General features: G+C 39.7%; 1 protein-coding gene across 1 annotated transcript in view; it reads left to right on the plus strand.

Annotated features, from left to right (window-relative positions):
* The window catches only part of LOC114367913 (uncharacterized protein K02A2.6-like), a gene marked incomplete at its 3' end in the record, with an annotated part of 2,910 nt that extends 2,264 nt beyond the window's left edge, over positions 1 to 646 (plus strand). The window contains exon 1 of the mRNA XM_028325170.1: positions 1 to 646. This exon is cut by the window's left edge and continues 2,264 nt beyond it. Coding sequence (XP_028180971.1) covers positions 1 to 646 — 646 coding nt within the window.
* Positions 647 to 144,179: the final 143,533 nt, after the last annotated feature.

Raw genomic sequence — 144,179 nt, forward strand, 5'->3', positions numbered from 1 at the left:
CAACGGCACCAACCTGAATAACAAGATGATGGGGGAAATGTGCGAGGAGTTTAAAATCCAGCATCACAATTCCACACCCTACCGGCCAAAGATGAATGGAGCCGTGGAAGCGGCCAATAAGAATATCAAAAAGATTATCCAAAAGATGACCGTGTCATACAAGGATTGGCACGAGATGCTCCCATTCGCGTTACACGGTTACCGGACTTCAGTGCGAACGTCAACTGGGGCAACGCCGTTCTCATTGGTATATGGGATGGAGGCGGTGTTACCGTTTGAGGTAGAAGTCCCGTCATTAAGGATCTTGGCAGAATCCGGGTTAAAGGAATCAGAGTGGGCTCAAACACGCTACGATCAGCTCAACCTCATTGAGGGTAAGCGCTTAACAGCCATGAGTCATGGGCGCTTATACCAGCAGAGAATGAAGAGTGCATTCGACAAGAAAGTACACTTACGCAAGTTCCATGAGGGAGACCTTGTGCTAAAGAAAATGTCCCATGCTGTCAAGGACCATCGAGGGAAATGGGCCCCGAACTACGAAGGGCCTTTTGTTGTGAAGAGGGCTTTTTCCGGAGGAGCCCTGGTGCTTACCAACATGGATGGCGAAGAGCTACCTTCACCCGTGAACTCTGATGTCGTCAAACAATATTATGCTTAGAAGCTGGGGCAATTAAGGATGTCGCTGCATGTTCTTTATCTTTGGGCGTTTTCTGGATTTCCCCCAGGGATTTCCTGTCTGTTGTATCTCTCGTTACAATCTTTCAAAGAAATGAACGTGGATTCGAGGCTTTTAGTCCTCACGTTAGTTCACACCTTGCATTAATCTGTGATCACCTGAGCCCTTCCGCTCAGTTCATGGGATCCCCCAAGCGCTTAATTAGAATTGAACCTGAACCAACTTTCCCTAAATTTTCTGCGTTTGAAAACATTCATGCATACGCATACGCATACGCATGTATATTGTTGTGGTAAAACAGGGGCAGGATCACCTTGGGCTACCTTCTGGAATGGAGACAAAACATGAACGGCAGAAACCAATCAAGGTAGGGTAATGATGCGGTCAAGATTGGCCATACCTGGTTGTTTATTAATTGCAGGTACTTAAGGATGAACGCGAGCGGGGATGGGGTCACGACCGACCGATCGTTACCCTTCTCTGTGCGAAACAAGTAGGGAATGTCGCTGCAAGGCAGCCCCGTATCCTTTGTATTTTGCAGCTTTCTTTTACTATTTGTTTGGGAAAAGAGTAATGATAAAATAAGTAATCAACGCCTAATTCTGACCTAAGTAAGTTCAAGTTAGGCAAAATGCTAATCCCTGAGAAGGGAGGGGACATGGTTAATGTTCCCCTCAAAAAAAAAAAAAAAAAAAAAAAAAAAAAAAAAAAAAAGGGGGGGGGGGGGGTGCAGGTTAGCTCGCCTGGGCGAGCCACCTCTGCACCAAAATATAAGAATGACGAGAGGAGGGACGTTTTTGCATTCAAAAACTTCCCTTCCCCCCTTTCAAAAGCCATACCCACGGGATTGACGAGTTTGCAGCCCTAGGGTCATCCTTTTTCGCATTTTTTGATTCCATTTTGCGTTTTTGTTCATCACCAACAAGAATGGCCCCGAGGAAGCTTGCCTCAAAGAGGTCCAGGAAGGACAAGGCGGCCGAAGGAACTAGTTCCGCCCCGGAGTACGACAGTCACCGCTTTAGGAGCGTTGTACACCAGCAGCGCTTCGAAGCCATCAAGGGATGGTCGTTTCTCCGGGAGCGACGCGTCCAGCTCAGGGACGACGAGTATACTGATTTTCAGGAGGAAATAGGGCGCCGGCGGTGGGCACCACTGGTTACTCCTATGGCCAAGTTTGATCCAGAAATAGTCCTTGAGTTTTATGCCAATGCTTGGCCAACAGAGGAGGGCGTGCGTGACATGAGGTCCTGGGTTAGGGGTCAGTGGATCCCGTTCGATGCCGACGCTATCAGCCAGCTCCTGGGATATCCGATGGTGTTGGAAGAGGGCCAGGAATGCGAGTATGGCCAGAGGAGGAACCGGTCTGATGGGTTCGATGAGGAGGCCATCGCCCGGCTGCTATGTATACCGGGGCAGGATTTTGCCCGGACCGCTGCAGGGAGGCGAGTGCGAATCATGCGCACCAACATGACCACCCTGACCCAGATATGGATGACGTTGCTCCTCAGCAACATCCTGCCCACCGATCATAATTCCGACCTCCCCATGCCTAAGTGCCAGCTGGTGTACGCCATCCTGACACGGATGAGCATCCATGTGGCTCAGTTGATCGCTGATGCCATCTATATTTTTGCAGGTATGGCGCCCACTAGGCACCCTTTGGACCCAGATAAGTCCAACAGGGCTCTGGGATTCCCCGCACTGATCACAGGACTCTGCCAGTCGTTCGGAGTCCCCGTTGCACCTACCAAGGTGATTCGGCCGCCCATCACCCGGGCTTTTATTGAGAAGTACTGTACCCAGAGACAGGCTCAGGGTGATGCTCCACAGGCCGCAGGCGCGCCACCACTACCTCATCAGGCTGGCCAGGCTGGGGCATTTGACATAGAGCAGTATTTACGGCATTTGGTTCGCCAGCAGGCGGCCAACCACCGAGCACATGTACGGACCCATGATTGTCTGTACCAGATGAGCCTTAGCATGCAGAGCCAGGGCTTCGCTCCTTTTTCATGCCCTACTCCAGACCAGTTCAGGGCAGAGGTTGCATGGCCCGGAGATTGGCCCGAGGCCCAAGCAGGAGAGGCACCCCCAGAAGCTCCCGGCGATGGAGAAGAAGCCCACGAGGATGAGGAGATGGCTGATTTGCTTGACTTCTTGGGAGGGAGTGGAGACACGTGACTGGGAGATCCCCAGATTCATGTTTTCTTTCATATTTCTTTTGTCATTTTTATTCTATGTTATTGTTTTGACTTGAGAGACTAACGTTTGTTTTTGTTGTTTCGATTGTCATTTTGTACAGTGCATACATTTTTGTTTAGATTGTTGCGTTAGTATTTATATATCACTACTATCAATGATGTCTGAAATTCTGGAACCGTGTAGAGTTCTTCGCTTAGGAAAATCGTCCAAAAGTATATATGTAAAATAAACAAAAAAATCATGATAAAAATAAAAATAGAAAAGGAAAGAAAATGAAATAGAAAAGGAAAGAAAATGAAATAGAAAAGGAAAGAAAGTGAAATAGAAAAGAAAAGAAAGTGAAAAGAAAAAGAGAGCAAATAAGAAAAAAGCAAATAAGGAAAAAGGTGGAAAAAAAGGAAATAAGTTGTCTAGCTAAAAACAACATGCTTTTGAAAAGAGACGATTTCCAACTTTTCTTTGAAAAAGTTCATTGATCATAACCAATTTTTGGAAAATGTGTCTACACCTGAAGGGTGAATGCTGTGAAATTTCCCCGGACGCCCGAAATGGACTCGGATGAATGCACAAATTGATAAAAGAACATATTTTGGAAACATTGGGTTGATTAAAATAGAGGAAATGAATCCTGAGCCCTAGCATCACATGACCATAAAAATTTGACATTTGAGTGTCCGCATAGATGCATGCATGACCAGTTTTGCATAAAGTTTCCAAATCATCATTTTTGCATTTGTGTCATGGAAATAATGTGGGGCATCCCTTTTATCCTTGAGCCAAACCAAACCCCGACATATATCATGTCTAGCCATTCTACAAACCTTGAGCCAAAATCCTGACTCACCGTAATCCTTACCCTCGGAAGCAAAAAGGAAAAGAAGGAAAATTTCCAATCAAAGAGAAAGCAAAAAGAAAAGAAGGAAAATTCCCCAATCAAAGAGTGGGAGAAAGCAAAAAGAAAAGAAAGAAAATTCCCAACCAAAGAATGGGAGAAAGTAAAAAGGAAGGAAAGAAAGTTCTTGATCAGAGAAACTAGAAGAAATATGCAGAGAGGTCTTTGGACCGGACAATATCTGAACAATACAGAATTGTCACCAAATGAAACAAAAAAGGAAGGAAAGGAAACCACGACCTAAAATGGTCTTCTCCCTTTAATTACCAACCAAAATCCCGTGCGCTAGCGACCCTTTTTTCCTCGCCCCGCACTAAACAAAACAAACAGAAAAAGAAAAGGCCAGAAAAATCAAAAACCAAAAAACACACAAAAGCCGAAGAAGAAACCACCAAAAGAACCCATTCCCAAGGGAAGCCCTATTGATCCATGATCACGCATGTAATTTTTGATTTGATAGGAAATAATTTGCAAAGTCAAGTCATGACATATCTATGGTTCGGAATTAGGATGAAACACTTACCTGTGCGAGATTGATACACTTTGAGTGGATTTCTTCTATTTTTGTCGAACCCAGTGTTTCCTCTAGATGGTCATTTAGAAGCGAAATGCTAACATCCAAAATCTCATTTATGGTTATGGGAGATTTCATCAGCAGACTCTCCTTCCCCGGTAGACGCATTGTTTTTCACTCAAAAAAGCATATGCTGCTCTAAATCAGTTGGAATATTTGTCTCTTTGCTAAAGCATGTTTGCATTTTAGTGGAGAAAACACCGAGACTTTTTCAAGTCTCACAAGTTATCCAGAACTACGTAGGTCTGAGTTCCTCATTGGAGGATACGTAGGAGCAAGAGCCTCGCTTTTGTCGACCACACCGCCTTTTGTCGCCATAACTCAAGAGCTGGTAGCCCGCGGAGACACCTTACGGTTATCCGCACCTCGTCATTCAGTGACCCCAAGTGTGATTGATGAGCAGAGGCCAATGTGGTCATCTGGCCTTTTCCGGAGATGTCAGCATTTTCCGATGGAGACTTTTCAAGTCTCACAAGTTATCCAGAACTACGTAGGTCTGAGTTCCTCATTGGAGGATACGTAGGAGCAAGAGCTTTTCTTTTGTCGGCCGCCCCATAATCTTTGTCATACTGACCCTGAGGTCATGTGACGCGCACCCTTTTGTCATCCAGAGGCGGCGGGCCCGATGACAAGCAGAGACCAAGTTTGGTCATTCTGCACCCATGATACGCGGAGATACCTTATGGTTATCCGCACCTTTTTGTCATCCAGAGGCGGCGGGCCCGATGACAAGCAGAGACCAAGTTTGGTCATTCTGCACCCATGATACGCGGAGATACCTTACGGTTATCCGCACCCTTTTGTCATCCAGAGGCGGCGGGCCCGATGACAAGCAGAGACCAAGTTTGGTCATTCTGCACCCATGATACGCGGAGATACCTTACGGTTATCCGCACCCTTTTGTCATCCAGAGGCGGCGGGCCCGATGACAAGCAGAGACCAAGTTTGGTCATTCTGCACCCATGATACGCGGAGATACCTTACGGTTATCCGCACCTTTTTGTCATCCAGAGGCGGCGGGCCCGATGACAAGCAGAGACCAAGTTTGGTCATTCTGCACCCATGATACGCGGAGATACCTTACGGTTATCCGCACCCTTTTGTCATCCAGAGGCGGCGGGCCCGATGACAAGCAGAGACCAAGTTTGGTCATTCTGCACCCATGATACGCGGAGATACCTTATGGTTATCCGCACCCTTTTGTCATCCAGAGGCGGCGGGCCCGATGACAAGCAGAGACCAAGTTTGGTCATTCTGCACCCATGATACGCGGAGATACCTTACGGTTATCCGCACCCCTTTGCCATTCAGACACAGTCGTGTCCGATGGCACGCAGAGACCAAGTTTGGTCATTCTGCACCCATGATACGCGGAGATACCTTATGGTTATCCGCACCCCTTTGCCATTCAGACACAGTCGTGTCCGATGGCACGCAGAGACCAAGTTTGGTCATTCTGCACCCATGATACGCGGAGATACCTTACGGTTATCCGCACCCCTTTGCCATTCAGACACAGTCGTGTCCGATGGCACGCAGAGACCAAGTTTGGTCATTCTGCACCCATGATACGCGGAGATACCTTATGGTTATCCGCACCCCTTTGCCATTCAGACACAGTCGTGTCCGATGGCACGCAGAGACCAAGTTTGGTCATTCTGCACCCATGATACGCGGAGATACCTTATGGTTATTCGCACCCTTTTGTCATCCAGAGGCGGCGGGCCCGATGACAAGCAGAGACCAAGTTTGGTCATTCTGCACCCATGATACGCGGAGATACCTTATGGTTATTCGCACCCATTCTTTTGCTATCTGTAAGACAGAACGCTTGATAGCATGCATGGGCTGACACAGCCTTCTGCACCTTTTGTTCCTCCGGGAACAACAAAGTCATTTACATGCGGAAATTTCATGGTCGCCCGCGACTCTCGTCAACCGAGAGGAGCGAAATTAGTGTCATACACTGATTTTCGGGGACCTTTGCTTGATGACATGTGACCATTCTTTGGTCCTTGTGAGGTGCTTGGCACCCATCATTAGGCAATTTGTGAAATCCTAGGAACGACAAGTCACGGTCACCCGCGACTCTCGTCAACCGAGAGGAGCGAAATTAGTGTCATACACTGATTTTCGGGGACCTTTGCTTGATGACATGCGACCATTCTTTGGTCCTTGTGAGGTGCTTGGCACCCATCATTAGGCAATTTGTGAAATTTTGGGAACAACAAGTCATTTGCATGTGGAGATTTTATGGTCACCCGCGACTCTCGCCAAGTCGAGAGGAACGAAAATAGTGTCTTATCTTTACTTTCCTTTTATCTCCAATAAAAGACAAGTAAAGAGGGGCAACTGTCATACCCTAATTTCGTCCGGGGACCTTTGCTTGATGACGTGCGACCATTCTTTGGTCCTCGTGAGGTGCTTGGCACCCATCATTAGGCAATTTGTGAAATTCCAGGACATGCCGAAAAACCAAAAAAATATTGATGCACAATCCGTAAGTTTCCGTGACACACCGGAAATCAAATGGAAGCATCGTTGCATAATTAAGTGAGGTTCCGTAACATTCCGTAAGTCAAAAAGGGGATGATTATGTAATCCGCAAGGTTCCGTAACATTACGGAAAGAAAACAAGTATCGTTACGAAATTCGTAAGTTTCCGTAACTTTACGAAAAAAGAATCACCAAAAAAACAGCAGAGGGGGGTGTACTTAGTAAAAATGGGGGTGCAAATAGCACCCAGGCCCATTTGGGCCCTCCAGAAGATTCCTCCAGAAGGCGGTTGCTTCTGGAGGAAGCAACCCTGCTCGCCTGGGCGAGCTGAGCTCGCCTGGGCGAGCTGGGCGGCAACCACCTCCCCTATTTTGCTATAAATAGGGGAGGAAATGAAGAAGGAAGGGGTCCAGCCCCTTAGGCACTTCTCTCTCTTTCGAATTTGCTTGGAAAAATTGTTTCCGTGAAGAAAATCTAAGCCGAGGCGCTTCCGAAACGTTTCCGTAACGTTTTCCGTGAGGAATCTCGCAAAGGTTTCAACCGTTCTTCGACGTTCTTCATTCGTTCTTCATCGTTCTTCGATCTTCAACGGGTAAGTACCTCGAACCAAGCTTTTCGATTCATTCTATGCACCCGTAGTGGTCCACATTGTGTTTCGTGCATTTTGATTCTCGTTTTGTTTACTTTTTATACCCCCTGTTGACGTGCTTAAGCCATTTTACTTAAGTCATTTCTCGCTTAACTTAAAAATAAAATAAAATTCCACCGAACGTTTGAATTGCATTATCCATTAACTTCGTTCAAAATAAATTCCGACCGTTCGGTCATGCCGTAACCACGTTGGAAATCAAAAAAAGAGGTAAAAATAATATAATAATCAAAAAAACATCTTTTAGTAAAATAAAGCGAAAAATCAATCGGACGTTTTTTCTCTTTGGGATTTCTCATTCTTAATCGAATTGATTAATAACTAAAGTGAAACTAAGGCTAAAATCAACTCGCCTAGTCAAGCTCGTCCACAAAAATAGGCTTTTGAAGTTTGTCATTTCAATTTCTCACTAAGTAAAATGGATCATTCTTAAGGTCCAACGCCTTAAAATGACCACCACTTAAGTAAAAAAGAATCACTTGATAAGAAAGAACTACGTAGGTCTGAGTTCCCCATTGAGGATACGTAGGAGCAAAAGCCCCGCTTTTGTCGACCACCCCAAGAGATCGTTAATGGTCCAATGCCTTAACGTTTCTCTCCTTTCAAAAACAAGAAATCGTTAATGGTCCAACGCCTTAACATTTCTCATCTTTCAAAATCAAAAGACCGTTTAATGGTCCAACACCTTAAATGACCTTTTGTTCAATAAAAACATATTTTGCAAAAAAGACAAAAACAACTTAACCAAACACTTTGTTCCAAAAGAACTACGTAGGTCTGATTTTCTCATCCCAAATTGAGGAATACGTAGGAGCAAAGGGAAACACCCTTGTCGACCACAAAAAAGAAAAAATATAAAAAGGGTATAAAGGATACAAGAACATAAAAGGAACATAAAAATCAAAGTCATGTTTGCACATTCGATTAAAGGCTGCCGTCCCTTGGGACGGGCGTGTGGGGTGCTAATACCTTCCCCGTGCGTAAATACAACTCCCGAACCTTTCACTAAAAAGTTCGTAGATCGCGTCTTTTCCGGTTTTTTCGACGTTTTCCTCAAATAAACGTTGGTGGCGACTCCGCGCGTATTCCTTTCGTGGAACACGCATCCCGCGAGTCTCGCGTCGCCCTCCCGCCGAAGGGTAGGTTGCGACAATTGGGTTGATTTAAAATAGAGGAAATGAATCCTGAGCCCTAGCATCACATGACCATAAAAATTTGACACTTGAGTGTCCACATAGGTGCATGCATGACCAGTTTTGCATAAAATTTCCAAATCATCATTTTTGCATTTGTGTCATGGAAATAATGTGGGGCACCCCTTTTATCCTTGAGCCAAACCAAACCCCGACATGTATCATGTCTAGCCATTCTACAAACCTTGAGCCAAAATCATGACTCACTATAATCCTTACCCTCGGAAGCAAAAAAGGAAAGAAGGAAAATTTCCAATCAAAGTGGAAGCAAAAAGAAAAGAAAGAAAATTCCCAATCAAAGAGTGGGAGAAAGCAAAAAGAAAAAGAAAGGAAATTCCCAATCAAAGAGTGGGAGAAAGAAAAAAGAAAAGAAAGAAAATTCCCAACCAAAGAATGGGAGAAAGTAAAAAAGAAGGAAGCTCCTGGTCAAAGAAACCAGAAGAAATGTGCAGAGAGGTCTTTGGACCAGACAATATCTGAACAGTACAGAATTGTCATCAAATGAACAAAAGAAGGAAAGGGAACCACGACCTAAAATAGTCTTCTCCCTTTGATTACCAACAAAAATCCCGTGCGCTAGCGACTTTTTTTTCCTCGCCCCGCACTAAACAAAAAAACAGAAAAAGAAAAAAGCCAGAAAAATCAAAAGCCAAAAACACACAAAAGCCGAAAGAAGAAACCACCAAAAGAACCCATTCCCAAGGGAAGTCCTATTTGATCCATGATCACGCATGTAATTTTTGATTTGATAGGAAATAATTTGCAAAGCCAAGTCATGACATATCTATGGTTCGGAATTAGGATGAAACACTTACCTGTGCGAGATTGATACACTTTGAGTGGATTTCTTCTATTTTTGTCGAACCCAGTGTTTCCTCTAAATGGTCATTTAGAAACGAAATGCTAACATCCAAAATCTCATTTATGGTTATGGGAGATTTCATCAGCAGACTCTCCTTCCCCGGTAGACGCATTGTTTTTCACTCAAAAAAGCATATGCTGCTCTAAATCAGTTGGAATATTTGTCTCTTTGCTAAAGCATGTTTGCATTTTAGTGGAGAAAACACCGAGACTTTTTCAAGTCTCAGAAGTTATCCAGAACTACGTAGGTCTGAGTTCCTCATTGGAGGATACGTAGGAGCAAGAGCCTCGCTTTTGTCGACCACACCGCCTTTTGTTGCCATGACCCAAGAGCTGGTAGCCCGCGGAGACACCTTACGGTTATCCGCACCTCGTCATTCAGTGACCCCAAGTGTGATTGACGAGCGGAGGCCAATGTGGTCATCTGCGCCCTTTCCGGAGATGTCAGCATTTTCCGATGGAGACTTTTCAAGTCTCACAAGTTATCAAGAACTACGTAGGTCTGAATTCCTCATTGGAGGATACGTAGGAGCAAGAGCCTTGCTTTTGTCGGCCGCACCATAATCTTTGTCATACTGACCCTGAGGTCATGTGACATGCACCCTTGTATCATCCAGAGGCGGCGGGCCCGATGATACGCGGAGATACCTTACGGTTATCCGCACCCTTTTGTCATCCAGAGGCGGCGGGCCCGATGACAAGCAGAGACCAAGTTTGGTCATTCTGCACCCTTGTATCATCCAGAGGCGGCGGGCCCGATGATACGCGGAGATACCTTACGGTTATTCGCACCCTTTTGTCATCCAGAGGCGGCGGGCCCGATGACAAGCAGAGACCAAGTTTGGTCATTCTGCACCCTTGTATCATCCAGAGGCGGCGGGCCCGATGATACGCGGAGATACCTTACGGTTATCCGCACCCTTTTGTCATCCAGAGGCGGCGGGCCCGATGACAAGCAGAGACCAAGTTTGGTCATTCTGCACCCTTGTATCATCCAGAGGCGGCGGGCCCGACGATACGCGGAGATACCTTACGGTTATTCGCACCCTTTTGTCATCCAGAGGCGGTGGGCCCGATGACAAGCAGAGACCAAGTTTGGTCATTCTGCACCCTTGTATCATCCAGAGGCGGCGGGCCCGATGATACGCGGAGATACCTTACGGTTATTCGCACCCTTTTGTCATCCAGAGGCGGCGGGCCCGATGACAAGCAGAGACCAAGTTTGGTCATTCTGCACCCTTGTATCATCCAGAGGCGGCGGACCCGATGATACGCGGAGATACCTTACGGTTATCCGCACCCTTTTGTCATCCAGAGGCGGCGGGCCCGATGACAAGCAGAGACCAAGTTTGGTCATTCTGCACCCTTGTATCATCCAGAGGCGGCGGGCCCGATGATACGCGGAGATACCTTACGGTTATTCGCACCCTTTTGTCATCCAGAGGCGGCGGGCCCGATGACAAGCAGAGACCAAGTTTGGTCATTCTGCACCCTTGTATCATCCAAAGGCGGCGGGCCCGATGATACGCGGAGATACCTTACGGTTATTCGCACCCTTTTGTCATCCAGAGGCGGCGGGCCCGATGACAAGCAGAGACCAAGTTTGGTCATTATGCACCCTTGTATCATCCAGAGGCGGCGGGCCCGATGATACGCGGAGATACCTTACGGTTATTCGCACCCTTTTGTCATCCAGAGGCGGCGGGCCTGATGACAAGCAGAGACCAAGTTTGGTCATTCTGCACCCTTTTGTCATCCAGAGGCGGCGGGCCCGATGATACGCGGAGATACCTTACGGTTATTCGCACCCTTTTGTCATCCAGAGGCGGCGGGCCCGATGACAAGCAGAGACCAAGTTTGGTCATTCTGCACCCTTGTATCATCCAGAGGCGGCGGGCCCGATGATACGCGGAGATACCTTACGGTTATTCGCACCCTTTTGTCATCCAGAGGCGGCGGGCCCGATGACAAGCACAGACCAAGTTTGGTCATTCTGCACCCTTGTATCATCCAGAGGCGGCGGGCCCGATGATACGCGGAGATACCTTACGGTTATCCGCACCCTTTTGTCATCCAGAGGCGGCGGGCCCGATGACAAGCAGAGACCAAGTTTGGTCATTTTGCACCCTTGTATCATCCAGAGGCGGCGGGCCCGATGATACGCGGAGATACCTTACGGTTATCCGCACCCTTTTGTCATCCAGAGGCGGCGGGCCCGATGACAAGCAGAGACCAAGTTTGGTCATTTTGCACCCTTGTATCATCTAGAGGCGGCGGGCCCGATGATACGCGGAGATACCTTACGGTTATCCGCACCCTTTTGTCATCCAGAGGCGGCGGGCCCGATGACAAGCAGAGACCAAGTTTGGTCATTCTGCACCCTTGTATCATCCAGAGGCGGCGGGCCCGATGATACGCGGAGATACCTTACGGTTATCCGCACCCTTTTGTCATCCAGAGGCGGCGGGCCCGATGACAAGCAGAGACCAAGTTTGGTCATTCTGCACCCTTGTATCATCCAGAGGCGGCGGGCCCGATGATACGCGGAGATACCTTACGGTTATCCGCACCCTTTTGTCATCCAGAGGCGGCGGGCCCGATGACAAGCAGAGACCAAGTTTGGTCATTCTGCACCCTTTTGTCATCCAGAGGCGGCGGGCCCGATGATACGCGGAAATACCCGAGTGGTTATCCGTATAAACATTCTTTTGCTATCTGTAAGACAGAACGCTTGATAGCATGCAGAGGCTGACACAGTCTTCTGCACCTTTTGTTCCTCCGGGAACAACAAGTCATTTACATGCGGAAATTTCATGGTCACCCGCGACTCTCATCAAATCGAGAGGAACGAAATTAGTGTCTTATCTTTACTTTCCTTTTATCTCCAATAAAAGACAAGTAAAGAGGGGCAATTGTCATACCCTAATTTCGTCCGGGGACCTTTGCTTGATGACATGCGACCTTTCTTTGGTCCTTGTGAGGTGCTTGGCACCCATCATTAGGCAATTTGTGAAATTTTGGGAACAACAAGTCATTTGCATGTGGAGATTTTATGGTCACCTGCGACTCTCGTCAAATCGAGAGGAACGAAATTAGTGTCTTATCTTTACTTTCGTTTTATCTCCAATAAAAGACAAGTAAAGAGGGGCAACTGTCATACCCTAATTTCGTCCAGGGACCTTTGCTTGGTGACATGCGACCTTTCTTTGGTCCTTGTGAGGTGCTTGGCACCCATCATTAGGCAATTTGTGAAATTCCAAGACATGCCGGAAAACCAAAAAAATATTGATGCAGAATCCGTAAGTTTCCGTGACACACCGGAAATCAAATGGAAGCATCGTTGCATAATTAAGTGAGGTTCCGTAACATTCCGTAAGTTAAAAAGGGGATGATTATGTAATCTGCAAGGTTCCGTAACATTACAGAAAGAAAACAAGTATCGTTACGAAATTCGTAAGTTTCCGTAACTTTACGAAAAAAGAATCACCAAAAAACAGCAGAGGGGGGTGTACTTAGTAAAAATGGGGGTGCAAATAGCACCCAGGCCCACTTGGGCCCTCCAGAATATTCCTCCAGAAGGCGGTTGCTTCTGGAGGAAGCAACCTGGCTCGCCTGGGCGAGCTGGGCGGCAACCACCTCCCCTATTTTGCTATAAATAGGGGAGGAAGTGAAGAAGAAAAGGGTTCAGCCCCTTTGGCACTTCTCTCTCTTTCGAATTTGCTTGGAAAAATCGTTTCCGTGAAGAAAATCTAAGCCGAGGCGCTTCCGAAACGTTTCCGTAACGTTTTCCGTGAGGAATCTCGCAAAGGTTTCAACCGTTCTTCGACGTTCTTCATTCTTTCTTCATCGTTCTTCGATCTTCAACGGGTAAGTACCTCGAACCAAGCTTTTCGATTCATTCTATGTACCCGTAGTGGTCCACATTGTGTTTCGTGCATTTTTATTCTCGTTTTGTTTACTTTTTATACCCCCTGTTGACATGCTTAAGCCATTTTACTTAAGTCATTTCTCGCTTAACTTAAAAATAAAATAAATTTCCACCGAACGTTTGAATTGTATTATCCATTAACTTCGGTTAAAATAAATTCCGACCGTTCGGTCGTGCCGTAACCACGTTGGAAATCAAAAAAAAAAAGGTAAAGAATAATATAATAATCAAAAAGACATCTTTTAGTAAAATAAAGCGGAAAATCAATCGGACGTTTTCTCTTTGGGATTTCTCATTCTTAATCGAATTGATTAATAACTAAAGTGAAACTAAAGGCTAAAAATCAATTCGCCTAGTCAAGCTCGTCCATAAAAATAGGCTTTTGAAGTTTGTCATTTCATTTTCTAACTAAGTAAAATGGATCATTTTTAAGGTCCAACGCCTTAAAATGATCACCTCTTAAAGTAAAAAAGAATCACTTGATAAAAAAGAACTACGTAGGTCTGATTTTCTCATCCCAAATTGAGGAATACGTAGGAGCAAAGGGAAACACCCTTGTCGACCACAAAAAGAGAAAATATAAAAAGGGTATAAAGGATATAGAGACATAAAAAGGGAACATAAAAAATCAAAGTCATGTTTGCACATTCGATTAAAGGCTGCCGTCCCTTGGGGCGGACGTGTGGGGTGCTAATACCTTCCCCGTGCGTAAATACAACTCCCGAACCTTTCACTTAAAAGTTCGTAGATCGCGTCTTTTCCGGTTTTTCCGACGTTTTCCTCAAATAAACGTTGGTGGCGACTCCGCGCGTATTCCTTTGGTGGAACACGCATCCCGCGAGTCACGCGTCGCCCTCCCGCCGAAGGGTAGGTTGTGACACCTTAAAATGATCACCTTTCAAGTAAAAAGAATCACTTGATTCACTCTTAAGAAAGAACTACGTAGGTCTGATTTCCTCTTCGATGGAGGGTACGTAGGAGCAAGAGCCCCGCTTTTGTCGACCTCAAAAAGTAAAAAGAAATAAAAGTTATGGTAACACAATTTCCACAATTCTAAAAAATAGGCTGTTGTCCTTCGAGACAAACGTAAGAGGTGCTAATACCTTCCTCAAACGTAAATACAACTCCCAAACTTAGAATTTTCATTTTGAGCGATTTCCTTCGGTTTTTCTGACGTTTTCCACAAATAAACGTTGGTGGCGACTCCGCGCATCTTTCCTCCTTTGGAAAGCGCACCCGTGAGCCTCGCCTTCGCTCGCACGCAAAAGGGCATTTTGCGACACGCACCGTAAAGCATGCTTTTTTTTTTCTTTTTTATAACAATGATTAAGTTCTCTTTTTTTTTTCAAGGAAAGAATGCAATGAGCAATGCAACCAATGAACAACATGGATGTATGCGAATGATGCACAGTTGAAGTATTGCGAATTTTTACATAGGATATGGGGTTGAATCAATTTAGATTTTCAACATGGTCCATGACATCTCCGTCAAGATGAAACTGGAAGTAACAGGGACATCGACAGCCCTAAATGTGTTTGGTAGTAGACGAAGGAGCGATGTAACACGATCCATCTTTTGCCCCAATTTTTTGCAAGATGGATACTTCCATACTTCAACTTGACTCGATGAACCTTTTCATAAAAGCACGAGCTTGGTTCAACCCCATAACCCAGAGAATGGCAATTTTGATCGCCAATACTTCAACAACATTTCATAGGGATTGTCATACCCTAATTTCGTCCGGGGATTATTACTTGATGACATGCAACCTTTGGTTAGCCGCTTTGAGATGCTTGGCGTCCTTTATTGCACAATTAATGAAGTCCTGAGACGTGTCAGAAATCAAAAGGAAGCAGGCTTGCGCGATCCGTGAAATTCCGTAATGTGGCGGAAATTGAAAAGAGGTGTTTTTGCGCAATACGTGAGTTTCCATAACTTCTTCAAAAGCTAAAAAAGAGTAAATACATAATCCGTAAGGATCCGTAACCTTGCGGAAGGAAAATAAGTATCGTTACGAAATTCGTAAGTTTCGTAACGTTACAGAAAAAAAGTTACCAAAAAAAATAGAAGGGGGTGCATTTAGTAAAAAAAAGGGGATACAAATAGCAATATGGCCCACTTGGGCCATCCAGATCCTTCCTCCAGAAGGCTGTTGCTTCTGGAGGAAGCAACCTTGCTCGCCTGGGCGAGCTGGGTGGCAAGCTCCTCCCCTATTTTGCTATAAATAGGGGGAGGAGTGAAGAAGAAAAGGGTCAGCCTTCTTGGCATTTCTTATTCTCTTAAATTTGCTGAGGAAAATTGTTTCCGTGAAGAAAATCCAAGCCGAGGCGCTTCCATAACGTTTCCGTGAGTAATTACGCGAAGATTCTCGATCGTTCTTCAAAGATTCATCGTTCTTTCTTCGTTTTCTTCAGTCTTCAACGGGTAAGTACCTCAAATCGAGCTTTTCAATTCATTCTATGTACCCTTGTGGTCCCCATTTGTTTCATGTACTTTTATTCTCGTTTTCATTCGCTTTCTATACCCCTTTTTGACGTGCTTCAGTCATTTATTTAAGTCGTTCCTCGCCTAATCTAAAAATAAAATAAATTTCCACCGATCATTTGAATCGTATCATCCGTTAATTTCTGTTAAAATGAATTCCGACCGTTCGGTCATGCCGTAACCACGTTGGAAATCAAAAAAGAGGTAAAATAATAATATAATAATAAAAAATGCCTTTTAGTAAAATGAAGCGAAAAAATCAATCAGACGTTTTCTCTTTGGCATTTCTCATTCTTAATTGAATAGACTAATAACTAAAGTGAAACTAAGGCTAAAATCAACTCGCCTAGTCAAGCTCGTCCACAAAAAATAGGGTTTGAAAGTTTATCATTTCAGTTTTCCTTACCAAGTAAATGGATCATTTTTAAGGTCCAACGCCTTAAAATGATCACCTTTCAAGTAAAAAGAATCACTTGATTCACTCTTAAGAAAGAACTACGTAGGTCTGATTTCCTCTTCGATGGAGGGTACGTAGGAGCAAGAGCCCCGCTTTTGTCGACCTCAAAAAGTAAAAAGAAATAAAAGTTATGGTAACACAATTTCCACAATTCTAAAAAATAGGCTGTTGTCCTTCGAGACAAACGTAAGAGGTGCTAATACCTTCCTCAAACGTAAATACAACTCCCAAACTTAGAATTTTCATTTTGAGCGATTTCCTTCGGTTTTTCTGACGTTTTCCACAAATAAACGTTGGTGGCGACTCCGCGCATCTTTCCTCCTTTGGAAAGCGCACCCGTGAGCCTCGCCTTCGCTCGCCCGCAAAAAGGGCATGTTGCGACAGTTGGCGACTCCACTGGGGACTATTTTTGTGAGTTAGACCTATTTTAAGGAATTGTGGATTTGTGAAAACTTTGTGTGTGCATTTGTTGAACTGTGTAAAATGTAAATAACTGTTGTCTATTTTGCATTCTTTACACTGCATTCTAAGCACCCACGGGTTTGAGTAAAATGGGGCCCTACACCCGGGTTCATGGGAATTTATGGAGTGGAGGTGAATCTATCATCATGCTAGGTCTCCGACTTGCTTGATAATAGTGAAACCTCGCCTAGAGCTTTCTCTTTATATAATGTGTTGTCGCTGATATTCCATACCGCCACAATATTATTATCTTGAGTGATGATACCTCTAGAAAACAACCGTGTGAGTTATGAATTGTTGGGGAGTAGTTATTAGAGTGCCCTAGATACTATCCTATAGGTTCCCAAATAGGGGCATAGAGCAAACACGCTCCGTGCCATTTGTTCTCATGCATTTTTCTGCGAATAACATGTTTTGCTAGTGATATTTTGTTTCTCTAGAGTGATACATCACTTTTTAATACACACGTTGAGGCGCCATAATGCCTAAAACGTAGTATTAAAAAGATGGATCTTTTTGGTCTCGTATATGTAAATTACCCCTTTGTTGTGTTTTCTTTCCGTTTCATGCATGCGCATCTGCATCATACCGTCACACATGCGTTGTATGTGGGTCTCGTCTTTTGTCGTGGGAAGTCGAAAGATCCATATCGTCTTCTTAACTGCACACATGGGGCACCGCGCCCCCAAATGCGCAAGTAAGGAGAGATGATTTTCCGGGCTCTCGTGTCCGTAAATGCATTCATATCATGCATCACATAAACATCTCTTCAGCATCATAATGAACATATCGTTCCTACATTTGTTCGTTATCATATTCCAGCATCACATTTTGCATGAGTCATTGCATCATCTTGCATATGTGTTCAACAAACTTTTTGTTCTACAAACTGCATACCTTTTGTTTTCATGTTCGCTCATGCGTGATCCTTGCATTTTCCTCTGCAAAACAAAAAAGGGGAAAGCGTGAAAATTCACACTACATTCTTAGTTACATGTGTTAGGTACCATGAGCCAACCATGTTGGGATCATAAACCCATTTCACTTAAAAAAAAATGATTGAACATGGTACCTAATGCATGGTTAACTAAGAAAAGATTTTTCTTCAGGCATCTCAAACTCATAATTACATTTTCCATGCATAGCATGCGTATTCCCGAGTCTTTCATCCCTATGAAATGTTGATGAAGTATTGGCGATCAAAATTGCCATTCCCTGGGTTATGGGGTTGAACCAAGCTCGTGCTTTTACGAAAAGGTTCATCGAGTCAAGTTGAAGTATGGAAGTAACCATCTTGCAAAAAATTGGGGCAAAAGATGAATCGTGTTACATCGCTGCTTCGTCTCCTGCCAAACACATTTAGGGCTGTCGATGTCCCTGTTACTTCCAGTTTCACCTTGACGAAGATGTCATGGACCATGTTGAAAATCTAAATTGATTCAACCCCATATCCAGTGTACAAATTTGCAATACTTCAACTGTGCATCATTCGCATACATCCATGTTGTTCATTGGTTGCATTGCTCATTGCATTCTTTCCTTGAAAAAAAAAAGAACTTAATCATTGTTATAAAAAAGAAAAAAAACATGCTTTACGGTGCCCTCACCGAACTTGTGCTAGGGCTAGAGTAATGGGTGAAGTAGAGGAGATACAAGAGAAGATGAAGACCGACATGGAGACCATTAAAGAGAAAATGGCCACAATGATGGAGGCCATGATAAGTGTGAAGAAGATAATGGAAGCCAATGCGGTTGCAATTGCCGCTACCAGCGTTGTTGCTAAGGTGAACCCGACGTCCGCATCCGGCATCAATGAATCATCCAACCTCAGATATGGTAGGCAAAGATTTGGGAAGTATGGGCGGCCCCCATGATGTGCAAATTCAAAACGAGCACGCCTTCCCGCCATATGACTTGCCTCTCAACTATACGCCACCCAATGTGGCGTACACTCCTAATAAGAATGTCAATAATTCCACTCCTATACCCATTGAGAGCCAGCAACCCCAAACTGATCATGCACATGTCTCTTAAACCGTGGGGGAGACACATGAAATTCCCCATCACAATCTAGCCGACTTCGAGCCTTGGCTCGGATATGCCACTGAAGGGCAAGCAGTTGGTGGTATACCCCTACAAAACCATTTGGAGGGCCCTTAGTATCACCCACAACTACACCTCTTGCATTCCACGACAAGTAAAAACCCTCATGCTATGGCAGAAATGGGAAAGCTGGATCATCTAGAGGAAAGGCTCAGGGCCATTGAAGGAGGTGAAGATTATTCCTTTGCTAACCTAGAAGAGTTGTTCCCAATACCTAATATCATCACCCCTCTCAAGTTCAAGGTGCTGGACTTTGACAAGTACAGGGGGATTACTTGCCCCAAGAACCATCTAAAGATGTATTGTCGGAAGATGGGGGCATACGCAAAAGATGAGGAATTGTTGATACATTCCTTCCAAGAAAGTCTTATTGGGGTAGTTGTTACCTGGTACACTAACTTGGAACCTTCCCGAGTCCATTCCTGGGAGGACCTAATGGTTGCCTTCGTTAGGCAGTGTCGGTATAATGGCTTCGGATAGGATGCAACTACAAAATATGTGCAAAAAAGGGGGCACGGATCTTTCAAAGAATACGCCCAAAGGTGGAGAACCTGGCAGCTCAAGTGGCACCTCAATGACGAAAAAACGATGACAATGATAGTAGACACATTACCAGTATTCTACTATGGAAAATGGTGGGCTACGCACCTTCAAAGCTTTGCGGATTTGGTCTTTGCCAGTGAAAGGATCGATGTGGGTCTGAAAAAAGGCAAATTTAGTCACCCTGCTTGGACGAATGAGAAAACTGGGGCAAATGAAGAGGGTGAGGATGAAGGAGAAGCCCGTGCTGTGACTGCCATTCCAATACAGCCAAGTTTCCCACCAACCCAACAATGTCATTACTCAGCCAATAACAAACCTTTTCCTTACCCACCGCCCAGTTATCCACAAAGGCCATCCCTAAAATCAACCACAAAGCCTACCTACCGCACTTCCAATGACAAACACCACCTTTAGCGTAAACCAAAAACACCAACCAAGAAATGAATTTTGCAGCGAGAAAGCCTGTAGAATTCACCCCAATTCCAGTGTCCTATGCTGACTTGCTCCCATATCTATTTGATAATTCAATGGTAGCCATAACCCCAACCAAGGTTCATCAACCTCCATTTCTCCGAGAATACGACTCGAACGCAACGTGTGCTTGTCATGGAGAAGCCCCGGGGCATTCCATTGAGCATTGTAGGGCTCTGAAGCGTAAGGTGCAAGGTCTAATTGATGCGGGCTGGCTGAAATTTGAAAAGAATCACGTGTAAATCCTGACATTGACAAAAGATGCCACACATGGGGCAATTTTGAAAGCTGTTGTAGATGTCTCTAATGACTCATCAGGATTTTCAAGTTTGTACCATTATTGTAAACCACAGTTACAATGTTAAATGAAATGGATAAAGTTGATATCTTTGTCCCTCATCCTCTCACAAACGCATCTTTGCTTATTCAACTTTCACTGGAATGTGGGTGCAAGCCATTGGTCTGTTTGCTCAAGCAACATGTGCTCCTGAGTTTGGACTTCCAAGACCATTCAATCAGAGATTACTCGTCTTGCACGTTGGTGGGGGTGCCGTAAAACAACGAGTAAAAAACCAATAAGTTTCAAAATAAAAAAAAATAATAAAAAAAAGAGTTCAAAAAGAAAAAAAAAAGAAGCATTTGATTGACTTTGTTTTCAAGACGTCCATGTGACCTCATTTTATCATTCCGGAAAGTTTGTCTTTTTAGAGAGAAGTGAGTTATCAAGAATAGGATGTTGGATAAATGGCCTCAGTTACCTTAAGAAAAAGGGGGGTTGAATTAAGATACGAAGATTATTCCCTAATTAAACTTTCACTCTCTTTTCGGATTAACGATGCACACAGGGATAACCCTTCCCTTGTGTTCAAGAATCCCCTACAACAAGAGACCCACGGTCTCTTAATCCCTTTTCAGAAATAAGAAGAAGAGAAGAAGAAATCTCTCTTAAAAGAGGTAGATTGTAAAATGAAGATCAATCAAAATTCCTTATTGAATATGCAAGTGGTTGACCAAGGAATCTTTTTGAGAGGATAAAGACATTTCAGTTTAGAAAAACTCTTAATCTTTTGAGAGGATAAAACTTTTTGGGCAATGAAAACTCTCTTTAAATTCGTGTTTCCAAGTCACATATAAATAGACCTTTGATGGCCATTCATAAAACATTTGATAGATGTGACTCTTGGAAATTATTTTCTGAAAATCCCCTCTGGTAATCGATTACAAGACTTGTGTAATCAATTACAGGCTTTAAAATTTGAATTAAAATGTTCAATAAACTGTTGGTAATCAATTACCATCCATGTGTAATCAATTACACATTATAAATTTTGAATTCAAATTTCTAGTGACTGTGATAAACATTTTCAGTTGCCGGTAATCGATTACCAGAGAGAAAATCTCAATTTGAGGTGATAGAATTCTTCGGTCAAACCTTTTGTTTTTTCAATTTGGAAACTTCTTCCTAAAGATTCTAGAGATCAACTTGATCATATATCTTGATTTTCTTGGATTCTTGTCTTGAATAAAACTTAGAAGCACTTGATCCTTTAGCATCATCAAGACATCAAAACATCTTGCTTCTACATAGGACTCATTTGACTTAATCCATCAACTGAAAGATCCTTCAACTATTTCTCGTCCTTGGAAAATTCTTTTTGCAAGAATCAACCGCATCTTTCATTCTTCCTCACTATGAGGTTGTGAAAACAAGACAACAATTGGTACCTCTAAGCCCTACACTGGGGCAATGAAAGGCCCCATGCATAAACCTCAAACGAACCTAGGGGCAGATTAGAAGTTCACACCCAATAGGTTCCTTGCTACAAGGTCATGACGAAAGACAACAATTGTACCTCAAAGCCTTACACTGGGGCAATGAAAGGCACCATGTAAAAACCTCATGCGAACCTAGGGGCAGATTAGAAGTTCTCACCCAATAGGTTCCCAGCTACAAGGTCATGACGAAAGATAAGAATTGGTACCTCAAAGCCTTACACTGGGGCAATGAGGGGCATCGTGCATGAGCCTCAAGTGAATATAGGGGCAGATCAAAAGTCCTCACCCGTCGATGTTTTTAAATAAAAAAAAAAAGGAAAGGGGGGAGACAAACCCTGGAATTTCAATAGATTGATTAAACGTCAAATGGATCCATTGCCGTCACTCCAAAATGGTCAAGTGACTAAATCAAACAGAACATACACTCTGAGGGAGTTCCTAGAGAGATTTGCAAAAGATAGGATAAGGTTGCATGAATTATCACCTTTTTCAAAAGGACAGTCAATCTGTGTTTTCCAAAAAAATTAAATCAAAATCAAAATCACAAAATAGGGAAAGAATGTCATGAACATTGTACAACTTTCCATTGCATTGCATTGTTTCATATGAGGTCAGCATTACCAAATTTCACGACAAAGGTTGCATGCGTCTGCATCCCTAAAAATCATGTTAACTGCATAGATTTCCTACATCTCGTGTCCAATCTTTTTGGATGACCGACCCTCTCGATGAGTCGATCTCTTGCTTTCTCATAAAGGTGGACCCTTGGGTACTAGTACCTATCACCTTTAGAGGACTATATGTCCTCGCCTGCAGACGGTGCACGCCCTCGCCTTTAGAGGGCTACACGTCCTCATTTTCAGTGTGCTCCATATCCACACCTTAAGAGAATATAAGGTCCTTTGCCCTTAGATGCTTCACCGAGACTTGCGCTCCGGTTAAGGAGCCATTAGTTTCCTTTTAATGGTTCCTGGGCCACCCCCTGATATTAGAGGGCGACCAATTGTGCGAGCACATCTAGAGAGGGAGGCTGTCACGCATCTACTATGCATACCGGGGCAAGATTTCACCTGTGCCGCTGCAAAAAGACGAGTGTGGATCATGCGCACCAACATGACCAATCTTACGTGGATATGGATGACGTTGCTATTTAGCAACATTCTGCCCAGCGACCACAATGCCAATCTCCGCCTGCAGATGTATCGGTTGGTCTGTGCCGTCATGACATAGGTAAGTATGCACATGACTTAATTGATTTCTGATGTCATCTATTGTTTGCAGGGATCACGCCCACAAGACGCCCAGTGGACCCGAAGAAGTCCAATAGGGCCCTGGGGTTTCCAGCTCTGGTTACGGGCCTCTATAGTCCTACAGGGTGCCCGTTCCCCCGGCAAGGTCACGTCATCATGGCATAGGTAAGTATGCACATCGCTCAACTGATTTCTGATTTCATCTATTGTTTGCAGGGATCGCGCCTGCAAGACACCCAGTGGACCCGAAGAAGTCCAACAGGGTCTTGGAGTTGTCAAGCTCTAATTACGGGTCTCTGTCAGTTCTACGGAGTACCTGTCACCTCCAGTAAGGGCATCATGCCCCCTACTAATCGAGCTTTCATCAAGAAGTACTGCGTCTCCAGGCAGGCGTAGGGCAAAACACCACAGCAGCCTGGGGATGGCCAGCAACGGGCAACAGATGCACCGCTATCACCTCTAGAGTTCACCTCAGCTCATCCACAAAAAGGTTAGAGCGTTGCTTACGACCCATGGCCGAGCAATAGGCGACCAAGTCCAGAGCCAAAGGTAAGCAAAGTACTAGGTCCGTGACCGACAAGCCATCAAGCGTCCAGCTCAAGACGTTAAAGAAGCGCTACTAGGAGGCAACCTAGTACCTTTTAAATCTCTGCTTGTTATTTGATCACTTTTGTTTCTAAGGTCATAGTAGGACACACCTAGTTGCTCATGATCCTAGGAATTTAAATAAAACAAGTACAAGCTCGGAAGGTAGTCATACCTCACAAAATATATATATGTATGATTAGGTAGTGAAATTACCTAAGATATGCATGTATGTAAACAAAAATACTTCACAAAATATATATATATATATATATATATATATATATATATATGTATGTATGTTTAGATATGCATGTATGTAGGAAAAATACTTCACAAAATATATATATGTATGTTTAGGTAGCAAGATACCTTGGATATGCATGTATATAGCAAAAATATCTCACAAAACATATATATGCATGTTTAGGTAGCAAGATACCTTGGACACACATGTATATAGAAAAATACCTCACAAAAATATACGTATGTTTAGGTAGCAAAATACCTCATGAAAAAAAAGAGAGCAAAAAGAGAGTGAGCAAGAAAAGAATAAGAAGGAAAAAAGTTGTCTAGCTAAAAAACAACATGCTTGTGAAAAAGATAATTTCCAACTTTTCTTTGAAAGATTTTACTGATCTTAACCAGTTTTTGAAAAAAAATGTGTATACACCTGAAGAGTGAATGCTGTGAAAATTTTCCGAATGCCCAAAATGGACTCGGGTGAATGCATGATTTGATAAAAGAACATATTTTTGAAACAGTGGGTTGACTTAAAATAGGGAAAATGAATCCTGAGCCCTAGTGTCACATGACTATAAAAACTTGATGCTTGAGTATCCACATAGGTGCATGCATGACCAGTTTTGCATAAAATTTCCTAATCATCATTGTTGCATGTGTATCATGGAAATAATGTGGGACGTCCCCTTTATCCCCGAACCGCTGGCCAAACCCTGACATATATCGTGACCAGCCGTTCTACAAGCCTTGAGCCAAAATCCTAACTTATCATAAACCTTGACCCAGGGTGAGAATGTCAATCCTTGCCCTCGGAAGAAAACACAAAGAGAAGGAAAATTCCCAATCCAAGAAAGGGAGAAGACACAAAACAGAAAGAAAATTCCCAATGAAAGAGTGGAAGAAAGCAAAAAAAAGAAAGGAAAATTCTCGATCAAGGATCGGAAGAAAATAGAAGAAATATGCAGAAAGGTCTTCAGACCAGACAATATCGGAACAATACAGAATTGTCACCAAGTAAACAAAAAAGAAAGGAAACCACGACCCAAAGTGGCCCTCTCCCTTTGATTGCCAACCAAAATCCTGTGCGCTAGCGACTTTCTCGCCACGCACTAAACAAAAAAGGAAAAGGCAAAAACACTCAAAGCCAAATTCCCCACCTAAAAACCATTCCCAAAATAAGTCCTATTGATCCATGATCACGCATGTAATCTTTGATTTGATAGGAAATGATTTGCAAAATCAAGTCATGACATATCTATGGTTCGGAATTAGGATAAAACACTTACCTGTGTGAGATTGATACACTTTGAGTGATTTTCTCCTATCTTTGTTGGACCCAGTGTTTCCTCTAAATGGTCGTTTAGAAATGAAATGCTAACATCCAAAATCTCATTTACGGTTATCAGAAAATTTCATCAGCATACTCTCCTTCCCCGATAGACACATTGTTTTTCATCCAAAAAGCATATGTTGCTCTGATCAGTTGGAAGTTTTGTCTCTTTACTAAAGCATGTTCGCATTTTGGTGAAGAAAACACCGAGACTATTTTTAGTCTCACAGTTGGCAAGAACTACGTAGGTCTGAGTTCCTCATCACAAATTGAGGATACGTAGGAGCAAAAGCCCTGCTTTTGTCGACCACCCCACTTTTTGTTACCGTGTCCCAAGAGTCCGGTGGCATGCGGAGCTACATGACCGTGGGATCCCCAAATCCATATGTTCCATCATTTATCATTCGTATGTTATCTTGTTTCTATGACTTGAGGGACTAATGTTTGTTTTGTTGTTGCGATTGTCATTTGTTTTGTGCATATATTTTGTTTGGACTATTGCGTTAGTGCTTACTTTGTTGTTGTCAATAGTGTTTGTTGAAATTTCGGAACCGTGTAGAGTTTTTCATTTAGGAACGTTGTCCAAAAAATAAAATGAACCAAAAATCATGATGAAAAGAAAGAAGTGTTGTGAATAAAATGTCTGCGTATATAAAGAAAAAGGAAAATGTGCATAGAAGGGCTTTTATAAAAAAATACGTGTAGAGAAATTCTTGTGTGTGTGAACAACGAGTGTATATAAAGAAACTTTTGTATGAACCATAGGTGTGCGTTGGAGAAAAATGAAAAAGATCTTTGAATGTAAATAGGGTTTAACCGTGTGACGTAAAGAGAGAGAGTTCCAATGCGTATACAGAAAAAGTTTGTCATGTATAAGAGTGTAGATATACAAAGAAAGATTTCTTCATAGAGGACCATAGGTGTATAATTTTGTGAATATATAAAAATGAAACAAAAAGGAAAAAGAAAGAAAGACCGCGAAGGTCGACATGTTATAGTTAAGAAGTATAAATCATTCGAAAAGAGCAAACGTATCTTCTGGAAACAAGGGACTGATGCTAAGAGTTTATTTTCCGGAATGAACCGAGATAAGGATGGATGAATTCATTGAACTGATGAAAGAACATAACTTGGAAACGTTGGGTCTGTCTGTGTAAATTCCCAACCGTAGTATCACAATGCCATAAACAGGGTGCTTGAGTGCCCACCTGGCTGTAGCCATGACTAATTTTGCACGTTGTTTTCAAATCATCATTGTCACGCGTGCCTTATGGAACAATATGGAAGCTCGGCCCGAAATCGACACCTTGACACCCAAATTTGTTTCGCCCCAGATATCAAGATTGGGTTCCCACGATAAAAGACCCCATTGAAACACAACCTTAGACTTTTTGAACCTTGGCCTATAAAAAAGAATACTCATTCCTTCCCCGAAGCAAAGGACAGCGGAATCTCCTCAAGGGAGAGCGAATAGAATGCTAAAACCCGATTTCCCAAACAAAGGGATGGGAAAGGAGAAGTGAAAAGAAAGAAAAGGAAGAAATGGAAAGAAAGAAAAAGAAAAAGATGAAAATAAAGAAAAGAAGAGGAAAGATTCCTGGTCAAAGGTCGAAGGGAAGTGAAATGGGAAAAGAAGCAATTCTCGATTAATGAAAGAAAGAGGACAGAAATTCTTCAAGCCAGATTGCCACTCAAAATCATTCTCGACTAGCAATATCCCACCCCACATGAACAAAGAGGAAAAGACCGAAACACCCAGCTTCCTTTCCAAAAACACCACCCTCGAGAAAATCCTATTGGTCCGTGATCGTACGTTTGATCTTTGATTCGATAGGAAGTTGTGTGCAAAATAGAGTCATGGTGCAGTTATGGTTTGGGAATAGGATAAAACACTTGCCTTGTGAGTTTTATACACTATGAGTGATTTATTTTCAGCTTAGCCCGATGTTTCCCCTGCATGTTCATTTAAAAGCTAAAAGTTGACATCCTACCCTTCATTCTCGATTACAAGGAAGATTACCCTTGGCACAAGTATATTGTTTCTCTAAGATGTGGTGCTCTCGCGAATCATTTATTTTTCTTTGCAAAAAGCATGTTTTCCTTTTAGGTGGAAAAACCCGATGGACCGTTCGGTCCAGCCAACCCTTTTTCGGAGCCCCATGAATTGCGTTTTCGTTCATGTGTCCTCCACCTTCAAGTTTGGAGCCATGCGTAGTGATTGCTTAGTGCAATTCTCCATTCTCAACCCTTTTTCGGAGCCCCATGAATTGCGTTTTCGTTCATGTGTCCTCCACCTTCGAGTTTGGAGCCATGCGTAGTGATTGCTTAGTGCAATTCTCCATTCTCAACCCTTTTTCGGAGTGCCATCAATTGCGTTTTCGTTCATGCGTCCTCCACCTTCGAGTTTGGAGCCATGCATAGTGATTGCTTAGTGCAATTCTCCATTCTCAACCCTTTTTCGGAGTGCCATGAATTGCGTTTTCATTCATGTGTCCTCCACCTTCGAGTTTGGAGCCATGCGTAGTGATTGCTTAGTGCAATTCTCCATTCTCAACCCTTTTTCGGAGCCCCATGAATTGCATTTTCGTTCATGTGTCCTCCACCTTCGATTTTGGAGCCATGCGTAGTGATTGCTTAGTGCAATTCTCCATTCTCAACCCTTTTTCGGAGTGCCATGAATTGTGTTTTCGTTCATGCGTCCTCCACCTTCGAGTTTGGAGCCATGCGTAGTGATTGCTTAGTGCAATTCTCCATTCTCAACCCTTTTTCGGAGTGCCATGAATTGCGTTTTCGTTCATGTGTCCTCCACCTTCGAGTTTGGAGCTATGCGTAGTGATTGCTTAGTGCAATTCTCCATTCTCAACCCTTTTTCGGAGCTCCATGAATTGCGTTTTCGTTCATGTGTCCTCCACCATCGAGTTTGGAGCTATGCGTAGTGATTTCTTAGTGCAATTCTCCATTCTCAATCTTTTTTGGAGCCCAATGAATTGCGTTTTCGTTCATGTGTCCTCCACCTTCGAGTTTGGAGCTATGCGTAGTGATTGGTTAGTGCAATTCTCCATTCTCAATCTTTTCGGAGCCCCATGAATTGCGTTTTGGTTCATGTGTCCTGCACCTTCGAGTTTGGAGCTATGCGTAGTGATTGCTTAGTGCAATTCTCCATTCTCAACCCTTTTTCGGAGACCCATGAATTTCGTTTTCGTTCATGTGTCCTCCACCTTCGAGTTTGGAGCTATGCGTAGTAATTGCTTAGTGCAATTCTCCATTCTCAATCTTTTTCGGAGCCACATGAATTTCGTTTTCGTTCATGTGTCCTCCACCTTCGAGTTTGGAGCTATGCGTAGTGATTGCTTAGTGCAATTCTCCATTCTCAATCTTTTCGGAGCCCCATGAATTGCGTTTTCGTTCATGTGTCCTCCACCTTCGAGTTTGGAGCTATGCCTAGTGATTGCTTAGTGCAATTCTCCATTCTCAACCCTTTTTCGGAGCCCCATGAATTTCGTTTTCGTTCATGTGTCCTCCACCTTCGAGTTTGTAGCTATGCGTAGTGATTGCTTAGTGCAATTCTCCATTCTCATTCTTTTTCGGAGCCCCATGAATTGCGTTTTCGTTCATGTGTCCTCCACCTTCGAGTTTGGAGCTATGCGTAGTGATTGCTTAGTGCAATTCTCCATTCTCAATCTTTTCGGAGCCCCATGAATTGCATTTTCGTTCATGTGTCCTCCACCTTCGAGTTTGGAGCTATGCGTAGTGATTGCTTAGTGCAATTCTCCATTCTCAACCCTTTTTCGGAGCCCCATGAATTGCATTTTCGTTCATGTGTCCTCCACCTTCGAGTTTGGAGCTATGCGTAGTGATTGCTTAGTGCAATTCTCCATTCTCAACCCTTTTTCGGAGCCCCATGAATTTCGTTTTCGTTCATGTGTCCTCCACCTTCGAGTTTGTAGCTATGCGTAGTGATTGCTTAGTGCAATTCTCCATTCTCATTCTTTTTCGGAGCCCCATGAATTGCGTTTTCGTTCATGTGTCCTCCACCTTCGAGTTTGGAGCTATGCGTAGTGATTGCTTAGTGCAATTCTCCATTCTCAATCTTTTCGGAGCCCCATGAATTGCGTTTTCGTTCATGTGTCCTCCACCTTCGAGTTTGGAGCTATGCGTAGTGATTGCTTAGTGCAATTCTCCATTCTCAACCCTTTTTCGGAGCCCCATGAATTGCATTTTCGTTCATGTGTCCTCCACCTTCGATTTTGGAGCCATGCGTAGTGATTGCTTAGTGCAATTCTCCATTCTCAACCCTTTTTCGGAGTGCCATGAATTGTGTTTTCGTTCATGCGTCCTCCACCTTCGAGTTTGGAGCCATGCGTAGTGATTGCTTAGTGCAATTCTCCATTCTCAACCCTTTTTCGGAGTGCCATCAATTGCGTTTTCGTTCATGCGTCCTCCACCTTCGAGTTTGGAGCCATGCATAGTGATTGCTTAGTGCAATTCTCCATTCTAACCCCTTTTTCGGAGTGCCATGAATTGCGTTTTCATTCCTGTGTCCTCCACCTTCGAGTTTGGAGCCATGCGTAGTGATTGCGTAGTGCAATTCTCCATTCTCAACCCTTTTTCGGAGCCCCATGAATTGCATTTTCGTTCATGTGTCCTCCACCTTCGATTTTGGAGCCATGCGTTGTGATTGCTTAGTGCAATTCTCCATTCTCAACCCTTTTTCGGAGTGCCATGAATTGTGTTTTCATTCATGCGTCCTCCACCTTCGAGTTTGGAGCCATGCGTAGTGATTGCTTAGTGCAATTCTCCATTCTCAACCCTTTTTCGGAGTGCCATGAATTACGTTTTCGTTCATGTGTCCTCCACCTTCGAGTTTGGAGCTATGCGTAGTGATTGCTTAGTGCAATTCTCCATACTCAACCCTTTTTCGGAGTGCCATGAATTGTGTTTTCATTCATGCGTCCTCCACCATCGAGTTTGGGGCTATGCGTAGTGATTTCTTAGTGCAATTCTCCATTCTCAATCTTTTTTGGAGCCCAATGAATTGCGTTTTCGTTCATGTGTCCTCCACCTTCGAGTTTGGAGCTATGCGTAGTGATTGCTTAGTGCAATTCTCCATTCTCAATCTTTTCGGAGCCCCATGAATTGCGTTTTCGTTCATGTGTCCTCCACCTTCGAGTTTGGAGCTATGCGTAGTGATTGCTTAGTGCAATTCTCCATTCTCAACCCTTTTTCGGAGCCCCATGAATTGCATTTTCGTTCATGTGTCCTCCACCTTCGATTTTAGAGCCATGCGTAGTGATTGCTTAGTGCAATTCTCCATTCTCAACCCTTTTTCGGAGTGCCATGAATTGTGTTTTCGTTCATGCGTCCTCCACCTTCGAGTTTGGAGCCATGCGTAGTGATTGCTTAGTGCAATTCTCCATTCTCAACCCTTTTTCGGAGTGCCATGAATTGGGTTTTCGTTCATGTGTCCTCCACCTTCGAGTTTGGAGCTATGCGTAGTGATTGCTTAGTGCAATTCTCCATTCTCAACCCTTTTTCGGAGCTCCATGAATTGCGTTTTCATTCATGTGTCCTCCACCATCGAGTTTGGAGCTATGCGTAGTGATTTCTTAGTGCAATTCTCCATTCTCAATCTTTTTTGGAGCCCAATGAATTGCGTTTTCGTTCATGTGTCCTCCACCTTCGAGTTTGGAGCTATGCGTAGTGATTGCTTAGTGCAATTCTCCATTCTCAATCTTTTCGGAGCCCCATGAATTGAGTTTTCGTTCATGTGTCCTCCACCTTCGAGTTTGGAGCTATGCGTAGTGATTGCTTAGTGCAATTCTCCATTCTCAACCCTTTTTCGGAGCCCCATGAATTTCGTTTTCGTTCATGTGTCCTCCACCTTCGAGTTTGTAGCTATGCGTAGTGATTGCTTAGTGCAATTCTCCATTCTCATTCTTTTTCGGAGCCCCATGAATTGCGTTTTCGTTCATGTGTCCTCCACCTTCGAGTTTGGAGCTATGCGTAGTGATTGCTTAGTGCAATTCTCCATTCTCAATCTTTTCGGAGCCCCATGAATTGCGTTTTCGTTCATGTGTCCTCCACCTTCGAGTTTGGAGCTATGCGTAGTGATTGCTTAGTGCAATTCTCCATTCTCAACCCTTTTTCGGAGCCCCATGAATTGCATTTTCGTTCATGTGTCCTCCACCTTCGATTTTGGAGCCATGCGTAGTGATTGCTTAGTGCAATTCTCCATTCTCAACCCTTTTTCGGAGTGCCATGAATTGTGTTTTCGTTCATGCGTCCTCCACCTTCGAGTTTGGAGCCATGCGTAGTGATTGCTTAGTGCAATTCTCCATTCTCAACCCTTTTTCGGAGTGCCATCAATTGCGTTTTCGTTCATGCGTCCTCCACCTTCGAGTTTGGAGCCATGCATAGTGATTGCTTTGTGCAATTCTCCATTCTAACCCCTTTTTCGGAGTGCCATGAATTGCGTTTTCATTCCTGTGTCCTCCACCTTCGAGTTTGGAGCCATGCGTAGTGATTGCGTAGTGCAATTCTCCATTCTCAACCCTTTTTCGGAGCCCCATGAATTGCATTTTCGTTCATGTGTCCTCCACCTTCGATTTTGGAGCCATGCGTAGTGATTGCTTAGTGCAATTCTCCATTCTCAACCCTTTTTCGGAGTGCCATGAATTGTGTTTTCATTCATGCGTCCTCCACCTTCGAGTTTGGAGCCATGCGTAGTGATTGCTTAGTGCAATTCTCCATTCTCAACCCTTTTTCGGAGTGCCATGAATTACGTTTTCGTTCATGTGTCCTCCACCTTCGAGTTTGGAGCTATGCGTAGTGATTGCTTAGTGCAATTCTCCATTCTCAACCCTTTTTCAGAGCTCCATGAATTGCGTTTTCGTTCATGTGTCCTCCACCATCGAGTTTGGGGCTATGCGTAGTGATTTCTTAGTGCAATTCTCCATTCTCAATCTTTTTTGGAGCCCAATGAATTGCGTTTTCGTTCATGTGTCCTCCACCTTCGAGTTTGGAGCTATGCGTAGTGATTGCTTAGTGCAATTCTCCATTCTCAATCTTTTCGGAGCCCCATGAATTGCGTTTTCGTTCATGTGTCCTCCACCTTCGAGTTTGGAGCTATGCGTAGTGATTGCTTAGTGCAATTCTCCATTCTCAACCCTTTTTCGGAGCCCCATGAATTGCATTTTCGTTCATGTGTCCTCCACCTTCGATTTTGGAGCCATGCGTAGTGATTGCTTAGTGCAATTCTCCATTCTCAACCCTTTTTCGGAGTGCCATGAATTGTGTTTTCGTTCATGCGTCCTCCACCTTCGAGTTTGGAGCCATGCGTAGTGATTGCTTAGTGCAATTCTCCATTCTCAACCCTTTTTCGGAGTGCCATGAATTGGGTTTTCGTTCATGTGTCCTCCACCTTCGAGTTTGGAGCTATGCGTAGTGATTGCTTAGTGCAATTCTCCATTCTCAACCCTTTTTCGGAGCTCCATGAATTGCGTTTTCATTCATGTGTCCTCCACCATCGAGTTTGGAGCTATGCGTAGTGATTTCTTAGTGCAATTCTCCATTCTCAATCTTTTTTGGAGCCCAATGAATTGCGTTTTCGTTCATGTGTCCTCCACCTTCGAGTTTGGAGCTATGCGTAGTGATTGCTTAGTGCAATTCTCCATTCTCAATCTTTTCGGAGCCCCATGAATTGAGTTTTCATTCATGTGTCCTCCACCTTCGAGTTTGGAGCTATGCGTAGTGATTGCTTAGTGCAATTCTCCATTCTCAACCCTTTTTCGGAGCCCCATGAATTTCGTTTTCGTTCATGTGTCCTCCACCTTCGAGTTTGTAGCTATGCGTAGTGATTGCTTAGTGCAATTCTCCATTCTCATTCTTTTTCGGAGCCCCATGAATTGCGTTTTCGTTCATGTGTCCTCCACCTTCGAGTTTGGAGCTATGCGTAGTGATTGCTTAGTGCAATTCTCCATTCTCAATCTTTTCGGAGCCCCATGAATTGCGTTTTCGTTCATGTGTCCTCCACCTTCGAGTTTGGAGCTATGCGTAGTGATTGCTTAGTGCAATTCTCCATTCTCAACCCTTTTTCGGAGCCCCATGAATTGCATTTTCGTTCATGTGTCCTCCACCTTCGATTTTGGAGCCATGCGTAGTGATTGCTTAGTGCAATTCTCCATTCTCAACCCTTTTTCGGAGTGCCATGAATTGTGTTTTCGTTCATGCGTCCTCCACCTTCGAGTTTGGAGCCATGCGTAGTGATTGCTTAGTGCAATTCTCCATTCTCAACCCTTTTTCGGAGTGCCATCAATTGCGTTTTCGTTCATGCGTCCTCCACCTTCGAGTTTGGAGCCATGCATAGTGATTGCTTAGTGCAATTCTCCATTCTAACCCCTTTTTCGGAGTGCCATGAATTGCGTTTTCATTCCTGTGTCCTCCACCTTCGAGTTTGGAGCCATGCGTAGTGATAGCGTAGTGCAATTCTCCATTCTCAACCCTTTTTCGGAGCCCCATGAATTGCATTTTCGTTCATGTGTCCTCCACCTTCGATTTTGGAGCCATGCGTAGTGATTGCTTAGTGCAATTCTCCATTCTCAACCCTTTTTCGGAGTGCCATGAATTGTGTTTTCATTGATGCGTCCTCCACCTTCGAGTTTGGAGCCATGCGTAGTGATTGCTTAGTGCAATTCTCCATTCTCAACCCTTTTTCGGAGTGCCATGAATTACGTTTTCGTTCATGTGTCCTCCACCTTCGAGTTTGGAGCTATGCGTAGTGATTGTTTAGTGCAATTCTCCATTCTCAACCCTTTTTCGGAGCTCCATGAATTGCGTTTTCGTTCATGTGTCCTCCACCATCGAGTTTGGGGCTATGCGTAGTGATTTCTTACTGCAATTCTCCATTCTCAATCTTTTTTGGAGCCCAATGAATTGCGTTTTCGTTCATGTGTCCTCCACCTTCGAGTTTGGAGCTATGCGTAGTGATTGCTTAGTGCAATTCTCCATTCTCAATCTTTTCGGAGCCCCATGAATTGCGTTTTCGTTCATGTGTCCTCCACCTTCGAGTTTGGAGCTATGCGTAGTGATTGCTTAGTGCAATTCTCCATTCTCAACCCTTTTTCGGAGCCCCATGAATTGCATTTTCATTCATGTGTCCTCCACCTTCGATTTTGGAGCCATGCGTAGTGATTACTTAGTGCAATTCTCCATTCTCAACCCTTTTTCAGAGTGCCATGAATTGTGTTTTCGTTCATGCGTCCTCCACCTTCGAGTTTGGAGCCATGCGTAGTGATTGCTTAGTGCAATTCTCCATTCTCAACCCTTTTTCGGAGTGCCATGAATTGGGTTTTCGTTCATGTGTCCTCCACCTTCGAGTTTGGAGCTATGCGTAGTGATTGCTTAGTGCAATTCTCCATTCTCAACCCTTTTTCGGAGCTCCATGAATTGCGTTTTCATTCATGTGTCCTCCACCATCGAGTTTGGAGCTATGCGTAGTGATTTCTTAGTGCAATTCTCCATTCTCAATCTTTTTTGGAGCCCAATGAATTGCGTTTTCGTTCATGTGTCCTCCACCTTCGAGTTTGGAGCAATGCGTAGTGATTGCTTAGTGCAATTCTCCATTCTCAATCTTTTCGGAGCCCCATGAATTGAGTTTTCGTTCATGTGTCCTCCACCTTCGAGTTTGGAGCTATGCGTAGTGATTGCTTAGTGCAATTCTCCATTCTCAACCCTTTTTCGGAGCCCCATGAATTTCGTTTTCGTTCATGTGTCCTCCACCTTCGAGTTTGTAGCTATGCGTAGTGATTGCTTAGTGCAATTCTCCATTCTCATTCTTTTTCGGAGCCCCATGAATTGCGTTTTCGTTCATGTGTCCTCCACCTTCGAGTTTGGAGCTATGCGTAGTGATTGCTTAGTGAAATTCTCCATTCTCAATCTTTTCGGAGCCCCATGAATTGCGTTTTCGTTCATGTGTCCTCCACCTTCGAGTTTGGAGCTATGCGTAGTGATTGCTTAGTGCAATTCTCCATTCTCAACCCTTTTTCGGAGCCCCATGAATTGCATTTTCGTTCATGTGTCCTCCACCTTCGATTTTGGAGCCATGCGTAGTGATTGCTTAGTGCAATTCTCCATTCTCAACCCTTTTTCGGAGTGCCATGAATTGTGTTTTCGTTCATGCGTCCTCCACCTTCGAGTTTGGAGCCATGCGTAGTGATTGCTTAGTGCAATTCTCCATTCTCAACCCTTTTTCGGAGTGCCATCAATTGCGTTTTCGTTCATGCGTCCTCCACCTTCGAGTTTGGAGCCATGCATAGTGATTGCTTAGTGCAATTCTCCATTCTAACCCCTTTTTCGGAGTGCCATGAATTGCGTTTTCATTCCTGTGTCCTCCACCTTCGAGTTTGGAGCCATGCGTAGTGATTGCGTAGTGCAATTCTCCATTCTCAACCCTTTTTCGGAGCCCCATGAATTGCATTTTCGTTCATGTGTCCTCCACCTTCGATTTTGGAGCCATGCGTAGTGATTGCTTAGTGCAATTCTCCATTCTCAACCCTTTTTCGGAGTGCCATGAATTGTGTTTTCATTCATGCGTCCTCCACCTTCGAGTTTGGAGCCATGCGTAGTGATTGCTTAGTGCAATTCTCCATTCTCAAACCTTTTTCGGAGTGCCATGAATTACGTTTTCGTTCATGTGTCCTCCACCTTCGAGTTTGGAGCTATGCGTAGTGATTGCTTAGTGCAATTCTCCATTCTCAACCCTTTTTCGGAGCTCCATGAATTGCGTTTTCGTTCATGTGTCCTCCACCATCGAGTTTGGGGCTATGCGTAGTGATTTCTTAGTGCAATTCTCCATTCTCAATCTTTTTTGGAGCCCAATGAATTGCGTTTTCGTTCATGTGTCCTCCACCTTCGAGTTTGGAGCTATGCGTAGTGATTGCTTAGTGCAATTCTCCATTCTCAATCTTTTCGGAGCCCCATGAATTGCGTTTTCGTTCATGTGTCCTCCACCTTCGAGTTTGGAGCTATGCGTAGTGATTGCTTAGTGCAATTCTCCATTCTCAACCCTTTTTCGGAGCCCCATGAATTGCATTTTCGTTCATGTGTCCTCCACCTTCGATTTTAGAGCCATGCGTAGTGATTGCTTAGTGCAATTCTCCATTCTCAACCCTTTTTCGGAGTGCCATGAATTGTGTTTTCGTTCATGCGTCCTCCACCTTCGAGTTTGGAGCCATGCGTAGTGATTGCTTAGTGCAATTCTCCATTCTCAACCCTTTTTCGGAGTGCCATGAATTGGGTTTTCGTTCATGTGTCCTCCACCTTCGAGTTTGGAGCTATGCGTAGTGATTGCTTAGTGCAATTCTCCATTCTCAACCCTTTTTCGGAGCTCCATGAATTGCGTTTTCATTCATGTGTCCTCCACCATCGAGTTTGGAGCTATGCGTAGTGATTTCTTAGTGCAATTCTCCATTCTCAATCTTTTTTGGAGCCCAATGAATTGCGTTTTCGTTCATGTGTCCTCCACCTTCGAGTTTGGAGCTATGCGTAGTGATTGCTTAGTCAATTCTCCATTCTCAATCTTTTCGGAGCCCCATGAATTGCGTTTTCGTTCATGTGTCCTCCACCTTCGAGTTTGGAGCTATGCGTAGTGATTGCTTAGTGCAATTCTCCATTCTCAACCCTTTTTCGGAGCCCCATGAATTTCGTTTTCGTTCATGTGTCCTCCACCTTCGAGTTTGGAGCTATGCGTAGTGATTGCTTAGTGCAATTCTCCATTCTCAATCTTTTCGGAGCCCCATGAATTGTGTTTTTGTTCATGTGTCCTCCACCTTCGAGTTTGGAGCTATGCGTAGTGATTGCTTAGTGCAATTCTCCATTCTCAATCTTTTCGGAGCCGTATGAATTGTGTTTTCTTTCATGTGTCCTCCACCCACGAGTTTGGAGACATGCGTAGTGATTGCTTAGTGCAATCCTCCATTCTCAACCCTTTTTCGGAGCCCCATGAATTGCGTTTTCGTTCATGCGTCCTCCACCCAAGAGTTTGGAGCTATGCTTCATGATTGACTAGTGAGGACCCTCTAGTGCAATCCTCCATTCTCCAGAGTTTTTCATCGTCAAGGGCAGATCCTTTTGACTGGGAAATGTGATCTTTGTTATGTTCCCGATTGTTTCCTTTCCCAAATGTGTATATGTATAGTTTGTTGTTCTTGTTGTTGTTTGTATTTTGTTTTGTGTTGTGCAGAAAAGAAGAAGGAGTAGAGACGAGAGTCGTCATCACGGAAAGGGCAGGACGGACGAAATCAGTGTCTTATCTTTGCTTTCCTCTTATCTCCAATAAAAGGTAAGTAAAGAGGGGCAACTGTCATACCCTAATTTCGTCTGGGGATTATTACTTGATGACATGCAACCTTTGGTTAGCCGCTTTGAGATGCTTGGCGTCCTTTATTGCACAATAAATGAAGTCCCGAGACGTGTCAGAAATCAAAAGGAAGCAGGCTTGCGCGATCCGTGAAATTCCGTAATGTGGCGGAAATTTAAAAGAGGTGTTTTTGCGCAATCCGTGAGTTTCTGTAACTTCTTCAAAAGCTAAAAAAGAGTAAATACATAATCCGTAAGGATTCGTAACCTTGCGGAAGGAAAATAAGTATCGTTACGAAATTCGTAAGTTTCGTAACGTTACAGAAAAAGAATTACCAAAAAAATAGAAGGGGGTGCATTTAGTAAAAAGGGGGGGTACAAATAGCAATCTGGCCCACTTGGGCCTTCCAGATCCTTCCTCCAGAAGGCGGTTGCTTCTGGAGGAAGCAACCTTGCTCGCCTGGGCGAGCTGGGTGGCAAGCTCCTCCCCTATTTTGCTATAAATAGGGGGAGGAGTGAAGAAGAAAAGGGTCAGCCTTCTTGGCATTTCGTATTCTCTTAAATTTGCTGAGGAAAATTGTTTCCGTGAAGAAAATCCAAGCCGAGGCGCTTCCGTAACGTTTCCGTGAGTAATTACGCGAAGATTCTCGATCGTTCTTCAAAGATTCATCGTTCGTTCTTCGTTTTCTTCAGTCTTCAACGGGTAAGTACCTCAAACCGAGCTTTTCAATTCATTCTATGTACCCGTGGTGGTCCACATTTTGTTTAATGTATTTTTATTCTCGTTTTCATTCACTTTTTATACCCCCTTTTGACGTGCTTAAGCCATTTATTTAAGTCATTTCTCGGCTAATCTAAAAATAAAATAAATTTCCACCGATCGTTTGAATTGTATCATCCGTTAATTTCGGTTAAAATGAATTCCGACCGTTCGGTCGTGCCGTAACCACGTTGGAAATCAAAAAAGAGGTAAAATAATAATATAATAATCAAAAAATGCCTTTTAGTAAAATAAAGCGAAAAAAAAAAAAACAATCGGACGTTTTCTCTTTGGGATTTCTCATTCTTAATTGAATTGACTAATAACTAAAGTGAAACTAAGGCTAAAATCAACTCGCCTAGTCAAGCTCGTCCACAAAAATAGGGTTTTGAAAATTTATCATTTCAGTTTCTTACCAAGTAAAATGGATCATTTTTAAGGTCCAACGCCTTAAAATGATCACCTCTCAAGTAAAAAGAATCGCTTGATTCACGCTTAAGAAAGAACTACGTAGGTCTGATTTCCTCTTTGATGGAGGGTACGTAGGAGCAAAAGTCCCGCTTTTGTCGACCTCAAAAAATAAAAAGAAATAAAAGTTAAGGTAATACAATTTCCACAATTCTAAAAAATAGGCTGTTGTCCTTTGAGACAAACGTGAGAGGTGCTAATACCTTCCTCAAGCGTAAATACAACTCCCGAACTTAGAATTTTCATTTTGACCGGTTTCCTTCGGTTTTCCCGACGTTTTCCACAATTAAACGTTGGTGGCGACTCCGCGCATCTTTCCTCCTTTGGAAAGCGCACCCGTGAGCCTCGCCTTCGCTCGCCCGCAAAAAGGGCATGTTGCGACAGGGATGAAAGACTCAGGAATACGCATGTTATGCATGGAAAATGTAATTAAGAGATTGAGATGTCCAAAGAAACATCCTTTCTTAGTTAACCATGCATTAGGTACCATGTTCAATCATTTTGTTTTTAAGTGAAATGGGTTTATGATCCCAACATGGTTGGCTCATGGTACCGAATATATGCAACTAAGAATGCAGCGTGAATTTTCGCGCTTTCTTTTTTGTTTTTGTCTTGCAGAGGAAAACGCAAGGGTCACGCATGAGCAAACATGAAAACAAATGGTATGCAATTTGTAGATCAAAAAGTTTATTGAACGCATATGCATGATGATGCAATGACCCATGCAACATGTGAGGTTGGAATGTGATAATGGACAAATGCAGGAACAATATGTTCATTATGATGCTAAAGAGATGTTTATGCGATGCATGATATGAATGCATTTACGGACACGAAAGTCTGAAAAATCATCTCTCCTTACTTGCGCATTTGGGGGCGCAGTGCCCCATGTGTGCAGTTAAGAAGATGATATGGATCTTTTGACTTCCCACGACAAAAGACGAGACCCACACACAACGCATGTGTGACGGCATGATGCAGACGCGCAAAAGCATAACACGGGGATGCACATAGTACGACAATATCCACAAATAATTACAAACAAAGGTGTACATGACATTTAGGACTACATGCATGGCCGTGTTTAAAATGGCACGCAGCGTGTTTGCTCCATGCCCCTATTAGGGGACCTATGGGATAATATCTAGGGGTCTCTAATAACTACTCCCAAAGATTCATAACTCACACGGCTGTTTTCTAGAGGTATCATCACTCAAGATAATAATATTGTGGTGGTATGGAATACCAGCGACAACACATTATAAAGAGAGAAAGCTCTAGACGAGGTTTCACTATTATCAAGCAAGTCGGAGACCTAGCATGATTATAGATTCACCTCCACTCCTTAGATTCCCATGAACCTGGGTATAGGGCCCTTTTTTTACTCAAACCCGTGGGTGCTTAGAATGCAGTGTAAAAAATGTGAAATAGACAACAGTTATTTACATTTTACACAGTTCAACAAATGCACCCACAAAGTTTCACAATTCCACAATTCCTTAAAATAGGCCCAACTCACAAAAAGTCCCCAGCGGAGTCGCCAACTGTCGCAACATGCCCTTTTGCGGGCGTGCGAGGTGAGGCTCACGGGTGCGCTTTCCAAAGGAGGAAAGATACGCGTAGTCGCCACCAACGTTTATTTGTGGGAAACGTCGGAAAAACCGAAGGAAACCGGTCAAAATGAAAATTCTAAGTTCGGGAGTTGTATTTACGTTTGAGGAAGGTATTAGCACCTCTCACGTTTGTCTCAAAGGACAACAACCTATTTTTTAGAATTGTGAAATTGTGTTATTTTACCTTTTATTTCCTTTTTTATTTTTGAGGTCGACAAAAGCGGGGCTCTTGCTCCTACGTACCCTCCATCGAAGAGGAAATCAGACCTACGTAGTTCTTCCTTCAGGGTGAATCAAACGATTCTTTTTACTTGGAAGGTGATCATTTTAAGGCGTTGGACCTTAAAAATGATCCATTTACTTGGTAAGAAAAACTGAGATATTGAACTTTTCAAATCCTTTTTTTGTGACTTTTTTGTGGACGAGCTTGACTTTACGAGTTGATTTTAGCCTTAATTTCATTTTAGTTATTAGTCAATTCAATTAAGAGAAATCCCAAAGAGAAACATCCGATTGATTTTTCCGCCTTATTTTACTAAAAGTGTATTTTTTTATTATTATATTATTATTTTACCTCTTTTTAGATTTCCAACGTGGTTACGGCACGACCGAACGGTCGGAATTCATTTTAACTGAAATTAACGGATATTACAAATCAAATGATCGGTGGAAATTTATTTTATTTTTGATCAGGCGAGAAATGACTTAAATAAATGACTGAAGCACGTCAAAAGGGGGTACGGAAAGTAAATGAAACGAGAATAAAAGTACACAAAACAAATGGGGACCACCACGGGTACATAGAATGAATTGAAAAGCTCGATTTGGAAACTTACCCGTTGAAGAGCGAAGAACGGATGAAGAACGGTGAATAACGGAGGAAAACCTTCACGGATTTGCTTACGGAAACATCTCGGAAGCGTTTACGGAAGCACCTCGGCTTGGATTTTCTTCCCGGAAACAATTTTTTTCACCCAAAACAGCTGAAATACATCACCAGGGGGATCCGGGACCCTTAGAACAGCCCCCTTCAGCCTATTTATAGGAAAAAGGGGAAGGAGGTTGCCGCCCAGCTCGCCCAGGCAAGCTCAGATCGCCCAGGCGGAAGCAATCCAGCTCCAAAAAATCATTATGGAAGGCCCAATTCAAAATTTTGAAATTGCTATTTGCATCCCCCAATTTTGATAAGTTCATCCCCCTTCTTTCGTAATTTACGGAAAAGTTACGGAAGCCTTACGGAAGCATATAGGACTTGATTTTCTTCTTTTTATTCTCTTCCCTCTCACTCGTATTAAGTGAAATATGCTTATTTAGGGTTATGGGAATTTTACGGAAGCATTACGGGTGTCCCGGAAGCCTCGGAATCCCATTTTTTAACAAAACGGGGTAGGTGGTTGCCACCTAGCTCGCCCAGGCGAGCTAGGTTGCTTCCACCTTAAGCAAGAAATTGCCCAGAAACCTCTAGAAGGGCCCAGATTCAAAAATTACTATTTGCACCCCCCATTTTACTAAATACACCCCTTTGCCCTTTTTTTGCTCATTCTTTTTCCGTAACGTTACGAAACTTTACGAATTTCGTAACGACACTTATTTTCTTTCCGTAAGGTTACGGAACCTTACGGATCATGTATTTACTCTTTTTTAGCTTTCGAAAAAGTTACGGAAACTCACGGATTGGGTAACAATACTTCCTTTTGGTTTCCGTCACATTACGGAATTTCACGGATTGCGTAACCACGCTTCCTTTTGATTTCCGACGCGTCTCGGGACTTGACATATTGTGCAACACAGGGTGCCAAGTATCTCGAAGCGGCCAATCAAAGGTTGCATGTCATTAAGTAATAATCCCCGAACGAAATTAGGGTATGACATTTCCATTGGGGGAATCAATTGACAGACGCTCCTTCTTTGCTCGCTAAGAGTCGGTCCCAGTTTGCCTCTTTTTACTCGATGCATGAGCGGTGGCCTTCTAGCGGGCAAATGTGTCTCATCTCTTGGTGAAAGAAGTGTGAAACCAACCATACATAGAGAGCCGGTGTATAACAAACGATCCATGCATAGTTCTTTTCACATCTTCGGTCGAATGTGTCATATCGATCGACTAAGATAGCGACAACCGGGCTTTCCTTGTGGTCGTAAAAGGCGAGAAAAGTATCAATCGCTGCCCGGTCCACCAACCCATCCACATTTGGAAAGAGGACCACTCGGAAGATCAAAAGTGCTAGGATGTCCATGAACGGGGCCCATTCGTCTTGACTTGCCAAGACTCTCGCCTTTGCTTCCAAACATTTCCTTGGTACCCCAACCACCGCATTTTCGACTTGCTTCCCGCGGTCCAATTCCTGTGTCGAGATTTTGACTATTTTAGAAATTCTAGCTAAGGAGGGATAGAATCCCGAGAAGAAATATGGTTTCCTTCTTCCAAAAGGGCATCACAGGATCTCTTCAAAATCTTCCACTGTGGGTGTTAACTGGAAGTCCCCAAAGGTGAAGCACCTCAAAGTCTGGTCATAATATTGGGCGAGGGAGGCAATGGCCTCCGTGGAGACCTCTGTCATGGTTAGGTCCCAGATCTTACCATAAGCTTTACGAAAGGCCTGTCACTGGAGCTGACCCATTTACTGTCCTAACTCTTTCAGACTGGTGACTCCTAGGCTCTTGATCTTGACTTGATAGAACCTCTTTTTAAGCGAAGGCGCCTGGCTCAATCCCATGTTCTTACTAAAGTGGAATAAAACCAGTGCGAATCAAGACTCCGACATCTATCATAGGTGAAATGGATGAATGCATGAAGAAATTCGTATGGCACCGATGCATTTTACGGATGCGAGAGCCCAGGAGATTATCTCTTTCTTAAATACAACATTCGGGCAGCATAGCGCCCGATGCATGCATTTAAGAAGGTGACATAGACCTTCCGTCTTCTCGTGACAATGTGAGGGGATTAAGACGCAACTCGTGCATGATGACATGATGCAGACGCGAAAAAAGGGGGAAGGGTAACAAGGAGATGTACATAACATGGAAATATCCTCAAATAATCACACAGTGAAGGCATACATGACATTTTAGGTTATATGCATGGCAGTGTTTAAAAGGCACGCAACATGTTTGTTTCGTGCCCCTATTTTAGGGACCTAAACGGGAGGAACTAAAAGGCTTTTAGTGATTATTCCCAAGGTGGTCATATCTCTCTTAATGGTTTCTAGAGGTATCATCCCCTTCGAAAAACATATTGTGGCAGTAGGGACTACCAACAAGAATATGTTATCAAAGAGAAAAACTCTAGAAGAGGGTTCACTGTTATCAAGCAAGTCGGAGACCCAACATGACCACAATTCACCTCCACTCCTTATGTTCCCACGGACCCGAGTATAAGGCCCCTTTTCAACTCACTGTGTGTACAAAAAGATGTTGGTGTTTGCGTGCATCAAATGAATAAACATCTATCTCATGCATACATTTAAAAAATCATACTAAAAGCATAAAAGAGTTATATACAAGGACATAAGAAAATAAAGCAAAACTAACAAAGGAGAAGTCATGGTAAAGAATGCACACTGATCGATTGGCCTAACTCTCTAAAAATAGTCTCCAGTGGAGTCGCCAACTGTCGCAACCTACCCTTCGGTGGGAGGGTGACACAGGGCTCACGGGTGCGTCTTCCAAGAAAGGAAAATGCGTGGAGTCGCCACCAACGTTTATTCGAGGAAAACGTCGGAAAAACCAGAAAGGTGTGGTCTACGAACTTTAAGCGTGAAAGGTTCAGGAGTTCTTTTTATGCACGAGAAAGGTATTAGCACCCCACGTGTCCGTCACAAGGGACGACAGCCTTTAATCAAGTGTGCAAACATGACTTCAAAATGTTTTATTTTCCCTTTTTTATGTCTTTTTGTGTTTTTATGCTTTTTATGTTTTTTTGTATTTTTTATCTTTTTGTGGTCGACAAGGGTGTTTCCCTCGCTCCTACGTATCCTCAATTGCAATGAGGAAATAAGACCTACGTAGTTCTTTGAGAACTAAACGTTGGTTAAGTTGTTTTTATCTTTTTTCGCAAGATATATTTTAACCAAACAAAAGGTCATTTAAGGCGTTGGACCATTAAACGATCTTTTGATTTTGAAAGGAGAGAAACGTTAAGGCGTTGAACCATTAACGATCTCTTGCTTTTTGAAAGTAGAGAAACGTTAAGGCGTTGGACCATTAATGATCTCTTGGGGTGGTCGACAAAAGCGGGGCTTTTGCTCCTACGTATCCTCAATTGCGATAAGAAAATCAGACCTACGTAGTTCTTGCAAAAGCAGTAAAGTTACATGTTGATTTTATGCTTTTGAACGGTCCATGTTAATCGATAAAAGCAAAGAGGACCGTTTAAGGCGTTGGACCTTAAAACGGTCTTTAGTGATTTTTGCGGAAAAAGCTTAATTTGTGAGTTGATTTTAGCCTTAGTTTCACTTTGGTTATTAGTCAATTCATTCAAGGAAACTTCTAAAGAAAAATGTTCGATTGATTTTTTTGATTATTTTATTCAAAGATATTTTGATTATTTTATTATTATTTTGCCCCTTTTTTGGTTTTAACCGAGATTACTGCGTGAACGATCGGTTGGATTTTATTTTAACAGTGATTAAACAAGATTACAACACAAATGATCAGTTGAAATTCATTTTATTATTTATTAGGTGAGAAAACAGCTTAAATAAATGGTTAAAGCACGTTAAAAAGGGTACGGAAAACAAACGAAATGAAAATAAAAGTACGTGAAACATGTGGGGACCACTAAGGGTGCATAGAATGAATTGAAAGATTCGATTTCGGGAACTTACCGGTTGAAGACCGAATAACGACGAAGAACGATGAAGAATGATGAAGAATCTTCACGAAATCGCTCACAGAAATGACTTAGAAGCGTTACGGAAGCACCTCGGCTTGGATTTTTTTCACGGAAACAATTTTCCTCACTAATTTTGAGAGAATCCTAAAATACCAGAAGGGCTGAACAATTTATTTTGCCCTCTTTCCCCTATTTATAGGAGAAAAGAGGGAGGTGGTTGTGGCCCAGCTTGCCCAGGCGAGCTGGGTTTCTTCCACCAGAAGGCACCGCCTTCTGTTGGAACCCCCTGGAAGGCCCAAGTGGGCCTGGTTGCTATTTGCACCCCCTTTTTTTACTAAATACACTCCTTTTGTGTTTTTTTGCTGATTCCTTTCCGAAACGTTACGGAACTTTACGGATTACGTAATGACACCCATTTTCTTTCCGGAATGTTGTGAAACTTTACGGATTATGCAACAATACTCTTTTTGACTTCTGGAATGTTGCAAAAGTTTACGGATTGCGTAACAATGCTTCTTTTCGACTTCCAGAATGTCGTGGAACTTTACGAATTACCTAAAGATGGGTGTTAAGTACCTCAAGGCGGTCAAGCGAAGGTTGCATGCCATCAAACAATGGTCCCCAGACGAAATTAGGGTATGACAGGGTGCAAGCCATTGGTTTGTTTGCTCAAGCGACCTGTGCTCCTGAGTTTGGACTTCCAAGGCTGTTCAATAAGAAATTACTCGTGCTACACATTTGGTGAGGGTGCCATAAAACGACGAGTAAAGCGAAAAAAAGGTTCAAAAAGAAAAAGGAAAAAAGCATTTGATTGACTGTGTTTTCAAGTAAAAATATAGACGTTCATGTGACCTCATTTTATCATTCTGGAAAGTTTGTCTTTTTTAGAGAGAAGTGAGTTATCAAGAATAGGAGTCATTTGACTTAACCCGTCAATTGAAAAAATCCTTCAACTATTTCTCGTCCTTGAAAAATTCTTTTTGCGAGAATCAACCACCTCTATCATTCTTCCTTGCTGCAAGGTTGTGAAAACAAAACAACGATGAATACCTCAGAGCCCTTGATGTGCCATCATTTTCTCCTATTTCTTAACCCTTTTTGCCCCATTTTAAATACTGATTAGTCTTAATTGTCAAATTTATTAGGCAGTTTTATTATTTGGGCCCATTCAGCTAATTTGATGTTTTTAATCTAATTTCAGGAATTAATGAAGCATTGGGCTTGAATCTAGAATTGGGCTTGGACTTGAAGAGGGCAGACTAATTTATTCTATAAAATTAGATCTTATCTTATCTAGATATTATTTAGATTTGATCTCATCTAGATATTATTTCATCTAGATCTTATCTTATCTTATCTTATCTAGATTTGATTTGATTTTACTTATGGGCTTGGATTTAAAACATATTTGTAAGCTTTGGGGCTGAAAAAAAAACTATATAACAGCACCAAGGTTCTAGTTTAGGGGGCACCCTCTCTCCCTCGCGGGAGACTCTCTCTCTCTCCTCTCTCTCTTCTATTTTTCGTTTTTAGTTTTAGTCTCTCTTCTCTTTCTCTTTTATTTTTGTTTTTTTTACAATTCCAGTTCAGACTTTTAGTTTTATCAATAAAATTTCATTCTCTATTTGATTAATGGAAGGCTAAGTCCGCAGCGTTGTTTTCCCTTGAGGATCAAGCACAGTTCTCTTTGAGGTTCTATTATTACTGTTAAATTCTGTTTAGTTTTTCCTCTTCACTAATTACTTTGAATTTGTTGCTTTTAATTCATGCATGCTTAGTGCTTGATTAATTGTCTCTGCGCTTAATTTACGTTCATGCTTAATGATCGTTTATGAGTAATTGGTGTATGTGATGCTTAATCACATAATGAATGCCTTATGTTGAATTTCGCTTAGTAATTTAATTTAGGGTTGGATTAAGTGGTTAAACTGATAAAGGATAAACTCTCGTAACCTAGGATAAGAGACTTGCTTGTGAATCAAGGGGGAAGCAACGTGTTTTAATTCTGATATTTTCTAATTCACGTATATTCGCTGTTTAATTTACAAAAGCAAACAACCCCCCCCCCCCCCCCCATCGTTACTATTACTATTACTGCAAGTATATTATGAACATTTGGCTTGTCACTGCTCGTTGGGAAACGACCTAGGATCACTTCCTAGTTACTGCATTTTCATGTTTATTTGATTCGGGTACGGCCTCGATCAAATTTGGCGCCGTTGCCGGGGAGCAGTGTCCAAAGGTTCATAATAGCTAGCTATTGTTGTGTGTTTAATCCTTTCGTGTTTTATGTTTAATTGTTAGTATTGTGTTAGTATGTGTGTTAGTGTTGATTAGTTCACTGGTATTGATAACAGACAAATCCAGAATCCATATATCTAGGCTAATTAGACTTGTCAGGTTTTAGCGATTTTAATATATAGATTTTAGTCCTTATTTTCATTGTCGGTCTTCCTTAGAAGTAGTTATTCCTTATTTTTTACTGTTGGGTTTTAGGAGTAAGTATTTAGATTTAGTAGATTTAGATCTTATTTATTTGAATTTCTTAGAAGTAGTTATCTTTATCGCAATTTAAATATTTTATCATATCTTATCTTTAATTTTTTTTTTATCTTATCTTATCTATTATCTTTATCTTCTATTTTGATCTTTCAATCTTTTATCTTCGAATTTTATCTTTAAATATCTTATCTTTTCTTTTATCTTCTAATTTTATCTTTAAATATCTTATCTTTTCTTTACCTTATCTTCTATCTTCTATTTTAAATTCTTATCTCTTGCTTGTAAATTGGGTTTGCATTAATCTAAATACAAACAAAGTCCCTGTAACACCCTGGAAATTTCTACCCGGAATTTTTGGAAACGATGTATTTTGAATGATTATATATAAGTATTATTCAGTGTATATGCCTATATGTTCTTGGTAGAAATAGGAATAGTGGGGGCAAGATACGCGGGTTGGACTAATTAAGGGAGAGAAATCCATAACTGGGAGGTTATGGGTTAATTCTTAATTAATTAGTTAAAAATCATCGTTTTGCGTGCAACTTGGAATTTGACGAAACCAACCTCTGAACCACGCTCGGGGTTTTATTCTGAGCGTTTTGATATATATATTGCTTGCTTTCGAAAACTGGCCCCGACGGACGCAGAGAAACGCGAGAAACTGGAACCAGAGAAATGGCACGCAAACCGAGGCAGGATTTTAGCGTTTCAAAGGTCAGATTTTTCTCACTTTTGTGACTGAGTATGGGTCACAGTCAAAAAGAGAAAGTGGGCCCTTTTTGCTCCACTCAAATGGAGACATGTGGCATTGCTTATATAAAATAATAGAAAAGAGAAAACCCTTTTATTAAAACCCAAAAAGCAACTCTCTCTCTCTTCACTCAGCCCAATTTCAGAACAGCTCTCTCTCTCCCTCTTCCTCACGTTGCTTTTTCCTTCTCCTCCATTCTCCATTGAAACCCCAACAAAGCTCCAACCTTTGGTGCTCATTTCTGCTCCAAATCGCGAAAGAAGGGCATTTTCGGGGTCGTGAAGTGCGTGGCTACGAGTGGGACTTCGAAAATTCAGGTTTGGGTGGACTTCTTTCTCTCTTAAATTTCGTGGGTATGGTGTTTTGGGAGATATGATGGGTGGTTTTGTTAGTTTTCTGCTGTGTGATGATTACTTGTGAAGGCATTTGCTGAAAACTTGTTGAAATCGCCATGTTTGGATGAGTTAGACATACCCATTCTGTTTTAGGGTTTTTTTGTGATGATGTTTGTGATGTTTATATGCTGAAATTGCTGATGGAAATCTGTTAGAGATGAAGGGTAGAACTAACCTAGGATTAGAAAGTGAGAATGTGATGTTATGAGTGGAAAAAGAGCGAGACCTTGAGAGTTGGAAGGCTAAATCTGAATTCTGTGGTAAATGGAGGTTAAAGTGAGTTAATAATAGCTTGAAATGTCATTTAGGACATGTGAGAAAGGTTAGGCTGAGCTAGAGAGAAAAACAAATGACCAAAGTGAACCAAGAGCCATTTCTAGGGCAAAATTGGGTGTTGAGGAGTCAAATTTTGATTCGGTGGAAATTTAGGTGTAAATCCAGTTTGAGCAAGTTTAGATTGATGTTATAGACTTGTGTGAGGTGAGAGTTTGCTCCAAATTTACCTCATTCTAAATTCCACCTTTCAAGCCTAGAAAAGCCATTGAATTGAGGGGTTTTGGACACCTAGATTTTGTGTTGCTGTGGTTTGAAGCTTGGCTTTGGTTTAGACATGTTTGATACATGATTTGGGACTTGTAGGATTTGATTTGGGCAAGATTGGATGAGAGGAAGGGTGATTTTCGAAATCTGCACTTATGCAGAGTTTTTGCTGTGAAATTGTGCAGCAGAATTTTGCACAAGTGCAGAAAAATGCTTGTGTGTGGTTGGCTGTGGAAAGTCTAGTGCAGAATGAGTTCTGGATGTTTGCTAGTATATCCCAACGGTCAAAATGCAGGCTTATACACTATAGACTTCCAGTAAAATTTTGGAGTCGATCCAACGGTTAACGAATTGGATCGAAGGAATTGTTACTGTGGTCTTTACGTGAGAAAAGCTGTGATTTTGGTTGATGTGTTGAGCAGAGTTTTCTGCCTTTGCTCTGTTTTGCTTGGCTGTGATAGCTTGTGCTGTTTGAACGTTGTTTTGCTTGGATGTTGTGGAAGCTTGAGAGGATTGATGGGGACCCGGTGTTGAGAGAAACGAGGAGATGGGCTACGTGGGAGTACGTGAGCTCAGTTGGAGGTGGGCAACAGGGGATGGTGGGTTTATGCGCGCATTGTGGATGTGGAAAGCTTGTTGTGCACCATCGCCCGACCGCCACCTAGTACCACATGTGATGGGTACCCCATAATTCTACAAGCTTGAGATGAGGAAGTGTTGAAGGGTGAAACTTCCTGCTTTTATTGTTGACCACAGAGTGGTACCTGGAGATATGTCGCGGGGGTCAGGAGACCTTGGGGACGTCAGGTGGGGTGCTATTGCCCAAAACCAAGCTTGACCAATCCCGACCCAACCCGGGCATAGTCGGTCAGTGAGAACCTGTGATGTACCTAAACAGGCGAGCTCCTGGCAGTCAACAGATAAAAGGAAAACAAGACCACAAAGCAAGGAGGCTTGTGGTGGCTGGCCAGCTGTGAATTTTGTGTAATATGTGGATGGTGGCCTCTGGTAATCGATTACCAAGGGTGGGTAATCGATTACAAGGCTTAAAATTGAGGACAGGAGGCTAAGATGGTCTCTGGTAATCGATTACCAAGGGGTGTAATCGATTACCAGGCTTGAAAACGAAGTCAGGAAACTTAGGGAGCCTCTGGTAATCGATTACCAGCCTGTGTAATCGATTACACAGAGGAATGGGTCACTGGTAATCGATTACCAGGCATGTGTAATCGATTACACAGTGTATTATTGCATATTTCATGTCCTGAGGTTGTGTAATTCAAGTTTAGCCTCTGGTAATCGATTACCAAGGTTGTGTAATCGATTACCAGAGATGAAAAGCCTCAAGATACTCCTTCTAACGTCATGTAGTGGTTATGAGATGCATTGTGTGCAGCGTAGTTAGATTCTTGTGAAAGAGTCTACCCCTTTCTCTTCTTTCTTGTAGATCGTGATGGCGGCGCAGCTAATCCGTGATCGAGTAGAGATGGAGTGCCTAGAGGGAGCTTGGGAGACCCTCGAAGGCAACACGAGGTGCCGATTTCGGGGCACCATTCGATTCACGGCTACTTCTTTGGTGCATCCAGATGAACCTGCACGGACGCTTCAGCGCACGGTGGAGTGGATACTACCCACACCTACACCATATCGTCTAGTGGAGCCCGTTCAAGTGATCGAGGTAACGTCATCCGAGGAAGACCCTGAGGAGGACCTGGAGGAGCTACCTCCTGAGCCTGCTGTGGATGCCCTTGACTTTCTAGAGGGTGATGAGGATCCACTTCTCGAGGTGGATTCTCCCGAGGAAGTCATGTCGGCATCTGAGGCAGACTCTACGGAGGATAGTGGCCCGAGGGAGATGGCGATCAGCGGAGGCTCTTCGTCCTAGTGGACAACTTTTTGGATTCGTTTTGTATATTTTGAGGGTGGGTGTATCTAGGACTAACTGTTAGGGTTACTCTTTTGTTTTTGTATGGGTAGACCTGATGTATAGGCATTTGATGATTGTATACATGTGGCTGAAGCCACCGCTACGGACACCTTGCTCTGGATGACACTGTATTTTGTAAAACTCTCATATTTTGGACAGCTTTAAATGATATATGCATTTATAATCGATCTCGTTATTTGAAAAGAAAGCATTAGCAACTTTATTTGTAAAAGAGTTTATCGACCGTATTTTATTCTCTTATTTTCATGTGACGACCTAAAGTAATGGCTGGTACATTCTTCCTTTTGAAACAGCAAAATAATTTAGAGAATTATGAGCGGTAAGAAAGAAATGACTCCGAATAGAGTTGTGAACTGGCCATTCAGGACTTTATAGTGAGGATTTTCCTTCTAACCCTAGTTATGGTGAAAAGAGAAAGAAATGAAAAAGAAAAAGAAGAAAAAAAAAATTTACCATGGTTTTTGTTATTTAAATTATTTCTATTAAACCAGTCATTAATTTAGGGACGCCACAGTCCCTGTTTCAGTCTTGGGTGTTTTGCTGTGAAGATTGTGCAGCCAAGCAGGAAAGATTGGAGTACCAGGCTTGATGATGCTCTCTGGGCACATCGGACTGCCTACAAAGCACCCATAGGAATGTCTCCTTATCGGGTTGTCTTTGGAAAGGCATGTCATCTTCCAGTGGAAATTGAGCACAAAGCATACTGGGCAGTGAAGACTTGCAACTTCTCTATGGATCAAGCTGGCGAGGAAAGGAAGTTGCAACTGAGTGAGTTAGATGAAATCCGCCAAGACGCCTACGAGAATGCCAAGTTCTACAAAGAAAAGACCAAGAAGTTCCATGATAGCATGATAGTTAAAAAAGACTTTGTGGTTGGGCAAAAAGTGTTATTGTATAATTCTAGGCTTGGACTCATGAGTGTTGAGATCAAAAGCGACTCCACAAACAAGAGCTTCAAGGTCAACGGACATCGACTTAAGCCATTCCTCACGAACCCTTCTTTAGTGGACGTAGTGGTGGAAGAGACTTCCTTACTCCACCCTACTCTTCCTCCACCATGACTTAGGGAGTTTTTATTTTCCTATCTCCTTCTTTGCTTTTATTACACTTGTCCGATTCTCTTTGATGATTTAATTGTTTTTAATCTTTTAATTGTGCTACATTGAGGACAATGTGTTGTTTAAGTATGGGGGGGGAGTGTTCTTTGGTTTTGATAGTTTTGTTGGCTTTGTTAATTTGTTAGTTGTGTTAATTTGTTAATGTTGTTAGTTTCGTCGGATTTTCAGTTTAATATTTTGGGTCAATTTTGTGTGCACGTACGACTTTGCATGTTTTTCTTTGAATTATAGGATATGTTCAAGAAATGGGTAATTGTTTTGAAAATAAAAGTTCTTGACATTTTGTGACTTGAAATCCTTAATTCTTCTCTACATGTCATGATAGTTTTGAAAGCTCAATTTGAAAGTGATGATTTTACCTTTGTGAGAATTTGAGCCATCCATCATTATAATCATTTGGTGTGTTTTGCCCCATTGATTGCTTGCACAATAGCCTCGGCTTGATTCTTGTTGATGCGTCCTAATTCACATGCATATTTGGAAATGATTACGGCAATTTTGTTCTTATAAGCTTCTAGCCAAATGGACTTACCTTGAATTAATTCCTTTGATAGCCCTTTTGAGCCTTGTTTCCCTTTCCTTGTTTTGAAGCTCACTACAAGCCTTAAGTGAAAAACCATGATATTACCATATCCTTAAGGAATTTTGGAGCTTTGGAATTGTTTTGGGAATAAGTGTGGGGGGTTTTTGTTTCATTGGACAACTTGTTTTGTTGGCTATGCTTCATGATGTATTTTGGGCCATACTTGATGTACATTGTATATTGGTTAAATGTTGGACATGCTGAATGAAATGTTGTTTCTCAAAGGCTAAAAAAAAAAAAAAAAAAATTCGAAAAAAAAAAAAAAAGCAATAAAGTTGAGTGAATAAGATCTTAAATGGCACAAGAATGATGAAACTCTTGGTTCTACTCTTCATGTTTAATTTTTATCTTTACTTCTTTTTATTTTCTTATTTTTTTTCTTAATATGCACTTATTCCCCTGTGCTCCTCTATTCCTTTGGGATTTAGCCACTTATTCCATATTTCTCCATACCTTGTCCTTGGCCCCATTACAACCTTAAAAGACCTTTCGGGGCTGAAAAAAAAACTATATAACAGCACCAAGGTTCTAGTTTAGGGGGCACCCTCTCTCCCTCGCGGGAGACTCTCTCTCTCTCCTCTCTCTCTCTCTTCTATTTTTCGTTTTTAGTTTTAGTCTCTCTTCTCTTTCTCTTTTATTTTCGTTTTTTTTACAATTCCAGTTCAGACTTTTAGTTTTATCAATAAAATTTCATTCTCTATTTGATTAATGGAAGGCTAAGTCCGCAGCGTTGTTTTCCCTTGAGGATCAAGCACAGTTCTCTTTGAGGTTCTATTATTACTGTTAAATTCTGTTTAGTTTTTCCTCTTCACTAATTACTTTGAATTTGTTGCTTTTAATTCATGCATGCTTAGTGCTTGATTAATTGTCTCTGCGCTTAATTTACGTTCATGCTTAATGATCGTTTATGAGTAATTGGTGTATGTGATGCTTAATCACATAATGAATGCCTTATGTTGAATTTCGCTTAGTAATTTAATTTAGGGTTGGATTAAGTGGTTAAACTGATAAAGGATAAACTCTCGTAACCTAGGATAAGAGACTTGCTTGTGAATCAAGGGGGAAGCAACGTGTTTTAATTTTGATATTTTCTAATTCACATATATTCGCTGTTTAATTTACAAAAGCAAACAACCCCCCCCCCCCCATCGTTACTATTACTGTTACTGCAAGTATATTATGAACATTTGGCTTGTCACTGCTCGTTGGGAAACGACCTAGGATCACTTCCTAGTTACTGCATTTTCATGTTTATTTGATTCGGGTACGGCCTCGATCAGCCCTACACTGGGGCAATGAAAGGCACCATGCATAAACCTCAAGCGAACCTAGGGGCAGATTAAAAGTTCTCACCCTATAGGTTCCCAGAAACAAGGTCATGACGAAAGATAACAATTGGTACCTCAAAGCCTTACACTGGGGCAATGAGGGGCACCGTGCATGAGCCTCAAGCGAACCTAGGGACAGATCAAAAGTTCTCACCCGTCGATGTTTTTAAACAAAAAAAAGAGACAAATCGTAGGATTTCTGTGGCGTCCCCAAAATAATGACTGGTTTGATGGTAATAATCTAAATAACAAAAACCATGGTAATTTTTTTTTTCTTTTTCTTTTTCATTTCTTTCTCTTTTCACCATAACTAGGTTTAGAAGGAAAATCCTCACTATAGAGTCCTGAATGGCCAGTTCACAACTCTATTCGGAGTCAATTCTTTCTTACCGTTCATAATCTCTAAAACTAATTTGTTGTTTCAAAAGGAAGAATGTACCAGCCATTACTTTAGGTCGTCACGTGAAAATAAAAGAATAAAATACGGTCGATAAACTCTTTTACAAATAAAATTGCAAATGCTTTCTTCTCAAATAACAAGATTGATCATAAATACATTCATCATTTAAAGCTGTCCAAAATATGGGAGTTTTACAAAATACCTAGTGTCATCTAGAGCAAAGGTGTCCATAGTGGTGGCTTCAGCCACATGTATACAATCATCAAATTCCTATACAACAGGTCTACCCATACAAAAACAAAAGAGTAAACCTAACAGTCAGTCCTAGATACACCCACCCTAAAAAAGTATATAAAACTAGTCCATGGAACTGTCCACTATGATGAAGAGCCTCCACTGGTCGCCATCTCTCTCGGGCCACTATCCTCCGTAGAGTCTGCCTCAGATGTCGACATGACTTCCTCGGGAGAATCCACCTCAGGAAGTGGGTCCTCATCGCCCTCTAGAAAATCAAGAGCATCCACAGCAGGCTCAGGAGGTAGCTCCTCGGGATCCTCCTCAGGGTCTTCCTCGGATGACGTCACCTCGATCACTTGGACTGGCTCCACTAGACGGTATGGTGTAGGCGTGGGTAGTATCCACTCCACAATGCGCTGAAGCGTGCGCACGGGCTCATCTGGATGCACCAAAGAAGTCACCGTAAATCGAATAGTGCCCCGAAATTGGCACCTCGTATTGCCTTCGAGGGTCTCCCAAGCTCCCTCTAGGCACTCCATCTCTACTCGATCATGGATTAGCTGCGCCGCCATCACGATCTATAAGAAAGAAAAGAAAGGGGTAGACTCTTTCACAAGAATCTAACTATGCCGCAACACAATGCTTCTCATAACCATTACATGCAAGTAAGAGGGGTATCTTTAGGCTTTTCATCTCTGGTAATCGATTACACAACCTTGGTAATCGATTACCAGAGGCCAAACTTGAATCTCACAGCTTCAGGACATGAAAACCTGCATAAGGCACTCTGTAATCGATTACACATACCTGGTAATCGATTACCAGTGACCCATTCCTCTGTGTAATCGATTACACAGACTTGTAATCGATTACCAGAGGCCTCCACAATGTTCCAGTCCCATTTCTAAGCCTGGTAATCGATTACACCCCGTTGGTAATCGATTACCAGAAGCTCTCCTAGCTTCCTGACCTCGTTTTCAAGCCTGGTAATCAATTACACCCCTTGGTAATCGATTACCAGAGACCATCTTAGCCTCCTGTCTTCATTTTTAAGCCTTGTAATCGATTACCCACCCTTGGTAATTGATTACCAGAGGCCACAACCCATATATCACACAAAATTCACAGCTGGCCAGCCACCACACAAGCCTCCTTGCTTTGTGGTCTTTGTTCCTTTTATCTGTTGACTGCCAGGAGCTCGCCTGCTTAGGTACATCACAGGTTCTCACTGACTGACTATGCCTGGGTTGGGTCGGGATTGGTCAAGCTTGGTTTTGGGCAATAGCACCCCACCTGACGTCCCCAAGGTCTCCTGACCCCTGCGACATATCTCCAGGTACCACTCTGTGGTCAACGAATAAAAGCAGGAAGTTTCACCCTTCTACACTTCCTCATCTCAAGCTTGTAGGATTATGGGGTACCCATCACATGTGGTACTAGGTGGCGGTCGGGCGATGGTGCACAACAAGTTTTCCACATCCACAGAGCGCGCATAAACCCACCATCCCCTGTTGCCCACCTCCAACTGAGCTCACGTACTCCCACGTAGCCCATATCCTCGTTTCTCTCAACACCGGGTCCCCATCAATCCTCCCAAGCTTCCCCAACATCAAAGTAATAAAACATTCAAACAGCACAAATTATCACAGCCAAGCAAAACAGGGCAAAGGCAGAAAACTCTGCCCAAAACACCAACCAAAATCACAGCTTTTCTTACTTAAAGACCCCAGTAACAATTCCTTCGTTCCAATTCGTTAACCGTTGGATCGACTCGAAATTTTTACTGGAAGTCTCTAGTACTTACGCCTACATTGTGACCGTTGGGATCTACTAACAAACATCCAGAACTCATTCTGTACTACTCTTTCCACAGCCCACCACACACAAGCATTTTTCTGCACAAAGCCAAAAATTCTGCTGCACCTATTTGACAACAAAATTCTGCATAAGTGCAGATTTCGAAAATCACACTTCCTCTCATCCAATCTTGCCCAAATCAAATCCTACAAGTCCCAAATCATGTATCAATCATGTCTAAACCAAAATCAAGCTTTAAAGCACAGCAACACAGAATCTAGGTGTCCAACACCCCTCAATTCAATGGGTTTTCTAGGTTTGAGAAGTGAAATTGAGAATGAGGTAAATTTGAAGCAAACTCTCACCTCACACAAGTCCATAACATCAATTTAAACTTGCTCAAACTGGATTTACACCTAAAATTCCACCGAATCAAAATTTGACTCCTCAACACCCAATTTTGCCCTAGAAATGGCTCTTGGTTCACTTTGGTCATTTGTTTTTTTTTCTCTCTAGCACAGTCCAAGCTTTCTCATAAGTCCTAAATGGCATGTCAAGCTAGGATTAACTCATTTTAACCTCCATTTACCACAAAATCCAGATTTAGCCTTTCAACTCTCAAAGCCTCACTCTTTTTCCACTCATAACACCACATTCTCACTTTCTAACCCTAGGTTAATTCTACCCTTCATCTCTAACAGTTTTCCATAAGCAATTTCAACACATAAGTATCACAAGCATCATCATAAAAACCCTAAAACTGAATGGGTATGTTTAACTCATCCAAACATGGCAAGTTCAACATGCTTTCCACAAATTTCTTCACAAATAATCATCATAAAGCAGAAACCTAGCAAGACTACCCATCATATCTCCCAAAACCCCATACCCACGAAAATCAAAGGAGAAAGAAGTCCACCCAAACCTGAAATTTCGAAGACCCACACGTAGAGACACGCTTCACGACTCTGGAAATGCCCTCCTTTTGCGATTTGGAGCGGAAATGGGCACCAAAGGTTGAAGCTTTGTTGGGCAACAATGGTGGAGGAAGAAAAGAAGAAGAAGGTTGCGTGAGAGAGAGGGAGAGCTTCTGAATTTTTCTGTTTTGCTGAGTGAGGAGAGAGAACAGCTTTTGATTTTTCCTATTATTTTATTTAAGCTATGCCACATGTCCCCATTTGAGTGGAGCAAAAAGGGCCCACTTTCTCTTTTGATGGTGACCCATACTCAGCCACAAAAAGTGAGAAAAATCTGACCTTTGAAACGCTAAAATCCTGCCTCAGTTTGCGTGACGTTTCTCTGGTTCCAGTTCCTCGCATTTCTCTGCGTCTGTCGGGGCCAGTTTTCGAAAGTAACCAATATATATATCAAAACGCTCAGAATAAAACCTCGAGCGTGGTTCAGAGGTTGGTTTTGTTAAATTCTAAGTCGCACGCAAAACGATGATTTTTAAACTAATTAATTAAGAATTAACCCATAACCTCCCAGTTATGGATTTCTCTTCCTTAATTAGCCTAACCCGCATATCTTGCCCCCGCTATTCCTACTTCTACCAAGAACATATATGCATATACACTGAATAATACTTATCTATGTATATAATCATTCAAAATACATCGTTTTCAAAAATTCCGGGTAGAAATTTCCAGGATGTTACAATTTCAATGGATTGATTAAGCATCAAACAGCTCCATTGTCGTCACTCCAAAATGTTCAAGTGACTAAATCAAACAAAACATACACTCTGAGGGAGTTCTAGGAGAGATTTGCAAAAGATAGGATAAGGTTGCATGAATTATCACCTCTTTCAACAGGACAACCAATTTGTGTTTTGTGAATCAATCAAATCAAAATCAAAATAATAAAATAGGGAAAGAATGTGATGAACATTGTACAACTTTCCATTACATTGCATTGTTGCATACGAAGTCCGCATTTGCCGCATTTCAAGACAAAGGTTGCATGCATTTGCATCCCTAAAAATCATGTTAACTGCATAGATTTCCTACCTCTAATGTCCAATCTTGTGAATTTGGGATTACCGGCCCTCACGATGAGTCGATCTCTTGCTTTCTCATAAGGGTGGACCCTTGGGTACTAGTACCTATCGCCTTAAGAGGGTTGCACGCCCTCGCCTTCATAGGACTACGCGCTGTCGCCTTTAGAGGGCTACACGCCCTCGCCTTCGTAGGGCTACACGCCTTCGCCATCAGAGGGCTACACGTCCTCGCCTTCAGAGGGCTACAAGTCCTTGCCTTCAGAGGGCTACACGCCCTTGCCTTTAGAGGACTACACATCCTCACCTTCAAAGGACTACACGTCCTCCCCTTTAGAGGGTTGCGTAACCTCACCTTTAGAGGACTACGCGTCCTCACCTTCGGAGGAATACATGTTCTCGCCTTCAGAGGACTACACGTCCTCGCCTTTAGAGGGCCACACGCCCTCGTGTTTAGAGGACTACACGACCTCACCTTTAGAGGACTACATGTCCTCACCTTCAGAGGGCTACACGCCTTCGCCTTCAAAGGACTACACGTCCTCGCCTTCAGAGGGCTACATGCACTCACCTTCAGAGGACTACACGTCCTCGCCTTCAGAGGGCTACATGCCTTCACCATCAGAGGACTACACGTCCTCGTCTTCAGAGGACTACACGCTCTCACCTTAAGAGGACTACACGTCCTCACCTTTAGAGGGCTATACGCCCTCCCTTTCAGAAGACTACATGTCCTCGCCTTCAGAAGTCTACATGCCCTTGCGTTCAGAGGGCTACACGCCCTTACCTTCAGAGGGATACATGTCCTCACCTTTAGAGGACTACACGTCCTCACCTCCAGAGGGCTACACGCGCTCTCCTTCAGAGGACTACACGTCCTCGCCTTCAGCGAACTACATGTCCTCGCCTTTAGAGGGCTACACGCCCTCCCTTTTAGAGGACTACACGTCCTCGCCTTCAGAGGGCTGCACGCCCTCACGTTCAGAGGGCTACATGTCTTCACCTTCAAAGGACTACATGTCCTCACCTCTAGAGGGCAACATGCCCTCCCCTTCAGAGGACTACATGTCCGGGCCTCCATAGGGCTACACGCCCTCACCTTCAGAGGGCTACACGTCGTCACCTTTAGAAGGCTACACATGCTCACCATCAGAGGACTACACATCCTCGCCTTCAGAGGGCTATACGTCCTCACCTTCAGAGGGCCACACGCCCTCGCCTTTAGAGGACTACATGTCCTCGCCTTCAGAGGACTACACGTCCTCGCCTATAGAGGACTACACGTCCTCGCCTTCAGAGGGCTGCACGCCCTCGCCTTCAGATGACTACACGTCTTCCCCTTTAGAGGACTACACGTCCTCGCCTTCAGTGGACTACACGCCCTCGTCTTTAGAGGACTACACGTCCTCGCCTTCAGAGGGCTACACACCCTCACCTTCAGAGGACTACACGTCCTCACCATCAGAGGACTACACATCCTCGCCTTCAGAGGATTGCACATCCTCGCCTTTAGAGAACGGCACGTCCTCGCCTTCGGAGGACTGCACGTCCTCATCTTCAGAGGACTACACGTCCTCACCTTAAGAGGGCTACACGCCCTCGCCTTCAGAGGACTACACACCCTCGCCTTTAGAGGGCTACACGCCCTCGCCTTCGTAGGGCTACACGCCCGCGCCTTCAGAGGACTACACGTCCTCGCCTTCAGAGGGCTACACATCATCGCCTTCAAAGGGCTACACGCCCTTGCCTTTAGAGGGATGCACGCCCTCGCCTTTAGAGGGCTGCACGCCTTCGCCTTCAGTGGGCTGCATGTCCTCGCCTTCAAAGGGTGACACGTCCTCAACTTTAGAGGGTTACACACTCTCGCCTTTAGAGGGCTACGCGTCCTCACCTTTAGTGGGCTCCACATCCGCACCTTAAGAGAATTTAAGGTCCTCTGGCCCTAATGCTTAACCGAGACTTGCGCTCCCGATTAAGGGGCCAGTAGTTTCCTTTTATCAGTTCCTTGACACCCCCCTGATCCTGGAGGAGGGACAACTGTGCGAGCACAACCACAGGAGGAGGCTATCGTGCAGCTACTATGCATACCGGGGCAAGATTTCACCCACGCCGCTGTAAAGAGACGAGTGCGGATCATGCGCACCAACATGACCACTCTTACACATATATGGATGATGTTGCTACTTAGCAACATTCTGTCCAGTGACCATAATGTGGATCTCCCCCTGCAGAAGTATCAATTGGTCTGTGCCGTCATGACATAGGTAAGTATGCACGTGGCTTAATTGATTTTTGATGTCATCCACTATTTGCAGGGGTCGCACCCACAAGACACCCAGTGGGCCCGGAGAAGTCCAACAGGGCTTTGGGGTTTCCAGCTCTGGTTATGGGCCTCTGTCAGTCCTACAGGGTGCCCATCCTGTAGAAGCAAAGACTTTGCCTTTGATGTTTTGATGATGCCATATGATCATGATGATTTGATGCCTTATGAAAATGCGCTTCTCAAGTTTAATTCAAGACAAAAATTCAAGAATACAAGATACAACATCAAGAAGATCTCTAGTGTTTTAGGAAGGGAATTCCAAATTGAAACTGCAAAAGGTTTGCCCAAGAAATTTAAGCAAAAATTTCTTTTTCAAGAGATTTACTCTCTGGTAATCAATTACCAAAGGATGTAATCGATTACCAGTGGCCAAAATGACTTATAACAACTATTAGAAATTTGAATTCAAATTTTACACTGTGTAATCGATTATGCATGTATGGTAATCGATTACCAGCATTTACTGAACATTTTGATTCAAATTTTAATGCCTGTAATCGATTACCAGAGGAGATTTTCAGAAAATTATTTCCAAGGGTCACAACTTTTCAAATGGTTTTTACATGGCCATCAAAGGTCTATTTATATGTGACTTGGAACACGTATTTGCTCAGAGTTTTTCAGAACAAAAAGTCTTATCCTCTCAAAAAGCAAAATCATTTTATCCTATTAAGAATTCCTTGGCCAATTCACTTGCAATTCAATAAGAAATTATTTGAGTGCTCAAATTGTTCAATCTATCTCTTTCAAGAGAGATTTCATCTTCTCTTCTTTCTAAATTCTCAAAAGGGATTAAGAGACCGAGGGTCTCTTGTTGTAAAAAAATTTGAACACAAAGGAAGGGTTGTCCTTGTGTGGTTCAGAACTTGTAAAGGGATTTTGCAAGATAGTGGAACTCTCAAGTGGGTTGCTTGGGGACTGGATTTGGGCTCAAGGGTGTGGCCGAACCAGTATAAATCTGAGTTTGCATTTTCTCTTCCCTTAAACTTCTTTACTATTTATTGCTTATTATTTTTATTTAGTAAGATTAATTTGCATTATTATCTAGGAGTTCTTGTTTAAAAGGAATCTTGGGTTGTTGGGTTAAATTAAAAGTAGAATTTTTAATTGGGGAATAGTTTGTGATATCTTAATTCAACCCCCCCCTTCTTAAGATATCTGAGGCCACTTGTCCAACAAGTGGTATCAGAGCTTCATTCTTGTATAAAGTTTAGAAGCTTCAAGAATAATGGCCTCAACAAACTTCTTATTCCCAGAAGGAAATTCAATAAATAGGCCTCCTATTTTTAATGGAGAGGGTTACCACTACTGGAAAACCCGAATGCAAATTTTCATTGAAGCAATAGACTTAAACATTTGGGAAGCCATAGAAGTTGGACCTTATGTACCCACCATGGTGGCTGGAAATACAACAATAGAGAAACCTAGAGAAGAGTGGTTAGAAGAAGAAAGAAGATTAGTGTAGTACAATTTAAAGGCTAAAAACATTATTACTTCTGCCCTAGGAATTGATGAATATTTTAGGGTTTCAAATTGTAACAGTGCTAAGGATATGTGGGACACTCTACAAGTTACACATGAGGGAACAACTAATGTCAAAAGATCTAGGATAAATACTCTAACTCATGAGTATTAATTATTTAGGATGAAGACAAATGAAAGTATACAAGATACGCAGAAAAGATTCACACATATAGTTAATCATCTTGCATCATTAGGAAGAACTTTTCAAAACAAAGATCTCATAAATAAAGTGTTAAGATGTTTAAGTAGAGAATGGCAACCAAAGGTAACAGCCATCACTGAATCTAGAGATTTGTCTATTATGTCTCTTGCTACTCTATTTGGAAAATTACAGGAACATGAGATGGAGTTGCAAAGACTAAATCAACATGAAGAAAATGATAAGAAGAAGAATGGAATTGCTCTTAAAGCCTCATCTTCAATCCAAGAGGAAAGTGACATAGAAGATTCAATTGACTTAGATGAAGATGAAGATCTTAGCCTCTTTGTTAAAAGATTCAACAAATTTATTAGAATGAGAGGAAATCAAAGAAGACAAAACTTCAAACCTAAAAGAAGAACTGAAGAGTCATCTCAAATTCCAAAATGCTTTGAGTGCAATCAACCCGGACATCTGAGGGCTGATTGTCCAATTTTTAAGAGAAAAATAGAGAAGTCTGAAAAGTAGACTATTGGTGATAAGAAGACAAAGAAGGCTTATATCACATGGGATGATAATGACTTACAATCGTCTGATGATTCTGAAAAAGAAATGGTTAATCTATGTCTAATGGGCAAAAATTATGAAAGCGACGCAGAGGTAACATCTTCTAACAAATCTATTTCTTTTGATGAGTTGCAAGATGCATTTGCTGAATTACATAGTGAATTAATTAAACTAGCAAAACTTGTCTCTTCATCTAAGAAAACAATTTCAGATTTAGAGAAAGAAATTTCAAAATTAAACAAAGAAATAGATATTCTTAAAACTGAAGTTTCAATCTCTAAATCTAGTGATAAAGTTAATATTTCTACTATGACTAATGAAAAAGTAAATTCATGTAAATGTTGTAGCAAATATATAGAAGAAATTAAAAACTTAAAAAATTCACTTGCAAAATTTTCTATTGGCAAGAATAACCTAGATGTTATATTAGGAAATCAAAGATGTATTTTTGATAAAGCAAGAATTGGATACAAACCAGAAAAACAACAAAAGTTTTACAAAAGTTTCTTTTCTTTCTCACAAAAATACAATTCTCCTTTAATTACATGTTTTTATTGTGGAAGAAAAGGGCATGGCACATCTACATGTTATTTTAAGAAAAATTGCAACAATATCAAAATGATATGGGTCCTAAAAGGATCTTTAGTCAATACTAACACACAAGGACCCAATAAAGTTTGGGTACCTAAGTCACAAACTTGATTATGTAGGTGTCTTTGAAGAAGAAATTGTATATAGATAGCGGTTGTTCAATGCATATGACGGGAGATGATATGAACCCACATGGCACAAGGGCTGACTTAGGATCGTCTAGGATTAAACCTTGATGGAAAATGCGGAAATTGATTAAGGAAACGATGGAAAATAAGGTGGCTAATTTCGTGGGTCTTAATAAGGTGGTTCTTGGCATAAAATGGATGAATGGGATGGTAAAACGTAGGTTAAGTGGTGGCTGGACAGAAATATAGAAATGGCAATAACTGAAGTTACAGGGCTCCAAATGAGGTGATTCCAAAACGAGGTGAAAGGTCTCGTTTTGAAATTCAATTTAGGCTCAAGAATCACTTAATTTGAGTGCGTAAAATGGGAGTTATGGCCACGAGATAATTCTGGGCAGAGGTGGATTTTCTGGAATTGTGGTTTGAAAGAACAAGGGTGATGATGAAAGGAAGGAAAGAATCACTCTTTCCAGCGAGGGCAACACACAAAGGTTGTGAAAGTCCTTTGATACAGCCAAGGTGTTCTTGAATCACTCAAGAATTTAGGAGAATCACTCTCACTAAGATAAAAGAGATAAACTCTAATTTTCTGAATAAAACTCAACTTGTCTTTATTGATAAAATGGTTCAGCTTATATAGAAGCTTTACAGCAGATTTTAGTAATGACCCACTAACCTAGAATTAAAATAACTTAATGCCATTAACCTAGGGAATTAAAAAAAACTTAATGGCTGAGTGTAACTGAAATTGTGGCAACCAAAAGTCACCCCCAACAGCCAACAAGTCAGCCACCATTTGGTCTCCCAAAAGGCTGATGCCTAGGTTGCCAATTGGGCCCTTATTACAACTTGAACTAAACCTAACTAAAGCCCTTTTAATTGATTAACCCAAAACATATTTTTGGTCAGCCAACTTTACAAGGATTGGGCCATTATTTAGACAAACTAAACACTCTAAAAATTGAGACAAAGTGGTGTCATTTAGTCCTCCTCCATTTGGGCCATGATACAACTCACAACCTTGGACTTTACTCCTTGAAACTTGGGCTTGTATTCAAATAGTATGGACAGCACTTGTTGAAGAGCTTCCTTGGCTTTCCTTGCTCTAGCCCTTGTCTTAGGTCCTCCAAGTCCTTCAAGTGGATCCTTGCCCTTGCTCTTGGTCATGTCCTCATCAGGAGATTCATCAAAGTTCACACATATCTATCCCAAGAAAAGTGGGCATGTTACTTATGGTGATAACAACAAAGGTAGAATTCTTCAAACTCCATTGAAAATGTTCTACTTGTTGAAGGCCTTAAGCACAACTTGCTTAGTGTTAGGCAATTATGTGACAATGGCTATCTAGTATCATTTGATTCTCAAAAATGTCTAATTGAACATAAACATGATACAAATATAAAGCATATAGGGTATAGAATTAACAATTTTTATATGATAGATATAAGCCAAAAACAAGATAATAATAGATGTTTTCTTAGTAAAGATGATGATCCATGGCTATGGCATAAACGTATTGCTCGCATAAACATGGAACATTTAAATAAATTGATTTCAAAAGATTTAGTTATTGGTTTGCCAAAAGTAAAATTTGAAAAAGATAGACTATGTGATGCATGTCAAAAAGGAAAACAAACTAGAGTTTCATTCAAATCCAAAAACATTGTTTCAACTACTCAACCTTTACAATTATGACACATGTATTTGTTTGGCCCTTCTAGAATTATGAGTCTTGGAGGAAGTTACTATGCCCTTGTTATAGTTGAGGACTATTCTAGATACACTTGGACATTATTTATCACTCATAAAAATGATGCATTTCAAGCATTTAGGAAACTTGCAAAAGTTATTCAAAATAAGAAAAGTCTCAAGATTATATCTATTAGGAGTGATCATGGGGGTGAATTTGAAAATAAAGAATTTGATTTATTTTGTGAAAAGAATGGCATTGAACATAATTTTTCTGCACCTAGAACCCCTCAACAAAATGGAGTTGTTGAAAGGAAAAATAGGTCTTTGGAAGAAATTGCTAGAACCTTATTGAATGATACCCCTCTTCCAAAATATTTTTGGGCTGAAGCCGTTAATACTGCATGTTATATCATGAATAGGGCTGTAATCAGACCTATCTTGAAGAAAACTCCATATGAATTGTTCAATGGTAGAAAACCAAACATCTCACATCAACATGTTTTTGGTGGCAAATGCTTTGTATTAAACAATGGAAAAGAAAACTTAGGAAAATTTGATGCTAAGTCAGATGAAGGAATTTTCCTTGGTTATTCCTTGCATAGTAAAGCTTATAGAATATATAATAAAAGAACTATGACTATTGAATAATCTATTCATGTTTCCTTTGATGAGTCTAATGCTATTTCTTCAAGAAAGGATATTTTAGATGATGTTGCAGAATCTTTAGAACAAATGCATATTCATGGACAAGATTCTAAAGGAAAAGGGAAAGGAAGCAATGAAGATCCTCCAGAAGAAGCCAAATCAAATGATGAACTTCCAAAAGAATGGAAAGCTTCAAAAGATAATCCCCTTGACAACATTATTGGTGATATCTCAAAAGGGGTAACAACTAGACATTCTCTTAAAGATTTATGCAATAATATGGCTTTTGTGTCTATGATTGAACCTAAAAATATAAATGAATCCATAATAGATGATCATTGGATAGTTGCTATGCAAGAAGAACTAAATCAGTTTGAAAGAAACAATATGTGGGAACTAGTAGAGAAACCTGAAAGCTACCCCATCATAGGAACAAAATGGGTATTTAGGAATAAGTTAGATGAACATGGCATAATCATTAGGAATAAGGCTAGATTAGTTGCAAAAGGATACAATCAAGAAGAAGGTATAGATTATGAAGAAACATATGCTCAAGTTGCAAGATTAGAAGCCATTAGAATGCTCTTAGCTTAAGCATCCATAATGAATTTTAAGCTTTATCAAATGGATGTTAAAAGTGCTTAATGGCTTAATTCAAGAAGAAGTATATGTTGAACAACCTCCAGGTTTTGAAATATCAGATAAGCCAAATCATGTTTGTAGATTGAAAAAGGCTTTATATGGTTTGAAACAAGCCCCTAGGGCATGGTATTAACGTCTAAGCAAATTTCTTTTAGAAAAAGATTTTTCTAGAGGAAAAGTGGATACCACACTATTTATAAAGAAAAAGTATGATGGTATTCTGTTGGTTCAAATATATGTTGATGATATAATCTTTGGATCCACTAATCATTCATTGTGCAAGGAGTTTTCTCTTGATATGTAAAGCGAATTTGAGATGTCAATGATGGGAGAACTAAATCACTTCCTGGGATTACAAATCAAGCAAACTAAAGAAGGTATATTTGTCAACCAAGCAAAATACTGCAAAGAATTGATCAAAAGATTTGTTATGGAAAGTTCAAGGCACATGGCTACACCTATAAGTACTAGCTGTTATTTAGATAAAGATGAATCAGGTCAGTCCATAGACATGAAACAATATCGAGGTATAATTGGATCTCTTCTCTATTTATCTGCTAGTAAACCAGATATCATGTTTAGTGTATGCGCATGTGTGCTAGGTTCCAATCCAACCCCAAATAATCACATTTGAGTGCAGTAAAAAGGATCATAAGATACCTAGTAGGAACAATCAATTTAGAATTATGGTATCCTAAGAACTCAACATGTAAGTTAATAGGATACTCTGATTCAGACTTTGCTGGATCAAAAACTGATAGAAAGAGCACAAGTGGGACATGTCAATTTATTGGATCTGCTCTTGTATCATGGCATAGTAAGAAACAAAATAGTGTTGCTTTATCTACTGCCGAAGCGGAATATATTTCTGTTGGCATTTGCTGTGCCCAAATTTTATGGATGAAGCAACAACTATCTGACTATGGAATCCTCCTTGATCATATACCCATTAGGTGACAATACAAGTGCAATCAATCTATCCAAAAATCCAGTTCAACATTCTAGAACCAAACATATAGAAATTAGACATCATTTCCTAAGAGATCATGTTCTGAAGGGAGATTGTGTGCTAGAGTTTGTTGATACAAAGAATCACCTTGCTGATATCTTCACAAAACCTCTCCCCAAAGAAACATTCTTTTCCATTAGAAGAGAATTAGGCCTCTTAGATATTAGTGATTTGGATAAGTAAGGATTGATTGATTGAGTCATCTATGCTTAATGATTGATTGTTTATTACTTTGCTTGATTTTGCTTAAATTCTTGTTATTATGTTTGATTGATGCATTATTGTGTGTTTGATGCTTGAATGATTAAATTAAATACATATGAATGGTGATGATTGATATAGTTAGATGTTTTGGCATAGACATAGATAATTTTTAGAGGAACAAGCCTAGTTTGTGTTCTGGTAATCGATTACCATTAAGTGTAATTGATTACACACGAACATATAGCCTGTAATCGATTACAGCAGCATGTAATCGATTACCAGAAGGCTAAATGCTCCTGTAATCGATTACCAAACCTTGAAATTGATTACATCACGTCCTCTTCTATAAATACTCATGAAATCCAGTGGTGCTGCACAGCCACACTCCTCCTACGTGCCTCATTTTCCCTAAATCTTCAAATCTTCATAACTTCCTCAATTCTTAACCAAATCACGTCCCACAAAGCCCAATCTTCATCATTTTTCACTCCTCTTTAAATTCCACCGATTGAAATTCACTAAAACTTCATCAAATGGAAGAATCATCAAAGAAGCGAAAGGGATCATCCTCCTCCACCGCTGCTGCTGGCCATCGCCGCCATTGACCATCTGAAACACCCACAACACCAATTCATCCTTCCTTATCATCTCCAAGATCATCTACTCTATTTTCTTCAGATGATCAACGTCTACGGTACAATTCTCAATTTTCTTCTAGGATCATTCCAGACCCTAAGTACCTAGACACAAATTTCTTTAATGATGAGACATTTGACTGTTATCAAGTGTTTCAAAACTCTGGATTGGTTGATTTTATGTCCTTAAAATTGCCTTACTATCCTGAACTTGTCAAAGTCTTTTATAGCAATTTAAAAATTCAGGATGGCATTATTTCTTCTGAGGTGCATGGTATTTCTATGATCATTGATCAATCTCTGTTCTTTTCATTGACTAAATTACCCAGTCAAGGTGCACCTTTTGAGGCAAATGAGCCATTGACACGCAGAGACTAACGTCGTCATCTGCACCCTTTTTAAACCAGGGGCAAGCGAGCTCGTTGACACGTAGAGACTAACATCGTCTTCTGCACCTTTGTTATCCAGAGACGGCGAGTCCGATGACATGCGGAGATACCCAAGTGGTTATCCATACAAAACGATTTCTATTAATCCTGACCCGAGAAGTCAGGTAGCAAGCGAAGATACCCAAGTGGTTATCCGTACAAATGATTTCTGTTAATCCTAACTCGAGAAGTCAGGTGGCAGGCGGAGATACTCAAGTGGTTATCGGTACAAAACGATTTCTGTTAATCCTGACCCGAGAAGTCAGGTGGCAGGCGGAGATACCTTATGGTCATCTGCACATTTTGTCAACCAGAGGCAAATGAGCCGTTGATATGTAGAGACTAATGTCGTCACCTGCACCCTTTGTCAACCAAGGGCAAGCGAGCCCGTTGACACACAGAGACTAACATCGCCTTCTGCACCTTTGTCATCTAGAGACGGCGAGTCCGATGACATGCGGAGATACCCAAGTGGTTATCTGTACAAACCAACTTCTATTAATCTCAACCCGTGAATTCAGGTGGCTGGCGGAAATACCCCAAGTGGTTATCCATACAAATGCACTTCTGTTAATCCTGACCCGTGAAGTCAGGTGTCAGGCGGAAATACCCCAAGTGGTTATCCGTACGCGCACAGTTTTACTACCCCGACCTGTGAGAAGTCAGGCAGCATACGGAGATGCCCTATACGGTAATCCGCACACATTTCGAAGACAACAATGTCTTCACCTCAAAAACTTCAATATCTTTTTCCCTTGTGCTTCGTAGGACTCGACGTCCTTTGGTTGAATTTTTTTTTTTAAAAAATAGAATTTCAATATCTTCATGCCTTCACGGGTTTTACTGCTTGGATTTGCGCTAGTGGACGGTCGGGTAAAGATTCAGTTCGAACGAAATTAGTGTCTTATCTTTACTTCCCTTTTATCTCCAATAAAAGATAAGTAAAGAGGGGCAACTGTCATACCCTACTTTCGTCTGGGGACCATTGTTTGTCAGCATGCGACCTTCGTTTGACCACCTCAAAATGTTTACCACCCATCATTGTGGAATCCGTAAAGTTCCGAGATGTTTCGAGAAGAAACTGGTCAAAAACACAAAAACAGGAGTGTATTTAGCAAAGTGAGGTGTGTGTAAATAAACTGTTACACTCTAATTTCATCCGAGGATCATTGTTGATCGCTTTAGAAGGCTTAACACTCATCGCGGTGGAATCCGTAAAGTTTCATGAGATTTCGGAAAGAAAACGGCCAAAAACACAAAAATGGGGGGAGGGGTGAACTTATCAAGATAGGGGTGTAAATAGCAATTCGAATCTAGGCCCTTCCGGAACATTTTGGAAGTTAGATTGCTTAAGGAGGAAGCATCTGGGCGGTAAGCTCCTCCACGTTGTTGAAAAATGGTTTCTGTGGCTTCCGTAATGCTTCCGTAAAATTTTCGAAAACCTTGGGTAAGCATATTTCGCTTAACATTGGTGAAAGGGAAGAGAAAAAAAAAAGATGAAAATCAAATCCGAAACACTTCCGTAACTTTTCCGTAAAGTACGAAAAGGAGGGTGAACTTAGTAATTGGGGTGCACTTAGAAATCTTCGTCAAGAAGCCTTTGGGCGGCAAACACCTCCCTTTTTCCCTATAAATAGGGGAGGGGGGGCTGTTTCAAAAGGTTCATGACCCCTTTGCTATGCATTTTGGCTGTTTTGGGTGAAAAAATGTGTTTTCGTGAAGAAAATCCAAGCCGAGGTGCTTCCGTAACGCTTCCGTAAGCAATTCTGTGGAAATTCTTCATCGTTCTTCACCATTCTTCGTTCTTTCTTCGTCGTTCTTCGGTCTTTAACCGGTAAGTTCCCGAAATCAAATCTTTCAATTCATTCTATGCACCCTTAGTGGTCCCTACTTGTTTTTTGTATTTTCACTTCCATTTCGCTTACTTTCAGTTTTCTTTTCTTTCGCTTTAACGAGCTTTTAACCGTTTATTTAAGTCGTTTTCTCACCTAATAAATGATAAAATGAATTTCAACTGATCATTTGTGTTGTAATCTCGTTTAGTCACTGTTAAAACAAAATCTAACCGATCGTTCACGCTGTAACCTCGGTTAAATAAAAAAAGGCAAAATAATAATAAAATAATCAAAATATCTTGAAAAAATAATAATAAAATAATCAAAATATCTTTGAATAAAATAATCAAAAAAATCAATTGGACGTTTTTTCTTTGGAAGTTTCTTGAATGAATTGACTAATAACCAAAGTGAAACTAAGGCTAAAATCAACTCACAAATCAAGCATTGTCCGCAAAAATCACTAAAAACCGTTTTAAGGTCCAATGCCTTAAATGATCCTCTTTGCTTTTTATCGGTTAACATGGACCGTTGAAAAGCATAAAATCAACATGTAACTTTACCGCTTTTGCAAGAACTACGTAGGTCTGATTTCCTTATCACAATTGAGGATACGTAGGAGAAAAAGCCCCGCTTTTGTCGACCACCCCAAGAGATCATTAATGGTCCAATGCCTTAATGTTTCTCTCCTTTCAAAAACCAAGAGATCGTTAATGGTCCAATGCCTTAACGTTTCTCTCTTTTCAAAACCAAGAGATCGTTAATGGTCCAACGCCTTAACTTTTCTCTCCTTTCCAAAAATCAAAAGATCATTTAATGGTCCAACGCCTTAAACGACTTTTGTTCGGTTAAAATCAATCTTGCGGAAAAAGATCAAAACAACTTAACCAATGTTTAGTTTTGAAAGAACTACGTAGGTCTGATTTCTTCATCGCAATTGAGGATACGTAGGAGCGAGGGAAACACCCTTGTCGACCACAAAAAGATAAAAAATACAAAAAACATAAAAAGCATAAAAACACAAAAATACATAAAAAAGGAAAAATAAAACATTTTGAAGTCATATTTGCACACTTGATTAAAGGTTGTCGTCCCTTGTGACAGATGCGTGCGGTGCTAATACCTTCCCCGTGCGTAAAAAACAACTCCCGAACCTTTCACGATTAAAGTTCGTAGACCACACCTTTTCCGGTTTTTCTGACGTTTTCCTTGAATAAACGTTGGTGGCGAATCCGCGCATTTTCCTTTCTTGGAAGATGCACCCGTGAGCCCCCGTCGCCCTCCCGCTGAAGGGTAGGTTGTGATACATCATCAATGTGTTTGGGTTCCATTTCAGAAATTAGTGTAGTGTTCCCTTATTGTAATCCTTTGTGTTGAGATTAAAACATTTGCATCCAAATGGATGAAAATATAATATGTTGGGTTTTTGTCCCTTCCATAATTCATAAGGAGTCTTTTTAAGGATATGTCTTATGTAAATTCTATTTTGAAGATAACATTTAGTATTCACTGCTTTAGCCCAAAAGTGCTTAGGGTTGAATTATCATTGAGCATGGTTCTAGGTGTTCACGTTCTTTCTTTTGGTAGAGACCTATTCTTTCTTTTAACTACGCCATTTGGTTGAGGTGCTCTTGGTGTTGAAGAATTGTGAAGGATTCCATTTTCTTCACAGAATAGTTGAAACTTGTCATTTTCAAATTCTCCCTTATGATCACTTTTGATTGAAGTAATGCATACTCCCTTTTTATTTTGAACATGCTTACATCATTTAAAGAAGATAAGCAAAAGATTCATCTTTGTGGTTTAAGAACATAACCCATGTCCGTCTAGAGTAGTCATCCAGTATGACAAGTCTGACCTCTTTCCATTAGTGGACATAGTTCTGGTTGGAGCAAACAGATCAAGGTGTAGTAGCTATAGAGGTCTAGAGGTGGAAACAATGTTTTTAATAATAAAAGAGTTTTTAGTCTATTTCCCCTTTTGACATGCCTCACAAAGTAAATCATCTTTATATGAAATGCTTGGTAGACCTCTTACAAGGTTGTTTTTCTGCAGTTTGGAGATTAACCTCCAACTTGCATGACCAAGTTTTTTATGCCATAACCAATGATTTTCCTTGATAAACAGTAAGCATGACACCTTTTGATCTGAGAGTTCTCCTAGTCTGATTTTGTAGAGGTTGCCTTTTCTCTCGACAGAGAATAAAGGAGACCCATCTTGACATAAGAATAACACACTCATCCTTGTTGAAGGTGACACCATATCCACTGTCACATAATTGACTTATGCTCAATAGATTGTGCTTAATACCTTCAACAAATAGAACATTATCAATAAAAGGGTAGGGTGAATAACTATCTTACCTACTCCAGTTATTTTGCCTTTTTGATTCTCTTTAAAAGTGACCGTTACACCATGATGAGGAGTCAGGCATTGGAACATACACCTTTCTCTTATCATGTTCTGTGAACAACCATTGTCCAGGTACCATGATAGGCATTTACTTCCTGTTATCAAGGACATTTGCAATAAGAATAACATTTTCCTTAGGTACCCAAATATTTTTGGGTTCTTTTGTGTTAGCCATGAAGGTATTGATTGCACCCTACTTTGGTCGATCCCTGCATCTGGATGTCATGTGTCTAGTTTTTCCACAAAAGTAATAGATAATGTTGTCCTCATCATGAACATATACCTTCTCATCATTTCCATTTACAAATTTTTCTGAGGAACTTCTACAATATCCTAATAGTTTGTTAATATTATTTGTTCCATTATCAAATTTGGCTAATGTAGTTTTTAAGGTTTTGATTTCCTCATGAAGTTTGACAACATCTTGAGGTTGACCCTCAAATTCTTGATTCTTCAAAAGCTTATCATTCAAGAATTTCACAGATCTCTTGTTTTCTTCATATTCCACCTAAGGATTATGTTTACTCATTTTGAAGTCTTCATAATCTTTGTGTACTTGTGTACATTCTCTCTATAGATCATATCTTTCATCTTTTTGATAATCATGAAGTTCATTCTGCTCCTTCATATCCTTTTGAAGATCTTTCAATTTGTTTTCCAAATCCTGAATTTCTTGAGAAGAGTATCTCTTTACCTGACACTTGTCTCAATCTCAAGACACAACTTGGACTATTTTTCTAAGAGTTATGCAAGTTTCACATGTCTGTGTGAACTCATCCAGTGAAACATCTACTTGATCATGAAGGATTTTCTTATGTTTTAAATGATCTTTGGATAGATTCTTGAAATCTTTTCATAAGTTTTTGTAACATTTTGGGATAATATATGAGTTAGATAAAAGCTCATGATAAGATTTTGTAACAGATTATGGGTCTTCGAAATTTACTTCATCTTCCTAATTTGATTTAGACTCCTCAAAAGTTGTATCTACCATCAGGCATATATTGTCTTCTTCATCATCTTCATCATACAAGGTGTCATTGATTGAGAATTTGTAGTTTAATATTTTTCTATTCTTCTTAGCTCAATTGACATCTCTTTGACCCTTATTTTCTCACCTTAACTTAGTTTTGGCCTAAGGCAAATGATTGAGCTTAATTGAGAATTGTAGTTAAATTTCAGATTTTGTGCTTACTTGACCTATCTGCCTTGTGTAGGGCCTAGAGGACACTACAGAACTCCAAATGGAACGTGTGAGTAGTTCCTAGAAAGATAAGAAAAATATATTCAATTTTGTTACAAATTTGTTTAGCCAATTTTGCCATCTCGAGGGTCAAATTAAGCTTGGAAGTTAGAACCTTTACACTTGAATAATTGGGCTGCGAGTTTGGGCTTTTGTTTTGTGTAATTAGTTTAGTTAGGTAGTTAGTTAGTTATTTAGTTGCTAACACTCTATATATTGGTGTTAGTTAGTTAGTTAGTTAGGGACTGAACTTCATTTGGAGAAAGAACTTCACTACACTTCATTTTTGTACAAAAATTATTGTGCAAACTTTCTCTTTTTTTTTCTCTCAATTGTTCTTCATCCTTCTTCATCTTTTCACTTCTGTTACACCATTTTACTGCACAAAATTTCGTGGTTTCTCCATTGGTGATGATCATGGAGGGATAAACAATTAATCAATCCAAGGATCCACTTCAAGCAAGACTGAATTTGAGTTTTGGTTTGGTATTTCTACTCTTTGTGAATGTTCTTCTTTCTCTTCAAACCTATTTTCGTTTTTAATGATTGTGATTATGTTTAGGATTGAAAATTGATTAGGTTATGGATCCATTTCCTGTTTCAAAATTTAATCACAGATTGTTTGGATGATCTTCCAACATAATTTTCAATTTCAAACAATTTAGAGATTTGATTCGATTGAACTCTCTCTAATGCATTTGAGTGAACTTTCACATTGAACATCAGTCGTCCAGGTCCTCCCAGGTACTCATAAGACCCTTCTTTTCTATAGTATTAAAGAATTTCTTCTTAACTTGACTCTTTTCCAGTTCTAGGAATTTATATTTGAAATGTCTAGGCTTTTTTAATGTAGCTCCATGTAGAGCTTGTAGGCCTTGGATCTTCTTCATTAATGGAGTCCTTTGCTTCTTGAAGATCAATGGTAGCTGAATGGAGAAGGAGGAAAGGTGATTGGAGATGTCACTTTAAGGAGAAAATGAGTCAAGAACAAGCTCACCACCATAGGAAGCCATGGATAAGAGCTTGAAGGTAGGAGAAGATGAGTGGAGGGAGAGGGAGAGAGGAGAAGAGGGAGAATGAGGTCTGAACTTTGAAGTCTAATTTCTCAAATGATCAAAGTTGCAAAATGCACACACAAGGCTCTTATTTATAGCCTAAGTGTCAAACAAATTTGGAGGGAAATTTGAGTTTTTATTCAAATTTCACTTGAATTTGAATTTGAATTTGTGGAGCCAAAATTTCACTAATTGATATTAGTGAATTTCAGCTATGGTTCAGCCCAATAATCCAAAATCAAATCCAAGATTCTCCACTAAGTATGCTTAGGTGTCATGAGGCATGTAAAGCATGAAGGACATGCACAAAGTGTGACTATATGATGTGGCAATGGGGTGTAGCAAGCAAATGCTCACCTCCCCTTAGGCTGGTCCAAAATTTAATTTGATTGGACTTCTCACAGTTCAATTAAATTTCTCTCCCAACACACACATCAAATAGTGCACTAAATGCATGTGAAATTAATAAATTACCCCTAATACAAAAACTAGTGTAGGTGCCCTAAAATACAAGGGCTGAAAAATCCTACATTACTAGGGTACCTTAAACATGTGAGATACCCTCCCTACACTATGGAGCCCTAAATACAAGGTCCAAAAAATAATGAAAACCTAATCTAATATGTACAAAGATAAGTGAGCTCATACTTAGCTCATGGGCCCAAAATCTACCCTAAGGCTCATGAGAACCCTAGGGCCTTCTCCTACATCCCTGGCCCAATCTTGGAGTCTCCTAGCCATGGCTCTGGTGATAGGTCCCCTCCTTGGGAGGATTGCATCATCCCCTCCCTCTTGAAGAGGATTTGTCCTCAAATCTATTAACCCCTCGTCATTTGAATCAGCTACACCTGCAAAAGGAACCAAATTAGTAATGTTAAAGGTGTTGCTAACTCCATACTCCTCTATGAGGTCTAGCCTATAAGCATTGTTGTTGATCCTCTCCCAAGATCTGAAAAAGGCCATCACCTTTGGGGCTAAGTTTGGACTTTCTCTTAGTAGGAAATCTTTCCTTCCTAAGATGGAGCCAAACCCAATCCCTTTCATTAAGCACTAACTTTTTCCTTCCTCTATTGCCTTTAGCTGCATACACCTTTATTTGGTTATGTATTTGGTTACTAATCCTCTCATGTAATTTCTTCACAAACTCTGACCTAGATACCCCTTCTTTATGTGTAAAAGAAGTGTCAAGTGGAATGGGAATTAGGTACAAAGGTGTAAGAGGATTGAACCTATAAACAACCTCAAAAGGTGACTGCCTGTTAGTTCTATGAACCCTTCTGTTATAGGCAAACTCCACATGAGGAAGGTACTCATTCGAAGACTTGTGATTGCCTTTTAGGAGAGCCCTTAACAATATGGATAAAGATCCACTGCATTTGTCTTCCCATCAATCTGTGAGTGACAAGTGGTAGAGAAAAGGAGCTTAGTTCCTAGCTTAGCCCATAAAGTTTTCCAAAAATGGCTAAGGAGCTTAACATCTCTATCAGACACAATAGTCTTAGGCAAACCATGAAGTCTCATAATTTCTCTAAAGAAGAGTCTTGAGATATGACTAACATCATCTACCTTGTGGCATGGTATGAAATGTGCCATCTTGCTAAACCTATCCACCACCATAAGGATAGAGTCTACACCCTTCTGGGTCCTAGGAAGCCCAAGGTCAAAGTCTATACTAATATCTACCCAGGGTGCAGATGGAATAGGTAAGGGTGTGTATAACCCATGAGTCATAACCCTAGACTTGGCTTGTAAATAAGCCCAAGGACGAAGTCCATACTAATATCTACCCAGAGTGCAGAGGGAATGGGTAAGGGTGTGTATAGCCCATGAGGCATCACCCTAGACTTGGCTTGTAAACATGCCACACACCTAGTGCAATACCTATGGACATCTTTTTTCATATGGGGCCAAAAGAATTTTTCCTTGAGGAAGACAAGAGTCTTATCAATTCCAAAATGCCACATTAGCCCACCTTCATGGCTCTCTTTGACCAACAACTTTCTAATGGATCCTTGGGGTATACAAAGCCTTCCCTCCTTGAAAAAATACCCTTTAGCAATGTAGAATCCATCTTGGGCCTTGTGCCCACTAATAAATGGGAGAGAAGTACTCATCAGAAACATACAATTCCCTTATGTTATGAAATCCTAAAATTTGAGCTCCAAGGGAAGAAAGCAATGTGTGTCTCCTAGAAAGAGCATCTGCAACCACATTGGTCTTTCCCTTTTTGTATTTGATAACATATGGAAATTTCTCTAGGAACTCTACCCATTTTCATGCCTCTTGTTTAACTTACATTGCCATCTAATGTACTTATGTGATTCATGATTGTTAGTGTTTAGCTCTACTGAGCTTTAAAAGATTGGCTAAGATTTTGTTAAAACATAAGCACTTAGACAATGAAGGAAAGCTGGAGTTGCTGCACGTGATGTCCAACGTTATGTCAAGGAATAAGATCGGGCTGCACAATGTACAAGGCAAGATAAAATAGCAAATGAAGAAGTGAAGTTGCAGGATCCACGATGTCGGATACAATGTCCTGACATCCTGCCCGAGAATACTGGAGTTGCTGTACAATGCAAGATAAAAGTCAAGTGCAGAAGTGAAGCTGCAGGATCCACGATGTCGGATACAATGTCCTGACATCCTGCCCGAGAATACTGGAGTTGCTGTACAATGCAAGATAAAAGTCAAGTGCAGAAGTGAAGCTGCAGGATCCACGATGTCGGACACGATGTCCTGACATCCGGCCCGATAATACTGGACATATAAATCTGTTATATCTTTAACAGATTATTGTGCAGTTAGCAAGAGATTAGAAGATCTATCTTTAGGAACGAATTAAAAGATCATTAAAGTTCGAATTTCAAAGTAGAAGAGTTCGTTCAGGGATTAAAGATTAAAGATTAAAGATTCAAACTAAAAGATCAAAAGTTATCTTTTAGTTCTTTAACTGCAGATTTTTCAGAAGAAGATAGATCTCCTCCAGCATCAAGGAGTTGCAGCCCAGAATCGTACACGGCTATATAATCATGGAGGCTGCACGAGTTCTGTACCAAGTCCGGGATTGAAGAGTTAGTTTGTGAGTTTTTGGGACTTGAGTCTTTTGTGAGCCACCTTGATGGTACCCTAACATCAAGTGTTGGACCTATGTGTGTAGAGTTGATCTCTTGTGTCTAGAGTTGATCTCTAGTGTGTAGAGTTGATCTCTTTTGTTCAGAGTTGATCTCTGGTGTGTCTTTGACTTAATTGTAAACACAGGAGTGTGAGTGAGAGGGAGTGAGCGGAGGTTCTCATATCTAAGAGTGGCTCTTAGGTAGAGATCGCACGGGTAGTGGTTAGGTGAGAAGGTTGTAAACAGGGGCTGTTAGACCTTGAACTAACACTATTGAGAGTGGATTTCCTCCCTGGCTTGGTAGCCCCCAGATGTAGGTGAGGTAGCACCGAACTGGGTAAACAATTCTCTTGTGTTATTTACTTGTTTAATCTGTTCATACGGACACATATAATCTGCATGTTCTGAAGCGTGATGTCGTGACATCCTGTACGACATCTGTCCCCTGGAATCAGAATTTCAATGATCACTATGAATAACAAACTCCTTGGAAACAAGGTAATGTTTCCAAGTTTGGAGGGCTCTAACTAAGGCATAAAGCACTTTATCATATGTAGGGTAGTTGAGAGCGGTACCTTGAAGTTTATCACTAAAGTAAGCAATAGGGTGCCCACCCTGCAACAACACAACTCCCACACCTATACTAGAGGCATCACACTCTAGCTCAAAAGTTTTAGAAAAGTCAGGGAGAGCTAGAATGGGTGCCTTGGTGAGTTTTTCTTTCAGCAAAGCAAAGGCTTGCTCTTGTCTCTCACCCCATATGAATGCCACATTCTTCTTCACCAATTCATTGAGTGGCGAAGCAAGTGTAGAGAAATTAGGAACAAACCTTCTATAGAAACTTGCCAACCTATGGAAGCTCCTAATATCTCCTACACTTTTTGGGGTGGGCCACTCTTGGATGACCTTGATTTTCTCAGGGTCCATATGGACCCCATTTTTGCTAACCACAAAACCTAAGAAGACTACATTATTGATACAAAAGGTGCAATTATCTATATTAGCCAAGAGAGTGTGTTTCCTAAGAACCAAAAGAACTTGCCTTAGATGTCCTAAGTGATCATCTAGGTCCCTACTATAGACTAAGATATCATCGAAATAAACAACTACAAACCTACCTATGAACTCCCTTAGGACATGATTCGTTAGCCTCATGAAGGTGCTTGGTGCATTAGTGAGCCCAAAAGGCATCACAAGCCATTCATACAACCCAAACTTGGTCTTGAAAGTGGTTTTCCACTCATCACCTTCTCTCATCCTTATTTGGTGATAACCGCCTTTAAGATCAATTTTGGAAAATATGTTTGCACCATGCAACTCATCAAGCATATCATCAAGCCTAGGAGTAGGGTGCCTATACTTCATAGTTATGTTGTTGATGGCCCTACAATCTGTACACATTCTCCACTTACCATCCTTATTGGGCACCATTAACACAGGCACAACACAATCACTTAGGCTCTCTTGAACCTAACCCTTCTCCAACTTGGAATTCAACCTCCTTGGCCTCTTTAGGATTAGTCCTACAAGCTGTCCTATTAGGAAGGCTTGCTCCTGGGACTAAGTCTATTTGGTGTTCTATTCCCTTAAGAGGAGGTAACCCATGGGGTATCTCTTTGGGAAATACATCACCAAATTCCCGTAAGATTTCTTGGACCTTTGGGGGAATGGTCTCAAGTGTGGGAATTGTGACAGTGCTAAGGGAAGTGTCCCTTGAGAGGAGAAGGTAAAAAGATTGCTTGAGAAGAATAGCTCTCTTAATATCTCCATTTGTTGCAAAATGACTCTCCTTCTTTATAACTTTCTTAGAGGAACACCCTCCCTCTTTTTCCTTCTCCTTGACCTTTGGAGCTAAGGCCTTACTATCTGTCATACCCTAATTTCGTCCAAGAACTATTGTTTGTTGATTCAGGATGAAGTAACAGCTCACCTAGGCGAGCTGTCATGACCCCAAATGCTTCTTTTTGCTATAAATAAGTGTGAAGAGGGGCTGAGAGGGAGGTTCTGAGGTCTAGAGGTGAAGGATTGGGGGAAAAGAAGAGAAAAAGAAGCTAAATCGCTGCCAAACTGTGACTGCAATCGATTTCTACATCGTTCTTTGGTCGTTCTTCATTCTTCATCCGGTTAGTGTTTGTCTTTAAGGATTTGAACATGGTTTATGGACCCTTAGGGGTCCTCTTTATTGTTTTATGCATCTTCATCTCCTTCTCCTATCATCGGTAATCACTTTTCTTTTGTAAAGTAAGTTTTAACCAATCATTAATGTTGCAAGTTATCTTTAAAAAAGGGATTCAAGGCTAATAAGCAAAAAACCAAAATAAAACTAGCACATAACTTCTTCATTTCATAAAAAATCTTGAGATCGTTTCAAGGTCCAACACCTTAACGATTCTCTCCTCTTTTCAAAAATCAAAAGATCATTTCAAGGTCCAACTCCTTAACGATCTTCTCTGCTTTTTAAAGTTTAAAACATCATTTCAAGGTCCAATGCCTTAAACGAGTTTTGTTCGTAATTAAAATCAGCATTTAAAAAATGTACAAATATTTTAACACACCAACTTTCAGACTTAAAGAACTACGTAGGTATGAGTTCCTCATCGCATATGAGGATACGTAGGAGCGGGGGCAATACCCTTGTCGATCCCAAAAAGTAAAAAATATAAAAAGGAAAAAATAATAATAAACATAAAAGAGAAAATACATAATTTTGAAGTCATGTTTTGCACACTCGATTAGAGGCTGATGTCCCTTGTGATGGGCGCGTGGGGTGCTAATACCTTCCTCGTGCGTAAACAACTCTCAAACCCTCACTTTCAAAATTTGGAGACCTTTGTCTTTTTGGTTTTTATAGTGTTTTCCTCAAATAAAAGATGGTGGCGACTCCGCTCGGTTTCTCTCTTGGAGAAGAACGCCTTGGCCCATTGTTTTGGCCTTTTCTCACCTCCGTCGAACGGTAGGTTGCGACACTATCCTTTTTTTCCTTTTGTTTTTCTAACTTTTCCTCATCTCTCTTGTCCTTCATTTTAAGTTGATCCTTAGCTACTTGTAAAGGTATTTGACAATGCAGCAGTAATTTAGTGCCAAGATGGGTGAGGGTAATCTCATTAGTTAGGCCATTGTAAATGATCTTCCTATCAAATTGCCATGGCCTTCCTAAGAGAATATACCCTACCTCCATGGGAACTATATCACAAATAACTTCATTCTTATATATCCCAATGGTGAAAGGTACCTTCACTTGTTGGTTAACCATCATTTCCCCTTGCTCATTGAGCCATTCAAGTTTATAAGGTTTTGGGTGGGGAATGACAGTGAGGTTCAACTTGGAAACTAATCTTGTGCTACAACAAATGCAATAAGATCGACTATCCACAATGAGAGAACAAGTTTTATTTAAAATTTTGCATCTTGCATGAAAAATGTTCTCTCTTTGGGATTGGGATAGATCACAAGATTGGCCTCCAAGGAGCCTTCTAATTATTAGGAGGTCATGTTCTTCATGGGGGTAGACTTCCTCACTAGACTCTTCACCCCTTGCTTCATCTTCACTTCCACTAGAAGAAGGGGAATAAGTAGTCTCCTCTTGACTACTATAAATGTCTTGACCCCTTATAGTCATGGTTTTCTTTGTGGGGTATTGAGAGACAATGTGACTTGTCCCAAGACATTTGAAGCATTTATTGTTGCTAGTCCTTGCTTGGGAACTAGTCTTAGGGGTGGGTTTCTCTATGGTCTTTGATGCAATCCTACCCCCAAGGGTATTGGATAAAAGACTCCAAGAGGATTGAGCTAGAGCGGTTAAAGAAGGCCCTACCTAGGGTTCTCATGAACCTCAGGGTAGATTTCTAAGCCCATGAGCCAAGGTTGGGTCCACTATTCTTTGTAAATATTAGAATAGGTTTTCATTCTTTTGGGCCTTGTATTTTGGCCATTCTAGTAGTATAGAGTTTTAGCCTTGTATTTCAGGGCATTATGACTAGTGTTTGTAGTAGGGAATTTTTTGTATTTTCATGTATTTTGGAATGGGGGTAAGCTTAGCTATTAAAGTAGTGTGTGTAGCTAAGCATTTTCATGTATTTTGGCATAGGGGTGAGCTTAGCTATTAGAGAGGTGTGTGTAGCTAAGCTCTAGCTTCTCAAGGAAGCTTCTCAAGGAGTTGAGCTTAGCTATTAGAGGGGTGTGTAGCTAAACTCTAGCTTCTCAAGGAAGTTTCTCAAGGAGGTGAGCTTAGCTATTAGAAGGGGTGTGTAGCTAAACTCTAGCTTCTTAAGGAAACTTCTCAAGGAAGCTTTCATTTAGTTAGTAACCTAGGCTATAAATAGAAGCATGTGTAACACTTGTCATAACTTTGATGAACGTGAAACTTGTGAGACACACTTCAAATTCACCCCCCTCTCTCTCATTCATTTCTTCCATTGAAGCTTCCTCTCTAAGCTTCTTATCCAAGACACTTTCTTGGTGGTGAAGCTTCTCCTTCCATGGCTTATTCTCTAGTAGATGACGCCTCCTCTCACTTCTTCTCCTTTATTTTCCGCTACATCTCCATGGATGAAAATCACCATTGAAGGACCTCATTGAAGCTCAAAGATCCAGCTTCCATAGAAGCTTCTTAAGCAAGCTTCCATCAAGTGGTAATCAGATCACAAGAGCTTCAAGTAGGTGCTCCTTAAACCTCCATTAATTTTCAGCTTCACCTTCTCCTCCATTGTTGTTTCTTCATTTTCTCCATGTATCTCCTCACATGTCTTTTCCTAAATGTTTTTAACATGATTTGTTATAATTTCCACCGATTAAACTTTCTATAGAAGCTAGATTTGATTTTCTATGGTTCAAATTTCTTGTTCTTGTTCTTGAACCATGAATTGTGTTGAGTTTAGGTTCCTTTGAGTTTTGTCTTACTATTTTTTGTGTCTGAAACCTAAACCATAAAATTCTTACGAAAACATTAAATTAGAAGAAAACCTCAAAAATCTAGAGTGACTTGTTCACCTATTTTAGTTTTGTCATAGAAGTCATGTCTAGTCATGAAACTTGTCACATAAGATTTCTTATGTTGTGCTGAATTTTATTTTTCTTGTTTCTTTGTCTAACTCATTTGTTCATGAGTGTATGAAATTCTTTTAGCCTATTAGTTGATTTGAGTCAAATCTTGCATGTTAATTAGTCCTTAACATGGTCATGCAAAATTCTTAGAGAGTCTTTGATTGTGAACCTTTTCTTGAACTTTTAGGTTTCCTTATGATTGTGTCTATTGCGAATTTGAGTTTTGGTGATTGAATTGTTGGATGAAATTTTGATCCTAGGTGAATATTGAACTCCTAAAAATGTGGTAAACAAGCCTAGTGATTTCAACATACATAGGAAGGTTGAAAGTAAGCCTAAGGCAATCAATATACCATGCTTAAAAAATTCAAAGTTTGAAATCGCTGGTGCCAGCAGCTTGAACATACAAACTTGTAAACATTACTGGGAATTGGTCACAGCGAATTTTGAGCTGAAATTTTTACTGACTTTTCTAGACATCTGGAAAAAAATTAGACAAAAAGAACCAAGTGATTTGAATAAAAGGAAAAAATAATAAAAATCACACAATTTGGCAAGAAAATCAGTGTCCAGGAAAAAAAAGTGGAAGGGAAGTGTGCTTGTTGCTTTGGCTCAAAATTTGTTCTATAATTGGTGCCTATTTTATACCAATCTTAGTTATGAAATTTAAATTGAAAATTAGTGTGAAAAAAATTTCCAAAACTAGAATTTTCTTGAGTATTTATTTTATAGTTTTTTTTACTCTACTCTAGTGCCATTCTAAGTTTCTCTGAGTCCTAGCTTGCTTTTATGTTCTTTTAATTGCTTTAATTGTTGAATAATCCTTGAAAATTTGTCTTGTTAAAAATATATTATTTTATCTTTCATTTCATTTTTTGGTCTTTGGTTATTGCTTGTCTGTTTGATTCCTTGTTTGTGAGTTGCCACATAGGGAATTAGAAAGAAGGATTGGTGCCATCCCTTGAAGAATTTGTAACACCAAAGGGAGAACAGACCCCAAAATTGAGGACTTTTTTGTAAGTTGTAATTGGAAATTTACTTACCTTCATTGCTTTCAAATTTTGTAACAAAAAGGCCTTTCATTGGAAGTGTGTTGGGAGCCTCCAATAGGTTACCAAACTTCCATTTGTGTGTAATAATTTTAGGCAATTTTACCTTAGGATAGTGAGTGTTTTGTTGGGAACCTTAAATGTGGTCGTCTAAACACTCTTAGGATTTGACTAGTTTACATTTCTTGCACTTCAATTTATTGCTTACTTTCATAGCTTATTTTTTTACTAGTCACGCCTAGTTTATCTTGTTATTGCATACTACTTTCTTCTTGCTTATCACGCTTATCTTGAGTTCTTTTGGAACCTTAGCTTTTACCTTTTGCAAACCCCCATCAAGAAAGAACTACAACTTAGGAACCAACATGAGTCATCATTCATCTCTTGTTAATGGTGAGGGTACTAGTCATAAGGACCCTCTATCTAGAATCTTAGATGAGTTGAGTTCCCTCAAGTTATGAAAAGAAAAACTAGAAAGAAAAGAAAAAGGAAAAGAGAGGGTAGAAATAAATCAAGATGAAAGGGAACAAATAAGGGAAGAAGAAATAAGGAAAATACTAAAAGAGTTAAGAAAATAAAAACATGCCTCCTATAGTAGTCATGACTCTTGCAAGAGCCTAAATGAAGAACTTCGTGACTATTATGAAGGAAGGCATAGGTCACATCTTAGACCTTACCCCCATGGGAGAGAAAAGGAAAGAAAGCCTCAAGAGGCTAACGTTAACCTCCCATACTTCCAAGGGAAGGATGTTAGTCGATGAATATGACTAACTTTTGTGTATAAAACTTGTGTAAATTGTATCAAACTCCTCCAATTTATGGTTATTTTGTAGTGTTGTAATTACTTTTTTGTTAAAGATAGGTAATAAATACGTAGTACTCCCATTTTTTGTATTTAATAATCATTTTCTCTCAATTTCAGGATAATTAGGCAAGTTTTGAAGTGTTGATTTTCACCCTCTCACTAAGCCAATCTGCTGGCTTAGCGAGCTATCCGCTGAGCGCAACAATCCTTGGCTAAGTGCGAGGAAGAATTTGGAAGAAGGATGAGTTGTGCTTGTTCGCTGAGCGAAGGGCCATCCCACTACGTGCACCACTTTGGTCCATTCGCTGAGCGAGAAAAGTCGCACTAAGCGCACGAGCATGAACACGAACAAAGCCACCTATTTAAGCCTGAAATCTTATTTTGGAAGGGAGTTTGGCCTTTTCTTGAAGCTTCTACATAATTGGAGAGTTCTAGAGAGAGAAAGGTCCAAGATCCAGAGAGTTTGAGAGATTTTGTTGTGTGAAGATCTGCAGAGACCAGAGCTGGAAGAGGAAGCCGTCCTGAGAGCTTGAGATGAGTTTGTGAGTGATTGTGAAGTCCTAGAGGTGGAGGAGACACCCCTACTACTTGTATTTCTGCAATCTTTCATCCTTTTCTTCTCTTTGTTGTAAAGGAAGCTTCCCAGTTATGGAAAGCTAAATCCTCTGTTGGATCTTCCTTGTAGGTACTTGATGTAAATATCTTTTTTTATCTATTTAATGATGTTTTGTGTGTTCACTGTGCTATCAGATCTTCATTCTACCATGCTTTTGCCTTAATCATGTAGATGCATGTGCTTTTAGGATCATTCAATAGTGGAAACTAGTCTGATTCTTAGAACTTGATAGGACGGGGCTAGTTTGTCGTATTTTCACAAGGAATCGAGGTACGATAACCTAGTTATTGTATGTTTGTTTTAATGCGGTCCTGGCCGAGTTTAGTCCAACAAGAGGAATCTGCGGACAATGCATGATCAGGATTAGGCTAGACTATCATGAGGAATTGGAGTTTAGCATTTCAGGAAACACCATAGAACATATAGGCATTATTAAGTAGAGAATATCCTTTTAACATTAGGCATCTATTAGGAAGACCAACGTGTTACCTACTTGTCTTTACGCATCATTTCTCACGTGATTTTCCCTTTTAATAGTTAGTTTATACACCTATTCATAGTAAACACATATCTTTTCACACTAGACACCTATTCACTGAAATAGCTTTACCAAGTAACACAAGTTCCCTGAGAGTTTGATACTCGATTCTTACCGTTTTATATTACTTGCGCGATCCTGTGCACTTGCTGGAAGCGAACAAAGGACAATGTAGAGGCTTACTTAGATTGGGAAATAAGGGTAAAGCAACAACTTAAAAGGAAGTCTACTTCAAAATCTTATGGCTCTCACTCTTATCCAAAGAAAGACCAAGGTCAAGGCATCTTAGGGGTGGCACCTTCTAAGCCCAAAGATGATAAGGGGAAGACAATAGAAAAGCAACCCCCTAAGGCTAGTATGCAAGAGAAGACTAGCTCTATAAAGTGCTTTAAATATCAAGGAAGAGGTGATGGAAGCTTGCTTGGGGGGCTTCTATGGAGGCTGGATCTTTGAGCTTCAATGAGGTCCTTTAATGGTGATTTTCCACCATGGGGATGCAGCAGAAGACAAAGGAGAAGAGGTGAGAGGAGGCGCCATCCACTAGGGAATAAGCCATGGAAGAAGGAGCTTCACCACCAAGATGAGCCTTGGATAAGAAGCTTGGAAGGATGCTTCAATGGAGGAAAAGAAAGAGGGAGACAAAGAGAGATGGGGGGAGCACGAAATTGAAGGAAAAAAAGAGGGAGAGAAGTGGAACTTTGAAGTATGTCTCACAAGACTCTCATTCATCAAAGTTACAACAAGTGTTACACATGCTTCTATTTATAGACTAGGTAGCTTCCTTGAGAAGCTTTCTTAAGAAAACTTCCTTGAGAAGCTTCTTTGAGAAAACTTCCTTGAGAAGCTAGAGCTTAGCTACACACACCCATCTAAAAACTAAGCTCACCTCCTTGAGAAGCTTCCTTGAGAAGCTAGAGCTTAGCTACACACACCCATCTAAAAACTAAGCTCACCTCCTTGACAAAATACATGAAATTACAAAAAAAAGTCCCTACTACAAAGACTACTCAAAATGCCCTGAAATACAAGGCTAAAACCCTATACTACTAGAATGGCCAAAATACAAGGCCCAAAAGAAGGAAAAACCTATTCTAATATTTACAGAGAAGAGTGGATCCAACCTTGACCCATGGGCTCAAAAATCTACCCTAAGGCTCATGAGAACCCTAGGGCCTTCCCTTGGATCTCTGGCCCAATCTACTTGTAGTCTTCTATCCAATGCCCTTGCAGGGTAGGATTGCATCATTCCCTCCACCTTGGAAAGGATTTGACCTCAAATCCCGAGGTTCTTCATACTCTGAGCTCCTTCCTTCAACACCTGTAAAAAGAACAAAGACATATGTATTAGTGGTGTTTGGTATGTTGAAGTAAGGTAAGGTCTGAAAACCCATTTCCTGGGCATCTTTCCATGAAGGAACATGGTTTCTCACCAACTCAATGAGTGGTGCTACAAGTATAGAAAAATATAGGACAAACCTTTTGTAAAAGTTTGTTAAGTCATGGAAGCCCCAAATTTTTCTTGTACTTGGTGGAGTGGGCCACTCAGGAATGACCTTTATTCTCTTAGGGTTCATGGGAACCCCTTTATCACTATTTGAAAAATTAAGAAAAGTAACGCAATAAAACATACCTTTTTCTGTATTTTCATATTGATTATTCCTACCAAAAAGTATGGCAAACCTAAGGTGTCCCATATGAGTACCTAAGTTTGTATTGAAACTAAAAATAAGAAAAAACCTACCTAATGGGTCCCTATGTACACACACCATGAAGATGTTAGGTGTGCGAGTGATTTTACAAAAGAGGGTTGCACCACTCAAAACATTCATCATACCACCTATTTTAGGGACTTGGTGCCTAATAATACCTATTTTAGGCACCAAAAAAGCACAAGGATTTAAGCTCTTGCGAACCAAACCCTCATCCAACAACTTCTTTACTTGAGGAATAAACTCAAGCCCAAGAGGTGTGGCAATGCTAGCAAGTGTCTTTTTACAAAAGAGAAAATGTGGAGGTTGTCTAAGAGGGAAAGTTTCTTTAATGTTTGTCTTTATTGTAAAATGAGTTTCCTTCTTAGCTAACCTCTTGGAGGAGACACTTACCTCCTTACACTTCTCTTTAACCACTAATGGTTGTCCTTCTTCTTGGGGGTAGATTTCTTCACTAGATTCTTCCGCTTTTGCTTCTTCACTTTCACTAGAGGAAGGTGAAGTAGTAGCCTTATCTTGGCTACTATAAATGTCTTGGCCCCTCATAATCATGGTTTTTGTGGTGGGGCATTGAGAAGTAATGTATCCTCTTCCAAGACATTTAAAGCACTTTATAGAGCTAGTTTTCTCTTGCATACTAGCCTTAGGGGCTTGCTTTTCTATTGTCTTACCCTTATCATCTTTGGGCTTAGAAGGTGTCACCCCTAAGATGCCTTGACCTTGGTCTTTCTTTGGATAAGAGTGAGAGCCATAAGATTTTGACGTAGACTTCTTTTTAAGTTGTTGCTCTACCCTTATTTCCCAATCTAAGTTAGCCTCTACATTGTCCATCCTATGGAAGTATGGGAGATTAATGTTAGCCTCTTGAGGCTTTCTTTCCTTTTCTCTCCTATGGGAGTGAGGTCTAAGATGTGACCTATGCCTTCCTTCGTAATAGTCACGAAGTTCTTCACTTAGGCTCTTGCAAGAGTTATGACAACTATAGGAGGCATATTTTTCTCTTTTCATTTCTTTCATTATTTTTCTTCTTTCTTCCTCTCTTATTTTCTTTCTTTCATCTTGACTTATTTCTTCCACTCTTTTTTTTCCTTTTTCTTTTCTCTCTTGTTTTTCTTTCCATAACTTGAGGGAACTCAACTCATCTAAGATTCTAGATAAAGAGTCTTTATGACTAGTACCCTTGCCATTAACACTAGATGAATGATGACTCATATTGTTCCTAAGTTGTGGTTCTTTCTTGTTGGAGGTTTGAAAACAAAAGGTAAAAGAAACTATGGTTGAAACTAGCCAAAATAAACACTAAAAGAGGTGTGAAAGATAAGGTAAAAAACTAATTGGTTAAAGGAAAGCTATCTAGGCGGTTTGACAATGGAAGGTAAAGGAAATAAGCTATGAAAGTAAGCAAGAAATGTAAACTAGGCGAATCCTAAGAGTGTTTGGATGACCACATTCAAGGTTCCCAACAAAATACTCACTATCCTAAGGAAAAATTGCCTAAAATTATTACACACAAATGGAAGTTTGGTAACCTATTGGAGGCTCCCAACACACTTCCAATGAAAGGCCTTTTTGTTACAAAACTTGAAAGCAATGAAGGTAAGTAAATTGCAAATTACAAAATTACAAAACGGTCCTCAATTTTGGTGGTTGTTCTCTCTTTGGTGATTCACTCAATTTGGAATTCTTCTTAGTCCAATAGCTCTTAAGGTGGCTGGCCCTTTTTTCTTGACTCAAATTCTTCAAGGGATGGCACCAATCCTCCTTCCAATTCCCTATATGGCAACCCACAAACAAGGAAACAAAGAGACAAGCAATAACCAAAGACAAAAAAAATGAAATGAAAGCTAAACCAATGGATTTTTAACAAGACAATTTTTCAAGGATTATTCAACAATTAAAGCAATGAAAAGGACATAGAAGCAAGCTAGGACTCAAAGAGAAACTTAGAATGGCTCTAGAATAGAGTAAAAAAACTGGAAAAAAAGACTCAAAAAACCTCTAGCTTTGGCACTTGTCTTCACACTAATTTTCAATTGAAATTTTGGAACTAAGATTGGTATAACATAGGCACCAATTATAGAATAAATTTTGAGCCAAAACAACAAGCACACTTCCCTTTCATTTTTTTTTTCCTGGATACTGATTTTCCTGCCAACTTGTGTGATTTTTCGTATTTTTTCCTTTTATCCAAATCAATTTTTTCGTTTTTTCTAACTTTTTTCCAGATGTCTAGAAAATTCAGTAAAACTTTCAGCTCAAAATTCGAAGTAACCAATTCTCATTAATTTTTACAAGTTTGTATGTCAAAGCTGCCAGCACCAGCGATTTTGTTTTTTAAGCATGGTATATTGATTGCCTTGGGCTTACTTTCAACCTTCCTATGTATGTTGAACTCGCTAGGATTGTTTACCATAGTTTTAGGAGTTCAATATTCACTTAGGATCAACATTTCAGCCAGCAATTCAATCACCAAAACTCAAATTCACAATAGACACAATCATAAGGAAACCTAAAAGTTCAAGAAAAGGTTCACAATCAAAGACTCTCTAAGAATTTTGCATGAACATGTTAAGGACTAATTAACATGAAAGATTTGACTCAAATCAAATAATAGGCTAAAAGAATTTCATACACTCATGAGCAAATGAGTTAGACAAAGAAACAAGAAAATAAAATTCAGCACAACATAAGAAATCTCATTTGACAAGTTTCATGACTAGATATGACTTCTATGACAAAACTACAATAGGTGAACAAGTCACTCTAGATTTTTGAGGTTTTCTTCTACTTTAATATTTTTGTAATAATTTTATGGTTTAGGTTTCAGCCACAAAAAATAACAAGACAAAACTCAAAGGAACCTAAACTCAACACAATTCATGGTTCAAGAACAAGAACAAGAAATTTGAACCATAGAAAATAAAATCTAGCTTCTATAGCAAGTTTAATCGGTGAAAACTCTAAAGAATCATGTTAACAACATTTAGAACAAGACATTTGAGGAGATACATGGAGAAAAAATGAAGAAAAAACAATGGAAAGAAGGTAAAGCAAAAAATTAATGGAGGTTTAAGGAGCACCTACTTGAAGCTCTTGTGCTCTGATTACCACTTGATGGAAGCTTGCTTGGGGGGCTTCTATGGAGTCTGGATCTTTGAGCTTCAATGAGGTCCTTTAATGGTGATTTTCCACCATGGAGATGCAGCAGAAGACAAAGGAGAAGAGGTGAGAGGAGGCGCCATCCACTAGGGAATAAGCCATGGAAGAAGGAGCTTCACCACCAAGATGAGCCTTGGATAAGAAGCTTGGAAGGATGCTTCAATGGAGGAAAAGAAAGAGGGAGAGAAAGAGAGATGGGGGGAGAACGAAATTGACCGAAAAAAAGAGGGAGAGAAGTGGAACTTTGAAGTATGTCTCACAAGACTCTCATTCATCAAAGTTACAATAAGTGTTACACATGCTTCTATTTATAGACTAGGTAGCTTCCTTGAGAAGCTTTCTTAAGAAAACTTCCTTGAGAAGCTTCTTTGAGAAAACTTCCTTGAGAAGCTAGAGCTTAGCTACACACACCCATCTAAAAACTAAGCTCACCTCCTTGACAAAATACATGAAAATACAAAAAAAAGTCCCTACTACAAAGACTACTCAAAATGCCCTGAAATACAAGGCTAAAACCCTATACTACTAGAATGGCCAAAATACAAGGCCCAAAAGAAGGAAAAACCTATTCTAATATTTACAAAGAAGAGTGGATCCAACCTTGACCCATGGGCTCAAAAATCTACCCTAAGGCTCATGAGAACCCTAGGGCCTTCCCTTGGATCTCTGGCCCAATCTACTTGGAGTCTTCTATCCAATGCCCTTGCGGGGTAGGATTGCATCAAGAAGACACATTACTTTTCAATGCCCCACCAAGTAAAACATGATTATGAGGTGCCAAAACATTTATAGTAGCCAAGATGAGGCTACTACTTCACCTTCCTCTAGGGAAAGTGAAGAAGAAAAAGGGGAAGAATCTAGTGAAGAAATCTACCCCCAAGAAGAAGGACAACCTTTAATGGTTAAGGAGGAATGTAAGGAGGTAAGTGTCTCCTCCATGAGGTTAGCTTAGAAGGAAAGTCATTTTGCAATAAAGACAAAAATTAAAGAAACTTCCCCTCTTAGACAACCTCCACATCTTCTCCTTTGTAAAAAGACACTTGTTAGCACTGCCACACATCTTGGGCTTGAGGTTATTCCTCAAGTAAAGAATTTGTTGGATGAGGGTTTGGTTCGTAAGAGCTTAAATCCTTGTGCTTTGTTGGTGCCTAAAATAGGTATTATTAGGCACCAAATCCCTAATATATGTGATATGATGAATGTGTTGAGTGGTGCAACCCTCTTTTGTAAAATCACTCATGCACCCAACATCTTCATGATTCATGTACATAGGGACTCATTAGGTAGGTTTGTTATTACTTTTGGTTTCAATACAAACCTAGGTGTTCATATGGTACACCTTAGGTATGTCGTACTTTTTTGTAGGAACAATCAACATGAAAATATAGAAAAAAGATATTTTTATTGAATTACTTTCCTTAATTTTTAAATAGTGATCAAGGGGTTCCCACAGACCCTAAAAGAATAAAGGTCATTCCTGAGTGGCCCACTCCACCAAGTATAAGGAAAATTTGGGGCTTCCATGACTTAACAAACTTTTACAAAAGTTTCTTCCCATATTTTTCTGTACTTGTAGCACCACTCATTGAGTTGGGGAGGAACCATGTTCCCTCATGGAAAGATGTCCAGGAAAGGGGTTTTCAAACCTTACCCTTCTCTAACATACCTAACACCACTAATATATATGTTTTTATTCTTTTTGCAGGTGTCAAGGGAAGAAGCCCAGAGTATCAAGAACACCTGGATTTGAGGTCAACTCCTTTCCAAGGGGGAGGGGATGATGCAATCCTACCCCCAAGGGTATTAGATAGAAGAGTCCAAGAGGATTGGACTAGAGCAGTTAAAGAAGGCCCTAGGGTTCTCATGAACCTTAGGGTAGATTTTTGAGCCCATGGGCCAATGTTGGGTGCACTCTTCTTTGTAAGTATTAGAATATGTTTTCCTTTTTTGGATCTTGTATTTTGACCATTCTAGTAGTATAGGGTTTTAGCCTTGTATTTCAGGGCATTATGAGTAGTCTTTGTAGTAGAGATTTTTTGTATTTTCATGTATTTTGGCATGGGGGTGAACTTAGCTATTAGAGGGGTGTGTGTAGCTAAGCATTTTCATGTATTTTGGCATGGGGTGAGCTTAGCTATTAAAGGGGTGTGTGTAGCTAAGCTCTAGCTTCTCAAGGAGGTGAGCTTAGCTATTAAAGGGGGTGTGTAGCTAAACTCTAGCTTCTCAAGGAAGCTTCTCAAGGAAGCTTTCATTTAGATAGTGACCTAGGCTATAAATAGAAGCATGTGTAACACTTGTCATTAGCTTCTCAAGGAAGCTTTCATTTAGTTAGTGACCTATGCTATAAATAGAAGTATGTGTAACACTTGTAATAACTTTGATGAATGTGAAATTTGTGAGACATACTTCAAAGTTCAACTTCTCTCCCTTTTTTTCTATTTCAATTTTGTGCCCCCCTCCCTCTCTCTTAATCTTTTCCTCCTTTGAAGCTTCCTCTCTAAGCTTCTTATCCAAGACACTCTCTTGATGGTGAAGCTTCTCTTTTCATGGCTTATTCTCTAGTAGATGTCACCTACTCTCATGACGCAATCCTCCCAAGGAGGGGACCCATCACCAGAGCTATGACTACGAGACTCCAAGAAGATTGGGCCACAGATGCAAGAGAAGGCCCTAGGGTTCTAATGAGCCTTAGGGTAGATTTTGGGCCCATGGGCTAAGTATCAGTCCACTTATCTTTGTACATATTATATTAGGGTTTCATTATTTTGGGCCTTATATTTAGGGCTCCATTGTGTAAGGAGGGTACCCTAGTAATGTAGGATTTTTCAGCCCTTGTATTTTAGGGCACCTAGATTAGTTTTTGTATTAGGGATAATTTTGTAATTTCACATGTATTAAGTGCACTATATGATGTGTGTGTGTTGGGAGAGAAATTTAATTGAATTGGGAGAAGCCCAATCCAATTAAATTTTAGACCATCCTAAGAGGGAGGTGAACATTTGCTTGCTACACCCCATTGCCACATCATATAATCACACTTTGTGCTTGTCGTTCATGCTTTAAATGCCTCATGACACCTAAGCACACTTGTGGAGAATCTTGGATTTGATCTTGGATTAGTGGGCTGAACCATAGCTAAAATTCACTAATCATAATTAGTGAAAACTTGACTCCAAAAATTCAAATTCAAATTCAAGTGAAATTTGAATAGAAATTCAAATTTCCCTCCAATTTTGTGTGACACTTAGGCTATAAATAGAAGCTTTGTGTGTGTATTTTTTCAACTTTGAACATTTGAGAAATTACACTTCAATGTTCAAACCTCATTTGAGGCATAAATTTCATGCCCCTTCTCCCTCTCTCCCTCCACTCATCTTCTCCTACCTTCAAGCTCTTATCCATGGCTTCCTATGGTGGTGAGCTTGTTCTTGACTCATTTTCTCCTTGAAGTGGCGTCTACAATCACCTTTCCTCCTTCTCCATTCCGCTGCCATTGATCTTCAAGAAGCAAAAGTCTCTATTGATGAAGAAGATCTAAGGCCTACAAGCTCTACATGAAGCTACATCATCTCACATCTTCTCCTTTATCTTCCGCTGCATCTCCATGGTTGAAAATCACCATTGAAGGACCTCATTGAAGCTCAAAGATCCAGTTTCCATAGAAGCTTCTCAAGCAAGCTTCCATCAGTCTTACCCTTATCTTTCTTGGGTTTTGAAGGTGCAGCCCCAAAATTCCTTGGGCTTTGTCCTTCCTTGGATAAGAGTGAAAGCCATAAGATTTTGAAGAAGACTTTCTCTTAAATTGTTGCTCCACTCTTATACAAAGTTGGACTAGCTCATCTAGGTCCCTATATGGAAGGAGTTCAATCTTGTCCCTCACTTCCATATTAAGGCCATTAAGGAACCTAGCAATGCTTGTTCTTTCATCCTACATAAGTCCAGCTCTTAAAAGGAGTAGTTTCATTTGTTGTATATATTCTTCAACACTCATACTCTTTTGTCTAAGCCTTTGGAGCTTGTCCCTAAGCTCCTTCTCATAGTAGGAGGGAATGTGCCTCTTCTTAAAAACACTATTAAGATCATTCCAATACTCTACTGGAGGATCCCATGAATCCTTCTTTCCTTAACAAGGGAAGTCCACCAATAAAGGGCATAACCTTGGAAGCTAAGGGTAGCCAATGGAACGTTTCTTTCTTCACTAATATGATGTCAAGCAAAGAGTTGTTCAACCTTCATTTCCCAATCTAGGTAGGCCTCAACATTATCTTTTCCATGGAAATATGGGAGGCTAATGCTAACCTCTTGAGACCTTCTATCCTTTTCTCTTCTTTGGGAGTGAGGTCTAGTATGAGATCTATGTCTCCCTCCATAGTATTAACTCTTCACTCAAACTTTTACAGGACTCATGACTACCATAGGAAGCATTTCTTCCTCTTCTTAATTCTTTCATTAATTTTCTTCTTTCTTCCTCTCTTATTTTCTCCCTTTCATCTTGACTTATTTCTTCCACTCTTTTTTTCCCTTTTTCTTTTCTCTCTTATTTTTCTTTCCATAATTTAGGGGATCTCAACTCATCCAATATCCTACACAAGGGTTCCTTAGGAGTAGAACCCTCACCATTAACACTAGATAAAGAATGAAGATTAATGTTGGTTTCTAAGTTGTGGTTCTTTCTTGTTGGGGGTTTGAAAACAAAAGGTAAAAGAAATTATGGTCAAAACTAGCCAAAATAAATACTAAAAAGAGGTGTGAAAGATAAGGTAAAAAATAATTGGTAAAAAGCAAGCTACCTAGATGGTTTGACAATGGAAGGTAAAGGAAATTTAAAGCAAGCTAGACGGTTTCCTATGTGAAGGCTTGGATGACCCTTTGGAGGTCCCAACTGGCTCTTCACTTAGTCTACATGGTTTACACTAAGCTATTACACACAAATAGAGGTTTGGGTAGTCTCTTGGAAACTCCCCATACACCCCAAAAGAATGTCCAAATACAAGGAATTGCAATAGAAAAAAAAGTTCAGCACTCAATTGTTCTATTATAACAAATTTAAGAAAGCAATTATGGTCTTCAAATTTGTCTTCGATGATTGTTTTTTTTTCTCAAGTGTTTCACTCAAAATTTGGTGAGGCTTTGGTTGCTTCAAATCCAATGGTGCTCCTAGGATGGTTAACCTCTAAGACTCAAAAATCTTTCTTCAAGCAATTCACCAATTTCCTCTTTCAATCCTTATTGTAGGCAACACTTAAACACAAAAAAAGAAGAAGACAAGCAAGAAACCAAAAGATGAAATGAAAGCTAAAACAAAAGGAAATTTAACATAACATTAATTCAATGAGATTCAAGGAAAAATAAAGCAAAAGGACAACACCACAAGCCAATGTGGAACAAAAAGGAAGTCCTAGAATGGCATTAGATTAGATTGACATATTAAAAACAAGACTCAAAGCAAAATTCTAGTTATGTTAATTTGGAAACACATCTAAAAGATGAACAACACAAAGAAGTCAAATAGGCTTATAATACAACTCAAAATAATGAACAATTTCCAAGCAAATCAAGCATACACATTTTTTTTTAATTTTTTTGTTGTTCTGGACGTGTATTTTGACGTTAATCTTTACCACCTTTTCTTGCTCATTTCTTTTCCAGTTTTGTTCATTCTTTTTCTATTGTTGTTGTCCAGATGTCTGTTTTATCCTTTTAAAATTCAAGTCATAGAGGAGTTAAGAAGACAGAGTGCCAGAGCTGACAACAAGAAGAATTTCAACCTAGAAATCAAAAGTAGTGGTTATGTTGCTTAAGGCTTAGATAGTTATAATTTGTGTTTGCATATGCTCAATTGTCTTGGATAACACAATTCAAGAGAGCCTAAAACTTATTTTGATTCAAAAATCCATCCACAACCTAGCACCACAATTCAATTTTTCATAGGCATCATACAAGAAAATTAGAAAAAAAGAAAAGTTCAACAACAAGACTACTTCTAGGAATTGATTTATAACATGTTATGAACTAAATAACATCCATGAATTAGACCCAAAATTCAAAATGATAGGCTAAGAATTGCAAGAATACATGAACAAATGTATCTATAATTCAATCAACAAAATCAAAATTCATCACAAACTTAGAATAAAATGTGACAATTATTATGACTAAACATGACTCTAAGATAACATGAATGAAGTGATTTATACTTAGATTTTTGTGTTTTCTTTTGTAATCAATATTTTACAAGAAAATTGAGATATAAAGGTTCAGCACAATAATATTATGACTGAAAAATGATAGAACCTAAAATCAATACAAAAACATGATTCAATAGTAGATCTATAAAATTTGAACCAGAAATGCAAGAACAAGTGTAGATCTAAGATTTAATCGGTTTATTTTTTTAAACCTACTCTAAACAGCACCAAACCGCAAGAAAATGGAGAAGATGATTAAGAACAAGGAATTAAAGTGAATTGACCAAACAAAAGATAGAGGAAGCAAAAGAGCATCACCTAGATGAAGATGCTCTGATTCCACATAATGTAGCTCCATGTAGAGCTTGTAGGCCTTGGATCTTCTTTATCAATGGAGTCCTTTTCTTCTTGAAGGTCAATGGCAGCGGAATTGAGAAGGAGGAAAGGTGATTAGAGATGTCATTTCAAGGAAAAGGTAAGTCAAGGACAAGCTCACCACCACAGGAAGCCATGGATAGGAGCTTGAAGGTAGGAGAAGATGAGTATTGGGAGAGGGAGAGAGGGCAATGAAATTGTGAGAGAGAGAAGAGTGAGAATAAGGTCTGAACTTTGTAGTCTAATTTCTCAAATGATCAAAGTTACAAAATGCATACATAAGGCCTCTGTTTATAGTCTAAGTATCACACAAAATTAAAGGGAAGTTTGATTTTTATTCAAATTTCACTTGAATTTGAATTTGAATTTGTGGAGCCAAATTTGGAGCCAAAATTTCACTAATTGTGATTAGTGAATTTTAGCTATGGTTCAGCCAACTAATCCAAGATTAAATCCATGATTTTCCACTTAGTGTGCTTAGGTGTCATGAGACATGTAAAGTATGAAGGATATGCACAAAGTGTGACTATATGATGTGGCAATGGGGTGTAGCAAGCAAATCCTCACCTCCCCCTTAGGTTGGCATGAAATTTAATTGGATTGGGCTTCTCCTAATTCAATTAAATTTCTCTCTCAACACACACATCAAATAGTGCACTCAATGCATGTGAAATTACAAAACTACCCCTAATACAAAAACTAGTCTAGGTGCCCTAAAATACAAGGGCTGAAAAATCCTACATTACTAGGGTACCCTAAACTTGTGGGATACCCTCCCTATACTATGGAGCCCTAAATACAAGGCCCAAAAAATAATGAAATCCTAATATAATATTTATAAAGATAAGTGGACTCATACTTAGCCCATGGGCTCAAAATCTACCCTAAGGCTCATAAGAACCCTAGGGCCTTCTCCTGCATCCCTGGCGTCAGACCCTAATTTCATCTGAGGAATATCGTTCAATATGATATTTTGATCCTTGCTAGTCGAATTACGTTGTTTGACGCCAGTTACAATGCGAAGCCAGGAATCACTCAATGTTTTGGTCAAGGAAACAAAAAGCTACAAAGGAAGGGGACAAAAGGGTCATTTTATGGATTTTTCTAGACCCTAGCTCTCCCAGGCTAGCATCTAGCTCACCTGGGCCATGAAATGGCTTCATGCCTAAGAAACCAGCTCGCCTGGGCAAGCTTTTGCCTTTAGGGCTAAGTAACTAGCTCGCCTGGGCGAGCTTCCCCTGCCCCACATGGCTTTTTTTCTATAAATAGCCATGAAGGGGAAAGGGCAAAAGGTTCAAAAGTTTTAAAGAGGAAGAAAAATGAAGGGAGAGGAAGGAAAAAGAAGAAAAGCGAAGCCGAGGCACTGCCGAATCACAACCAAGGATCATTCCCTACGTCGCTTCTCTTGCTAGCCTTGTACCCCTGTGCAACAGCTAGTTAGTTCTTCTTCCTTTTCTTTTCTTTTCTTAAGAGTTGAATGTAATCCATGTACCCTTATGGGTCCTCTCTGATATTATGTATGTATTCATCTTCTCCCCTTTATCGTTGGTAAATTTCATTTCATTTGTAAGGTTTAATTCTAGCCGACCACCAGAGTCATGGAATCATTTTCTTTTCTTTTATAAGACTAGAGACTAATAAACAAAAATAAATAAATAAAGGAAATCAATCCACAACCAAACTTCTTTTTATCTAATATCACTTGAGATTGTTTCAAGGTCAAACGCCTTAATGACTCTTTGTTTGCAAATAAAATAAATTTTTCAAAAAACATAAAATCAATTTAACACACAAACTGTTGGATCGAGTGGCCTCAGAATAATTAAGAAGGGGAGGTTGAATTAATTATTCCTAAAACTTTACCAATTAAAAATTACTCTTTTAAGGCTTTTACTTTTGTTGTTAAGAGAATATGGAGTAGAAGAGAAACTTAACAGAAAGTAAAAGCGAAAATTAAATGCACAGCGGAAAGTAAAAGAGTAGGGAAGAAGGAAACAAACACACAAGAGTTTTTATACTGGTTCGGCAACAACCCGTGCCTACCTCCAGTCCCCAAGCAACCTGCGGTCCTTGAGATTTCCTTCAACCTTCTAAAAATCCTTTTACAAGCAAAGATCCATAAGGGATGTACCCTCCCTTGTTCTCTTTGAAACCCTAGTGGATGTACCCTCCACTAGAACTGATCCACAAGAGATGTACCCTCTCTAGTTCTCAGTCAAACCCAAGTAGATGTACCCTCTACTTGTACCACAAAGGATGTACCCTCCAATGTGTTAAGACAAAGATCTCAGGCTGTTAAATCTTTGATACTTTGCGAATGGGGATACAAAAGAATTCTCAAGCGGTTAAACCTTTGAACGCTTTTGTATTAGGGAATGCGATGAATCAAAAGAATTCTCAGACTGTGTCGTTTTGAATTCTTTGACATGGGAGAAGGGAGACACAAAAGAATTCAGGCGGTTAGTCCCTTGTTCTTTTGGAAAAGAGAGAAGAGAGACACAAAAAGAATTCAGGCGGTTAGTCCTTGGCGAATTCTTTTTGGCAAAGGGAGAAGAGAATGAAAAGATGAATAGCACAAGTTTTCAAGGTTTAGAAAACCAGAAAACTTCAGAAAGCTTTTGGTACAAAAGAAGAAGAAGAAGAACTTCAAAGAGATTTCAAGGCTTGTAAAGGATTGATTGGAAAAGCAAAAGTATTCAAGATTGTTGTTGGAAAGATTGATTAAGAATACAAAACAAAGCCTTGCTTTTATAGACTCTTCATGTCTGGTCAAGAAGACCATTCAGAAGAGTTATAACTTTTAGAAAAACTTAAAACCCATTTGAAAGAGTCAAAACCTTTTTGAAGAGTTACATCTTTAGATTTTTTAGAAACAAACATTGGTAATCGATTACCAAATAAGTGTAATCGATTACACAAAGCTTTTGAGTGAAACATTGTGACTCTTCACATTTAAATTTGGATTTCAATGTTCAAGGACACTGGTAATCGATTACAACCTTTTGAAAATATTTGGAACGCTGTAAATTCAGTTTGAAAACTTTTTCAAACTTATTTTGTTACTGGTAATCGATTACAACAATATGGTAATCGATTACCAGAGAGTAAAAACTCTTTGGTAAAGGTTTTGTCAAAAACTCATGTGCTATTCAAAGTTTTGAAAAACTTTTTAATACTTATCTTGATTGAGTCCTTTCTTTATTCTTGAATCTTGAGTCTTGAATCTTGATCTTGATTCTTGAGATCTTGAATCTTGATTCTTGATTGTAGGCTTTCTTCTTGAGTCTTGAATTCTTCTTGATTCTTGAACTCTTGACTTGTTCTTGATTCACTTGAGATGTTCTTTGATCTTTTGATCTTTTTGTTCATCACCTTTGTCATCATCTTTTGTTGTCATCATTGTTATCATCAAAACACCTTTGAATCATTGTTGATTCATCATAAAGCTTTGCTTCCACACAAACATTCAGACCTAAAGAACTACATAGGTTTGATTTCCTCATCGCACCTGGGGATACGTAGGAGCAAGGGCAACACCCTTGTTGACTCAGAAAAAAAATAATGTAATAAAAGAAATTCACTACTCTTGGGAAAATAAATATTTTTCAAGTCATGTTGTGCACGCTTGATTAAAGGTTGTCGTCCCTTGTGACGGGCGCGTGGGGTGCTAATACCTTCCCCATGCGTAAACAACTCCCGAACCCTTATTTTCAAAATTTGCATACCTCTTTTTTTTTTCTAACGTTTTCCCTTAAATAAACGTTGGTGGCAACTCCCACTCGTTTTCTTTTTTAGAAGACTCCTCTTTTATATTCCTTCACTGTCCCATCGTGAGGTAGTTTGCGACACTTGGCCGATTCTTCCTTAATTATGGAGCTTTTGTCTTTATCCTTATTTTCTCTCGACATTCTTCTTGAGGAGTTTTTCCTCTTGGAGCCTCCTTTGTTTCTCAACATCTTGTGGATCTTCCAAGAAATGAAGGCGAGTTTATCTTCATCTGAGTCTTCTCAGATTCATCATCGGAAGAATCATCGACTTTAAGAGCTTTGGACTAACTTCTCAGGACTTGTTCTCTGGACTATGAAGCCTTCTTGTTCTTCTAACTACTGAGAGCCAAAGACTTTTCTCTTTTGGGTCCTTCATCCTGTTGAAGTTCTTGTTCATGAATCTTGAGGGTATCGACAAGTTCCTCAAGGGACATATAGTCAAGATTCTTTAATGCTCTCAACACTGTTACCTATGGTCTCCACTTCCTAGACAAACTTCTCAAAATTTTGTCAATGTGATCATAATTATCATAAGTTCTACCTAAGGATGTTAGTTCTTTAAGAATGGTTTGAAAACGTCTGAACATACATTGTATGTCTTTGTTTTCTTCCATAGAGAAAAGTTCATACTTATGAGTGAGGAAACTAAGTTTGTTCCTCTTTACCTATGACGTTCCTCCGTATGTTACAGTCAGAGTGTCCCACATTTGTTTGGAACTTTTGAAACTATGTAACTTGGTGTATTATTCTTCTGAAAGAGCACACATCACATTTTGAGCCTTGGAGTTTAGCAGAGATTTGAGTCTTTGTTGCTTTATCCATTGGCCTCTAGGAATTTCATTCAATTGATCATCATGTGGAATATAATCTCCATTTTCAATCACATCCCATAGATCTATATGAATGAATTTGTAGTGGGCTATTATACACTCTTTCCAATAATCATACTTTATGCCTTTAAACAGAGGTGGTTTGTTGGTGGAGAATCCTTCTTCCATATCTTTGACATATTGGATCATTTCCTTAGTATTGCTAGATAATCAACACTTAAGGCCATGCTCTGATACCAATTATTGGATCGAGTGCTTACCACTCGGCCAAAAGCTATAACTGATAGTCAGGGTACAACTTTTTCTATTTAAGAGTGTAATAGCCCAAGCGCCACGAGTTGACTTTGACTTGACCCACTTGGTCCTCCACCATTGGAAAAATGATGCCACAACCTGGAAAACACTATTCACATCTATTTGGTACATTTTAAACTCCATAATACAAGTAAATGCAAGCAACAATCTCAAAACTTCTAATCTAGCTATCGGAGCATAGGTTTCACCAAAGTATGCACCCCTCTTGCTCGTTATAACTTTTGGCTACTAGCCTTGCTTTGTTCCTAGTTATCAAGTCATGTTCATCTAGCTTATTTTTGAAAACTCATTTTGTACCTATATTGTTTGTTTTACTAGGCCTAGGTACTAGTTCCCAAAGTTTATTTCTTTTAAATTGATTAAGTTCATCATGCATGGCCATAACCCAATGTTCATCAACAAGCACTTCTTCAACAGTTGAAGGCTCTACCATAGATAGAAATGCATAGAATTCACCAAACAAATTTAGTGACGTCGAGTAGAAACTCCCCTTTCAATATCACTTATAATGTTGTGAATAAAAAGTTCCTTAGGTGATTTCCACTCCTTAGGAAGACTGTGTGTTGTAGTGAGTATCCTTCAAAAGGGTTAATGTTTAGTACCTTTTCGCTTGTAGGAAATGATTCCTTAGGACTTCCGACATCATCATCATCATAAAAAAGTACTTTTCTCAATCTTTGGGGGTTAGTTGCATAAAAAATTACATGCATAAACTCTTCTATTCTTAGTGTACATTTATTAAAGATTCAATATGCCTTGCTATTTGTACAATAACCCAAGAATAGACCTTCATCAGTTTTTCAATCAAACTTTCCAAGTAAATACTTACCATTATTCAAAACAAAGCACTTACTACCAAAAACTTTGAGATTTGACACATTAGGTTTTCTACCCTTGTATGTTTCATAAAGAGTTAATTTAAGAATGGGTCTAATCATTAACCTATTGAGTACATAGCAGACTAGGCTAATGGCATCGACTCAAAAATATTTAGGCAGATTATTCTCATTAAGCATGGTCCTTACAAGTTCCTCAAGGGACCTATTTTTCCTCTCCACAATCCTATTTTGTTGTGGTGTTCTTGGAGCAGAAAAATTATGATTAATGCCATTTTTTTCACAAAACAACTCAAAGTCCTCATTTTGAAATTCTCCTCCATGGTCATTTCTCAAACTTTTAATTTTGAAATCCTTTTCATTTTGAATAAGCTTGGCTATATTTTAAAAGGCTTTAAAAGCATTACTCTTAGAAGATAAGAACAAAGTCCAAGTATATCTAGAGTAATCATCTATAATAACTAAAGCACAGTAATTCCCTCCAATGCTCATGTTTATAGAAGGACCAAAAGATCTAGATGTAAAAGTTCAACTGGTCTAAAGGTAAATAACATTTTTAGATTTGAAAGATTCTATTGTTTGCTTTCCCTTTTTGACATGCATTACATAATCTATCCTTCACAAATTTGAGCTTTGGGAGTCCTCAAACTAACTCCTTAGAGTAGCTTATTTAAATGATTCATGTGGATATGAGTTATGAAATTCTGATACTGGGGACAGATGTCGTACAGGATGTCACGACATCACGCTTCAGAACATGCAGATTGTGTTTGACTGTATGAACAGATTAAACAAGTAAATAACACAAGAGAATTGTTAACCCAGTTCGGTGCAACCTCACCTACATCTGGGGGCTACCAAGCCAGGGAGGAAATCCACTAAAATAGTGTTAGTTCAAGGTCTAACAGCCACTGTTTACAACCTTCTCACCTAACCACTACCCGTGCGACCTCTACCTAAGAGCCACTCTTAGATATGAGAAACCCCGCTCACTCCCTCTCAAACACTCTCTCGTGTTTACAATTAAATCAAAGACACACCAGAGATTGCTCTCTGAACAATAGAGATCAACTCCACACACTAGAGATCAACTCTACACAAAAGGGATCAACCCTACACACTCAGGTCCAACACTTGATGTTAGGGTAGCATCAAGGTGGCTCACAAAACACTCAAGTCCCAAAACTCACAAAATAACTCTTCAATCCCGGACTTGGTACAGAACTCGTGCAGCCTCCATGATTATATAGCCGTGTACGATTCTGGGCTGCAACTCCTTGATGCTGGAGGAGATCTATCTTCTTCTGAAAAATCTGCAGTTAAAGAACTAAAAGATAACTTTTGATCTTTTAGTTTGAATCTTTAATCTTTAATCTTTAATCCCTGAACGAACTCTTCTACTTTGAAATTCGAACTGTAATGATCTTTTAATTCGTTCCTAAAGATAGATCTTCTAATCTCTTGCTAACTGCACAATAATCTGTTAAAGATATAACAGATTTATATGTCCAGTATTTTCGGGCCGGATGTCAGGACATCGTGTCCGACATCGTGGATCCTGCAGCTTCACTTCTGCACTTGACTTTTATCTTGCATTGTACAGCAATTCCAGTATTCTCGGGCAGGATGTCAGGACATTGTATCTGACATCGTGGATCCTGCAACTTCACTTCTGCACTTGACTTTTATCTTGCATTGTACAGCAACTCCAGTATTCTCGGGCAGGATGTCAGGACATTGTATCCGACATCGTGGATCCTGCAACTTCAATTCTTCATTTGACATTTTATCTTGCCTTGTGCATTGTGCAGCCCGATCTGATTCCTTGACATCACGTTGGACATCATGTGCAGCAACTCCAGCTTTCCTTCATTGTCTAAGTGCTTATGTTTTAACAAAATCTTAGCCAATCTTTTAAAGCTCAGTAGAGCTAAGCACTAACAATCTCCCCCTTTGGCAAATTTTGTCTAAAACATACTTAGACACTTCCTGAGCAGGTACGAGCAGTTATGCAAGTGGGATCAGCAACTTCCATTATCAGAGTAATCAAGCACAGCGGAAATTCTTCAAGTTGCAAATCTACAAGTCTTCTCCAGGATGTCAAGACATCTCGCGTGACATCAGCTTTCTGCTTCTGCTCCCCCTGTCTCCATGCTTACTGCAGCATCTTCTATCAGCTACTAGTCTTTTCCAGGATGTCGTGACATCTCATGTGACATCCGCTATCTGCTCCCCCTGTCTTCATGCAGCATCTTCTATCAGCTTCTAGTAGCTTACATCTGTCATCATCAGCAGCAGTCTCCCCCTCAAACTCATATTCATACAACTCCCCCTCAAGATCATGAATCATGCATACACCGTATCCTCATGAATCATGCATACATCGTATCCTACTATCCTACTGCCATACATCATACATTCAACATAATCATGCATAATAGCAAGCATAATACTATTACTCCCCCTTTTTAGACATAAATTTGGCAAAAGTAGGATGCATGAAATTAATGTGCAAATATTACAGACCAATAACTAGTAATTGTTCAAGGGACATGCCCCTTTAGCTAATAAAAGTGAAAAGCAAAAATAAGGGTCTGATGATCATGGGGTGGCTTCAGAATCATCATCTGATTCTGTCTCTTCTGCTGCATCTTCCTCTTCCTCAGCAGCTTCTTCTTCTTCTTCAGCTGCTTCTTCCTCTTCTTCAGCAGCTTCTTCTTCTACTTCAGCTGCTTCACCATCTTCCTCAGCTGCTTCACCATCAATGCCACTTTCTGAGAGCCTTTTGATCAGCCGTTCTAGCTCCATCTTCTTCTCTGTGGTGGCTTTGATGGTTGCTTCCAGCACCTTGCATGTGTCCTTGAGTTCAGCAATCAGAGCATTCTTGGACACAGCACCTGAAGCAGCAGCTTTCCCTGATGTCGAGACAATGTCTGGGACATGTGTCCCCTCAAACAGTTTGTAGTGCAGGGATAGAGGAGATTCTCTTTTCATCACAGAGTCAGTGTAGTTTAACATATTGGGATGCTGACTCAACATAATGCCACACAATACAGTAGGGAAGGCAATGGGTAATTTGACAGCAAAAGATTCTGAATGCTTAACAGTTTGATCAAAAATATAGTTTCCAAAATTAAATTTGGACTTGGTTCCAACAGCATACAGAAATTTACCCAAACCTGTGGCAACAGTGGAAGTATGATTGGTGGGAACCCAGTTTGCAGCTCCAATCCTGTGCAGAATTGCATACTTCACACTTAGCTTCCCTACTGAAAGCTTCCCTTTCTTCGGCCAATGCTGGACTCGTTTGGCAGTGATTTCCTTGGCAATTTGATGCTCAGAAACATCAATATCTATCACTCCATCAGTAGGTCTGCCCAGATATTTGTTGATCACAGCAGGGGAGAATCTAATACACTTTCCTCTGACAAACACTCTTTGATAATCATCACTTTTTCTGTTTGATATGTCAGAGGGAATGTTGACAATGAATTCCCTGACTAGGCCTTCATAACAGTCTCCCAACTTGGTGACTGTCTTCAGTAGTCCAGCAGCCTTGATGAGGTCCATGATCTCCTTGCAATCCATGGCAGCTCTTCCCAGTTCTCTTTCCAAGGCAAGTCTACGTTGATACACATATTTCCACTTTTCAACATTGCCAATGGAGTGGAAAGAGATGTTGTCCAATGGTGCATCAGGAACATTTCCAGGCACCTTTCTCCCTGAAGTCTTGGCCCTCTTTGATGTCGAGACATCTAGTTCGACATCATCATCAGAATCGGATGAGGAAATTTCTTTCCTCTTCTTGGAGGGGATAGCAACCTTGCTTCTTCTGGATGTGGCAGGAGTGATTGGAGTACTCTTCTTCTGTGCCATAGTCTTGATTCGTCCAGACCTCTTAAGGGGGGTTTTTCCCTTTCTGTTTTGAAGTCTTTCCGCAATGCCAGGTGCCAACCTGTTGGCAATGGGTTCTTCATCAGATTCGACTTCTTCCAGGTCAATGAGGTCACCTGGAGCAGTTTCTGGTGCCCGTGGTGCAGGAGTCTCCTTCGTCGCTTGATCATCTTCCTCTGTTGATCTCTCTTTGCTGGGGGAAGAGAGTACTTCAGCATTTGGCCCGGAAGATGTTGGAACATCTTTCTCAACATCCGGCACAGAAACATTCGGGGTGGAAGATGTTGGAACATCTTCACCAGCATCAGGAACAGAGGCGTCTTTCAAAATGCTACTCACGATACTGCGGATTTTCTTGTCCATCTCCTTGTCTACTTCCCTAGAACTTGTTGCAAGGCTAGGGTTTTCAGCAATCTTCACTCCCTGTTGTCTTCTGGGAATCAGTTTCTCAGGGACTGAAGCTTGACCAGGAATTATTTGTATGGGTTGGATGTTGAATTCTGGTTGTTCCTGGTGCGGAGATGATGGTACAGCTGGTGAACCAGAAGCTGAAATTTCTTTTGGTGAGGTAGCCATGGAAAAGCAGAGCGTTTGGAATGGTTTCGCAAATTTCTGAGAGCTATTGGGAAATGCTGAAGATGGGATTACCACGACAATATAAGTTTGAATGAGGAATATAGAGGGGCGTGTGAAGCAACGGTCGAATTCGTTTTGGCTTAGTAGTGAACGTGCTATTAATGTTAAGTGATTCGTTTGGGCACGTTCAGATTGCAGTAGCTGCTATAATTCCTCTAGCAGACAAATGCCCAGCTTGCCCCTCAGTTTTTCAAACTGATTTGCATCCAAAGCCTTTGTGAAAATATCTGCTATTTGTTCCTCAGTGTCAACATGCTTCAGTGTGATCACTTTATCATCAACAAGATCTCTGATATAGTGATGTCTAATGTCAATGTGCTTGGTTCTGCTGTGTTGAACAGGATTTTTAGAAATATTAATAGCACTCATGTTGTCACAGTACAATGTCATGACATCTTGTTCGACATTGTACTCCTTCAGCATCTGCTTCATCCAAATTAGTTGTGAACAGCTGCTTCCTGCTGCAATATACTCTGCTTCTGCAGTAGATAGGGACACACAGTTCTGCTTGAACCATGAAATAAGATTGTTGCCCAGATAGAAGCATCCACCAGAAGTGCTTTTTCTGTCATCTGCACTTCCAGCCCAATCAGCATCCCAGTACCCAACCAGCATTGAATCTGAACAATGACAGTACATAATCCCATAGTCACTGGTGCCATTTACATATTTCAGAATTCTCTTTACTTGATTCAAGTGACTTATCTTGGGATTGGCTTGATATCTTGCACAAACACCTACTGCATAGGTGATGTCAGGTCTGCTAGCTGTTAAATATAGTAAGCTCCCAATCATGCTTTTGTACAGACTTTGATCAACACTGGTGCCAGCTTCATCCTTTGACAGCTTCAAGTGAGTAGGTGCAGGTGTTCTTTTATGGCTGGCATTTTCCATCCCAAACTTCTTGACAATGTTCTTTGCATACTTGCTTTGTGAGAGGAATATGGAGTCTTCCATCTGCTTCACTTGGAGTCCCAGAAAATAAGTCAGCTCTTCAACAAGACTCATCTCAAATTCAGATTGCATCTGTTGAACAAAATGTCGAAGCATCTCATTCGACATCCCTCCAAACACAATGTCATCAACATATATCTGTGCAATCATCAAGTTTTCAGCATCTTGTTTGACAAAGAGAGTCTTGTCAATTCCTCCCTTCCTATACCCTTGCTGAGTAAGGAACTCTGTTAGCCTTTCATACCAAGCTCTTGGAGCTTGCTTCAATCCATAGAGAGCCTTCTTGAGCCTGTATACATGATCTGGATGAGTTGGGTCTACAAATCCCCTTGGCTGCTCCACATAGACTTCTTCATTCAGGTATCCATTCAGAAAAGCGCTCTTCACATCCATCTGGTACAGCTTGAATTTGAGGATGCAAGCTACACCAAGTATCAATCTGATGGATTCAAGTCTAGCAACAGGGGCAAAAGTTTCATCAAAGTCTACACCTTCAATCTGAGTGTAGCCTTGAGCAACAAGTCTGGCCTTGTTTCTGGTTATAACACCATCTTCATTGGTCTTGTTCTTGAAGATCCACTTGGTGCCAATCACATTAGTCCCCTCGGGTCTAGGAACTAGCTCCCAAACTTCATTCCTTTTGAATTGCCCCAATTCTTCTTGCATAGCATTGATCCAGAACTCATCAGTCAGTGCCTCTTTCACATTCTTGGGCTCAATTTTGGAGACAAAGCATGAATTAGAGACAATCTCAATCTCCCTTGATCTTGTAGTGACCCCTCTGTTTGGATCTCCTATAATCAGCTCCTTGGGGTGCATCTTCTGGATTCTAATGGAGGGACCCTTGTCAGGTTGATTGACGTTTGATTCATCTGTAGCAGAATCAGAGTTTTCTGCATTTTCTCCACTTTTAGCTGCATCTGCTACATTGTCTCCCGATGTTCTGACATCTTCTTCGACATCATTCTTTCTAGCTGGAGTTAGATCATCAACAACCACATTGATGGATTCCATCACAGTTCTGGTTCTGGAATTGAATACTCTATATGCTCTGCTGTTTGTAGAGTATCCCAGGAATATTCCTGCATCACTCTTGGGATCCATCTTTCTCCTTTGCTCTCTATCTGCCAAGATGTAACATGGACTTCCAAAGATGTGGAAGTGCTTGACAGATGGCTTCCTCCCTTTCCAGATTTCATACAGTGTGGTTGGAGTCCCTCTTCTAAGTGTGACTCTGTTGTGGATGTAGCATGCTGTGTTCATGGCTTCAGCCCAGAGATTATAGGGAAGTTCTTTGGCATGAGGCATGACCCTAGCAGCTTCTTGCAAAGTCCTGTTTTTCCGTTCAACTATGCCATTTTGTTGTGGTGTAATGGCTGCAGAGAACTCATGAGTGATGCCTTCAGATGTGCAGAATTCAGTGAACCTGCTGTTTTCAAATTCTCTGCCATGGTCACTCCTGATTCTCTTGATGACACAATCTTTTTCTCTTTGAAGTCTTAGACTCAACTCTTTGAATACTTCAAAGGTTTCTGATTTCTCTCTGATAAAGTTGACCCAGGTAAATCTGGAGAAATCATCCACAACAACATAGGCATACCTCTTTCCTCCAAGGCTTTCAACTTGCATAGGCCCCATCAAGTCCATGTGAAGTAGTTCCAGCACCCTGGAAGTGGTCTGATGTTGAAGCTTCTGGTGGGACATCTTGACTTGCTTTCCAATCTGACATTCACCACAGATTCTGCCTTCTTCTATTTTCAGATTGGGAATGCCTCTAACAGCACCTTTTTCAATGATTTTCTTCATGCCTCTTAAGTGCAGATGTCCAAATCTTTGATGCCATATTCTGACTTCATCTTCTTTGGAGGATAGACATGTGGAGGAGTAACTGGTTTCTTGAGGTGTCCATAGGTAACAGTTGTCCTTTGATCTGCTGCCCTTCATTAGAACTTCACTCTTCTCATTTGTCACCAAGCATTCTGACTTTGTGAAGTTTACATTGAATCCTTGATCACACAACTGACTGATGCTGATCAGGTTTGCAGTCAGTCCCTTCACCAGCAGTACTTTGTTCAGACTAGGAAGTCCATCATGAACTAGCTTTCCCATTCCAATGATCTTTCCTTTAGAGCCATCTCCAAATGTCACATAACTAGTGGAGCAGGGCTCAATGTTCAGCAGGAATTCTTTGACTCCTGTCATGTGTCTGGAACAGCCGCTATCTAGGTACCAATCTTCCTTAGCTGATGCTCTAAGTGAAGTATGAACAACAAGACTGACAATCTTGTGTTTTGGAACCCACATCATCTTCTTTCTGTTGCTGCTACTTTGAGTTCCATGATGTGGATGGCCATGTAGATGATAGCAAAAGGGCTTTATGTGACCATACTTGCCACAGTAGTGACACCTCCACTTCTTTCTTTTGCTCTTTTTCTGCTGCGTTCCATGATGTCGAGACCGATGTTGTGACATCGTGGCTCCAGTGCTGTTTTTGGCAGGAACAAATTCTGTCATGGTTATTCTGCCAGCAGATTTATGATTAAGCCCAAGTCCTCTCTGGTCTCCAACATTCTTCCCAAGCTGTAGCACCTCATCAAGCATATCTGAGCCTTTATTCAACATCTTTATTGATTTGGTCATGTTTTCCAGTTTAGAGTTCAGAAAACCGACTTCTCCTTTAAGCTCAGAGATCTCCTCTTTATGTGCCTCCTTTTCAGCCTCCAGATTTGCAATGACCTTCTTCAGTTGTGCTTCTTGCTGAAGAATCTTCTCACTTTTGATGCATAGTTCTCTATAGGATGTGGCAAGCTCATCAAAAGTGATTTCACTGTCTGTATCACTTGAATCTTCAGCAGATTCAAATCTCCCAGTGAGTGCATTCACATCTCTGTCAGAATCACTTTCTTGTTCACTCTCTGTATCATCAGACCGACATACAGAAAGTCCTTTCCTCTGCTTCTTGAAATGAGTGGGACATTCAGCTTTGATGTGTCCAAAGCCTACACACCCACGACATTGAATTCCTTTGCTGTGACTGGGCTTTTCATCTGACCTTTTCTGGTATTCACTACCTTTCCTGATGTCGAAAGGGATGTTCTGGACATGTGGTTTCTGCCTCCTGTCCATTCTGTTCAGCACTTTGTTGAACTGTTTTCCAAGGAGCACAACTGCATTAGTCAGACCTTCATCAGTATCCAGGTCATACTCATCTTCTTCTCCTTCATCATTGGACACGAAAGCCAGATTCTTGCTCTTCTTTTCAGCCCTATCCGAGAGTCCTAGCTCAAAGGTTTGAAGGGAACCAATGAGTTCATCTACTCTCATGTTGCAAATGTCTTGGGCCTCCTCTATTGCAGTGACTTTCATGTCAAATCTCTTAGGCAAGGATCTGAGGATCTTTCTCACCAGCTTTTCGTCTGTCATCCTTTCTCCCAAGGCAGTGCAGGCATTGGCAATTTCAAGAATGTTCATGTGGAAGTCATGAATACATTCTTCCTCCTTCATCTTCAGATTTTCGAATTTTGTAGCCAACAGTTGCAATCTGGACATCTTCACTTTGGAGGTTCCTTCATGAGAGGTTTTCAGGATCTCCCATGCATCCTTGGCCACTGTGCATGTGTTGATCAGTCTGAAGATATTCTTGTCAACTCCATTGAATAGAGCATTCAAAGCTTTGGAGTTTCCAAGTGCCAATTCGTCTTCTTCTTTTGTCCAGTCTTCTTCTGGCTTCAATTCATCAGTGGGCTTTCCTTCTGTGTCCAGCATCTTGGGATGTTCCCAGCCTTTGATGACAGCTTTCCAGGTTCTACTATCCAGTGATTTGAGAAAGGCCACCATTCTTGCTTTCCAGTATTCATAGTTGGTTCCATCAAGAATTGGTGGTCTGTTCACTGGTCCTCCTTCTTTCTCCATGTTCATCAGAATTTATCTCCCTAGATCTCACTCAGTGATTTCGAGTGCCCGCTCTGATACCAATTGAAATTCTGATACTGGGGACAGATGTCGTACAGGATGTCACGACATCACGCTTCAGAACATGCAGATTGTGTTTGACTGTATGAACAGATTAAACAAGTAAATAACACAAGAGAATTGTTAACCCAGTTCGGTGCAACCTCACCTACATCTGGGGGCTACCAAGCCAGGGAGGAAATCCACTAAAATAGTGTTAGTTCAAGGTCTAACAGCCACTGTTTACAACCTTCTCACCTAACCACTACCCGTGCGACCTCTACCTAAGAGCCACTCTTAGATATGAGAAACCCCGCTCACTCCCTCTCAAACACTCTCTCGTGTTTACAATTAAATCAAAGACACACCAGAGATTGCTCTCTGAACAATAGAGATCAACTCCACACACTAGAGATCAACTCTACACAAAAGGGATCAACCCTACACACTCAGGTCCAACACTTGATGTTAGGGTAGCATCAAGGTGGCTCACAAAACACTCAAGTCCCAAAACTCACAAAATAACTCTTCAATCCCGGACTTGGTACAGAACTCGTGCAGCCTCCATGATTATATAGCCGTGTACGATTCTGGGCTGCAACTCCTTGATGCTGGAGGAGATCTATCTTCTTCTGAAAAATCTGCAGTTAAAGAACTAAAAGATAACTTTTGATCTTTTAGTTTGAATCTTTAATCTTTAATCTTTAATCCCTGAACGAACTCTTCTACTTTGAAATTCGAACTGTAATGATCTTTTAATTCGTTCCTAAAGATAGATCTTCTAATCTCTTGCTAACTGCACAATAATCTGTTAAAGATATAACAGATTTATATGTCCAGTATTTTCGGGCCGGATGTCAGGACATCGTGTCCGACATCGTGGATCCTGCAGCTTCACTTCTGCACTTGACTTTTATCTTGCATTGTACAGCAATTCCAGTATTCTCGGGCAGGATGTCAGGACATTGTATCTGACATCGTGGATCCTGCAACTTCACTTCTGCACTTGACTTTTATCTTGCATTGTACAGCAACTCCAGTATTCTCGGGCAGGATGTCAGGACATTGTATCCGACATCGTGGATCCTGCAACTTCAATTCTTCATTTGACATTTTATCTTGCCTTGTGCATTGTGCAGCCCGATCTGATTCCTTGACATCACGTTGGACATCATGTGCAGCAACTCCAGCTTTCCTTCATTGTCTAAGTGCTTATGTTTTAACAAAATCTTAGCCAATCTTTTAAAGCTCAGTAGAGCTAAGCACTAACAAGTTATTCTCCTGTGCCAAAGCCAAGAGAGATCACACAACAGGCTTATGCTTAACAAGTTGTTTGAAATAAGATTAGATATTATGCAACACTATTGATTGAAAATGATTTAAAACCTTTATTACACAACTGGCTTATGCTTAACAAGTTGTGTTTTAGCCTTTCCATGTATAAGACATTCTCTACGGAAGTAGTTAGGGAATTACCAATATTACCTACATCAATAATTCTCCCTTTGTTGTTATCTCCATAGGTTACAAAACCCGTTTCTTTAGCTTTAAGAGACACAATTCTTTTGATTTGTCTCATGTCATAAGCCTTGAGCAACAAGTATCAAGATACCGTAGTTGCCTTTCAACTGCTAGGCACACCTACAAAACAAAATTAGAAGGTAGATTTTGGTACCTAAATGGTATTAGGTCTTTTTTGGTTAGCAACCTCTTTAGTTCCCTTAGGAACCTATTTATATTTCCCAGTTAGAACTCCATACCTTATTATCATGTACTTAAAAGAAGAATCTCCCTTATTCATACAATAATGGCATTTCGTGAAAGGTGAGCTAGAAGTTTTGGTGAAGTTAAATTATTTTTTTGTAAGCTTTTTGCTTCTTGTTATGTGTATAACCTAATCCAGCCTTGTCGATAGCACATTTTTGTTGTGCAAGTAATGCTTCCAAATTTTCCCTCCCCATTGTGAAATTAGATAAAGATTTTAGCAAGTATTCAATCTTGACTTCCAAAACTTTACATCCTTCGCAAGGAGAAGTGGCACTTGTGGTGTCACTGAAATTGCAAGAAGAGTTGTCCTTTTCTTTTTCCAAAACTTCATTTTTTGCTTTTTCTTTTGACAACTCTATTTGATTTCCACTAGCTTATCCATATGCCACCTCAATTTTCCCTTTAGAAGATTATTTGCCCCAAACATCTGTTGTGCTTCTTGATGAATTTCATTGAAAGCATCTAGTAGCTGATCATAGTTATCATCGACTTCTGAATAAAAAATGCTCACCTTACTTCCAACTTCATTGTTTCCCATCAAGCACAAGTTGGCTTCTTCCTCTTCACTGCTATCACTGGATGTGGTTGATTTGTTGTCATCCCAAGAAATATATGCCTTCTTCTTCTTTTTGAATGAACCCTTGTTTTTCTTCTCTCCTTGTTGTTTCTTCTTTTGGTAGATGGGGCAATCTACTTTGATGGGGCCAGTCTTTCTGCACTCAAAGCAAGTAAAGCCAATGGAGGAAGAACGTTCATGTTTCTTGAGGTTTTTCTTTGGCTGAAAGGTTATATTTTCGGAGTTCTTCTTTTTCTCGAGGAACTTGTCGGACCTTCTTACAAGAAAGTTTAGATTTTTAGCATCTGACCCTTCCGCATTGTCATCTTCACTTTTTTCACTTGATGGAATGCTGGTCTTCAATGCTAAACATCTATTCTTCTTATCTATCTTGAACAAGTGGCCTCAATAACTTAAGAGGGGGTGAATTAAGTTTTAAAGAATTTTTATATGAGCAAATTCTAATTCCCTTTTTAAAATATTTGTGATAGGTTTAGAATATAAAAGATGAAGAAGCAATTAATTTGATAATGTTCTTCAATTATGCAAGACAAAATAAGTGCAATAAAGATAACCAAGATAAGGGAAAAGAGAATAGCAAACTCATTTTATCCTGGTTCGGCCACTTCCCATGCCTACATCCAATCCTCAAGCAATCCACTTGAGATTTTCCACTATCTTTGTAAACTCTTTACAACCTTTGAACACACCTTGAATTTTTCTTGAAGCAATCTTGTTTGCTTATACTTTGGCATCATCAAAACCTGTATACATACATTCACAATCTATAGCTTCTTCTTCAACCATTCTTGTCAAGTTTTTTCATATTCCCTCGGTTTCCTAAACAACTCAGCATGTGTCATAGTTGCTGGGTCTCTTGATTCAAAAATAGTTGTTACCTTTGGCTGCCATATTCTATTGAGGGACTTCAGCACCTTAACATTAATCTCCTCTTCTTCAAAATCTTTCCATGATCTCGGAGATGGTTTACAACATGTGTAAATCTTTTCTGCACATCTCCTATAGTTTCCTATTGCTTCATCCTTAAGGTTTCATATTCCGGATGAGCGAATTGTTTTGAGCTCTCCTTACTTCCGATGTTCCTTAATGTGTGACTTGGATCAAATCCCACATTTCCTAAGCGGTTATGCATGCGGAAACTCTGAAAAACTCATCAAAATTTAATGAGGAATATATAATGTTCATTGCCTTAGAGTCATATTCACCTTTTCTAATATCTTCTTGAGACCATGATTCATAAGGTTTCTCTACAGTCTTGTTATCAACTACATGGTTTGAAATAGTATATCCATTTACCATTGCATTCCAAATGCCTCTATTAACAAATTCCATGAAGATTTTCATCCAAACTTTCCAAAATGGATAGTTCATACCACAAAATTGTTGAGGTATGTTAATGGACACACCTTCAACAAATGACAATTAATTCTCAGCCATGATCAGAAACTTTTTGAAAAAATCTTGATTAATTTTCAAGACCCTAGCTCTGATACCAATTGTTGGATCAACCGCAAATCTAGAAGGGTTAAATAAATTCTTTCAAAATCTTTACCAATACGTTCTTTAATCAAATTAAAACAACTCCTTTCAATTAATCAGAATTTTCTTAAAATATCATGTAAAAAAGATTAGCAAAATCAAGAAAACTTTCAATGATTATAACATATGAAAAACATAGTTGTTATGGCACTTTGAGATCAATTCCAATAACAAGATGAATTCAAGACTGAGTTAAGAGAATCACACAAGAGTTGTTATGGCACTTTTATAGTTTGGATTTTGGGACCAAACCCCTGATAAACATGCTCCTGGTTGCTTTTTTTCATTTTTTTTATTTTTTATTAACCTTAACTTTTGCTTAGGCCACCCTTTCAGGTTTTCAACCTATCGGGTGAGAACTTTTGATCTGCCCCTAGGTTCGCTTGAGGCTCATGCATGGTGCCCCTCACTGCCCTAGTGTAAGGCCCTGAGGTATCTATTATTGTATTTTGTCATGACCTTGTAGCAAGGAAAAAAAGAAAGAAACTGTGTAGGTTCTCGAAAATGAATTTTCAAGGACAAGAAATATTTACAGGATTTTCAATTGATAGATTAAGTCGAATGACTCTTGTTCTTGACAACTCACTTTTCTCTCAAAAGACAACCTTTAAGAATGATAAAATGAGGTCACATGAATGTTTGTACTTCTTATTTGTAACACAGTCAATCGAACGTTTTTTCCTTTTTGTTTTGAACTTTACTCGTCGTTTACGACACACCCACCAAACGAGCAATTTCCGATTGAACAAACTTAGAGATCAACTAAGGAGCGTAAGTCACTTGAGCAAACAAACCAACGACGTACATTCACATTCTAATGAATGTTAAAAAAATACACAAAGATGTAATGGTGAGAGAATGAGAGGCAAGGACATCAAATTTTTCCATTTTATTAGCATTGTGACTGTTGTTTATAGTAATGACATAAACTTGAAAATCCTAACGAGTCATTGGAGACATCTAACAATAACCTTCAAATTGCCCCACGCATAGTGTCACTTGACAAATGTCAGAATTCACAAACAATTATCCTTCTCGAATTTTAGCCAGCCTGCATCAATTAGACTTTGCACCTTATGTTTTAGGGTCATACAATGCTCAATGGAATGCCCCGAAAATTCTCCATGATAAGCACATATTGCATTCGATTTGTATCCTCAAGAAAATGGAGGTTGAGGAACCTTGGTTGGGATTATGCCTACCATTGCATTATTGAGTAGATATAGGAGTAAGTTAGCATACGGCACCGGAATTGGGGTGAATTCTACAGGCTTTTTTTCTGGAAAATTCCTTCCCTGGTTGGTGTTTTGGTTCGTGTTAAGGGCGGTGTTTGATATCGGATATGCAACAAGCGGGTTTTGTGGCTAATTTAGGGGTGGCCTTTATGGATGATTGGGTGTTCTTAGCTGATAGGGTGATGGGTAATGAGAAGGGTTGATATTGGCTGAGTATTGATATTGTTGAGCTGGTGGGAAATTTGGCCATGTAGGAATGGCAGTCACAACATTCCTCCCTCCTTCTTATTCTCTCCATTTTCCCCAAGCTTCCTATTCATCACAGTAGGATAATCAAAATTTCCTCTTCTTAGACCCACTTCGATCCTTTCGCTAACAAACACTAAATCTGCGAAGCTTGAAGGCATGTAACCCACCATCTTCTCATAGTAGAACACCGATAATGTGTCCACTATCATTGTTATCATCTCCATCTCCATCATTGGGGGCGCTACTTGAGTTGTCAGATCCCTCTACCTTTGGGCGTATTCTTTGAAAGATTCATGTTCCCTCTTACACATGTTCTGTAGCTACATTCTATTTGGAGCCATATCAGAATTGTACTGATACTGCCTAATAAAGGAAACCATTAGGTCTTTCTAGGAACGGACCCGGGAAGACTTCAGATTGCTGTACCAGGTGATGGCTGCCCTAGTAAGACTTTCCTAGAAGAAATGCATCAACAATTTTTCATCTTTTGCGTATGCCCCCATTTTCCTACAGTACATCTTCAAGTGATTCTTGGGGCAAGTAGTCCCCTTGTACTTATCAAAGTCCGACACCTTGAACTTCGGAGGAATGACCACGTCGGGCACTAGGCACAACTTTGCCATGTTAGCAAAGGCATAATTTTTGCCTCCTTCAATGACCCTCAGCCTTTCTTCTATATGATCAAATTTTTCCTTTTCTACCATGGCAGGAGGTAGTCTTTCCACCTCAAAATGTTAGGGTTGTGGTTGTGGGCGATATTGAAGGCCCCCCAAAGTGTTTGACAGGGGTATGCCACCAAACGCCTACCCCTCAGTGGCATATCCGAGGCTCGGCTCGGAGTCGGCTAGAGTATGGTCTCGGGGTACTTCATGTGTCTCCCCCATGGGTTAAGGGACCTGTGCCAGACCAGATTGGGGTTGTTAGCTCTCAATGAGTATGGGAGTGGAGTTATCGACATTCTCATCGGGAGCATGTGCAACATTGGGTGGTGTATAGATAGGAGGCAAGCCATATGGTGGGAAGGAATGCTGGCTCTGGACCTGCACAAAATGGGGGCCACCTGTACTTCCCAATGCTTTGCCTCCCTGGCCTACCATATCTAACACTGGATGGCTTACTTGATTGAGGCTAGATGGGTGAGTCGGGTCCACCTCAGTGGCGGTACTTGCGGCAAGGATTGTAGCCATTTTAACCTCCATCATTTTCCTCATACTCATCATGGCTTCCATCATTGTGGTCGTTTGCTCTTTCATGGCCTCCATGTCGGCCTTCATTTGTTCATGTACCTCCTCTATTTCACTCATTATTTTGGCTTTGGCACGCATTCAGTAAGGACACCGTAAAGTGCATTCTTTCCTTTTGATTACAATGATTACAATTCTGATTTCAAGGAAAGAATGCAATGAGCAATGCAACCCAATGTGAAAAGAAAAATAAGCATGGATGTATGTGAATGATACATTGTTGAAGTATTGCAAATTTTACACAGGACATTCAGTAGAACATAGGGTCGAATCAATTCAGATTTTCATTAAAACAACATGGTTCATCACATCTTGTCAAAGTGAAACTGGAAATAAAACATGGACATCAATAGTCCTCAATTTTGTAAATTATTTATCTCAATCATGTGTTGGCAGTAGCCAAAGAAGCTATGCAAACTTGATCCATCTTCTGCCCCAACCTTTGCAAGCTGGTTACTTCCATACTTGACCTTAACTTGATGAAACCCTTTTCTTAAAAGCATGTTCTTGGTTAGACCCCATAATCCAAGGAATAGAAATTTTGATTGTCAATACTTCGACAGCATATCATAAAGATGAATGACTAGGGCATACTTATGCTACGCATAACAAATGTAATTATGAGATCGACATGAGACGCCCGAAGAACCATCATTTCCTAGTTAACAATGCATTAGGTACCATGTTCACATGATTTTCAATTATATTTTAAGAGAAATGAGTATATAATCCCAACATGGTTTGTTTATAGGTATCATCATGGTACCCAACACATGTAACCAAGAATGTGGTGTAAACTCCATTCTTCATTTTGACTTTCTTTTGTTTTTGTTTGTTTTTTTTTTTTGTAGAGGAAAATGCAAGGATCATGCATGAGTGAACATAACATGCGAACGATGAAAATAGAATGTATGCAGTTGACAGAACAAAAGCATGCTAAATGAAGATGTATGATAATGCAATGACTCATGCAAATGCAATGCATGAATATGATAAATGATAAATGCAGGAATGATATGTCCATTGCGATGCCATGAAGAGATGCATGATGTGATCATGGAACAAGCCAGAGTGAGTTTGCTATGTGCCCCCCTAATTTAGGAACCTAATGGAAAGGAACCAAAAGTCCCCTTCTAGTGACAACTCCCAAGGATGGTTTCATGTAACTTTACTAGCTTCTAGAGATATCATCCTCTTAGGTAATACATTATGGCGATAGGGACTATCAGCGATAATGCATCACTAAAAGAGAAAAACTTTAGATGAGGCTTCACTGTTATCAAGCAAGTCAGAGACCCAGCATGACCACAGATCGACCTCCACTCCTTATGGCTCACATAGACCCGGGTATAGGTCCTAATATCTCAATGTGTGTGCAAAGGTGTAGGTGCCATGTGTGCATAGAAATAAATATTTCTAACTATGAATGTAATAGATAGACAGACACACACCAAACACAATAACATAGCAAAGTTTATACACAAATATGAACAAAACAAAAGATAAAAGAGAAAAGGGAAAATAAAGAAGAAGTCACGATAAAACATTGCACACTTTGGGGCAGTTGCAGCTCACCCAGGCAAGCTGGAGCTCGCCCAGGCGAGCTAAAACTTAGTGCTGAAGCAATGAGCTCGCCCAGGCTATCTGGTTTCTTAACCATGAAGCTATTTGGTGGCCCAGGCAAGCCAGAGGCTAGCCTGGGCGAGCTAGGGTCCAGGAAAACTAAGGAAAAGACCCTTTTGCCCCTTTTTTTGGTATTTTCGCATTCTTGATCAAAACACTAAATGATCATCTGTTTCGCACTGTAACTAATGTTCAACACTGTAATTCGACTAGCAAGGATCAAAAGATCAACGAGTGATAGTCCCCAGACGAAATTAGGGTATGACACATCTTAGTCTCTATCTTTTCATATGTGAATCATGCATCATCATGTAGGAGTAAGAAGAAAGGTTTTAAAGTTTGAAAATTTCTCCAGTGTTTAACACTCTGCTTTAATTGATTACAGGCATGATCGTAATTGATTACATAGTTCAAATGAGACAATGATTGGTTTTACAGGAGTCTCTGCTTTAATTAATTACCAAGTGATCATAATCAATTACTTCTCTCATAAAAGTGTTTTAGAAGTGATCAAGAACACTTTAATTGATTACATCAAGAATCTAATCGATTACATTGTTCTTGAAAGTTTTCTAGATTTTGGGAAGAACACTTTAATCGATTAAATGATAATATAATTGATTACTTCTTTGAAATAATCAATTACATTGTATATTTAATTGATTACATGTAGTTATAATAGTTTTCTCTATAAATAGCCACCTTGTGTTCTCACTCGTGTGTGTGCAAAAAGTGTGAAATTAGTATGAGCTGAAGTAAGTGATACAAAGAGAGAAGCTAAAGTGCTTAGATACAGTGTGACTCACAACTTCTAAACTTTGATTATGAAGATCATATTGTGAAAAGTGAGTTGTGAATTTCTCGAGTTCAAGAAGGCACTCATTCATTCAAGCAAGGTTCTTGCATATGATTGATCAGGTTGTGTCTTTCTATGACTCTATTTTTCGTGTACATTATTAGTATATGCATGAATTTTTGAAGGCATGCTAGAATATGTTTTTCTAGTTTGGGCTAAGGATAGGTTTCTTTTAGGCTCTTATTCACAGAGGACCCTAGGGTTTGGTACCTTAGTCATTTTCTGGGGTAGGAACTGAGATTGCTCGTAAGAATTCCATATGCATAGTGAAAATCTAATTTAGGTTGGATTAGATAACTGGATTTCTAGAAATAGAGAATGAACCAATATAATAATTGGTATACATCTTCTCTTGATCTTATCTTTCTTTCCCATTCTGGTCTTGATCAATTTACTAAAGGTTAAATAAAATATCTTTAGGAAGAAAGAACTTTAAGAAAGGATTTTGTGTAAAGGGTGATTGATTAAATATTGGTTTATCTAAGGTTTGTGATACAATCCTTGGAAAAGAAGTTTTTTTACTTTGTTTTTTTTTAAAGTCTGTTTTGATATAGAAACCAATTCACCCCTCACCCCCCCCCCCACTCTCTTGGTTTGTGAGTTTCATCATCTTTTTCAATTGGTATCAGAGCTATATCTTTAAGTTACTCAAGATCACAATTTTTCTAAAATGGGCTCTAAGAAAATCACTTTCAAAGAGGGTGTATCTTTAAATCGATCTCCATTGTTTGAGGGAGAACGGAAAAGAGAATGGAAATCTTTATTTAGTTAATTGATCTCATTGCGTGGAATGCTATTGTTAAAGGTCAATTTATACCAATTAAAGAAGTAAATGGTGAATTGGTACTTAAAGAATGAGATGAGATGAAAGACGATGAGAAAAGAAAAGTCCAAGATGATAAAAAAGCTAAAAACATTTTAACTTTTGGTTTATCTTTTGAGGATTTCTTTCATACTGCAAGGTGTAAAAGTGCAAAGGAAATATGGAAAATGTTTGAAGTCACTCATGAAGGCACAACATATGTGACAAGAGCAAGAAAGCACACTCTGGTATCCAAATATGAAGCCTTTCGAATGAAGAATGGAGAAACCATTTCAGAACTTCAAAGAAGATTCACCCATATTGTAAATCAGCTTCTTGGTCTTGGAAAAACGTTTGAAGATGATGAGCTAAACATCAAAATGAAAAAAGATGATGGAACTCAATAAACCAAGAAGGGGGGGTGTGAATTAGTTTTCAACAAAAATATACCTTAAAAGAATAGAGTTACAAAAAAATCTTTTCTATGAATCGTATCACAAAACAAATATGAATCGAACATAATCAATGCTTAATCAATTCTTCCTTACACATGATTCTTCATTAAATTCCTTTCTTTCACAATCATAAGCCTTGAATCTAAACCTTGATTAAAACTTCAATGAGTTGATTAAACCTTGAAGGAGAGAAAGATATGAACAAGAGAAAAAGGCACAATATTTTATACTGGTTCACTTTCTATTTCTAGAGAAGCTATTCCAATTATCTAATCCATAACCTGAATTAGATTTCCACTATGCAGCAAGAATTCTTACAAGCAATCACAATCAATCTACAATTCCCTCCTCGAAAAAAGAGACTAAGGCATCCAACACTAGGACCCTCTATGAATATAAGCCTAAGAGAACCCTACTCTTAGTCCAAACTAGAAAACCCTATTCTAGCATGTTGTAAGCAATTCACACATAAACACAAGACTGTGTAAAAACCATACACATGAAAAAACCAAGTAGGAGAGATACAACCTAACCAATATTTCCAAAAAAAACCTTGCTGGATTGAGAAGTAGATCTTTTTCTACTCAAAAGACACAACTCACTTTTAAGAAAAGATCTTCCAAATCAAAAGATTAAGAAGTCGTGAGTTACTATAAAGCTCTTTTCTTTTTTTTTTCTCTTATTCACTAATTACAACATGAAATCTTGCTCATTCTAAGGCTAAGAAGTAATTTTTTAGATGTATTGAGTATTCTCTAATGATCTCTTGATATGTAGATGTGAACATGAGTTGGTTATTTATAGAGAAAACAGTTATAACTGCCTATAATCGATTAAATCTATAAGGTAATCGATTATTTTAATGAAATAATTGATTCGATTATCCAAGTAATCCATTATATGCTCTAAATAATCAATTAAAGTGTTCTTTGTTTACCTCTGAACGAGAGAGGAGTAATCAATTAATCCACTTGGTAATCGATTAAAGTAGAGATTCCCAAAAAATCAGTCATTGTCTCAAACAACAATGTAATCGATTAAAATACTGTAATTGATTAAACCGATACGAGACTGAACTTTTTAAGCTTCAGATAGCTTGTTGTAATCAATTACGAGAACTTTATAATCGATTAAAACATAGAGTTTTGCCTATGAAGAAAATTTTCTAACTTAGAAAAATTTCTTCACTCACACTATGATGATGCACAATGCAACACAGATATCAGATGTACTAAGATGCAACAATCTGTAGAAGCAAAGCTTCCAAGAGTATTTTGATGATGCCAAAGATTATTAAAGATTCGTTCAAACAAGATTAAAGAATCAAGAAGATTCAAGTGAAGATTCAAGAGAAGACTCAAGATATGCAAGAACCTCAAGAAAAACATCAAGGTAAGTTAAAAATAATTTTTCAAAGAAAAGATTGAACAACACAAAATTGTCCAAGAGAATTTTTCAAGAAATATCTTTTACCAAAGTTTTTTTTTACTCTCTAGTAATCGATTACCATAAGGTAGTAATCGATTACCAGAAGCCCAAAACATTTTATAACTGATTTATAAAGTAGTAATCGATTACCATGGGCATGTAATCGATTACCATTGTCTTGTAACGTTCAAAAATATTTTCAAAATAGTGTAATCGATTACACAATATTTGTAATCGATTACCAATGGTTTTTTAACGTTGGATTTCAAACCTCAACATGAAGAGTCACAACTCTTGATAAAATAAACTGTGTAATCGATTACACCATTATGGTAATCGATTAGAAGTGACAGGTTTTGAAAAATTACCAAGAGTCACAACTTTTTTAAAGTGACTGGTTTTGAAGAAATTGCCAAAAGACACAACTTTTAACTTGGTTTCTTCAAGAGCCATCAAATGGCTATAAATATGTGACCATGGCATGAAATTCAAGATGATCATTCTTAACATCTTTCTAAAAGTTTTTGTTCAACACTTGCTTTGTCAAGAAAAGTGTAGAAGCAAAGCTTCATGATAAATCAAGATTGATTCAAAGATGTTTTGATGATAACAAAGGTGATGACAAAAAGCTCAAAGGTCAATCAAAGAATGAGTTCAAGATGTTCAAGATAGAATCAAGAACACTTCAAGATTCAAGAGGAAAGTTGATTTCAAGAATCAAGAATCAAGATTCAAGGATCAAGCTTCCAAGAATCAAGATCAAGATCAAGATTCAAGACTCAAGATTCAAGAATCAAGAGAAGACTTAATCAAGATAAGTATGAAAAGGTTTTTTTTTTCAAAAACTGAGTAGCACATGGATTTTTCTCAAAACATGTTTACCAAAGAGTTTTTACTCTCTGGTAATCGATTACCAGATTATTGTAATCGATTACCAATAGCAAAATAAATTTGAAAAAGTTTTCAAATGAATTTACAACGTTCCAATTGATTTCAAAAAAGCTGTAATAGATTAAAATGTTTTGGTAATCAATTACCAGTGCCTTTGAATGTTGAAATTCAAATTCAAATGTGAAGAGTCACATCCTTTCACATAAAAGCTTTGTGTAATTGATTACACTGATTTGGTAATCGATTACCAGTGATTGTTTCTGAATAAATCAAAAGATGTAACTCTTCAAATGGTTTTTGAATTTTTCAAATTGGTTTTAAGTTTTTCTAAAAGTCATAACTCTTCTAAATGGTCCTTTTGACAAGATATGAAGAGTCTATAAAAGCAAGGCTTTGTTTTGCATTTCATAACAATCCAATCAATCTAATACAATCCTTTACAAGCCTTGAATCTCTTTGAACTTCTTCTTCTTCTTTGTGCCAAAAGCTTTCCAAAGTTTTCTGGTTTTCTAAACCTTGAAAACTTGTGTTATTCATTCTTTTCATCTCTTCTCCCTTTGCCAAAAAGAATTCGCCAAGGACTAACCGCCTGAATTCTTTTTGTGTCTCTCTTCTCCCTTTTCCAAAAGAACGAAGGACTAACCGCCTAAATTCTGTTGTGTCTCCATTCTCCCTTGTCAAAGAATTCAAAACGACACAGTCTGAGAATTCTTTTGATTCTTCCCTTTCCCTTATACAAAAGTTTTCAAAGGACTAACTGCCTGAGAATTCTTTTGTATCCCCATTCACAAAGCTTCAAAGGTTTAACCGCCTGAGATCTTTGTCTTAACACATTGAAGGGTACATCCTTTGTGGTACAAGTAGAGGGTACATCTACTTAGGTTATTGACTGAGAACAAGAGAGGGTACATCTCTTGTGGATCAGTTCTAGTGGAGGGTACATCCACTAGGTTCAAAGAGAACAAGGGAGGGTACATCCCTTATGGATCTTTGCTTGTAAAAGGATTTTTACAAGGATGAAAATAAATCTCAAGGACCGCAAGTCGCTTGGGGACTGGATGTAGGCACGGGTTGTTGCAAAACCAGTATAAAACCTCTTGTGTGTTTGTCTCTTTCTTCCCTACTCTTTTACTTTCCGCTGTGCATTTTAATTTCTGCCTTTACTTTTGGTTAAGTTTCTCTTCTACTCCTTATTCTCTTAACAACACAAGTAAAAGCCTTAGAAGAGTAAATTTTTAATTAGTAAAGGTTTAGGAATAATTAATTCAACCCCCCTTCTTAATTATTCTGAGGCCACTTGATCCAACAAAAAGTTTATTGGGCAAAAACTTGTGCTATTCTATTTTCTTCCTCTCCTCCATTCTTTCAAAAAGTTTTTCAAGAGACCGACTCTTGGTTGTAAAAGTTTTCAAGAGACAGTTTACTTGGTTGAAACACTGAACACAAAGGACCAACGTTCCTTGGGTTCATTGCAAGAAGTGAGATTTGCTTCTTGGTTGATCACTGGACACAAAAGACCAACGTCTTTTGGGTTCATTGCAAGAAGTGGGTATAACTTCTTGGTTGTTATCACTGGACACATGGGAACAACATCCTTTGGGGTTCATTGCAAGAAGTGGGAATAACTTCTTAGTTGTAATCACTAGACACAAGGGACCAACGTCCTTTGGGGTTCATTGCTTGTAAAGGATTTTACAAGGAGTGGAAACTCTCAAGTGGGATTTACTAGAGGACTGGACGTAGGCACGGGTTGTGGCCGAACCAGTATAAATTCGGTTTTGCATTCTCTCTTCCCTTAATCTCTTTTACATTCTGTTGTGTTTATATTTCTTTAATGTTACTTTTCTTTATTTGTTATTCAAGTAACTAATAATTAAAGAAATAATTAAATCTAGGAAATATCTAAGTAAGGGAAATTTTTAATTAGAAATAGTCAACGAAATCTTAATTCAACCCCCCTCCCTTCTTAAAATTTCTGAGGCCACTTGTCCAACAAGTGGTATCAGAGCATGTTTCTTGTAGAAAGTTTAGAAACTTCAAGAAATATGGCCTCATCAAATTTTTTATTCCCGGAAGGAATCTTCCTTGGTTATTCCTTGTATAGTAAAGCATATAGAATATACAATAAGAGAACTATGACTATTGAAGAATCCATTCATGTTTCCTTTGATGAGTCTAATGTTTTTTCTCCAAGAAAGGATGTGTTAGATGATGCTTTAGATTTCTTAGAAGAGATGCATACTCATGAACGAAATCTTAATTCAACCCCCCCCCCTTCTTAAAATTTCTGAGGCCACTTGTCCAACACAATGAAGTTAACAACCAATACAAATGCCACTCAAAGGAGTTAGGCATGTAAAAGCCAAAACTTCTTCAAACTTTTCCTTAAGCTTCAAGCTTTAGCCTTAGGCTGTTCCATGTTGTTTTTCCCTCTATCTCTAACACAAGATCCTCAATTGTCTTACAAGAACTTGGGAGCCAAAGATCACAGCGATCAAAGAATCCAAGGACTTAGCATCAAAGTCGATGGAAGCTTTCTTCGAAAATTTCCTGCATATGAACATGAGTTGATTCAACAATCTCATGCAGAAGAAACAAAAAAGAAAAGAAAGGGAATTGCACTTAAAGTTAACTCTTCAATGGAAGATTACAAAGAAATTTCCAGTGATGACGAAGATGCAGAGAATTTTAACTTGATGGTGAAAAAGTTTGGAAAATTTCTCAAAAGATCCAATGACAAAAAATTCTTTAAGCCTTCGAAGAAAATTGAGAGCAACAACAACATCTTCACATGCTTCAAATTTGGAAAGCAAGGCCACATCAAATCTAAATGTCTTATCTACCTTTAAAAACAACTTTTTGAAAATAAAGGAAAGAAGGATAAAAAACAAAAAGAAAAGGCCTACATAGCTTGGGATGACAATGCATCCACATCCTCTGACTCTTCTAGTGAAGAAGAAGTTGCAAATGTAGGCTTGGTGACAGATTTAATGGAAGGCTCATCAACCATTGAAGAATCTAAGGTAAATTCTGAATTTGAAGAAGTTTTGGAAGCATTTAATGAAATGTATGAAGAAGCTCAAAGGCTTGTTGTTTTAAACAAAAAAGCTGAGAAGCGATCTAAAACTGCATATCACTAAATTGGCTTCAACACAAAGTGTCCTGGATAGATTGAGGCAAGAAAATGAAAAACTTGTTTCAAGTTACAAAGCTACTGGTTGTGTTTGTGCATCTATCTCTCTTAACATGGAGGATTACAAATATTTACAAACTGAGTTTGAAAAGTTCAAAGAGGATTACTGTGCAGAACGTATGAAGTTGCAAACTGAGTTTTCCTATCTTAAAGATCTTTCTAGAAAAATGAACAAAGGAAAGAGTGATCTTAGTCACTTGCTCAGTGTGCAAAATCATACCTCTAATAAAACTGGTTTGGGGTATAATAAGCAAACTACCTTTTCTAACAAAACTAAGTTTGCATCCTCCAAAAGGGCGAACCCAAACAAAGTCTCCAAAAAGAAGAACACAATGCATTCTAAGCCTAATGCAAAGACCTATCATTATTGCATGAAAAGAGGACATACATCTTATAAATGCTATGTTATGAGATTTGACGTTCCTAGAGGCAAGTGTGTCTAGATTCCTAAAGATTTAACTATGGAAATTAACCCCATTGGACCCAAACTAAATTGGGTACCACCTCTCTCTAATTGATTTTGTCTTGTAGGTGTGCCTAAAAGCAAGGGACTCGTTATGGTACTTGGATAATGGTTGGTCTAGGCACATGACAAGTAACAAGTCCAAACATACTGACTTTGTGTCAAAGGAAGGAGGATATGTCACTTTTGGAGACAATAATAAGGAAATAATTATGGGAGAAGGAAATATTGGAGATCAATACAAAACACAAATAAAAAATGTTCTATATGTTAATGGACTAAAGCACAATCTCTTGAGCATTGGCCAACTATATGACAAGGGCTTCAAAATTGAATTCAACAAGAATTATTGTCTTATTAGTGAAGCTATGTCTGGTGAGGTTGTCACCATTGGTAAAAGGATTGGTAATATCTACATGTTGAATATTGAACATGCATCATTTCATGAACTTGGCTGTTTGGTAACTAAGATTGATGATTCTTGGTTATGGCATCGAAGGGCTGCACATATAAACATGCATCATTGCAATCATCTAGATAAAAGGGATTTAGTAATTGGTATTCCAAAACTCAAGTTTGAGAAAAATAAATTGTGTGAAGCTTGTCAAAAAAGGAAACAAGTTAAAAATTATTTTCAAAGTAAAAACGTTGTTTCTACTTCAAAACCCCTTGAACTACTTCACATAGACTTATTTGGTCCTTCCAGAACTATGAGTTTGGGTGGTAATTACTATGGCTTAGTAATTATAGATGATTATTCAAGACTTTGCTTTTGAAAACCAAAAATGAAGCTTTTGATGCTTTTCGCAAACTTGCCAAGGTTATTCAAAATGAAAAAGGTCTTAACATTGTTTCAATTAGAAGTGATCATGGAGATGAATTTCAAAATGAGTCTTTTGAAAAGTTTTATGAAGAAAATGGAATTCAACACAATTTTTTTTCCCCAAGAACACCTCAACAAAATGGTGTTGTGGAGAGGAAAAATAGATCCCTTGAAGAAGGAGTTAGAACTCTTCTAAATGAAACAAAGGTACCAAAGTACTTTTGGACTGATGGTATAAATACTATTTTCTATACTTTAAACAGAGTACTTATTAGACCTATTATAACGAAAACCCCTTATGAACTTTACAAAGGAAGAAAACCAAATATATCTCACCTAAGGGTCTTTGGTTGTAAATGTTTTGTTTTAAACAATGGTAAAGAATCTCTCGGAAAATTTGATGCAAAAGTCGATGAAGCTATTTTTCTTGGTTACTTATTGCAAAGTAAAGCATATAGAGTGTTCAATAGGAGACCTTTATGTGTGGAAAAATCTATTCATGTTGTGGGTGATGAAACTAATTATATTGTTCAAGATAATTCTTTGGAAGATGAAGATGCAGATTTTTAGGATAAGGATTATGCTCTTGAAGATGAAACCAAAGTTGAAGAACTTGAAAAAAGCAAAGAAATCTCAACCACACTTCCGAAGGACCTCCCAAGAGAATGGAGAACTCAAAAAGACCTCTCCTTGGACAATATTATTGGAGAAATATCAAAGGGAGTCTCTACTCACTCTAGACTCAGGAATTTATGCAATAACATGGCTTTTGTTTCTCAGGATGTACCAAGAAACATAGATGAAGTTGTGTACAATGAACACTGTTTGATGGCTATGTATGAAGAGCTAAATCAATTTAAAAGGAATGAAGTGTGGGACTTAGTTCCTAAACCTACCTCTCACAAGTCAATAAGAATCAAGTGGGTGTTTCGAAACAAATTTGACGAATCAGGCATCATAGTAAGAAACAAAGCCAGATTGGTTACAAAAGGGTACAACAACCAAGAAGAAGGCATTGACAATGACGAAACCTATACACCTATGGCAAGGTTAGAAGCCATTGGGCTGCCGCTTGCTTTTACATGTATTATGGATTTCAGATTATTCCAAATGGATGTCAAGCATGTCTTTCTCAATGGATACATTGAAGAAGAGGTATATGTAGACCAGCCACCAGGTTTTGTGGTCTACGAACATCCTAATCATGTCTATAAGCTGAAAAAGGCTCTATATGGTTTGAAACAAGCACCTAGATCTTGGTATGAGAGATTGAGCAATTTTCTAATTGAGCAATCTTTTGTAAGAGGTCCAATTTGACAAAACATTATTTATTAAAAGAGTAAACAATGAGTTGTTAGTTGTGTAAATATATATTGATGATATAATCTTTGGTGCTTCTAATGAAACTTTGTGTAAGAAATTTTCCAATTGTATGCAGAAAGAATTTGAGATGTCTATAATGGGAGAGTTGAACTTCTTCCTTGGACTCCAATTCAAGCAAATGAAATATGGAACCTTCCTATGTCAAACCAAATACTATACAGAAATAATTAAGAAATTCGGCATGGAAAAATGCAAAGAAGCATCAACTCCAATGGCAACACCAACATATCTTGACTTAGATGAGAAAGGTAAATTAGTTGATGGGTCAAGCTATAGAGGTATGATTGGTTCACTTCTTTACTTAACTGCAATTCGACCATATATTATGCTTAGTGTTTACTTGTGTGCAAGGTATCAAGCTAATCCTAAGGAATCTCACTTGACAGTTGTTAAAAGGATCATTAAGTACCTTCAGGGCGCAACCAATGTTGGTTTGTGGTATCCCAAAGGTACCTCCTTAAATTTAACTAGCTTTTAGATTCTGATTTTGTTGGGTGCAAACTAGATAGGAAAAGCACAAGTGGGACATGCCACCTATTAGGAAGCTCTCTTGTATCTTGGAATTGCAAGAAACGAGCTTGTGTAGCACTATCCATTGTAGAAGTTGAATATATTGCAGCGGGAAGTTTTTGTGCTCAGAGCCTCTGGATGAAATAAAAGCTTGAAGACTTTGGAGCAATCCTTGATCACATTCCATTTAAATGTGACAACACAAGTATGATCAATCTAACTAAAAATCCTGTCATGCATTCGAGAACCAAACATATAGAGATAAGGCATCATTTTTTTAGAGATCATGTTTCAAAAGGTGATTTGATGAAATCCTACCCCCCCTAGGGCATTGGATAGAAGACTCCAAGAAGATTGGGCCAAAGATGCAAGAGAAGGCCCTAGGATTCTCATGAGCTTTAGGGTAGATTTTGGGCCCGTGGGCTAAGTATAAGCCCACTTATCTTTGTACATATTAGATTAAGGTTTCATTATTTTTGGGCCTTGTATTTAGAGCTCCATAATGTAGGTAAGGTACCCTAGAAATGTAGGATTTTTGTATTAGGGATAGTTTTGTAATTTCACATGCATTAAGTGAATATTTGATGTGTGTGTCAGAAAATAAATTTAATTGAATTGGGAGAAGCCCAATCCAATTAAATTTTAGAGGGGGAAGTGAGCATTTGCTTGCTACACCCCATTGCCACATCATATAGTCACACTTTGTGCATGTCCTTCATGCTTTGCATGCCTCATAACACCTAAGCACACTTAGTGGATAATCTTGGACTTGAACTTGGATTAGTGAGCTGAACCATAGCTAAAAGTAAATAATCATAATTAGTGACAATTTGGCTCCACAAATTCAATTTCAAATTCAAGTGAAATTTGAATAGAAATTCAAATTTTCATCCAATTTTGTGTGGCACTTGGGCTATAAATAGAGGCCATGTGTGTGCATTTTTTCAAATTTGATCATTTAAGAATTACACTTCAAAGTTCATACCTCATTTGAGGCACAAAATTTTGTGCTCCTTCTCTCCTTCTCCCTCCACTCATCTTCTCATACCTTCAAGCTTTTATTCATGGCTTCCTATGGTGGTGAGCTTGTTCTTAACTCATCTTCTCCTTGAAGTGGAGTCTCCAATCATCTTTCTTCCTTCTTCATTCTGCTGCCATTGAACTTCAAGAAGCAAAGGACTCTATTGATGAAGAAGATTCAATGCCTACAAGCTCCACATGGAGCTACATCATGTGGTATCAGAGCATCTTTGTCTAGATAATGTTCTTTTGCTTCCTCTATCTTTTTGTTAGGTCAATTCACTTTAATTCCATGTTCTTCATCTTATTCTCCATGTATATCCTCCATTGTCTTGTGGTTTGGTGCTGTTTAGAGTAGATTCAAAAAAATAAACCGATTAAATCTTAGATCTACACTTGTTCTTGCATTTCTATGGTTCAAATTTTATAGATATACTCTTGAATCATGTTTTTGTGTTGATTTTAGGTTCTATCGTTTTTCAGTCACAATCTTCTTGTGTTGAACCTTTAGATCTAAATTTTCTTCCAAAATATTGATTAGAAAAAAAAAACAAAAAAATCTAAGTGTAAATCATAATAATTGTCACATTATGTTCTAAGTTTGTGTTGAATTTTGATTTTGTTGATTGAATTCTAGATACATTTGTTCATGTATTCTTGTCATTCTTAGCCTATATTTTTTTGAATTTTGAGTCTAATTCATGCATGTTATTTAGTTCATAACATGTTTTAAATCAATTCCTAGAAGTAGTCTTGTTGAACTTTGTTTTGTTTTCTAAGTTTCCTATATGATGCCTATGAAGAAATTGAGTTGTAGTGCAAAGTTGTGGCTGGATTTGTGAATCAAAATAAGTCTTAAGCTCTCTTGAATTGTGTTATTCAAGACATTTGAGCATAAGCAAACACAAATTGTAATTATCCTAGCCTTAAGCAACATAAACACTACTCTTGATTTCTAGGTTGAAATCGTTGGTGCTGGCAACTTGAACATACGAACTTGTAAACATTATTGGGAATTGGTCACTGTGAATTTTGAGCTGAATTTTTTACTGAAATTTCTAGACATCTGGAAAAAAATTATAAATAAAGAACCAAGTGATTTTGGATAAAATGAAAAAATACGAAAAATCACACTAGTTGGCAGGAAAATCAGTGTCTGGGAAAAAAAAATGAAAGGGAAGTGTGCTTGTTGTTTTGGCTCGAAATTTGTTCTATAATTGGTGCCTATTTTATACCAATCTTAGTTCTGAAATTTCAATTGAAAATTAGTTTTAAAAAAAGTTCCAAAACTAGAGGATTCTTGAGTCTTATTTTTTTAGTTTTTTTTTTACTCTACTCTAAAGCCATTTTAGGTTTCTCTTTCAGTCCTACCTTGTTTTGGTGTGCTTTTCATTTCTTTAATTGTTGAATAATCCTTGAAAATTTGTCTTGTTAAAACTCTATTGGTTTAACTTTCATTTCATTTTTTTTTGTCTTTGGTTATTTCTTATCTCTTTGTTTCCTTGTTTGTGAGTTGCCATATAGGGAATTGGAAAGGAGGATTGGTGCCATCCCTTGAAGAATTTGAGTCAAGAAGCAAGGGGCCAACCACCTTAAGAGCTATTGGACTAAGAAGCACTCCAAATTGAGTGAATCACCAAAGAGAGAACAACCACCAAAATTGAGGACCATTTTGTAATTTTGTAATTGGAGGACCAAAGAGAGAACAACCACCAAAATTGAGGACCAGCAATGGCATAACTAATGAGATTACCTTCACCTATCTTGGCACTAAATTTGTGTTGCATCCTCAAACACCTTCACAGGTGACCAAAGACCAACTAACTATGAAAAATAAGAGGGATGAGGAAGAAAAACTAGAAAAACAAAAGAAAAAGCATGATAGTAAGGCCTTGTCTTCAAAGGCCAAGGGGAAGGAAAAAGAGAAAAAGGATTCCTCCAAGAAGATTGTTAAGAAGGAAAATCATTTTGCAACAAAAAGTGATATCAAAAGAGCACTTCTTCTTAAACAATCTTTGTACCTTCTCCTATCAAGGGAAACATCCCTTAGCACTGCCATACTTCTTGAGCTTGAGGTTATTCCGCAAGTAAAGGAGTTATTGGATGAGGGTTTGGTTCGTAAGAGCTTAACTCCTCGTGCTTTGTTGGTGCCCAAAATAGGTATTATGAGGCACCGAATCACTATGATAGGTGGTATGATGAATGTGTTGAGTGGTGCAACCCTTTTTTGTAAAATCACCCATGCATCCAACATCTTCATGATTCACATACATAGGGACTCATTAGGTAGGCTTGTTCTTATTTTTAGTTTCAATACAAACTTAGATGCTTATATTGGATGTTGTACAAGTGGCCTCAGAAATTTTAAGAAGGAAGGGTTGAATTAAGATTTCATTTACTATTCCTAATTGAAAATTTCCCTTTCTTAGATATTCCCTAGATTCAATTATTTCTTTAATTGTAAGTTACTCGAATAAAAAATAAGGAGAAGTAAACTAAAAGAAATATAAACACAACAAAAAGTAAAAGAGATTAAGGGAAGAGAGAATGCAAAACCGGATTTATATTGGTTTGGCCACAACCCGTGCCTACGTCCAGTCCCCAAGCAACCCGCTTGAGATTTCCACTATCCTTGTAAAATCCTTTACAAGCAATGAACCACAAAGGACTTCCCTCCTTTGTGTTCAGTGATTACAACCAAGAAGTTATTCTCACTTCTTGCAATGAACCCCAAGGAACGTTGGTCCCTTGTGTCCAGTGATAACAACCAAGAAGTTATACCCACTTCTTGTAATGAACCCAAAAGGCGTTGGCCTTTTGTGTCCAGTGATCAACCAAGAAGCAAATCCTGCTTCTTGCAATGAACCCAAGGAACGTTGGTCCCTTGTGTTCAGTGTTTCAACCAAGTAGACCGTCTCTTGAAAACTTTTACAACCAAGATTCAGTCTCTTGAAAAGTTTTTTGTAAGAATGGAGGAGATGAAGAAAATAGAATAGCATAAGTTTTTGCCCAATGAACTTTTCTTGACAAAGCAAGTGTTGAACAAAAACTTTTAGAAAGATGTTAAGAATGATCATTTTGAAATTCGTGCCATGGTCACATATTTATAGCCATTTGATGCTCTTGAAGAAACCATGTTAAAAGTTGTGTCTTTTGGCAATTTCTTCAAAACCAGTCACTTTAAAAAGTTGTGACTCTTGGCAATTTCTTCAAAAACCAGTCACTTTAAAAGTTGTGACTCTTGGCAATTTTTTTTCAAAACCAGTCACTTTGAAAGTTGTGACTCTTGCAATTTTTTCAAAACCAGTCACTGGTAATCGATTACACAGTTTATTTTATCAAAGGTTGTGACTCTTCATGTTGAAGTTTGAAATCCAACGTTCAGAGCCATTGGTAATCGATTACAAATATTGTGTAATCGATTACACTATTTTGAAAATATTTTATCATAAGTTGTGACTCTTAAGATTTGAAATTCAACGTTCAAAAATAGTGGTAACCGATTACATGCCCATGGTAATCGATTACTACTTCGTAAAATAGTTATAAAAATGTTTTGGGCTTCTAGTAATCGATTACAGCCTCATGGTTATCAATTACCAAAGAGTAAAAACTTTGGTAAAAGATTTTTCTTTGAAAAATTCTTTTGGACAAATTGTGCTATTCAATCTTTTCTTTGAAAAATTCTTTTTATACTTATCTTAATACTTTTCTTAAGGTTCTTGCATATCTTGAGTCTTCTCTTGAATCTTCACTTTAATCTTCCTGATTTTTTAATCTTGTTTGAATGGATCTTTAATAATCTTTGGCATCATCAAAATAATCTTGGAAGCTTTGCTTCTACATGGGACACCTTAGGTTTGCCGTACTTTTTGGTAGGAATAATCAACATGAAAATACAGAAAAAGGTATGTTTTATTGCATTACTTTCCTTAATTTTTTAAATACTGCTCAAGGGGTTCCCACGAACTCTAACAGAATAAAGGTCATTCCTGAGTGACCCACTCCACCAATTATAAGGAAATTTTGGGGATTCCATGACTTAACAAACTTTTACAAAAGGTTTGTCCCATATTTTTCTATACTTGTAGCACCCCTCATTGAGTTGGAGAGGAACCATGTTCCCTCATGGGAAGATGCCCAAGAAATGGGTTTTCAGGCCTTACCTTACTCCAACGTACTAAACACCGCTAATATATGTGTTTTTATTCTTTTTACAGGTGTTAAGGGAAGAAGTCTAGAGTTTCAAGAACCTCTGGATTTGAGGTCAAATCCTTTTCAAGAGGGAGGGAATGATGCAATCCTACCCCCAAGGGCATTGGATAGAAGACTCCAAGAAGATTGGACCAGAGATGCAAGAGAAGGCCCTAGGATTCTCATTAGCCTTAGGGTAGATCTCGGGCCCATGGGCTAAGTATGAGCCCAGATATCTTTGTACATATTAGATTAAGGTTTCATTATTTTTGGGCCTTGTATTTAGGGCTACATAATGTAGGTAAGGTACCCTAGAAATGTAGGATTTTTCAGCCCTTGTATTTTAGGGCACCTATACTAGTTTTTGTATTAGGGGTAGTTTTGTAATTTCACATGCATTAAGTGAATATTTGATGTGTGTGTTGGAAAATAAATTTAATTGAATTGGGAGAAGCCCAATCCAATTAAATTTTAGAGGGGGATGAGTATTTTCTTGCTACACCCTATTGTCACATCATATAGTCACACTTTGTGAATGTCCTTCATGCTTTACATGCTTCATGACACCTAAGCACACTTAGTGGAGAATCTTGGACTTGATCTAGGATTAGTGAGCTGAACCATAGCTAAAAATAACTAATAATAATTAGTGAAGTTTTGGCTCCAAAATTTGGCTCCACAAATTCTAGTGAAATTTTAATAGAAATTCAAATTTCCCTCTAATTTTGTGTGACACTTAGGCTATAAATAGAGGCCATGTGTGTGCTTTTTTTCAAATTTGATCATTTTAGAATTAAACTTCAAAGTTCAGACCTCATTTGAGGCACAAAATTTCATTCTCCTTCTTTCCTTCTGCCTCTATTCATCTTCTCCTACCTTCAAGCTCTTATCCATGACTTCCTATGGTGGTGAGCTTGTTCTTGACTCATCTTCTCCTTGAAGTGGCATCTCCAATCATCTTTCTTCCTTCTCCATTCCGTTTTGATATATATATTGCTTACTTTTGAAAACAGGCCCCGACGGGTGCAGAGAAACGCGAGGGACTAGAACCAAAGAAACGACATGCAAACCGAGGTAGGATTTTAGCATTTCAAAAGGTCAGATTTTTCTCTTCTTGTGGCTGAGTATGAGTCACATCAAGAGAAAAAGTGGGCCCCTTTTTGCTCCACTCAAAAGGAGACATGTGGCATAGCTTTTAGAAAAAAAAAACAGAGAGAGAGAGGAAGCCTTTTAAAATAAAAAGCCACGTTCTCTCTCCTCACTCTGCCAAAAATTCAAAAGCTTTTCCCTCACTCTCATGTTGCTATTCCCTTCTTCTTCCTCACCATTGAAGCCTCCATCAAAGCTCCAAACTTTGCTCACCATTTCTACTCCAAATCGCAAAAGGAAGCCATTTTCGGAGTCGTGAAGTGCACCTCTACGTTGTGCGACTTCAAATTTCAGATTTGGGTAGACTTCTTCTCACATGATTTTCGTGGGTATTGGGTTTTTGGGAGATATGATGGGTAGTTCTACTAGGTTTGTGCCTTATGGTAGTTATTTGTGAAGGAATTTGTTGAAAGCATGCTAAACTTGTCATGTTTGATGTGAGTCAAGCTTACCCATTCTATTTTAGGTTTTTATGATGATGCTTTGTGATGTTTGTGTGTTGAAATTTCTGATAGAAAACTGATAGAGATGAAGGGTAGAGTTAACCTAGGGTTAAAAAGTGAGAATGGTAGTGATATGAGTGGAAAAGTGTGAGGCTTTGAGGGTTTGAAAAGCTAAATCTGGATTTAGTGGTAATTGGAGGCTAAGGTGAGTTAATCCTAGTTTAAAGTGTCATTTAGGACTTGTGGGAAAGCTTGGGCTGAGCAAATGAGGAAAATGAATAACCAAAGTGAAAGCAAGAGCCATTTCTAGGGTAAATTGGGTGTTAAGGGGTCAAATTTTGATTCGGTGGAGTTTTCGTCGTAAAACCAGTTTGAACAAGTTTAGATTAATGTTATAGACTGGTTTGAGGTGAGATTTTACTTCAAAATTACCCCATTCTCATTTTCACTTCTCAAACCTTGAAAATCCACTAAATTGAGGGGTTTTAGATACCTAGATTTTGAATTGCTTTGGTCTGAAGCTTGTCTTTGGTTTAGATGTGATTTATACATGATTTAGGACTTGTAGGATCCAATTTGGGCAAAATTGGATGAGGGCAAGAGGGATTTAGAAATCTGCCCAATTTGTGCAGCAAAAAGCTGTCAAATTTTGTGCAGCAGAATTTGGCTCTTGTGCAGAAAATGTTTGTGTATTGCTGGTTGTAGAAAGGGTTGTACATATTGGGTTCTGGACATTTTCTAGCAGATCCCAACGGTCAAAATGTGGACTTATGTACTAGGGACCTTCATTAAAATTTTCGAGTCAATCCAACGGTGAACGAATCAGAACGTAGAGAATGTTACTGGGGTATTTGAGTAAGGAAAGATGTGGTATTGGAATGTGTTTTGGGCAGAGTTTTCTGCCTCTGCCCTGTTTTCTTGGTTTTGGATAGTTCATGATGTTTGGATATTGAATTGCTTGGATTTTGTGGAAGCTTGGAGGGATTGATGGGGACCCGGTGCAGAGAGGAACGAGGATAAGGGCTACGTGGGAGTCCGTGAGCTCAGTTGAAGGTGGGCAACTGGGGATGGTGGGTTCATGTGTGATTTGTGGATATGGAGAGTTTATTTGCACCATCGCCCGATCGCCGCCTAGTACCACATGTGACGGGTACCCCATAATCCTACAAGCTTGAAGTGAGAAAGTGTGGAAGAATCAGTCTTCCTACTTTTATTTGTTGACCACAGAGTGGTACCTGGAGATATGTCGCGGGGGTCAGGAGACCTTGGGGACGTCAGGTGGGGTGCTACTGCCCAAAACCAAGCTTGATCAATCCCGACCCAACCCGGGCATAGTTAGTCAGTGAGAACCTGTGACGTACCTAAACAGGCGAGCTCCCGGAAGTCAACCAATAAAAGAATAAAGACCACAAAGCAAGGAGGCTTGTGTGGTGGCTGGCCAGCTATGGATCTTGAGTGATATCTGGAATATGGCCTCTAGTAATCGATTACCAAGGGTGTGTAATCGATTACAAGGCTTAGAAATGGATACAGGAAGTTGAGATGGCCTCTGATAATCGATTACCAAGGGGTGTAATCGATTACCAGGCTTAGAAATGGAAATGGGATGTTGAGGTGGCCTCTGGTAATCAATTACCAGTGCTGTGTAATCGATTACACAGAGTAACAGGCCACTGGTAATTGATTACCAGTTATGTGTAATCGATTACACAGTGTATATTGCAGGTTTCCATGTTCTGAAGCTGTGTAACTCGAGTTTGGCCTCTGGTAATCGATTACCAATGTTGTGTAATCGATTACCAGAGAAGAAAAGCCTTGTGTTGTTACCGTAGTTAGATTTCTCGTGAAAGAGTCTACCCCCTTTCTTTCATTTCATGTAGATCGCGATGGCAGCATGATCGAGGCCATACCCGAATCAAATAAACATGAAAATGCAGTAACTAGGAAGTGATCCTAGGTCGTTTCCCAACGAGCAGTGACAAACCAAATGTTCATAATATACTTGCAGTAACAGTAACGATTGGGGGGGGGGGTTTGTTTGTTTTGTGATTAAAGAGCAGAACAAGTAAACTGGAATACGAAACTACTAATATTAAAAACGGGTTGTTTCCTCTGATTCAGAAGCCATTCTCTTATCCTGGGTTATGGAAAATTTGTCCTTAACAGTCAACCACTTAATCCAACCCTATTTCAATTTACTAAGCGAAAATCAACTTAGGGTTTTCAATACGTGATTAGGCACCACATACACCAGTTAGCCCTTCGTCCATTAAGCATGAACGCAAGTTAGGCTCAGAGGCAATTAATCGAACACGAAGCGTGCACTGATTAATATTCACGAATTTGGGATAACTGGTGAAGGGAAAGCTGCCAGGAAACCACATTACAAGCGAAACCTCAAAGAGAGTTGGGCTTCGTCCTCAAAAGGAAACAACACCAGAAAATCTAGCCTTCCATGGATTCAAACAGAAAACGCAAATGAAACATGAAGCAGAAATGTAAATGAACAGAAACGTAAATGAACAAAAACGTAAATGAATAGAAATGTAGATGAAACAGAAACGTAAATGAGAGTAGAAGAAGAAGCAAGAACGAAATTGTAATTAGAAACAGAAAACGTAAAATTGCATTACGTGAACAGTAGCATTAAGCAGAAAAATGAAAACCCTAAAACAAAAGCTCTGAATAATGAATAGCATAACAGAATGCCTTGCACGAATCCCAAGGCTGCTATTTAAAAAGAGTCACTCAAAGTCACTGGGCCCTATTACAATACTCTGGCCCAAAACGAAATAAACACTGAACAACATAAAATAAAATTGCTAAATTTCCTAATTAACTAAGGTAAGCGCTGCTTAATTTGCCCTCTTCAAGTCCATAACCAAAATCCGGATTAAGCCCAATGTTTCATTAATTCCTGAAATTAGATTAAAAACATCAAATTAGCTAAATGAGCCCAAATAATAAAACTGCCTGATTAATTGACAATTAAGACCAATCAGTAATTAAAATGGTGCAAAAAGGGTTTAGAAAATAGAAGAAAATGATGGCACATCAAAACCCCCCATACTTAGCCTTTTGCACTCTTGGGCAAAATGAAACAAAGAACAAAATCCAAGGGTATCAAAGAGAGACAAACGAAAACATTCACATATTTCTCAATGAACATCAAGGAATGAAAGTAATGGGTAACATCTAACATAAGGAGATCTGAAAAGTCAAGACATTCATGAAAATCATCCAAGCAACCCAATCATGGCAAAATAGTTAATCAGCTCAAGAATGAAAAGTGATAAAGCCTCACAAGATATACACTCTATCTCTCAAGTGTCTAGGCTACTATTTACCCTCAAAGCACCCATCAAAACAAACACTACATAAACTTGGCAAGATTCTAAAATTGACAATCAACCCATAAACACAAGCACATGAGGATCAAAAGGTCTTTTAAGGTTGTAATGGGGCCAAGGACAAGGTATGGAAAAATATGGAATAAGTGGCTAAATCCCAAAGGAATAGAGGAGCAATGGGGAATAAGTGCATAATAAGAAAAAATTAAGAAAATAAAAAGAAGTAAAGATAAAATTTAAACATAAAGAGTAGAACCAAGAGTCTCATAATTCTTTTGCCATTTAAGATCTTATTCACTCAACTTTATTGCTTTTCTTTTTCATTTTTGATTTTTTTTTTTACTCTATATCCTTTGAGAAACAGCATTTCATTCAGCATGTCCAACATTTAACCAATATACAATGTACATCAAGTATGGCCCAAAATACATCATGAAGTATAGCCAACAAAACAAGTTATCCAATGAAACAAAAACCCCCCCACACTTATTCCCAAAACAATTCCAAAGCTCCAAAATTCCTTAAGGATATGGTGATATCATGGTTTTTCACTTAAGGCTTGTAGTGAGATTCAAAACAAGGAAAGGGAAACAAGGCTCAAAAGGGCTATCAAAGGAATTAATTCAAGGTAAGTCCATTTGGCTAGAAGCTTATAAGAACAAAATTGCCTCAATCATTTCCAAATATGCATGTGAATTAGGACGCATCAACAAGAATCAAGCCAAGGCTATTGTGCAAGCAATCAATGGGGCAAAACACACCAAATGATTATGATGATGGATGGCTTAAATTCTCACAAAGGTAAACTCATCACTTTCAAATTGGGCTTTCAAAACTATCATGACATGTAGAGGAGAATCAAGGATTTCAAGTCACAAAATGTCAAAAACTTTTATTTTCAAAACAATTACCCATTTCTTGAACATATCCTATAATTCAAAGAAAAACATGCAAAGTCGTACATGCACACAAAATTGACCCAAAATATTAAACTAACAATCCGACGAAACTAACAACATTAACAAATTAACAAAACCAACAAAACTAGCAAAACCAAAGAACACTCCCCCCCATACTTAAACAACACATTGTCCTCAATGTAGCACAATCAAAAGATTAAAAACAATTAAATCATCAAATAGAATCGAACAAGTGTAGTAAAAGCAAAGAAGGAGATAGGAAAAGAAAAACTCCCTAAGTCATGGTGGAGGAAGAGTAGGGTGGAGTAAGGAAGTCTCTTCCACCACTATGTCCACTAGAGAAGGGTTCGTGAGGAATGGCTTAAGTCGATGTCCGTTGACCTTGAAGCTCTTGTTTGTGGAGTCACTTTTGA

This window comes from Glycine soja, chromosome 9 (assembly GCF_004193775.1).
Source record: "Glycine soja cultivar W05 chromosome 9, ASM419377v2, whole genome shotgun sequence".
NCBI classification, from domain to species: Eukaryota; Viridiplantae; Streptophyta; class Magnoliopsida; order Fabales; family Fabaceae; genus Glycine; species Glycine soja.